General features: G+C 44.1%; 6 protein-coding genes across 19 annotated transcripts; 5 read left to right on the top strand and 1 right to left on the bottom strand.

The window, feature by feature from the left end:
• The first annotated feature begins 8,316 nt into the window (after window positions 1–8,316).
• Window positions 8,317–15,796, top strand: LOC131760336 (olfactory receptor 52E5-like). Its single transcript, XM_059070258.1, is given in 5 exon segments — window positions 8,317–8,490; window positions 14,817–15,134; window positions 15,137–15,445; window positions 15,447–15,747; window positions 15,750–15,796. Coding segments are annotated over 5 exon segments (1,149 nt in total).
• A 13,642-nt stretch (window positions 15,797–29,438) lies between these two features.
• On the top strand, window positions 29,439–51,881 carry OR52W1 (olfactory receptor family 52 subfamily W member 1). The gene is given in 3 exon segments (XM_059070257.1): window positions 29,439–29,459; window positions 50,909–51,610; window positions 51,612–51,881. Coding segments are annotated over 3 exon segments (993 nt in total).
• Window positions 51,882–56,859: 4,978 nt separating this feature from the next.
• On the top strand, window positions 56,860–61,482 carry C7H11orf42 (chromosome 7 C11orf42 homolog). Its single transcript, XM_059069567.2, has 3 exons — window positions 56,860–56,931; window positions 60,290–61,088; window positions 61,352–61,482. The coding sequence occupies exons 1-3, from the start codon at window positions 56,860–56,862 to the stop codon at window positions 61,480–61,482; spliced, it is 1,002 nt and encodes a 333-aa protein (XP_058925550.1).
• A 324-nt stretch (window positions 61,483–61,806) lies between these two features.
• On the bottom strand, window positions 61,807–83,201 carry FHIP1B (FHF complex subunit HOOK interacting protein 1B). 12 transcript variants are annotated; one of them, XR_010841425.1, is made up of 12 exons: window positions 83,045–83,160; window positions 75,367–75,695; window positions 74,599–75,237; window positions 74,072–74,230; window positions 73,792–73,878; window positions 73,418–73,585; window positions 69,393–69,472; window positions 69,018–69,181; window positions 67,809–68,588; window positions 65,128–65,329; window positions 64,826–64,988; window positions 61,807–62,329 (listed from the first exon to the last, which is right to left on the bottom strand). XR_010841425.1 is itself a non-coding variant. In XM_067038753.1 (12 exons), exons 2-12 carry the CDS (start codon window positions 75,502–75,504, stop codon window positions 61,968–61,970), a joined length of 2,952 nt encoding a protein of 983 aa, XP_066894854.1. In that variant the 5' UTR covers window positions 75,505–75,695; window positions 83,045–83,161; the 3' UTR covers window positions 61,807–61,967. The 12 variants fall into 12 exon arrangements, 8 of the variants coding, with proteins under 8 accessions (XP_066894854.1, XP_058925518.1, XP_066894853.1 ...); XR_010841423.1 differs by having other exon boundaries at window positions 68,976–69,181; window positions 73,385–73,585; window positions 83,045–83,159; XR_010841424.1 differs by having other exon boundaries at window positions 68,976–69,181; window positions 83,045–83,159.
• Window positions 83,202–87,192: 3,991 nt separating this feature from the next.
• CNGA4 (cyclic nucleotide gated channel subunit alpha 4) lies at window positions 87,193–92,039 on the top strand. The gene is given in 6 exon segments (XM_059069545.1): window positions 87,193–87,254; window positions 87,390–87,491; window positions 87,683–87,789; window positions 88,090–88,735; window positions 89,494–89,843; window positions 91,579–92,039. Coding segments are annotated over 6 exon segments (1,728 nt in total).
• Window positions 92,040–105,196: 13,157 nt separating this feature from the next.
• Window positions 105,197–117,586, top strand: CCKBR (cholecystokinin B receptor). Of its 3 annotated transcripts, none has more exons than XM_067038768.1 (6): window positions 105,197–105,220; window positions 106,222–106,433; window positions 114,863–115,114; window positions 115,269–115,518; window positions 115,826–115,998; window positions 116,171–117,586. In XM_067038768.1, the coding sequence occupies exons 2-6, from the start codon at window positions 106,283–106,285 to the stop codon at window positions 116,707–116,709; spliced, it is 1,365 nt and encodes a 454-aa protein (XP_066894869.1). In that variant the 5' UTR covers window positions 105,197–105,220; window positions 106,222–106,282; the 3' UTR covers window positions 116,710–117,586. The 3 variants fall into 3 exon arrangements, with proteins under 3 accessions (XP_066894869.1, XP_058925534.1, XP_066894868.1); XM_059069551.2 differs by lacking the exon at window positions 105,197–105,220 and adding an exon at window positions 105,233–105,501; XM_067038767.1 differs by lacking the exon at window positions 105,197–105,220 and adding an exon at window positions 105,820–106,041.
• The last annotated feature ends 16,440 nt before the right edge of the window (window positions 117,587–134,026 follow it).

Below are 134,026 nucleotides of genomic sequence, written 5' to 3'. Positions count from 1 at the left end.
TAATTTTATTCGAGCCAAATTTGAGGATTATAACCTGGGAAGAGCATCTCAGAAAGCTCAGAACTGTTCCCTCAACATTTTACCATTAAGCATGGTATTTGGTGGAAATTTTTCTTTGTTGATGTATGGAATCAAATTTAGGAAATTCTCTTCTGTTAATTTGATGTCAGTTTTTGTACTGAGTGGAAAGTTGAATTTCAACATATATTGTCGCTGTAATTATTAAGATAATCACACGTCATTTTTATTCTGTTCTTGGAATACATTGATTTATTTCCATTTTTAAATCTAACACAGATTTCTGGAATAAACCACTATTATTCTTCATATGCAATGCTGGATTTGTTTTTGCTCATACGTTGTTTAAGTTTTGTCTTTATCTCTGTTTATGAAAGAAATTGACCTGTAATTTTACATTCTTGTAACGTCGTTGTCAGGTTTTATAAAATGCAATACATGGGCAAAGAAATTGCTGGGTTTTAGTGTAAGTATATATAGGATTGAGTGCTAAAATCTATTATAATGTTAATTTGGGTGGCTTTAAATTCAATTTTAAAAAAAGATTCTAACTTCAGTTTTTACTGCAAACTTCATGGATCTTAAAAATCTAAGTTAGTGATTGAAAAAACAATCTAAACACACTGAAGTAAAAACAGGGGAGAAGAGGAAAATGATCAATCCAATACAGATTTTTCTGTCAGAATGGGAGGAAAATGTAAAAAGAAAATAATATGAAACACTTTTAGGAAGAGAATGATTTCTTCTAGCTTCTCCATACCTCCTTTTCTTTATGATCAAACATGAACAGCTTGTGCATGAGTACTTTGCCTTTGGGAGAGCTATATGCTTTTTGAGCTAACTGTAAAAGAGGGGGCTGTAAGGATGGAATGAATATCAAGGAGTTGAATATCAAGATCTGGCTGTCCACTATGATAGCCAAGAGGCTCCGGTGGCTGTTGAACACTTCAGACATGCCTAGTCTGAATTGAGCTGTGCCATACATATAAAATACACACCAGGGCTTCCCTGGTGGCGCAGTGGTTGAGAATCCGCCTGCCGATGCAGGAGACACGGGTTCGTGCCCTGGTCCGGGAAGATCCCACATGCCGCGGAGCAACTAAGCCCGTGAGCCATGGCCGCTAGGCCTGTGCGTCCGGAGCCTGTGCTCCGCAACGGGAGAGGCCACAACAGTGAGAGGCCCGCATACCGCAAAAATAAAAAAATAAAAAAAAAATACACACCAAATTTTGAAGACTTAGTTCAAAATATAATGTAAAATATCTTAATAATTTTCATATTGTAGATTGCAGTGATGACACCTTGATATATTGGATTAACTAAAATATATATTTACCTGTTGCATTTGACTTTTTTGATGTAGATAATAGAAATTTAAAATTTAAAATTACATATGTGGCTCACATTACATTTCTATTGGACAGTTCTTCCTGTAATGCAGTCTTTATCCCCAAGGGGGCCCTAGTGTAAGGCAGATATGTTTATTTCTTCAGGGACTCGTGACCCCTCTGAGGCATATTTATAGCAGAAGGTAGTGGCAGAGAGAATTGGATCTCAACCTGCCTCGAAATTTACAATGTGGAAGATTGTAGGAAGGGTTCATAGCCAGAGAATATGCCATACTGCCTAATCTTGTCCCTGTTTTTGGCCCTCAGTCTGTTGGACACTTGACATTCCTTCATGGTTTGAGTTCATCCTTGGGGCTCAGCTCTGGTGTCTGTGGTGAGATTAAGTAAAGGATATAGTAAAAGCCCAGTACTGGTTTGGTCTAGGATAGGGTTTCATTTGGGAGATTAGAGGCCAGATGCATACTCTTCACCTTGATTTGCATTTCAACTGGGAGAAATATGAAAGGAGATAGAACAGGCAAACCCAGGTTCATGCAGCTGGTGCATTTGGGGGGATGAGAGGTGACGGTAAAAGAGAATCTGTCTGAGTAATTGCTCCCTTCCCACTTATTTTCTCATATAATAAATCCCAGGCGAAAGCAGTTAGCCCAGCTGTCCCCTATCTGTAGAAGTGTCCAGTGAATGACCTTAGATAATAGGAAAGCCAAAGTACCTGCTAGTATTCTGTAGGTGGTATCTGGGGAAGGTTGTTCAATCTTAGATTTGGCGAGAATTACTAGGATTCTTGGAATGAGTTTGCAGCCCTGTCTCCTGAGGGATTAGGGGATCTGGGCAGAGGCCTATTGGCGTTGATACTTTTGGTGTGATGCAGTAGGCTAAACTGCTATGAAAAAATAAATTCAAAAACAATGCATCAAATATTAAAGAAATTTATTTTTTCATATAAAAATCTATGGTGAGTGTAAGTTGTGGGTGAGTGGCACTGTTCCATGTGAGATTCAAGGACCAAACTTTCTTCCATCTGTGGCTCTGCTATCCCCTAGGACAGTACTGTTCTCAGCATCAAGCCAGCAGAAGGGTAAAGAAAACTGGAGGCAATTTACTTCTTAAATCCTTAGTTCATATATGGGATTCATAATTTCTGCTCACTTTCTGTTGCTGAGAATAGCCATGAGGTCACATCTAACTGCAAGGAAGACTGTAAAAATGTCTGCCATACACAGTCATGTACAATCAAATTTCAAAGGAAGGAAAACGCAAATTTTGGTGGAGATGTAGTGTCTATTACATAGATTCCAGTAGTACCTAGAACCTTAAAGAACTCCTTTTTTCTTATCACAGAAGACTCACTTTTTTTTTTCTGGGGCTATGTTTATTCTATCCTGTAGCCTAAATTCAGAAATAAAAGAGTAGTGCTGTCACCAGGCAAGTGGTATAGTTACCCTAACATTTCCCAACAAGTCTGTGCTTGCTAGAGCTGGCATTTTACATTTGACTCTGATTTAAAGGGAATTTTGGGGGGAAGGCAGCTTTTTAAATATTTTTATTGTGATATATTGATATACAGTAAATTGCACATATTTAAAGTGCATGATTTGATAAGTTTTTACTTGTGAAACCATCATCACCATCAAGAAAAGATATCCACCCCCCTCGAAAGTTTTCTCCTGCTCCTTTGTAGTACTTCCCTTCTGTCCCTGCTCATTTCATCCCTGTCTTCTAGCAAACACTGTTCTGTTTTTGTTATTGCAGCTTTCATTTTCTAGAGTTTTATAGAAATAGACTCATTCAGTATTTTTGTCTGGTTTCTTTCATTCACCAGGTCATTTATTCATCAAGTATCCATTCCTTTTCTATTGCCAAATATTATTCCATTGTATGGATATACAATAACTTATCCATTCACCTGTTGATGGAAATTTGGGTTGTTCCCAGTTTTTGGCCATTACAAATATAGCTTTTATAAACATTCCTTATACAACTCTATTCTTTCCCATTTATCTACTTATCTATTTTGGTATCAATATTGTATGTATTGATTATCGTGGCTTCATAATATGTCTTGAAATAAGTTCGTATAAGTTTTCTAACTTTTGTTCTTTTTCAAATTTGCTTTCCCTATTCTATATCTTTTGCATTCATATGTGCTGTTGTGCCTTGATTGACCTCATTATGATCTCTGTGCACATGGTCTTTTATTCATTTGTCTATCCTAAGCTTTCTGAATGTCTACTGGCCTCCAAAAAGGCAAAATGGAAGCAGCAAGGTCCAAATACCTGGAATTCACACAACACTTCAAACCTATTCTGTTGGTCAAAGCAACTCATAAGGCCATTTCATATTCAAGGGGCTGGAGAATAGGCTGCCCCCCATGTATGGGGGAGTGGCATATGTGTACTGCAGACAGAAGAATGATTGACAGCCATTTTTGCAGATGGTCAACCACATTTGGTAAACTCTCAGGTTGACAAATATTCAAAAGCTTGACAACATACTCTGCTGGAAAGATTATGAGAAAAAAACATACTCATACATTGCTAGGAGCAATCAAAAATGGTGCAATCACTATGGAGAGAATCTTCAATATCTAATAAAATTAAAAATGCAATTGCTCTTTGACCAAGGTAATTATACTTCTAGTAATTAACCTTAAGATTTATTAATAGAATTATCCAACTGAAGAAGAGAAAGAAAAAAAAATGAAGAGATTCGCAGATACTAATGAAACCATATCAAGAGATCTAATGTGCATTGTTGGGGTCTCAGAATGAGAGAGAATGAGACAAAATTTTGGAAGTAATAATTACTGAAATTTTCCAAATTAGGTAAAAATCAGAAATTTACAGATTCAAAAAGCTCAGAGAACCTCAAAGAGTATACAAACAAAGAAAGCTACACCTAGATACATAACAATCTAACTGAAAATTAACATAAATTGAAAAATATTCAATGCGGCTAACAGAGACAGGGAAATGAAATGCAAATGTCTAAGATAATCAAGACTCACACCTTTTCTATGAATTGTTAAGCATGCACATTTATATTCTCTTAGGTAATATTTAAACATTATTATTCTTGACTCTCAAATTTGAACCTAATGAAAACTCAGGGGATGAATATAACTTCAACATAGTCCTTTTTGTGAGGAACAAAACTTTAGAAATCACTGGTACATGTTAATTATAAGTATTTGTATTCCTAGTGAAAATAGTTTTCATATTAATTAAAATGGGCTTGTAGCAAGGCTAGATGAGGTGGAAAAACCTTTTGTATCAGAACAACCTGAGAAAAGCAAGAATGAAGAGGATCAGAAAGAAGCGTGGGAGACAGGCAATAGTTATAGAGGTTTAGCCCACTTGGGAAGAAAGCGAGGCTGGTAGAGATAGCTCTGTCCCTGGAGTCCGGATGTAAGTGCTTCCCTCAAGGGCTCCACAAAGGAGGATAAACAGCCCTACTCCTGACCCTTCACAAGCTGAATTTTATTACAGATCTCCTGTCTGTCTGTTCTGTAGTCTCAGCCTAAGGCTGGTGAGTGAATTAGACATCTGTGGGTGAGGTGGTTCCAGAATCAAGGTAAGGACTGAGCCAGTGTTATGTCCCAGACAGACTAGAGGTGATAGGACTCTTAAAGAATATTGGTATATGTGCACAAAGGATGGCAAAAACCAGAGGCACAGATCTGATTTGTTATAGCAGATGCGGAGAGTGGGGTCTGAGAAGGGAGGTTGAGAGCATATGGGCTAGATGGAGGTTACTGAAGGGTGGTAAATAATGAGAAACAATCCAATAAATGGCAAATGCCCTAATAATTAAATGAGAGATGAGAAAACGAAAAACATATTTACTTAGACTACAGACTCCTCTTGGCAAACTATGAAAGGAGCCCTGAGAATGGCAGGGGACTGTGGTCACCTGTCCTGAGCCAGACATTGGAAGAGGTTTGGGGGAGACAGCCAGGGAATCTTGGCAACATGAGAACTAGGAACCAATTTTCCTCCACAGGAAGAAAAATCAGGGGTACCAAGAGGAGGAGCTGGAGTGGAAGGAATAATGTTAATGAGCATAAGATATACCTTAACCACTGAGCTAGACATTTTAAGGTGCCCCTTAAATATCCTCAGAAACCCCAGGAAGAGGGTACTTATTATTTGGCTCCATTTCTTCATTCTGATGAAAAGTGTATTGCCGTGGCTGTCTTCTCAGAAGGTACCCTCTGGGCCCATTACACCTAGAACATTTTACTAAATCCATCTGCTTACATACCCACTATTCTCCCAAATCATCAATCCAGTTAGGACTCAGACACATGGCACGATGCCCGGAATACAGTCACTGTTCAAAATATGCTTGTTGAATGATTAAGCTAATGAATGAAGAGAAGTATATAGGAGGAAGTAACTGATGAAATTACATGTTAATTTCTATCAGCAGAAGAATCTTCCAAATACCAAGTACTGCAACCCCCTGCCCTCCAGCAATAAATTCTTTCTTTTTCCAATTTCAGTTATTTCTAAGTTTAGCCCCCTAAGGTGGGAGCATCACGGGTGCCTCATCTCAGCCACAGAAACCCAGTCTATGTCACCCCTTAAAGTTTTCATGACCCCCTTCACAGTAAGCAAACTGTAGGTGGTGAAGTCAGAAGATTTCAAAATCATTTCTATCAATTATTGGTTGTGAAATTTGACAGGTGATTCATATTCCCTGAGTCTCACTTTCCTTAGGTGTGAAACAGAGATAACATCCACTTCCTAGAGGGGATGTCTACTCCCTACATACAGACTATATACCTTGCCATATGCAACGTACAATCTCTGGTATAAAACAATACTTAATAAATATCAGTTTAATTGTTTTGTGACTTTATTACATTCAGATCCATTCTACTTCTGGAGTATGACTAATCTTTTAGCACCAGACTCTTCAGTCAAGTACTATTTCAATTAAACTTCCACAGGTAATCATTCTAAACTAGAATAATTGTTGTAAACTACTTGCTTCAAGACATCTAATGACTGTTCCCCATTAAAAGATGGAGTGTTTTCCCCCTTGAAGCAAAGTCATTTTAGATGTGAATAATTTAGATGTGAATAATTGTGTGTCCTGTGTCTAATTCCAACTGAGTTCAACTTAAAATTTTTCTTATTTGCTACTCCATTTACCTTCAGATATACAGGACTGCAGAAAACTTACAAAGGAATCAGGATCATTCTACAGTTTAAGAATAAGACCAGTCTAGGTATCAAGTTCAGAATGATCTCACTATAATTTGTTAATCCTGTAGATTTCATGTATATAGTCTCACTTCCAAACTCTAGATATAGCTGGAGAATGTGGTTTGGTTAAACTAGGTGAAAGCAGCACTGAATTGAAATTTGTGAATGACCAGGACACTCGAGTAGAAATCAGGAGAAGTCTCCATCATATCCTAAGTTTTAGAACCACTCTTTAGGTTGGATGAAGATAGGCAAAATATTCAAAGCACCTCAGAGTTAGATATCAGGAAATTGGGACAGATATAGTCAATAAGACAAAGAAAGCAGCAATATTTGTAAATCTGGCACCTCTTGCTCTGAAATTTAACACTGGCTAAGTACAATTCTTGCATCCTACAACACCTTGTGGAATTTCCTTAGGTCTGTCTGCATGAGTTATAACTTGTTTTGTTTTGTTTAGGCCTCTGCCTCATGCCCTTAACATTTTATGGGAACCTAGAATTTTAAAGATGGAAAGATCTAATCTATCCTCTGTATTTTACAAATAAGAAAACCAAGGTTCAAAGAAAGGCAGGAACTTTGTGCATAAAACATATCTGTATTTAACATCATTTTGATGTAACAAGAAAAGACCACTCAGATAAACCCTTTTGACCACAAACTCTTAACTCTTGTAAGACATTTGGATGGAAAATACTTCATGTTTATAAGTGAAGATCCACCATTAGTTCCAGGTGGTGGAGATAGCTAGGAAAGGGGGAAACAGAGCAAGTAGCCTAGGATTGGTGTTGGTAATGAGAAAAAGGAGACTACAGAAACTCTGACTGCAGGTGCAAGCAGAATATAGCAAAGAGTGACTGAAATGGTATAGTACTCATCAGTATGGTCCATAAATTCCAAGTGGTGAAGACTAACCAGCTCCCTGGTAGTCCATATCTGTTCCACATATTAGCAGACTAAATAAAGACAATGTTTTCTCTCTACTGTCAATGATATTTAAGTGGTCTGTGACACATATAAAGCAACTTTCTGGTTAAATCTACTTATGATATTGGGAAAACCAGAACGTAAAAGTAATAGTGTACACAATGTGGATTGAAGTGCACAGTAATGCTGGCCCTGAAATGGTTCACAATCAAACTGCAGTGCCATGCTTGGACCTGGCTGAGCAGAGTCCTGCCCTAAGCTCCCTTCTCAGGGGAACTCTGTGCTTTGGAGTAGCTTCCTCAAAATTTTCAAAGTCCACTTTTGGTGCTTGGGGCCAGCTGGGGATAGCAATGTTGTCTGTGCAGAGTGCCCCAAACTTGGACCAAACACACATGGACCTAATCATTAATTCTAAGATTCTCTTTTTCCAACACCCACTACCTTATGGAGTCAGCCATTTGCCCTAAGGAGCTCCGTGACCCATGTCTATAGGATTGTCTTCGTATCTCACAGCTGGAACCTGGTTTCAGAAGAGTGGCTTGGTGAGCAGATAAGTCTTTCTGGACAGCATAGAATTTCTTCCATGGAATCCATGAAATGAAGCCACCAGAAGAGTTCTGACATGCTGACTGGAGGTGACTCTTACTTACCACCCATGACAGACATAGGATAAGTTCAGGGCTCTGGTCTACCAGTAGTCCATTCCTAAACCTTGGCCTTGAGCTATGTGTTAAAGCTGTTCACTGACTCTCAACCATCTACATTTACACTCTCATACTGCCCCCCAGCTACAGCACCCAAAGGTAGCAATGGGAGCAGCAGACCTCCTTCACCTTACTGCCTTCCTCACCATAGCACTGGTACTCAGAGTGACCATCCCACCTCCTCCACAGCCTCCATACTACCTGTCAGCTATTCCTCCTGAAGTGGTTGCATCTACCTACTACAAAGGATTTGTGACCATGGCTCTGCAATGCCACCAAGTATTTTCAGTCTATGTCCTTCTTTATATCCAATTGATATGATGACATGCCATCCTGAGTCAACGTTAAATAATGCCAGACGAGATACGGGTATTCCTTACATGAGGGAGAATGTTCTTCTCACTCTGCCCACAGATGCCTCACCTATACTTCAAGCTGGTGACACTGTGTGAAAGGAAGCAATGCAGTAAGAACTGAAAAAGATCATCTTCTAGACATGCAGTCATTAGGGAGTAAATATTTTAGATGGCAAAAGATGTGTTTTTCTACATTAATGTTATAAGGTCTAAAACAATAAATTTAATTTAAGCAGTAAAAAGATAATTGTTCACATTTTCCTGAAGGATCTGGTTAAGCCTGGCATTTGTAGTCACCATCAATGAAGCACAGAAGGAACCTTTGAGAGAGTCATTGGAAGCTATTATTCATGGATAGTATAATGGAGGATGCAGCATCCTACTAATGATGCAATCAGCATTAAACAAATGCAACTTGAAAATGCTAGAAGGAAGACAATCTATATCTTTCTGAACAGCCATGGCATTGTAAATAATAACCATGTATAGTACCTTCTTTCTGTAGCGGGAGAAATGAAATGGTCAGAAATGGCCTGTTTTCACAATTAAAAAACAAGTAGATAGCTCATGGAGCTGAACAGAAAGAAGAAAGTACCTGGAAACTACTAGGAATCTTTATGTGCAGGGATTGGACAATAACCAAATATATAATTAATTCTTCTCTACTCATTATCTTTAATCTTCATTGATAAATTATTATATATCACATAGTGTTTATCATACTTTTTTTAGTCAAATCGTTTTGTATATTCAGGGACCCCAGAAAAAATATTTGCCCAGGCACCACATACAGAGAGAGGTCAGCTCCTGCATACATTTTTACATTCAGCCTCTGTGAACCCAATTTCTAACTTCCCATTTCACTTCTGTGATCTGTGTCAAGGTAATCTGTGATCTGTGTCCTGGACCTGAGCAGGATCCCAGTGTTCTGGGAATAATGTGTATGCAATTGGGCAATCGATTTGTGTACGATTCTGTGTGTATGTGTGCACAGATGCTTATGTTTGTTTTACACAAGGACTGAATTTGCTAGTGTCTGAATACTAAATGCATTTATATACAGATTTAATAACAAATATATATGGTCTGATAAGAAGAAAAAATATGCAAAACATGAAAATAGTTAGGGAAATGGTGACAAGAGAAAAAATAACTCCAGATTTAATTAAATTCTATTAGATTAAATGTTCCAAGACAATACCATTTCCCATAAGCCTCCCTTACCTTCCCAGATGTTCCTTCTCTATGGGAACCCTTTATGCATCACAGGGTACTGCACAGAATACAGAAACCAGTCTAGCTCATGGAATATTACTGTTGTTTCTTTCTATATTATTCACCAGCACCTTGAGAGTAGACATAACTCAGTTTAATTTAAAGAAGTAAACTTTCATGACATTTAATCCAGATACAATATCTCTCAAATCTGTTCTAGTATTGAGCCACTCATTTGGTGGATCAATCCATAATTCATAACATTTAGTCAGAGCGTTGATATTAAAAAAACTTGGAAAATTCCAGATGCTTGCAGACACTTCCATTTTCCAGGCACCAACTTGGAAATTTTGAAGAAAATTACCAACGCTTTTCCAAAGTGGCTTTATGATTTTGTACTCCTATCGACAAGTATGAGAATCCCAATTGCTCCACATTCTCACCAATATTTGATGGTTTTTTGATCTTTTGAACTTTAGCTGTTCTAGTGAGTGAGAATCAGTATCTCATTGCAGTTTTGATTTTCATTTCCCCAATGACTAATAATGTTGATCATACTTTCTCAGCTATTCTAATAACTAACCCTATTAAACAGCTATAAAGTTTACCTGCTCCAATCAATCTCCAGCACTAACAGCATGGTACAAGATAACATCACCTTCAACCTGGATGTCTGTGATACTTTCTAACTGATCTGACTACAAAGGCACTTACTGCCTTTAATACATTTTTGACAGTGCAACCAGAGTGATAACTTTTAAATTTATTTATTTATTTATTTTACGGTAGGTCCTTGTTGGTTATCTATTTTAAATATAACAGTGTGTACGTGTCAATCCCAAACTCCCAATCTATTTCTCCTCCCCTCCCTTCCCCCACCCCCGTAACCATAAATTCATTCTCTAAATCTGTGAGTCTGTTTCTGTTTTGTAAATAAGTTCATTTGTATCATTTCTTTTTAGATTCCTCAGAGTGATATTTTTGAAATGCAAATTGGATCGTGTTATACTGCAGCTTAAAATCCTACTGTTTCTTCCCTTTGTTTCTTGGATAAAGATAAACTTCTTAAAATTAGCCACAAGGGTTTACATAACCTCTTCCTACCTTTGTCTCATCTCATCTACCCTGTGCTTGCTTTCTAAGCCCTAGGCCTTTCACTCCCTCATATTTACCATGCAATTTTCCATCACTCAGCCTTTGCACTTTTCATTCCTATTAATTAGACATATTTTTTCTCTGCTCATTTTCCTTTCTAGTTATTAGCAGATTCTTATCCTTCAGCTATTAGTTTAGTTGACACCTCCTCAGGAAAGCATTCCCCGTGAACCCTGACTGGGTTCACTAAGCTCGGAGTGTACAGTGACTTCCTAGTAGTCCAATTGTTACTTTACATTTATTTAAGTGATTTGATTAATGCTGGTCTCCCTCACTAGACTATGTGGTTCATGAGAACAGGACCTGGATTTGATTTTGCCCACCTAGTACCTTGAACATTAATACTAAGCACCTAGAGTTTATCCAATTATATTTGTGTGTTTAAATAGAGAATAAATAGAAATTGATGAATGTTTGGATCTGAAACAAGAGGGAATGTAGAGATGTGGGGAAGAAGTCTTCTAGAAACACATTTCTTAGAATCACAAGGGAAAAACCGTGGCACTCACAGTCAGGGAACTGAGTGGAATCACCCTTGTGAGACATACTGGGTGAGTAGAGACCGTGGTCAAGGACAAAACACTACTTAAGGGAAAGATGAAAAGAGCCAAGAAGTAAACAAAGTTCAAGGTGTATTCTGAGAGCTAGAAGGAAAACAGAAAGGAGAAATGGTTTAAAAGCTGAGAGACAAGAACATTTTATGAAGATAAAAAGGATGTTAATAAATGAGGGATTTTGTATTCTCCAGTTTGCATGCCACATGCAAAAATCTTTAGTTATTTCTGGTCTCCAGATGACAGGAAAGATGGAGTAGTGAGGACTGCATGAGATTCAGTCTCAAGTCCAGAAAAAGCAAAAACAGAGCATGCATTCTAAGGCAAGTTGCTTGGAATGAACTTGCCTTGCCTTGTGTGTGTCTGTGCATGACTGCATGTGTGTGTGTGCCTTGGGAGTGGGGATTATATCTAAGAAGAATTTTGTGTTTAACTAAAAGTAAACATGAATTTTATTCCAAGCCATATCTAGGAGCAAATTAAAGCTTTGCCTCTGACACAAGAAAACATTTGCTGGTAGAGAAAGAAGACAAAGTAAGGTGTGAGGTTTAAATGCAGACAAATGAGTAAGAAGAGAGTAAGTTTCCCAAGACTGAAGGAGAAGACACCGCTGAGAGAGTAGACACACAATGCCATCTGTAGTATACCCTGTGACACACCTCCCAGATCTGCTTTTCAGGACCTATGTACCTGCCACCAGCCGCGGCGGGTCCTCAAAGTGCAGCAACAATCGACGAGAGGGGGTAGGGAACTGAACGTACCAAGGTATAGGATCAGAAGGGCACAAGCAACTGATGGTTGCAAGGCAAGTTTAATAACAAAGCATAGCCATCTATATCCCCCTAAAGCAGGGAATTTGCTTAGTCACGCCTTATCGGCATCAGCTGGTTGATTGGCTTCTCAGCTTAGTCACGCCTTATCGGCATCAGCTGGTTGATTGGCTTCTCGGCTTAGTCACGCCTTATCGGCATCAGCTGGTTGATTGGCTTCTCGGCTTCTCCCTCAAAAGCACCAATTTCCCCTCCAGGGTTGCTTTTCCTAGCTTTAGGGAACAACCAGGGACTCCCAGTAACTGAGCAGGTCCCTGGAGCGATTTGGCCAAAGGCCATCTCCTTTTTTACGTTCATACCATAAAGTCCAGGATGCATACCAAGGAGAGTACAATCGGGCCCTGAGGCTTATGAGGGTCTTAATGGCGCCTTCCTCAGAGGGCAATGCTCGCCACATGTACCTATCTCCCACCTGCTGGGAATATCAGATACTGGGAGCTCACATCTGCACCGCCCCTGGAATTGTCCTCAGACCCAAGGAACTACCTTATCCAAAGTTTTGTCCTATCACACAGAGTAATCCTCCACCAATGACAGCATACCATGGGAGTACAAATAACTGGCTTCCTTGCCTCATTATGGGATAACACAGAAGGGCCATTCCAGCACAGGAGCTTCCCATAGTATTATGGAGGCTCCAGACGCAGCCTCATGGTGAGTCAGCTTCTCCTTTGACCCAATCATACATTACTAGTTTTTTACAAGTATAATTCCTCAGAGATCTCCTCCAAAATCAAATCCTGCACGCTATTCTATAACCCAGTTTGTATTTATCTAGGACGTTGTATACAATAACTGGCAAGATTGTTTCCAGTAAACTTTTAACTTTCATTTGCTAATTATTGCTGATCACTGCCTATCACTATATAAAGTATACCATGGAGATAAATCTGACACTGATTTTGACCTCCAAGAGATTATACCCTAGTGGAAAAATTTAGCAGCGTTTTTTTAAGCTCGAATAAGCATCAGAATCAAGTGAAGGGTTCAATAGCATATTTTACTATGTCCCAGCCCCAGAGATTCTGAGTTAGTGAGTCTGGGGTAGTGTCCAATAATTAGCATTTATAACAAATTACCAGATAACGCTGATACCCATGGCCCAGGGACTACACTTTAAGAATCACTGATAACCAATGATAACTAACGTAACAGCAAGATAAACAGACCTCTGGAAAATAATGAAAAGAATAAATAGGGCTTACCTGGTGGTGCAGTGGTTGAGAATCTGCCTGCCAATGCAGGGGACACGGGTTTGAGCCCTGGTCTGGGAGGATCCCACATGCCGCGGAGCATCTAGGCCCGTGAGCCACAACTACTGAGCCTGCGCGTCTGGAGCCTGTGCTCCGCAACAAGAGATCCCGCGAGAGTGAGAGGCCCGCGCACCTCGATGAAGAGCAACCCCTGCTCGCCACAGCTAGAGAAAGCCCTCGCACAGAAATGAAGACCCAACACAGCCAAAAATAAGTAAATAACTTAAGAAACTCCCACCCCCAAAATCTACTTTAAAAAAAAAAAGAATAAATAATCATGAAATAAGCCAACTGGGGAAGGCTCTCTGGATAGTATGTCATTAAATCTGAGCTCAGAAATATTTTGGTGATGGGTGCTAGAAGGGAAAAGTAATAAGACCTTGTAGTTCTGAGAGAGACTATTGTTTTGCTGGAATTATAGAATAGTCTCCCAATATGTCAAAATTTCTTAATTCCATTCCTTAGCTCAGATCCCAACACCAGCTCTTCAATCCACCACCTTTACTGGGTTCCCTCCCATGCACCATCTTCTTTTTTTTTTTTTTCACTTAGCAATTCCTTGTTCTTTTTCTTAAAATTTTATTGACATGTAGTTGATTCACAATGTTGTGTTAATTTCTGCTGTACAGCAAAGTGATTCAGTTACACATATATATATTCTTTTTCATACTCTTTTCCATTATGGTTTATCACAGGATATTAAATATAGTTCTCTGTGCTATACAGTAGAAACTTGTTGTTTATTCATCAACATACCATCTTCTTAATTTTCAGGACTATTTTGCAAGAATGTATCATTCCCCTAAACCAGCCACCTCAATCTAAGTCCTGTGATTTTACACACACACACACACACTCACACACACACACACTATCTTGTTTAGGCTTTACATCATGATTAACAGATATAATTAATAAATATTTGTTATTTTATAGCCATATGTAGATTCTTCCTTAGAGACTGAAGGGAAAAAAGGCATAAGAAGTGAAGTGCAGAATTGCTGTTTTTGGAAGTTTTCTACATGGTTTTCTATGTAGGTGAGGCAAATACTTTGAAGTGAGAGTGTCTTTTTAACTCTGCCTCATATTCACTCTCTATGTCTCCTCTGCTGTATTATGGAATTAAAGAATTGATTTTCTATTCCTCCAGAAACTAGGCAACATGCTCTGAAAGAGGTTTTGGTCTCTCGCTGGAAGCAAGAAAACTCCTGCAAAAAATGTGTCTATAACCAATTCCCACAGATATGCTGCGCCCCAACAATATACAGTTCCTTCCTTCTGGTAGCGATTCCAGGGCTGGAAAATGTGAACATCTGGATTGGCTCCCCCTTCTTTGCAGTGTATCTAATAACCCTAGTGGGAAATGTCACCATCCTGTTTGTGATCCAGACTGAATGCAGCCTCCACCAGCCTATGTTTAACTTCCTGGCCATGTTGGCCTGCACTGACCTTGGCCCATCTACAGCCACCATCCCCAAGATGCTGGGTGTTTTCTGGTTCAATCTCAGGGAGATCGTGTTTGGTGCTTGCATCACACAGATGTACACAATCCATATATACACACTGGCCTGGAGTCTGCGGTGCTGACTGTCATGGCCATAGACCGATACATTGCCATCTGCAACCTCCTGAGATACAGCATGATCCTCACCAATACGGTGATAGCCAAACTGGGCATAGGCATCATAGTCCGGATTTTGGTGTTTGTGACTCCTTTTAGAGTACTTATCCTGAGCCTTCCTTTCTGTGATGTCCAGATCATCCCCCACACCTATGGTGAACCCCTGGGTTTGGCAAAGTTGGCTTGTGCCAGTATTAAGGTCAGTGTTATCTATGGCTTGATTGCTTTTTCCATGGGATATATTGACCTTTTCTGTGATTGGATTTTCCTATGTCCAAATCCTCAGAGCAGTCTTCTACCTCCTGTCCTTGGATGCCCGCCTCAAGGCACTCAGGACATTTGGCTCCCATGTCTGCTTAATGTTGACCTTCTACCTGCCAGCACTCTTCTCCTTCATGACACACTGCTTTGGCCACAACATCCCTCATTATATCCACATACTTCTGGCCAATCTATATGTGGTTTTTCCCCCTGCCCTTAACCCTGTAATCTATGGGGTCAGAACAAAGCAAATAAGAGAGCGGGCACTTAGGATGCTTAACCCTAAAAGCTATTGATATTTAACCCCAAGAGGATCTTCCACGATCATTCAGTGGAATGATAAGATCAAAACAGAAGTAAACCCTGGAATATTTCTGTTAAAATCCTCTACGTGTAATCCTCTACTACATTTTCCTCATTAGTCATAATGTACACCACATTAGAAGGCAGAGCTCAAAGATTCCAAAATAAACACTCTATTTTTTGCCACAGGAAAAGTACAACAAAAAATTCTCATATTTAAACCCCACTGATACTACAAAATTCCTAAGGTGAGAAAAAGGTTTGAAAAAGTGGCCTCAGTAACTACCTTAAATACTTTTCTTATGGGGATTCTCTTCATTCACATGTCAGAAGCTGAAGTTCATGACTATAAAAATGATGAATGTCATGAAAACCAAGCAGGATATAGTGGGAAGAGAAATGCACAATGAGTCATGAGATACAGGTTTAAATTCAGGCTCTGGCCTTGACTGGAAGATGTACGTGAGAATGTCACTTAGAGCTCTTTGAGCTTTGGTATCCTTACCAATAAAATAACTCAAAAAAAAAAACTGTTGTGAAAATCTTTGCAGCTTCTGAAACATAAAAAGTTTTGACAACAAATAAACACATGTATTTCTAGTGTGGTTGTTACTTCTGGTGCATGTAGATTTAACTTACTAAATCCAATCCTACTATACAGTCACTGGTATGAAGTGAGGTCTCCAGCTCCAGATGACCCCATTGCTTGGGGGTCTTTAGGGACTCAGCCCTTACCTTGGTCAGAGCATTTCATTTAGAAAACTATAGAGCCTGAAGAGTTAAGAGGGCTTTCTCTGGGCTTGAGGACTCAGTGAAACCTCATGCCCTGCGGTTCTGGTTAGGGTGAGCTTCAGGGCAGAATGAAATAGAATGACTGCTGACATAATATAAAGTCATTCTCATTTGAGTATGGAAGCTAGATAGGATAACTGATTTCTCTGGGTATTCTAGGAGCTGCAAAAACATGAAGTTGGCTTCTAATTGGAAATGGGACCCTGGCTGAAATTTAAGGTAGAATGAGCAGGGAATATACAGAGAATAGGGCTAAAGTAATAGTAATGTAAACTAAGAGAGGAAGTGAACTGAAAAAAATGATACTTTGTATAAATTTATAAAGAAAAATGACCGAATAATCAGTTTCTAAATAGAAATTACAATATTGACACAAACAAGATTTGGGAAAAAACTAAACAGATCAAAATATGAAGGAAGATGACAAAAAAAGTCATTGCAGGTTTTCTTCCAAGTAAGATGGTAGACCATGATAACTTTTCATATGTTTCTTATACTATATTAACTGTTTTGCAATATTAAAACATTTGCAAAGCTTTCAAAATTATTTAGAAAATTAACATTATCCTGATGACAAAATCAGAAAATAGAGAAAATACAGATCCTCTAAATCAACGCAAATGGCAACACAATTATGAGAAGTTTGACTCAAAGTGGGTATACACAGGGATAGATACTAACAATTTGTTGTAGGGATTTGTAAAGGATTTAGGGACCAATACACGAGTTGTCATTCCTCACACTAACTAGCACAATTTTGGCACGTGAAGGGGCTCAGTAAACATTCCTTTACTTATGATACTGAAGTGCCCAAGTGTAGAGTTGACAAATAGTGTCTACAATGGATCTCTAGTTCCCTAGAAGTCAAGCCCTTACTATAAGGAGCAGACAAGCTACATACTTAAGGGCAGCTCCCTGCTCTGGTTCTAAGGAGAGAGGTTAAAGAGGACCACAGGATCTCACAGAATTGTCAAGCCCAGTGCAGGTGGTTCAAGGAACTGGACACAATAGGCCTAAGACAAGCTTTGGGGTGAGTCTACATACAGATAAAGGAGATGGGGTGGGGGTGGGGGTGGGGGGCAGGATTACTCAAAGAGCCAGATCTTAAAGGGCAGATTTAACTCTGCCATGAAGTTCCAACAGTATTAAAAAATGTCCTATTAGCACAGTCTTGGTTGGCTAGATTTAGTATTAATTAATGCATTTTAAATTAGTAGGCTGTAGATGTTTTGTCAATTTAACTGAGCAAATCTGTTAAGGGTCACTTTGCTATTATAGTCTGACTATGGTCCAACTGTACTGGAAGAAGGTGTATTAAGAACAAGAGAAGGGGAAGGTGGGACCTACCACCTCACTCCCTGGTTTGCAGGTTTGTTGTATTTGCATGAGAAATTTGCATAAGCAACACAGATTCTTTTGAGAAAAAAGATCTGAAACCATTGAATAGTATTCAGGAACAGAGCAAATTTAAATCAAGACCCAATAGCAAGAGAGAGCAACAGGTTACCTGGCAATTAAATATCTAGAGGAAAAAGAAATCTATCCTGGTGACCAATGCTCAAAACAAAGACCTAAATATTGTTGAGGAAATAAAACTGTGTATTCCACATATCATAAAGTAGAGTTTGGGAGCCTCTTGGTACATAGTCATCCGATATGCTTCAGATATATTCTAAGCATGTGGGTGTTAATGATGGGAGCTGTGACCTCAGAGGCCTAGTGTGGGACATCAAGACTGACAGTCAGGGAGTCTAAACAGCAGGGCATTACTGCCAGGAGTAAATAAATGCTTCACTGTTGGCAACTCGACAGTGCCTCCTCGTGGCTATTAACCAGAATAGCAATACTGAAGTGATTCCACTTAACTTCTGCTTGGTGTTTGAAAGGAAACTGACAACTTTGAAATCAGAAAACTCCTGGGATCTCCAGCGCTAGCGGAGGGTCAGGGGATAGCTTAAAAAAGAAAATAGGGCTTCCCTGGTGGCGCAGTGGTTGAGAGTCCGCCTGCCGATGCAGGGGACGCGGGTTCGTGCCCCGGTCTGGGAAGATCCCACATGCCGCGGAGCAGCTGGGCCCGTGAGCCATGGCCGCTGAGCGTGCGCGTCCGGAGCCTGTGCTCCGCAAGGGGAGAGGCCACAACAGTGAGAGGCCCGCATACCAAAAAAAAAAAAAAAAAAAGAAAAGAAAATAGTGTACTTCACGATCATAAGGCACGTGGGGATTTTAATGATTAATTTAAAAAATAAAAGATATATAACAGTTTTTACTTTCTCCATTGACATTGAAGAGTCAATATCAAATCAATGACATGAGTCAAGTATTCATAAGGATAGAGTATATCTCAGTATTTTATAAGATGTCACATTAGCACTGTTTGACTAAGGACTATATATAATGGTAACATTTATTCATTTCTTCATTTTTCAACCAAAAGTTAGTTATCGAGTGCTTTATGTGTGATTAGCACGGTAGTGGCTAGCATAGGTAGTTACCAAGAAGTAAACTACTTTCAAAGAGATTATGTTCAAAATAGCCCATGAATTATCATTATTCCGCATCTTGCAGATTAGGCAGTTGAGCAAAAAGATAAATTACTAACGATCATTTAATTAACAGTGACCAGAGTCAAGAGTGAAACTTTAGGCACATTTGCTACATAAATCTATTTTTCCTATTACATTTTCGAGGACTAAGCTGCATAGTTAGACTTCAACTGGATAGTTTTATAGTTTTCTGAAGTTTTTCAGGCTCCGGATTGTAAATAACAAAGGCAGAGCCCTACACAACCCAACATATATTGAATTAGTCAATGCAAGTAAAGTTAGTTTCTACCACAAAGATATCACAGTAACAATGTAATAAAAGTTTACTTCTCATCCACATACCATTCTAATGGATGTGGGCTTTGTTTCACATCAGTATGGGACCCATGTTTCGTTCATTAGTTGGCTCCTTCATGTTCTTGTCCCTAACAGACTGCCACCGGTTCTTCTGAAACTGTCAGGCAAGTGAAGGGAGAGAATGTGCAAGATTTTGTAGGAGGTTGTAGGGACTCAATCTGGGAGAGATTTACCTCATTTTCTCTATCATTCCATTGGCCAGAAACTTCACATAAATCTAACTGGAGAGACCAGGTGACTAAATATTTATTTCTTAAGAGAAATGACATGAGAGACCCTCACATGTAAAACATATGTAACCTCTTCCCAAATGAGGCTAAGCGAACTCTCATCTAGCCACTAGATGCAGCATAGAGTCCAAGATCTCCAGGAGTATGTGGTCATCTCCATCAGGTCCTGTTGTGGTTTCTCTTGGACCAGTCATCTTCCTCCTATTACCACACGTTTAATGGTGGAGCAGAAACTGAATACCAGTCAAAAAGATTCCCAGTTGAAGTGAAACATGGAATACATTTAGCAAGAACTTGTCAGTAGTAATTCTGGAATACTTTGGGGGCAGGCCTTGCAATGCTTTTTTTTTTTTTTTTTTTTTTTTTTTTGCTGTATGCGGGCCTCTCACTGCTGTGGCCTCTCCCGTTGCGGAGCACAGGCTCCGGACGCGCAGGCCCAGCGGCCATGGCTCACGGGCTTAGTTGCTCCGCGGCATGTGGGATCTTCCCGGACCAGGGCACGAACCCGTGACCCCTGCATCGGCAGGCGGATTCTCAACCACTGCGCCACCAGGGAAGCCCCTTGCAATGCTTTTATCTCCTGACAGTAGAATAAGTTCCCTGACTAGGTCCTGGATATGACTCTGGGAGAATCTCTCCTGGCCATTGTTTTCTATATCCCTTTTTCTGCATATGTAGGATTGTGCCTTCTTCAATGTCCCCCATTGCCTTATATGAATCAGACATTGGAGATTGTGACTTCTTTTGCAGATACTACATATGGACACTGCTTCATGTCTGTAAAATATTAAAAATTGTTTTAATTTTTAATCAAAAGCTTTTTTAAAAGCCTAGCTCATGTTTCTTTGGCAACGAACCCTCTCAAAAGTTAACAAGATTCTTAGGTAAAATTTAATTTTTTTTTCCATTTTTTAATGTCTTTTTGCTTTCCCCATGCCGCTGCTTTTCTACATAATTGTGTCTACCTAAGGCTATCAGACTTTAGTAGGACAGCTATCCATATAATGTAGTTACTTCTCAGGGCTGCTTTCTATGAGTCTTTGTTACTTAAAGGCATTCTAAATCTTTCTCTTAACCTTTGACTTCCCAAGTGCTAGGAAAATTCTTCGAGGCTTTATATTTATGGGCTTTATGTATTACGATTCATTTCTGCTTGAAAACCAGCTAACTTTCTGCTAACCTCATTTATTTCTCATAATAACTTGTCAAGTGAAATCAACAAACACACACTATTACTTTGAATTCTTTCAACCTTTTCCCTAGAATTGCCATTTAGTAGACATGTCAACTTGTTAGGTGGTCTTTCTAGCACTGGATGTCAATTTTCTCATTGTCTGCAGCCTTAGTTAGAATAACCTTCCAGCTATCAAAAAATCAATTCCAATTTGTCAGTGATTTAACACAAAACAATTTTATATTTTTTAATAACATCCAGTCCAATGCAATGTGGAGGGGGAAAGCTCTCTTCCTTGCAGTCACTCAGTGTCCTAGCCTCCTTCACTGTGTGGTTCCACCATTTTCCATGGGTTCGTGTCTTCCAGTGGATTATCTGCAACTAATCAGAGGAGGAGGAAAGAATGCAGAGGGCATCAAGGAGGTTGTAAAAGCCATTCCTGGAAGAGGTGCATGCCATTCCCTTGGACAGGTTTAGTTTTATAGCCTCACACAACAGCAGGTATGTCTGAAAATGTAAATTTATTTGTGTTTACAAGGAAAAAGAGTTCTGTTTGGAAAAATTAGCCTCGACTCTATCATATATATATACATTGATTACCAAGCTACAATCCAACTTGTGGAGTGAGAATGGTGAGAAGTGGTAGGAGAACGTCTGGAGGTTTCTGTGATTCTCCTGGTCTCTCTGAGACACTGTCTGCCCTAGAGCCTGATCTACATCTTCTTTGCCTCTTATAGATGTTTTATTAAATAATTCACCATCTTTTATTTTACACTCATAAGAGAGAGAGGCAAAGGGACAGTTTTAGATCCCTTTTCCACGTTTTTTGGTCATCCCCTATCACCTGTGGTAGGAAGGAAGAAGAAGGCACTGGGTGGAATGTCAGTAAGCTGCATCTCAGGGACAGAAGTTCAATGGATGGGGTACAGGGATTTGAATCCTTCCCCAGACCCAGTCCCCAGCCCAGGACCATCTAAATGTATTCCTGAGACCTGCCTTGCCATTCTGCCATGGTGACATCAGGAGTCCCGTATATGATTCAAGCAAGCAATGATTTTCTACTCAGCCTTTGAGTTTATGCAGTTTGCTGTCTGTCAGGAGACACTGTTGTTGGGACATAATTGGGAAGGGAGACTAGAGGAGTCAATATTCTAGGGACAAACAGACCTTGGTGGATTTCCTCAACAAAGTCACTGAATCGATTACATTTACTTGGATGTTTATAATAGAATTAAGAACTGTGTCCTACTTGAGAAACAGGCTGAGTTTCCTAAGGCCTATGCTTACTCCTGTAAAAGTAAATATTGATTTGTCTGTAGATTGAGCCAAAAGGGGGATATTTATGGGTCTATGTGTCTTGCTTCCTCACGGCTGAGGTGAGAGCAGTCTCTTTGACTTCCCAGATACACTACTGACTTAAAAGGAGTCTGAGAAGTTCTGTACTACATTTATCCAGCCAACTAGTATCAGCAAGAAGATATTTCTGAGATGTTTTTTTCCTGTTGTGGGAAAATACTACTTTGCTTAGTATTATCATTTCACTTTCCTTTTGCAGCAAAGTCTTTTTTTTTTTTTTTTTTTTGTGGTACGCAGGCCTCTCACCGTTGCGGAGCACACGCTCCGGATGCGCAGGCCCAGCAGCCATGGCTCACGGGCCCAGCTGCTCCACGGCATGTGGGATCCTCCCCCCGGACCGGGGCACGAACCCGTTGAGAGTCGGCAGGCGGACTCTCAACCACTGCGCCACCAGGGAAAGCCCAGCAAAGTCTATTTTTCCTAGCCAAATGGATTGCTTAGTTCACCAAATAATAAATATGTTATACTGATCACTATGCCTCATTCTTCCTACTCTCCACTGAGTGACAGATTGATCAATATGCCATATATTCTTGAGAAAGAGCCTCCAGACACTCACTTTCAGTGTAAAGAGACTTGGATTTTAAGTGTGGAAGCCAGGTTTAGTACCCTGGCTGGGCTATTGCCAGCTGTATGAATTGAGCAGTTAAACTCCCCATATTTCAGTTTCATTGTCTAAAACACAGATAAAAGTAATTATTTTACTGACTTTTTAATTCAATTATGTACGTACATAAAAACATTAATTTAATATCTGTTCTTTGTTCTTTTTTATAGCCTGTCTTCCTCTTTCCCTCCCTCCCTGCCTTTTTCTTCTCTTCTTTCTTTTTTTTTTTCCTCCCCCACCTTTCCCCCTTGGTAACCATAAGTTTGTTTTCTAAATCTGTGACCCTATTTCGGTTTTGAAAATAAGTTCATTTGTACCATTTTTTGATTCCACATATAAGCAATATCATATGATATTTGGCTTTCTCTGCCTGACTTACTTCACTCAATATGACAATCTCTAGGTCCATACGTGTGGCTGCAAATGGCATTATTTTGTTCCTTTTTATGGCTGAGTAAGTCCATTGTATATATGTACCACATTTCTTTATCCATTCACCCATCGATGGACATTTAGGTGGCTTCCATATCCTGGCTATTGTAAACAGTGCTGCAATGAACACTGGGGTGCACGTACCTTTTCAAATTATGGTTTTCTCCAGATATATGCCCAAGAGTGGGATTGCTGGGTCATATGGTAGTTCTAGATTTAGTTTTTTAAGGAACCTCCAAACTGTTCTCCACAGTGGCTGTATCAATTTACATTCCCACCAACATTGTAGGAGGGTTCCCTTTTCTCCACATCCTCTCTAGCATTTATTGTTTGTAAATTTTTTGATGATGGCCATTCTGACTAGTGTGAGGTGATACCTCATTGTAGTTTTGATTTGCAGGAGATAAATGTCTTTAAAATGGATGCCTCAGCAATCAAAAGCTTAACGTTAGGCACTTACATTACAATCAGAAAAGCTAATTGTCGGGTGCTTACACTACACTGTGATTCTAGCACATGGAATTGACCTAATACTAATATATCAGAAACCTGTTTAGATATTTGAGGGAGTTCATTGCCAAAGAAACATGAGCTTGGCTTTTAAAGAAAGCTTTTGATAAAGAATTAAAATAGTTATTGATTCTAATATTTTATAAGCAGGAAACAGGCTGCAAATATGGTACCTGCAAAAGAAGTCACATGCTCCAATGCCTGCTCCATTGAATGTCATTGGGGACATTGAAGAAGGCACAACCACCTAAAAGCAGAACAAGGGGATATAGAAAACAATGGCCAGGAGACGTTGTCCCAGAGAACATAACCAGTGTCTAGTCAGGGATCTTCCCCAACTGTCAGGAGATTAAAATGTTGCGATGCCTGCCCCCAAAGTATTCCAGCATTACTATTGAAAAGTTCCTGCTAAATGTATTCCATGCTATACTTTCAACTGGGAATCTTAATGGCTGGTACCCAGTTTCTGCTCCACCATTAAATATGTAGTGGGAGAAGGAGGATGATTGGTCCAAGAGGAACCACATCAGGATGGAGATGACCACACACTCCTGGAGATCCTGGACTCTGTGCAGCATACAGTGACTAGATGAGAGTTTGGGTAGTCTCACTTGGGAAGAGGTTATGAACGTTTTATATGTGAGAGTCTCTCTTATGTCATTTCTCTTAAGAAATAAATATTTAGTCACCTGGCCTCTCCTCTAGGCAGCTAGATTTATGTGAAGATTCTGGTCAATGTAATGATAGAGAAAATGATGTAAATCTCTCCCAGATTGGCCCTTGAAACATCCCACACGATCCTGCACTTTCTCTCCCTTCGCTGTGTGACAGCCAGATTCAAAAGGACCTGTGGAGGTCTCAAAGGGTAATGTGGAATACCCACATATGATAGAAGCATGGGTCCCTAAATGTTGACATGAAGCAAAGCCCGCATGCATTGAAATCAGGATGTGGATGAGAAGTAAACTTATACTGTGCTAAGTTCCTGTGATATCTTTATTGTAGTAACTAACTTTATGTGTACTTACTAATTCAATATATGACGGGTTTTGATGTACACTGCCTTTGCTATCTATAATCTGAAACATGAAAAACTTCAGAAAACTACAAATCTATCTAACTGAAGTCAAAAAGTGTAGCTCAATCCCTAGACAATATAATAGGAAAAGTAGATTTAGTAGCAAATATGCCTAATTTCTCTCTCTTCATCCTTGTCCCTGTTAGTTGAATGACCATTAGAATTTCATCTTTTTACTCAGTTGCCTAGCCTGCAAAATTGGGAATAATGATAATTCATGGGCTATTTTGACCATAATCTCTCTGAAAGTAGTTTACCTCTTGGTAACATCTATGCTAATCACTGCTGTGCTAATCACACGTAAAGCACTCAATAACTAAATTTTGGTTGCACAGATGAAGAAATAAATAAATGTTATTACATACAGTCCTTAGCAAAATACTGTTAATATAACATCTTATTAAATATAATAATACAATATACCCTTATGAATACCTGATTCATGTTATTGATTTGACATTGCTTTTAAATGTCACTGAAAAAAAGGAAACCAGAAAAAAAAAAACAAAACAGAAAAAAGGAAACCAGAGAATAAGTTATATCCCTTTTACTTTTTAAAATTTTTTTGCGGTACGCGGGCCTCTCACTGCTGTGGCCTTTCCCATTGCGGAGCACAGGCTCCGGACGCGCAGGCTCAGCGGCCATGGCTCACGGGTCCAGCCGCTGGGCGGCACGTGGGATCTTCCCGGACCGGGGCACGAACCCGTGTCCCCTGCATCGACAGGCGGACTCTCAACCACTGCGCCACCAGGGAAGCCCCTTATTTTTTAAATGAATCATTCAGCTCCCCACATGCTTATGAGCAGGAAGTACAGTATATTCTTCTTGAAGCTACTCACTACCACTCCCCCTGAGCGTTGGAACGCCAGTTTTTCAGAGTTGTCAGTCCCCTTTCAGAAACAAGCAGAGGTTGAGAAGTAAAGTATAGCTATTCCTACTTATAGCCACAGGGCGGCAATATTGACATGTCAGCAACGAAGCGTTTCTCTACTCCTTGCAGTAATGCCATCCTGTTTAGACTCCCTGGCTGCACAGCCTTGAGGTTCCACAGTCCGCCTCTGAGGTCACAGCTCTCATCCTTAACACCCGTATGCTTAGAATATATCCCGAAGCACAGTAGAGTATCAGATGACTGTGTACGAAGAGGCCCCCAAACTCCACTGTGGAAAACATAACATAGTTTTGTTCCCTCAGCAATATTTCGGTCTTTGTTATGGGCATTGGTCACCAGCATAGACTCCCTTTTTCCTCCAGATAATTTAATTCCAGGGAACTTGTTGCTCTCTCTTGCCACTGCATCTTGATTTAAATCTGCTCTGATCCTGAATAGCAGTGTTCAGTGGTTTCAGATCTTCTTTCTCAAAAGGCTCTGTGTTCCTCATGCAAATGTGACTAACCCACAAACCGGGGAGTAAAGTAAGTGGCCTTGGTAGGTCGCTTCTCCCCCCTTCTCATGTTCTTAGTGCACCCCTTCCAGGACAGTTGGACTACAGTCAGCCTATTGTAGCACCGTGATTCTTCACAGATCTCAGTTAAACTGAGAAAACATCTGTATCCCACCATTTTATTTATTTTATTTTTTCTTTCAGTTTTATTGAGATATAATTGACCTACAGCACTTATAAGTTTAAGTCATACATATGTTGTGAAATGACTACCACAAGAGTTTCGTTAATATCCAACATCTCATATAGGTACCAAAAAGAAGAAAAAGAAAAATGCTTTTTTCCCGTGATGAGAACTTTTAGCATCTACTCTCTTAGCAACTTTCAAATATACCTTACAGCAGCGTTAACTATAGTCATGATGCTGGACATTGCATGTTTGATACTTATTTATAACTGGAAGTTTGTACATTTATACCCCACCAACTTGAAATGCCTTTGGTTTATGCTACTTCATTTTATCCACTCAAGACGGTGTTCAAAGATCTCTGCTAAGTACATTTTTTAATGCTATGGGAACTGCACAGCAGACTTGTGTCTGCCCTTCAAGACTGGGCTCTTTGAGCTATCCTGTTCCTCCATCCTCTTTATCTACATGTAAATTCACCACAAAGCCTATCTTAGGACCACTGTGTCCCATTCCTTGAACTACCTGCACTGGGCTTGACAATTCTGTGAGAACCTATGGTCCTCTTAACTTCTCTCCTTAGAACCAGAGCAGAGAGCCACCCTTATGTACATGGCATATCTGTTTGTGCCCTGCTTCTATGAAACTAGAGATGCACTGTAGACACTGTCAACTCTTGACTTAGTCATTCAGTCTTGTAAGTAAGGGGATGTTCACTGAGCCCCTGGATGTGCAAAAATTGTGCTAGTTACTGTGACGAATGACAACTGGTGTGTTGGTCCCTACATCCTTACAAATCCCTACAAGAAGTTGGTAGTATCTATCCCTGTGTGCTCCCAGTTTGTGTCAAGCTTCTCATAATTATGTCAGCTGTTTGCATTGATCTAGAGAAGCCTAGCTGAGGAATTAAGACCTGAATTATGTCCAACTAACAGACTCTTATTTGAGTTCCTTCTGGGTTTGCAGCTGGGAAAGCATAACAAATGTAGAGAAAGCACTCCTACAGACCAACAGAGTAGACCAGATGTTTGAAAATATTCCTTGACAATACATACCATATTCCTATAAATCATATTCTTTCTGTTAGATCTTTTTTTAAACTCATTTTTATAATCATCCACAGAAGGCTCTTATGAAAATTAAATGTTATCATGCACAAACACTGGTATATTGCAAGTGTTCAAAATATTTGAGCTTTTAATTTCATGATTATTACTATAATTATTATCAATATATAAGGACATTGAGATTATTAGTATCATTAGGCAAGTGGTGTTGAAGTTGGCCCTTCTGTCCTCTGTGGGACAGTAGGAGATGGTGGTGCATAAAATTCTTCCGGCATCCATGAGATGGAGAGAATTCCTATTAAAGAATTCCTTTTTAAAAAAATGATAAATACTGAATCATACGTGTGGCTCTGCCTTGAGTAAATGAGAAGCATGTCCGAGGGCATTAAGAGCCCCTTCTTGTAGGGAAATGGATGTCATTTTTCCTTCCCACTGTTATTGAGTGTGGCTTTAGAAGAATCTGCCCCTGGAACCCACATCAGCATTGAGTAGCAGTTACTTTAATCCCCACAGGGTGGGGCAGTTGATCTCCATTCCTGTTGCCGGCTTAATGCCAAATTCTTTCCCAACTATGAAAGCTGCCCCTATAGCATTGTCACATCTCTTTTTTTGTCTGCACCGGAGGACTTGATTCTGTCTCTGTCTGAGAGGCATGCTGTACTGCAGGGTTCTGCTATAGCTGTCCTTCATGTGGTACTAAGTTTTCAGACTCAAGCAATTGGAGCTGTGCCAATAATTAACTCTTGTCTCTCAGCCCTAGATCCTCCCATCCAAACATCTTGTGATGCTGGGACTTAGTCTATAGGACCCTTGGTCAGCCGGCTCCCTCTTTGTTTCCACCTACAGAGAGCAACAGAGAAAGACTGGAAGGCTGAAGCAGGGGAGGGGATATTTGGTCCCTCCTGTCTCTTCCTCTCATGGTTTCCCTCAGCAATGACTCTTCCTCCTGGCAGTGGAATTGGTTTTAGCCTCCAGGATTGATTGTTTGGTTGGGTTTCGGATTTTGTTTGGGTTTTAGAACTCCCAGGATCAAATCAGCCCCACTGAACTCCCTAAGAGATACCAGCAGCAGGATAGAGTCCTTCCTCGGAGGTCTCAGTCCAGGCTGTAAGGGCACATTCTCGGAGGTCCTGTGACGCTAGTAGCATTCAGAGGCAGCACCCCCCCCTCAGAGTTGTGAGAGTAGTTCAACGAGCCCACCGCCAACCTGCTGTCTCCTAATGACCCAATGCTTCCCAAGTATAAAGTTCTTTTTTTTTTTTTAATGACCAGTGTTTTTTTGTTTTTGGCCACACCATGCAGCATGCGGGATCTTAGTTCCCTGACCAGGAATCAAACCTGTGACCCCTGCAGTGGAAATGTGGAGTCCTAACCACTGGACCACCAAGGAATTCCAAGTATAAGGTTCTTCCTGCAGGTACTGTCTCTGTGTTACCTCAGCATTCCCCACCCCTCTTTTTTTTTTGGTTTTCAAGTCTCCAATACTTATTTAATTAAGTGCTTACCTTAAATTCTTATTTAATTCAAGTACTTACCTTAAACTCAGTGAGATTTATTTTCTCCTGACTGGACCCACTGTTACCCAGAAACCTGACACTGTGCTGTGTCTTCCCACCTTCGACTAGAGCTCTTGGGAAGAGTCAACAAATAAGACTTGACTTTCAGTTCACTGCATGTGCAGCTTAAACAAGTGGAGAAGTGGTCAACCCTCTGACCTGATTTCCCAATTTTTACCCCATTGGTAAAATGGTGACTACTACCCATTGTAGTAGTCACCATGCAGGAACTTTGCTAAATAAATCTTCAGCATTTTATGAGCTCCTATTCCTCTCCTACCCTCCTTCTTAGACCCAGATGGGAAAAGGTAGCCTGGGAAACAGAGACTCTATGGATAAAAAGCTGAGTCCTTTGGGAACTGTGTTGTATCACGCTCCTGCAGGTAGGGAGTGAGGATATGAAAGATGGAGTGGTTTGAAACTGAGGTAAGAACTTGCCGAGGAGCCAGAAGCCAGGGATCTGGTGCATAAGCCTGACTCACAGACATGGTTGAAGATGTAGGAAAGAGACAATAGAGTCTTTATTACAATAATAACTCCAATGTTCTGAGTGCTTTCTGAGCAACCTAAACTGCTTAAGTTCTTTATCTAATTTTTCTCATTGAATCATCTCTCTTAGATTTGAAAGAGCAACTCTCTGGAGTAGAAACTATTAACCCTACTGTGTGTAGGGGATAGACAGAGAGATGGAGCCTTGCCCAAAGTCACACAGTTAGCCTCTATTCATAGCCACATTGATCTGACTCCCATGTCTGTGCTGTAAATGACTCATCCCCACCTGTCACCACTATTCTGATGAATGTGACTATAGCTATTGAAATCCTAAACAAAATCCTAGCACATAGAGTTCAGAAAACTGTTAAGATTTGTTTAATTGATAAATATATTTATCCCCTAAAAAATGCAGAGAGTTCAACATAAGGAAATCTGACAATTTAACTTAACACATCAAGGTTGTAGATAAGATATGGGAATAAAATCATTCAAATCACAAGCAGATCTGAATCCTAGCTCTGACATTTGCTATTTGTGTGACCCATCCATCAAACAAATACTAACTACCTACTACGCTCCACAAACTGTATTAGACACTGTATACAATGGTAAATAAGGCAAACATGGTCCCTGCTTTCACCAAGAGTTCATTCCAATTATGTGGTTGTTAAAAGAAAATAGCCATCTCTAAATGTACTTCTTTGAATAATTTCTGAGATATGTTGTTTAGCAAAGAAGCAAGTGACAAAAACAGTACATAGACTGCTACACAAAATAATTTTGTAGGGGCTTCCCTGGTGGCGCAGTGGTTGAGAGTCCGCCTGCCGATGCAGGGGACACAGGTTCGTGCCCCGGTCCGGGAAGATCCCACATGCCACGGAGCGGCTGGGCCCGTGAGCCATAGCCGCTGAGCCTGCGCGTCCAGAGCCTGTGCTCTGCAACGGGAGAGGCCACAACAGTGAGAGGCCCGCGTACCGAAAAAAAAAAAAAAAAATTGTAATGCTATACCAGGAATAGAATATAAAAAAGTGTATGTATATATACACTTTCTTATATGTTCTTAGATATAATCACATTACCTCTGGAAGGATACACAAGAAACCTGTAAGAGTAATTCCTTCTGAAAAAGACAAATGTGTCAAACTTGGCAGACAGGGGTAAAAATGATATGTTAGAGATTGCTGGTTGTTTCCCCAATGCCCCAATTCTTCCTTAGTAACAAAAAACATTATTTTATTTGGGTACTCATGTATACTGACAAAGTACTATACCTCTCAGATTCCAAATGTTAGTAGATGTCATTTGACAAAGTTTCCAAGAAAACTCTCTAATGTGAACTAACTCAGCTGAGACATGAAGGTTATTTACCGTCCCTCCTTGCACATGGAACAGGCCCAGGATTGATGCCTGAATTTCTAGCAGCCACCTTAAACTATTATATGCAGTCAGAAATAATACTGATATAGAGAATTACTTTTACTGAATATCTTTTTTAATTTTTAAAACTTTGAACTACATGAATATATTTTCTATTTCTTAATTAAATATGTTTTAATTTTATTCTTTTTTTTTTTTTTTTTTTTTTTGCGGTATGTGGGCCTCTCACTGTTGTGGCCTCTCCCGTTGCGGAGCACAGGCTCCGGACGCGCAGGCCTAGAGGCCATGGCTCACGGGCTTAGTTGCTCCGCGGCATGTGGTATCTTCCCGGACCAGGGCACGAACCCGTGTCTCCTGCATCGGCAGGCGGATTCTCAACCACTGCGCCACCAGGGAAGCCCTAATTTTATTCTTTTGATCATTCAGTTAAAATGCAGAAAGCTTTGGTAATTTTGCAAAAGAAAATATACAAAATCCTGTCATATGTCATCATAGAGCATTATTGCGGGAGCATTACTTTATATAAGTGCGATCAAAAAGGCCTTAAGGAATAGAGATATGAATGGGAAGAAAAATAAGAGCAGAAGCAGAGAAGCCAGTCAGGAGACTATTACTTGGTCCAGGCAAGAGATGGTGGCCTGGACCAGATTGGTGGCAGAGGAAATAAATTTGAGTGGCAAAATTTTGGAAGAATAGTCAAGTAAATATACAGATGAATTAGAAATGAGGTATTCAATGTAGAAATCAAATATAATTCTTAGGATTCTCTGATAACCTGGTGGATATGGACCCATTTACTGTAATGGCATCACATAGTAAGATTTCTGGGTATTGTTGAGTTTACATTTGATGTTTGTGATGATAAATTTAATGTGAAGTCAACAAGTTTATTTATGGGATTTTTTTCTAGAAAGCTTCAACCTTCCACAGAGGAGACATATATTTAGATTTAATCAGTTTCCGTTATTTCAAGCAACTACAATGGAGGGAGAGAACAAAGGAGCTTAGATTATTTCCAAGAGCGTAATTGAATGATGGGCCATAGAATCTAAGCTTGACAGGTATAAAGTCAAGAAAAGAGAGGGATATATAATAGAATGAAGGGGATTCTTTCAGTGGCTTGGTAATCTTTAGGTCCAACAATTGTGACTGTACTAAGGATAGTTAAAAATTTGAGCCTGCAATTAGAAGGTGACAATCAGAGAGTAGGATGTTTTGAATCTAAGTTTTAGAGATGGGTCAACCACAAAAATGAGGTAAGTCAAAACCTGGGAGTTTAAACAAGAAAGGTTAAGTTTTGAGTAAAAGCTGAACTGGGTATCCAAGCATTTCCAGTTTTCCCAGCCATGGGATGCCCACTGCATGCAAATGACATTCACATGAAAAATAAATGCATATAAGTGAAGTAATTAATAATTATAGGAGGGATACATATAGTATAATTTCTTAAATTAAGGATAAATCTGAGAAAACTTTGGGAGAAGTTTAGACTTCAGACAAAGAATATGTTCAACAGAGAAATGATTTGAGATATGAAGTTTTAGTCTGTAGCTTCCCACTGACTTTAGACAAATAATTTAATTAGGCAATAAGTAATTCATTTCCTTCTTGTCTCATCTGATGCACCTATAGACACAACTGCCTGGGAGGTCCTTGCATTAGAAAAAGGACAGGAACTTATTCTGGTGCCCTTTATAAATATGTCTGGGATTGGTGTAATTGTAGCAGTCTGCTGCTTGTATGGCACTTCCTGATGGTTTATATTGCACTGGAGGATTGAGTTCATTGGTAATAGATAGAAATGAGGAGAACGAATAGATAACAACTCTGCGCAAGCAGGGCAGGAGCTGTTTCTGCTGGGAACTTAGCACAGCTCTATTGTCTTGTGCTGGGAGGTGTGCACCTGGAAAACAATAGGGCTGTGCAGAGATAGCACCAGAAGAGACTAATGGCCAAACTAAAATTTCAAAAGGGATGCTACAATCAAGCCCATAAAAAGTGAAACAGCTGCTTTGTAGTTCCCTCTCCTCCCATCCTTATTTTTACTGTTTCCCACGACTAACTGATGACCTTTAAATGTGTCCCTGGGGGGGTGGGGCAGAGGGTGGGGGGTGGGATGAATTGGGAGATTGGGATTGACATGTATACACTGATGTGATAAAATGGATAACTAATAACAACCTGCTGTATACAAGATAAACAAATAAAATTTTAAAAAGAAAAAATATAAGGGAAAAATTTTTTAAGTTTTAAAAATAAATGTAGAACTGCAAACTAATGTAAGTGCAATGAAGGAAAGAGATTCAGTCTTTACAGAATAAAGGTAGCTAACTTTGGAACTTATTTACCAGATACATTATCATAAAAAAAAAATGTGTCCCTGAATTCATTGACTTCTTACATTAGTTTTCTACTTATGAACACTGATGTGTTTTTCTCACCAGTCCAATACTCATCTTTTGAATCCTCACTCTGAACAATACAGCCCAATCAATAGTCATTTTAAATTTTTCCTCCAATTACAAAATAATACATTGACATTCTAGCATTCAGATTATGATATTGTACATCATTTAAAGTCCAGCAAGGGACTTCCTGGTGGTCCAGCAGTTACGACTCCACGTTTCCAACTCAGGGGACGCAGGTTCGATCCCTGGTCAGGAAATTAAGATCCCACATGCCCCGCAGTACGGCCAAAATAAAAAAGTCCAGCAAAATCTCAACCATTAGAAATAACTGGCGTAAACAATCTGTTGTGTGGTTTTCACCTATTTTTATGTGTATGTTAAGATTTTATATATGTATATACATGATATTATCTTATATCTGTTTAACTTATATACATGGGTCTGTTATAGATTCTTTAGTATATCCTGTGCCTTTACACTAGGCAAAACCATTTTATAAATCATGAGTTTGTAGTATGTTTTATTATCTAATCTAAGGTGTGACTTGTATCTTTTTTTTTAACATCTTTATTGGAGTATAATTGCTTTACAATGGTGTGTTAGTTTCTGCTTTACAACAAAGTGAATCAGTTATACATATACATATGTTCCCATATCTCTTCCCTCTTGCATCTCCCTCCCTCCTTGTATCTTTTTAAAAACTCTCTTCCATTTAGTGAAACTTTCACCTTCCATATACATTTTAGAAAAACTATAACAAACATTCCTCTGAAGATCTTGCTGGAGTGTTTCTTGAAATTGCATTGAATTTATCGATTAATCTGGGGAGAACTGACATCTTTAAAATGTTCATGTGTCCTCCCCATGTATATTGTTTTTCTCTACATTTAATCAGATCTTCACTTAAATACCTTCACATAATTTTAAAATTATGTCCTTAAAGGTCTTGTGTATTTGTTATGATGCCAATTTCTACCTATTAATAAGTTTTTCCTACTGTAAGTGGTATGTTTATTTCTAATATTTTTAGATAATTTTGCTGGTATAAAGAAAACTATTGACTTTTTCAAGTATATCTTATATTTGAACATCTTACTGAACATTTAACTAGTTCTAAAAATTGCTTATTATTTTAAATTATTGTATCATATAAAAATCATGTTAATTTAACCATTTTTATTCTGATCCTTAAAACTCCTCTTTCTTGATGTATTGTGCTGGTCAGCACTTCCTCTTTTACACTGAACTGCAGCAATGACAAAGGCATTCGGCTGTGTTCCTCTCAGTGCATTGCCCTTGGCGAAAGGGGGCTGCCTCCTCCAAGGTTATGCTCCCTCCCTGGGGCAACCCCCACCCAGTGACTAGTTGATGAAAGAGGAAGAAGGCCTGGCACACAAGTCTCAATAGAAAACTCTGAGAGGCTGTCCCAAGCTCCCTTTGGGGGTGGTTATGTGAGTTCTTCTTTTTGTTTTCTCAAATATTTTTGGAGTTTCCACACATGCATGCACCAATCAGTACTCTGCTGAATACTTAAGGGGGTCCCTCTATAGATTTTTGGAATTCTCTTTCTAGAAAATCTCTTTTCTCTAGTACTCTACCCTGTGAATTCCAGCTGCACTGGCGTCCCCTGACTCCCATGTCCTCAACACAGGAAGACTGTTAGGCTATGCTGAAGTTCACCCTCCCTTTGACATGTCCTGGAATCCCTCTCCAGAACACTGCAACAATCTTTCTCCAGTAAAATGAACTTACCTCATTTGTTTCCTATCCTCCATTGCCTAATGTCCATTGTCTTCAGAACCATTGTTTCATATATTTTGTCCAGTTTTTGTTGTTGTTTCAAGAGAGAGGATAAATCTAGACCTTGTCACTCCATATTTAAAAGCTAAAGTCCCTCTTGAATATGTATAATCATGCTGGAAAAACAGATGAAAGCACCATCCAACTTTTGACACTTCCCTGGGTTCAGGGTTGGATTTGTGACTGTATAAGCCCTCTACTCTCCCCACAGCCAGGAGAGATATGTTTTACATCTGAAGACTTGGTATCTTAGGAGGACTATACACCACAATAAAAGGGAATACACTTCTGGGGGAACCTGAGGTTACAGCAATTTGGGGACTCTAAAATATACCCAAGAAATAAATGCATGGCTGAGTCGCTTTACTGTGCCCCTGAAACTATCACAACATTGTTAATCGGCTATACTCCAATATAAAATTAAAAGTTTAAATATGTATATATATCTCCAAGAAATTTGAAGAAAATAGATTTTAAGACTGGAGGAAGGGCAGTGGTGTGTAGAAATGGGAAATCAAATGAGATGTGACTACTTCAGGACCTTCAAGATTAAGAATGGCCTTTAGATTTATTTTTAAGTGGAGAGTCTATTAACATTTTCTTCCCTGTGTGCAGAGACAATAGGATGTGTACTCAGAATTAATATGAGTGTCTCAGGGAAGAACATATAACTGTGAATCTTTTATTCACAGAGTTAGAGAGTTAAGCAAGGACAGCTACATAACGAGGCCTCCAGGTTAATTATGTTGGGCTCTGGGGAACCCAATCTCTGTCTTCACTCATAAGAAGAGAACCTTATGCCAATATTCCTTGAAAAACCAAAGACTGGAGATAAAACCCACAGAAGTGTCAGCATGAGAATATAGTCATCTTTCTCTCCCTCTCACATATCCAACTGATAATCAAGCTCTGCTTATTCTTTAAAGAAATTCCTTTAAAATATACTTTCTAACCAATTTTTCTTGCCTTTTGCAATGAAAGAAATCAAGAGCTTTCCAGCTCTCACTTTTCACCAAGTTTTTTAATACTCTAATGCCATATAATAAATACCTTTTCAAATCCAATATCTGCAATTTACCAGTCAAGAGACATTTCAAAAACAGAGATCATATTTGTTGAAAACAATGGATTAGTACGATCTACATTTCAAAGGCCTTTAAGAATTTTGGAATCTACTCACTGGAACCAGTGTTTAAGGACCTCTTAATAGAGTGGCCCTTGCTTTCAGTCTATGGAATTTTAAAAGTAAGAATTTTGTCTGACCTTTGGATACGCCTACTGGATGAGCCCCAAACCTTAAATTTCCTACTACCGATGTAAATAATGACATCACTGCCTACCAACTACAATAATATATTGTTTCCTCACCCATTTTCACCAGATTGTGACATCCAGAAATTTAACCATATGCCATACTTATACTCTCCTCATTTGAGGCCCTTGAGTGCAGCTCCAGACTGTATGGTACATAATTTTGAGTAAACAGAATGTCCCCTATACCACCACAATCAGTTTTACCATTTCCCAAATTACTGGTCTTCTCATTCCCCACATCTACCTCCACTTGGGTTCTCAGTGCCCTGGCCTTTCCATAAAGAGTGTGAAGGTGTGTGAGGATTCTTCTGGCCATAAGCAGTATCATTATGAATATTATCCTTTTGTAACAGAAGCTGGAACAGTCATGATGAGATAAAGATGCCTCTCCTTAGTTCTTCCAGACTCTCAAGGGAGAGAGTCTAGAGAGAAGATATCTCTCGGCAGCAGCAGGTTCACAAAAATGGCCCAGAGATCGTGGCCTGAAGAGCAGAACTAGAGCTTCAATTGTATGCAAGGAAGGAGTGCTGTGTCAGGAAGGCTCTGGAGTCAGATAGACCTGCACTTGTACTGATGCTCCACCACTCACCAAATGTGACCTTTGTCAATATTTTTCCATAAATTTTTGTTTTCTAATATATAAAGGGGAAGAATAATCCCTGCTCTGCAGTATTGTTATGCAGGTGAAATGATTTAAATATATAAATGTTTAGATACAAAGTTACGTACCTAAGAATGTTAGCTACCTGTACTAGGTAAATGAATTTTGATACTGGAAGAACAGAAACTGGGTAGGAAAGGTTAGCTATCCAAGTATTATTTGCTTTCTGGAATCACAAATGCTGAAATAGAAACAGAGGAAATAGAAATAGGTGTTTCTATAGAGAGTCTCCTTCTGTGTATTTAAAGCCCCCTCTGGGAGGAGCTGGAAGAAGTTGCTGCTGCAGGCCATGCTGCATTAGGAAGACCAGATATCGTCTTGTGCTACTGATCATTAATATGTTCAGGAGAACCTGAGGCCCAGCAGAGTTATTATTATTTGCCAGGAGAGGAAAGAGAAAGTTGACGCTGGAATTCCGGTAATGACTAGGCGTGTGGCTGAGAGGGTCTTGGTGCTCCAGCTGGGTGTCAAGAGTGAGCCTCTGAGATGGGGTAGGCGAGTTCAGGACATTGGACCACCAGAGACCTCCCAGCCCCACATAATATCAATAGGCAAGAACTCTCCCAGAGATCTCCATCTCAATGCTAAGACCCAGCTCCACTCAAAGACCAGCAAGCTCCAGTGCCAGACACCCGATGCCAAAAACAACTAGCAAGACAGGAACACAACCCCACCCATTAGCAGAGAGGCTGCCTAAAATCATAATAAGTTCACAGACACCCCAAACACACCACAGGACATGGTTTTACCCACCAGAAAGACAAGATCCAGCCTCATCCACCAGAACACAGGCACCAGTCCACTCCACCAGGAAGCCTACACAACCCATTGAACCAACCTTACCAACTCGGGGGAGACACTGAAAACAACGGGAACTACAAACCTGCAGCCTGCAAAATGGAGACCACAAACACAGAAAGTTAAGCAAAATGAGAAGACAGAGAAACACACAGCAGATGAAGGAACAAGATAAAAACCCACCAGACCTAACAAATGAAGAGTAAATAGGCAGTCTATCTGAAAAAATATTCAGAGTAATGATAGTAAAGATGATACAAAATCTTAGAAATAGAATGGAGACAATACAAGAAATGTTTAACAAGGACCTAGAAAAACTAAAGAGCAAACAATGATGAACAACAAAATAAATGAAATGTAAAATTCTCTAGAAGGAATCAATAGCAGAAAAACTGAGGCAGAAGAATGGATAAGTGACCTGGAAGATAAAATAGTGGAAATAACTACTGTAGAGCAGAATAAAGAGAAAAGAATGAAAAGAATTGAGGACAGTCTCAGAGACCTCTGAGACAACATTAAATATAGCAACATTTGAATTGTAGGGGTCCCAAAAGAAGAGAAAAAGAAAGGGACTGAGAAAATATTTGAAGAGATTATAGTTCAAAACTTCCCTAACATGGGAAAGCAAATAGTCAATCAAGTCCAGGAAGCGCAGAGAGTCCCATACAGGATAAATCCAAGGAGAAACACGCCAAGACACATATTCATCAAACTATCAAACTTTAATACAAAGAAAAAGTATTAAAAGCAGCAAGGGAAAAGCAACAAATAACATACAAGGGAATCCCCATAAGGTTAACAGCTGATCTGTCAGCAGAAAATCTGCAAGCCAGAAGGGAGTGGCAGGACATATTTAAAGTGATAAAAGGGAAAAACCTACAACCAAGATTACTCTAATCAACAAGAATATCACTCACATTCGACAGAGAAATTAAAATACTTACAGACAAGAAAAGTTAAGAGAATTCAGCACCACCAAACCAGTTTAACAACAAATGCTAAAGGAAATTCTCTAGGCAAGAAACACAAGAAAAGGAAAACACCTACAATAACAAACCCAAAACAATTAAGAAAATGATAATAGGAGCAGACATATCGATAATTACCTTAAATGTAAATGGATTAAAGGCTCCAACCAAAAGACATAGACTGGCTGAATGAATACAATTACAAGACCCAAATATATGCTGTCTACAAGAGACCCACTTCAGGCCTAGGGACACATACAGACTGAAAGTGAGGGGATGGAAAAAGATATTCCATGCAAAGGAAAATCAAAAGAAAGCTGGAGTAGCAATTCTCACATCAGACAAAATAGACTTTAAAATAGAGATTATTACAAGAGACAAAGAAGGACACTACATAATGATGAAGGGATCGATCCAAGAAGAAGATATAACCATTGTAAATATTTATGCACCCAACATAGAGGCACCTCAATACATAAGGCAAATGCTAACAGCCAAAAAAAGGGAAATCCACAGTAACACAATAATTGTAGGGGGCTTTAACACCACACATTCACCAATGGACAGATCATCCAAAATGAAAATAAATAAGGAAACACAAGCTTTAAATGACACATTAAACAAGATGGACTTAATTGATATTTATAGGACATTCCATCCCCAAACAACAGAATACACATTCTTCTCGAGTGCTTATGGAACATTCTCCAGGATAGATCATATCTTGGGTCACAAATCAAGCCTTGGCAAATTTAAGAAAATTGAAACCATATCAAGTATCTTTTCTGACCACAATGCTATGAGACTAGATATCAATTACAAGAAAAAAACCTGTAAAAAATACAAACACATGGAGGCTAAACAATAAGCTCCTATACCAAGAGATCACTGAAGAAATCAAAGAGGAAATAAAAAAATACCTAGAAACAAAGGACAATGAAAACATGAAGACCCCAAAGCTATGGGATGCAGCAAAAGCAGTTCTAAGAGGGAAGGTTATAGCAATACAATCCTACCTCAAGAAACAAGAAAAATCTCTAATAAACAACCTAACCTTACACCTAAAGCAATTAGAGAAAGAATAACAAAAAGACCCCAAAGTTAGCAGAAGGAAAGAAATCATAAAGATCAGATCAGAAATAAATGAAAAAGAAATGAAGGAAACAATAGCACAGGACAATAAAACTAAAAGCTGGTTCTTTCAGAAGATAAACAAATTTTTTTTTCTTGATGAATCTCGCTAGTGGTTTTTGAAAAACCACTAGCGAGATTCATCAAGAAAAAAAGGGAGAAGACTCAAATCAACAGAATTAGAAATGAAAAAGGAGAAGTAACAACTGACACTGCAGAAAAACAAAGGATCATGAGAGATTACTACAAGCAACTATATGCCAATAAAATGGACAACCTAGAAGAGATGGACGAATTCTTAGATAAGCATAACCTTCCAAGACTATACTAGGAAGGAAGAGAAAATTTAAACAGACCAATCACAAGCACTGACATTGAAACTGTTATTAAAAATCTTCCTACGAACGAAAGCCCAGGACCAGATGGCTTCACAGGAGAATTCTATCAAACATTTACAGAACAGCTAGCACCTATCCTTCTCAAACTCTTCCAATATATAGCAGAGAGAGAAACACCCCCAAACTCATTCCACGAGGCCACTATCACCCTGATACTAAAACCAGACAAAGGTGTCACACAAAAAAAGAAAACTACAGGCCAGTATCACTGATGAAAACAGATGCAAAAATCCTCAACAAAATACTAGCAAACAGAATCCAACAGCACACTAAGTGGATCATACACCGTGATCAACTGGGTTTATTCCACGAATGCAAGGATTCTTCAATATATGCAAATCAATCAATGTGATACACCATATTAACAAACTGAAGGATAAAAACCATATGATCATATCAGTTGATGCAGAAAAAGCTTTTGACAAAATTCACCACCCTTTATGATAAAAACCCTCTAGAAAGTAGGCATAGAAGGAACTTGCCTCAACATAATAAAGGCCATATATGTCAAACCCACAACCAATATCGTTCTCAATGCTGAAAAACTTAAACCATTTCCACTAAGATCAGAAACAAGAGAAGGTTGCCCACTCTCACCACTATTATTCAACATACTTTTGGAAGTTTGGGCCACAGCAATCAGAGAAGAAAAAGAAATAAAAGGAATCCAAATAGGAAAAGAAGAAGTAAAGCTGTCACTGTTTACAGAAGACACGATACTATAGATAGAGAATCCTAAAGATGCTACCAGAAAACTACAAGAGCTAACCAATGAATTTGGTAAAGCAGCAGGATACAAAATTAGTGCACAGAAATCTCTTGCATTCCTATACACCAATGATGAAAACTCTGAAAGAGAAATTAAGGAAACACTCCCATTTACCACTGCAACAAAAAGAATAAAATACCTAGGAATAAACCTACCTAAGGAGACAAAAGACTTGTATGCAGAAAACTATAAGACACTGATGAAATAAATTAAAGATGATACAAACAGATGGAGAGATATACCATGTTCTTGGATTGGAAGAATCAATATTGTGAAAATGACTCTACTACCCAAAGCAATCTACAGATTCAGTGAAATCCCTATCAAACTACCAATGGCATTTTTCACAGAACTAGAACAAAAAATTTAACAATTTGTATGGAAACTCAAAAGACCCTGAATAGCCAAAGCAATTTTAAGAAAAAGGGAGCTGGAAGAATCAGGGTTCCTGACTTCAGACTATACTACAAAGCTACCGTCATCAAGACAGTATTTTACTGGCACAAAAACAGAAATATAGATCAATGGAACAGGATAGAAAGCCCAGAGATAAACCCACACACATATGGTCACCTTATGTTTGACAAAGGAGGCAAGAATATACAGTGGAGAAAAGACAGCCTCTTCAATAAGTGGTGCTGGGAAAACTGGACAGCTACATGTAAAAGAATGAAATTAGAACACTCCCTAACACCATACACAAAAATAAACTCAAAATGGAATAAAGACCTAAATGTAAGGCCAGACACTATCAAACTCTTAGAGGAAAACATAGGCAGAACACTCTATGACATAAATCACAGCAATATCCTTATTGACCCACCTCCTAGAGAAATGGAAATAAAAACAAAAGTAAACAAATGGGACCTAATGAAACTTAAAAGCTTTTGCACAGCAAAGGAGACCATAAACAAGACAAAAAGACAACCCTCAGAATGGGAGAAAATATTTGCAAATGAAGCAACTGACAAAGGACTAATCTCCAAAATTTACAAGCAGCACATGCAGCTCAATATTAAAAAAACAAACAACCCAATCCAAAAATGGGCAGAAGACCTTGATAGACATTTCTCCAAAGAAGATATACAGATTGCCAACAAACACATGAAAGGATGCTCAACATCACTAATCATCAGAGAAATGCAAATCAGAACTACAATGAGGTATCACCTCACACCAGTCAGAATGGCCATGATCAAAAAATCTACAAACAATAAATGCTGGAGAGGGTGTGGAGAAAAGGGGACCTTACTGCACTGTTGTTGGGAATGTAAATTGATAAAGCCACTATGGAGAACAGTATGGAGCCTCCTAAAAAAACTAAAAATAGAACTACCATATGACCCAGCAATCCCACTTCTGGACATATACCCTGAGAAAACCTTAATTCAAAAAAGTCATGTACCACAATGTTCATTTCAACTCTATTTCCAATAGCCAGCACATGGATGCAACCTAAGTGTCCATTGACCGATGAATGGATAAAGATGTGGCACATATATACAATGGAATATTACTCGGCCATAAAAAGAAACAAAATTGAGTTATTTGTAGTGAGGTGGATGAGTGAGGTGGATGGACCTCAAGACTGTCATACAAAGTGAAGTAAGTCAGAAAGAGAAAAACAAATACTGTATGCTAACACACATATATGGAATCTTAAAAAAAATGGTTCTGAAGAACCTAGGGGCAGGACAGGAATAAAGATACAGATGTAGAGAATGTACTCGAGGACACGGGGAGGGGAAGGGTAAGCTGAGACAAAGTGAGAGAGTGGCATTGACATATACACACTACCAAATGTAAAATAGATAACTAGTGGGAAGCAGCCACATAGCACAGGGAGATCAGCTCGGTGCTTTGTGACCACCTAGAAGAGTGGGACAGGGAGTGTGTGAGGGAGACACAAGAGGGAGGGGATATGGAGATATATGTATAAGTATAGCTGATTCACTTTGTTATATAGCAAAAACTAACACAACATTGTAAAGCAATTATACTCCAATAAAGATGTTAAAAAGAAAAATTAGATAACCAACCAGGACCTACTGTTTAGCACAGGGAACACTGCTCTATATTCAGTAATAACCTAAACGGGAAAAGAATTTGAAAAAGAATAGATACATGTATGTGTATAACTGAATCATTTTGCTGTACACCTGAAACTAGCACAACATTGTTAATCAACTATGCTCCAATATAAAATAATTTTTTTAAAACTATTAAAACTTATAACAACACAGGTTAAACTCAAGACCATTATGTTGCATGAAATAGACCAGTCACAAAAGGCTATATACTGCATGATTCCATTTATATGAGGTTCCACACAGATAAAAACCTGTCTATGGTGATAAAAATCAGAACAGTGATTGCCTCTGGGGTAGGAGGAAGCAGAAGGCACTTTATCTGATGAAAACTTTCTATATATTGAGAGGAGTGTGGGTTACATGGGTGTCTACAAACGTCAGAGGAAGGATTTTTTGGAGCATCAAGAAAGAATAAAGAGTAATGAAAAGAATAGGAATATGGGTAAATGCTTCTTCCCATGAGTTTTTTATATCACGTGCAATGAAAAATGAAAGTTGTTACACCATCTGACATTCAAGACTGTAATATTTTAAAATGGGAAGAGTAAAGGTGCTAAATGGAACTAAGGTTTTACCATTAAAAGTGGTAAAATATTGTTGTCAGTGGACTTATGTATCATACATGTATATTTTAATAGAGCAACCACAAAGAAAACTATACAAAGCCATACACTCAAAAACTCTACAAATAAATCAAGAAGGAATCTTAAAAATCTTCAAGTAACCCACAGAAAGGCAAGAAAACAGAAACAGAAGGACTTCCCTGGCAGTCCAATAGTTAAGACTTCACCTTCCAATGCAGGATGTGTGAGTTCCATCCTTGGTGGCGGAGCGAAGATCCCACATGCCTTGAGGCCAAAAAAACCAAAACATAAAATGGAAGCAATATTGTAGCAAATTCAATAAAGACTTTAAAAATGGCCCACATCAAAAAAAATCTTGAAAAAACAGAAACAGAGGACTGAGACAAAGAAACAAACAGAAAACAAATAATAAAATGTCAGACTTAAGGCCTAATATATTAAAAATTACCTGAACCATGAATGGTCTAAACACACAAGTTAAAAAAACAGGGACTGGCAAAGTAGATGAAAAAAAAAAACACACCCCAATCATATGCTGTTAAGAAATTCGCTTCATATCCAATGACATAGATAGGTCAAAAATAAAAGGAATATATATATATATATATATATATATATATATATATATATATATATATGTATATATTATACAAACATTCATCAAAAAAGCAGGAGTGGCTATATCAATAGCAGATGAAGTAGACTACAAAGCAAAAAAAATTGCTAGTGACAAAGAGACACATTACCCAGGAAGATATATCCTAAGCATGTATACACCAAACAACAAAGCCTCAAAACACATTAAGCATAAACTGAAATAACTGAAAAGAAAAATAGACAAATCACAATTATAATTCAGTACTTCAAAACCCCCTCAGTGTTGAAATTCTTCTATCTCTGCAACTGATAGAACTACTAGACAGAAAACGAACAGGATATAGGAGAACTGACCAACATAATCAACCAACAGGATCTGGTTGTCATATATAGAAGACCACCTAACAAGTGACCATACATCTTTTTAAATCAAGCACCCATGGACAATTACCAAGATAGAGCTTATTAGGAACCATAAAACAAACCTAAGCAAAATTTTTCCAGTTTTATTGAGAAATAACTGATATATATGACTGTATAAGTTTAAGGCATACAGCATGATGATTTGATTTACATATATTGTGAAATGAGTACCAAATAGGTTTGGCTAATATCCATCTTCTCATACAGATACAATAAAAAGAAAAGAAAGGAAAAAATTTTTCTCCTTGTGATAAAAACTCATAGGATTTTCTCTCTTAAAAACTTTCCTATATCATACAGCAATATTAGCTATAGTCATTATGTTTTACATTACATCCCTAGTAATAATTTATAACTGAAAGTTTGTACATTTTGACCACCTTTCTCCAGTTTCTCCTCCCTCCACCCTCTTCCTCAGGTAACCAAAAGTCAAATCTCTTTTCCTATGAGTTGGGTTTTTTTCCTTTCTTCATCTTCTTTTTTTTTTTTAGATTCCACATATAAGTGAGATCATACAGTCTTTGCCTTTCTCTGAGTTATTTCACAGCATAATGCCGTCAAAGTCCATCCGTGTTGTCACAAACAGTAGGATTTCCTCATATATATACCACAACCTCTTTATCCATCAACAGACACTTAGGTTATTTCCCCGTGTTGGCTATTGTAAATAATGCTGCTATGAACATGGGGGTGCAGATATCTTTTGGAGTTAGTGTTTTCATTTCCTTTGGATATACAATTGACCCATGAACAATGCAGGTATTAGGACCACAGACCCCTCAAACCCCAAACAGTCAAAAATCCACATAAACTTTACAGTTGGCCCTCCATATCCATGGATTCAGCCAACTTTGGATTATGTAGTACTGTAGCATGTATTTATTGAAAAAAAAATTCACATATAAGTGGACCCATGCAGTTCAAATCCATGTTGCTCAAGGGTCAACTGTTTCCCAGAAGTGGAATTGCTGGATCATATGGTAGTTCTATTTTTAATTTTTTGCAGATCCTTCATACTACTTCCCATAGTAGCTGTATCAATTTATAGTCCCACCAGTGGTGCACACATGTTCTCCTTTTCTCCACATCCATGCTGGCATTTGTTATCTCTTGTCTTTTAATGGTGGCCATTCTAGCAGGCATGAAGTGATAGCTCACTGTGGTTTTAATTTGCATTTCCCTAATTACTAGTGATGTTGAACATCTTTTCATGTACTTATTGGCCTTTCACACATATTCTTTGAAGAAATGTCTATTCAGGTCCTTTGCCCATTTTTTATATTGGGTTATTTGGTTTTATGCTATTGAGTTGTATGAGTTCTTTATGTATTTTGGATATTAACCCCTTATCAGATAAATGGCTTGCAAAGATTTTTTCCCATTCCATAGATTGTCTTTTCATTTTGTTGATGTTTTCTTTTGCTGTGCAGAACTTTTTAGTTTGATGTAGTCCTACTTTTTTATGTTTTATTTTGTTGCCTGCACTTTAGGTGTCATATCCAAAGAAAAATATTACCAAGATCTATGCCAAGAAACTTTATTTCTATGTTTTCTTCCAGGAGTTCCGTAATTTCGGGTTCATTCACTAAAGTCTTTAATCTATTTTGAGTTAATTTTTGTGAGTGGTGTAACATATGGATCCAGTTTCATTCTTTTACATGTGAATATCCAATTATCCCAGCACTACTTATCGAAAAGACTCTCTTTTCTCCATCAAGTATTCTTGGCTCTCTTGTCAAATATTAGTTGACTGTGTATGCTTGTGTTTATTCCTGGGCTCTCAATTCTGTTCCATTGGTCTATTTGTCTGTTTTTCTTCCAGTACCATACTGCTTTGATAACTATAGCTTTAGAGTATAACTTTATGTTCTTCTTTCTCATGATTTCTTTGGCTATTCATGGTCTTTTGTGGTTCTGTATACATTTGAGGAGTATTTTTTTCTACTACAGTGGAAAAAAATGCTATTGGAATCTTGATAGGCATTGCATTTGAATCTATAGATGGCTTTTGGCAGTAGTGACATTTTAACAAAATTAATTCTTCCAGTCCATTAACACAGGATAGGTTTCCCACTTATCTGTGTCTTGTTCGATTTGTTTCATCAATGTATTATAGCTTTCAGAATAGAGATCTTTCATCTCCTTAGTTACATTTATTCCTAATGATTTTATTGTTTTTGATTCTATTGTAAATGATTTGGAATCATTTATTTCTTTTTCAGAAAATTTGTCATTAGTGTATAAAAATGTTACTGAATTTTGCATGTTAATTTTTTTTTTTTTTTTTTTTTTTTTTTTGCGGTATGCGGGCCTCTCACTGTTGTGGCCTCTCCCGTTGCGGAGCACAGGCTCCGGACGCACAGGCTCAGCGGCCATGGCTCACGGGCTTAGTTGCTCCGCGGCATGTGGGATCTTCCCGGACCAGGGCACGAACCCATGTCTCCTGCATCCGCAGGCGGATTCTCAACCACTGCGCCACCAGGGAAGCCCGCATGTTAATTTTGTATCCTGTAACATTATTGAATTCATTGATTAGATCTAATAGTCTTTTGATTCAGGATTTTCTATATATAAAATCATGTCACCTAAAAATAGAGACCATTTTACTTCTTCCTTTCCAATTCAGTTAGCTATTTATTTCTTTTTCTTGCCTGATTGCTCTAGTTAGGACTTCTAGAGATATGTGGGGGTGTTTTTCTTGTTGTTTGTTTTGTTTTGTTTTTTAGCCACACCACTCGGGATGTGGGATCTTAGTTCCCTGACCACAGATCAAACCCACGCCACCATTGGAAGTGCGGAGTCTTAACCACTGGACCACCAGGGAAGTCCTCTAGTGCTATGTTAAATAGGAGTGCTGAGAGTGGGCCCCACTGTCTTGTTCCTGATCTTAGAGGAAAAGCTTTCAACCTTTCACCACTGAGTATGAAGTTAGATGTGGGCTTGTTGTATATGGCCTTTTTTACGTTGAGATATGTTCCTTCTATGCCTAATTTGTTGAGTTTTTATCATGAATAGATGTTGAGTTTTGTCATATGCTTTGTTTGCATCTATTGAGATGATCATGTGATTCTTTTTTTCATTCTATTAATATGATGTATCACATTGATTGATATGTGTATGTTAAACCATCCTTGCATCCCAGGGATAAATCCCACTTGATCATGGTTTATGATACTTTTAATGTATTGTTAAATTTGTTGCTAATATTTGTTGAGGATTTTTGCACTTATGTTCATCAGGGATATTGACCTGTAATTCTTTTTTTAAATAAATATCTTTGTCTGGTTTTGATATCACGGTGATGCTGGCCTCATAGAATGAGTTCAGAAGCATTCCTTACCTTGCAATATTTTGGAATAGTTTGAGAATAGTTTGAATTTGGTTTGCCGTATTTCATTGAGAATTGTGGCATCGGTATTTATCAGAGATATTGGCCTGTAGTTTTCTTTTCTAGCAGTGTCATTTTCTGATTTTGTTATCAGGAGAATACTGGCCTTGTAAAATGAGTTTGGGAGTGTTCCCTCCTCTTCAATTTTTTTCAAAGAAACTCAAACTCTTTGAGTTTCAAAGAAACTCAAATTCAAGCTCTTTTTTCAAAGAGCTTGAGAAGGCTGGGGGTTAACTCTTTAAATATTTGGTAAAATTTTACCAGTGAAGCCATCTGGTCCTGGACTTTTCTTCATTGGGAGAATTTAATTACTGATTCAATCTCCTTACTAGTCATTGATCTATTCAGATTTTCTTTTTTCTGATTCAGTCTTGAACTGTAAATTGTATGTTTCTAAGAATTTTTCCATTTCTTCTAGGTTGTACAGTTAGTTGGTGTACAGTTATGCACAGTAGCATCTTATGATCCTTCGAATTTCTGTGATATCCATTCTAATGTCTCCTTTTTATTTATAATTTTGTTGATTTGGTCTCTTTCTCTTTTTTCCTTGGTTAGTCTAGCTAAGGATTTATTAATTTTGTTTCTTTTTAAAGAATCAATTCTTGGTTAATATTTTCTATCATTTTCCTGTTCTCTATTTCATTTATTTCTGCTCTAATCTTTATTATTTCCTTTCTTCTGCTAACTTTGGGCTCAGTTTCTTCTTCTTTTTCTACATTCCTTAAGGTGTAGAGTGAGGTTGTTTATTTGGGAATCTTTCTTGCTTTCTTAATGTAGGCATTTATTGCTATAACATTCCCCCTTAGAACTGCTTTTACTCATCCCACAGGTTATATTCTAACCACTTAACATGTGTAAAATTGTACTACCATTTTTATTAGGTTCCCATCCTTTTTAAAATGTGTCACTGATGAAGTTGTTAATGTTGTACCCCTACTCCCATTTTTCCCATGGGCCCGGTGGTTTCGTTATATTATCTTACATAGTGTGGTGATTTTTAGAATATGTCTCATTATAGCAGAAAGAATTTTACTCATTGGATGTGTGGATAATGGTGAATAACTCTTTTTCATTTCCATGGATACTGAAGGCTTCTGAAACTGTAGGAGCCCCTGTTAGCAAATGCTATTTGCATGGCTGTTTGGGCCAGCAATTTTGTCCCACAATTAAGAGCAATAAATGTTTATTTATAGACAACTAACTACCAGGTATTGTGATAAGCAGTGGTAACAGTGAGGCAAATAAGCACTGCCTGTAACTCTTTCAGTCTAGTGGGGGAGAGAGAGACAAGTAATTACAATAGACGGGAACTGATGCTATTAAAAATAAAGAAAGCAAGGTCTTCTCTCCAGACTTCAGGAAGTCAGCAAAGACCTCCCAGAGGAAGTGTTCCTCTAACCCAGATCTTTCCACTGACAAAAGTCAGTCTCTTTCTTTGTTGCCCCCATCTCTACCTCCTTACTCTACTTCCTGAGTTACCCAGGTTAGCAGAGGCAGAACAGGGAAGAGTTCATGTGACCCAGGTGGGAGGGGTAAGGGTCCTGAGGGAAGTGGGTAGAAAGGGCCCCACAGACATTGGTCAAGGTGAAGAGAAGCTGCAAACACACGGTGCTTAGGCTCCTTCCCCAGTCAAGTCTTCTGCTGGTGCTTTCCTCCTCCTTCATTTATCCATCCAACCTTTGTTAAGTTTCTGCCACGGGCTAGATTCTGTTCTGGGAGGAATCGATTCTACTCATCCTGCCTCTTCCAACACCAGAGATGCTTCTTCCTCTTCTGGCTGCTACTCTGGGTTGAGTGCCATCTCCTCCCCTCCTGTCACCTGTTCTGCTTCTGGCACCCCAGGAATGAAACTCGAGGGTAACCCCCTTCTGGTTCGTGAAGAAGGAAAGAAGACAGAGAAGGTTCCTTTTTTTGCTGCCATCTCTTTCTCCATTGCTTCCCAGGCCCAGCATCAATTCTCCAGCCCACGTTCAAGTTCACTACTTCAGCATCAAGTTAAGAATAAAATACTCATCCCACACCCCAAAAACCCACCAGGTTTTCTCCTGTCACATCAGCCTTCACTCCAGGTCCCATCTGCCTCCTCCTCCTGTTTCTCCCTTTCTCTCTACGCTCCTTATTTCTTCTTGTGGGGTTGGTGCCCAGAATGTTAAAGCTGGGCACCACTTAAGATCACTGTGCTCACCCCCACTGTAGAGCTGAGGAAGATGAGGCCCAGGAGTTCTGCTTAAGGATACACAGTCAGGGATAAAATCAGCCTGAAGCCTGATCCCCACCCAGCACTGGCCTTCTCCCTGTCTACAAGACTGAAATTGACTCGACTTGGACCCTTAGGAAGAAAAACATTCATCTTTGCTCCACTCTCAGCTGAGCTCCAAAGGGAGGGCTCCAGCTATACTAGCCACTGCCGCAGTGACACTGCACTTCACTACCACTGTCTCCCATTACTCCCCCTGCAATACACATGGACTTTCAGGCACAAGGATTCTCCCATCCTAGCTAGGGTTGTCACCTGGATTATCCATCCAAAACCCCAATCAAAGGTTTTAACACTGCAATCCTCCCAGCCCTGCACCACTCCTGCACATACCTGGACGGATCTATGCCACTGCGACACCCCCCAAATCTCTTTGTCCTTTCCCTCTCAGGAGTGATGTCCCCGTGAGCCCTAAAGCTTTGACCTCACAGGAGGGCAGGAGCGCCACACTCCAACTCCACCTTCTCACGCCCAACCTTCTTCATACTGACTGGCATTCCAGAGTTAGGGGTTGCCCAGGCCTGGCTGACACTGGTCTTTCGGCCCATGTATCTGCTTTCTCTGCTGGGCAATGGAGCACTGCTGGTAGTGGTGGAGATAGACTCCACACTGCACAAGCCCATGTTTCTGTTCCTGGCCACCCTGGCAGCCACAGACCTGGGTTTAGCCACATCTATAGCTCCAGGGCTGTTGGCTGTGCTGTGGCTTGGGCCCCAGCCTGTGCCATACGTTGCCTGCCTGTTCCAGATGTTCTTTGTTCATGCACTGTTGGCCATGGAATCTGGTGTACTGTTGGCCATGGCCTGTGATCGTGCTGTGGCAGTAGGGTGTCCACTGCACTACCCCATCCTAGTCACCAAAGCCCACGTGGGCTATGCAGCCCTGGCACTGGCACTGAAAGCTGTGGCAGTTGTTGCGCCTTTCCCTCTGCTGGTTGCATGATTTGGGCACTTCCGAGCCAAGACCACAGACCACGCCTACTGTGCACACATGGCGGTGGTGGAGCTGGTCGGGCGTAACACTCGGGCCAGCAACTTTTATGGGCTGGTGCTTTCATTGGCCGTGTCAGGTGTAGATATTCTAGGCATCACAGGCTCTTATGGGCTCATTGCCCACACTCGCTGTGCTGCGGCTGCCTACCCAGGAAGCCCGTGCCAAGGCCTTTGGTACATGGAGTTCCCACATCTGTGTCATTCTGGCCTTCTACGTGCCTGGTCTCTTCTCACGCCTCTTTGGTCGTCGCACCATCCCAAAGCCCATGCACATCCTTTTTTCTAACAACTATTTGCTGCTACCATCTGCCCTCAACCCGCTCATCTATGGGGCCCACACCAAGCAGATCAGCGACCAGCTCCTAGAAACCTTCGCATTCAGAAAAAGCCAGTTCTAAGAGACAGTGAAAACAACGGAGGCTGGGGGTGGAAGTTGGGGGACATTCAGAGGAGTCTGGGGTCTGGAGGTATGGATTATGTCATCTTTGTCCCATGGTCTGCCTATGACTGTGATAATCACTCAACAGATACTTGCTGTGAGGCTCTACTGCGTGTACCACTGGCATTAGGTAGACTGGCCTAGCCATGCATTCTGCTTGGGAGGAGGCAGGAGACAGGCTACCACATGTTACCATGCAGAGAAAATAAGAAAAGGGACCAGGGAATTATCATGGGATCACAGTACACACGATTTAACTTAAAGAAGACTACCCTCCTCCTCCTCCCCCTACTCTGCCCCATCATTTTAACCTAAGTCTGCCCCTGTTCCCACACAAAAGCTCCTCTACAGATCCTGGACCCGGGAGCCTGGGAAGACTGACACTTCCTCTGGAGGCCAAGTGCTTGGGTACCTGTCTGGGATCACAGCCCTCTATGCCTGGAGCCAGATGCTGTTTTCAGTCTGTCCTCAGGGAAGGAGCTAAACGGCCTTATTCCCCACCTTCTGAGAATCTGGATAACGTGCCCCAGAGTCCCAAATTTGCCTAAGACCCTGACCCTTAAGACATATTAGGTTCAGAGAATCTTCTTGGTCTCATGTGTAATCACTATTCCCCCTACCCTCACTGCGCTCCCAAAGTCTCGGGAGTTAAATGGCTACGTCTCTCCCGGGGTCTGCAGCTTCAGGGGCCAGGGGTCCAAATGAAAGAAATTTCGATATTCCAGAAAATCGTTGTATTTAATATTTCACCTGTTTGCCTGAGGTCGAGTCATTACGGTCTCTTACCAGTCTGCCCTTTTGTGCATCCTGAGCCAGAATGTAGAATTCTCAAATAAAATCCACATCAAATAGAACCCCCATTTGTCCTGGCCAACATGACGAGTAGCACACGATGCTGGTGCAATATGATGAAATAGGAATATTTCACACTGCTGTGGCTTCCAGAGAACAGAGATATTAAACAGGAAGTGTTGTGGTATTGCTCAACATGGGATTCACTTTCTGCTAAAAGACTCCACACTGCAAGGAAATCATTGCACAAAAAAATCTTTCATGCCAGCATAAAATCCAGAATGAGAATATTCTCAGACAAAATGCAGGGAGTCACTGTTATGAGGTCAGAAAAAGCTATGGGCTGCAGAGGCAGACCCAAGCTCTCTGGGAAAACGATCATAACCGTGGGTATTAGAGTTAGCCATTAAGACCTGAAGCCCAGTACAATCTGGACCACTCAGACAGCTGGACCAAGCACCATGGGATATCACACAGGAGGGCTGCAGATCCGAAAAAGCAAGTGATGCCATCTCCAGAGACACATGGGGTCTCACCAGGTCCTCATTAACAAGGAACTAAAAAGATAGCCCAGGAGCTCAGTGTGATTTTCAGAGGTGTTAATGCTGAAGCCAAGTGGATGAGGAGGAAATCTACAGTTCTCCTCAACCCAAGTGTGGGCTCAGTCATTCTCAAGGCTAATCTTTTTCATGAAGTTCTAAGTTAAAAAGCCCTCCAGGCAATGATTTTACAGATAATTGTGACAAAATTCTAATCCTAATGGGTCATGAGTCTTTAAGATGTACACATCCTTCTCTTAGTGATTCCTCCTCAATAAATCTATCCTGACAAAATAGAGATGTGAACAAAGACGTATGCAGTGATATTTATTACAACATTATTATAAAGAAATATAAAGAAATGCGTGACAGTCATGTGTCACACATACACACACATACCATTTTTTGTCTTTCACCTCTGGTACGTGAAAAGGGAAATCATGTGCAGCCGATGTTCAAAAGCGGTGAGTTCTGTCTCCCTCCCACCACAGGAAGCCTCTCTGCTAAGTAAGGCACCTTCACTCCATGGTTGTGCACAACTCCCAAGGCAGCTGAGTCCAAAGCTGTACATTGTTCACTGTTAAGCCAAAAGTCCATCCCCTCAGACATTTATATTTTGTTTTGGATTGAGATTGCATACGTACCTAGCATGCGGTGTGTTTAGAAGGCTTTTCCGGCACTCTTACTCCTCACAACAACCTGAGAACAATTATAAGCCCATAATCCCTTACCTATAATTACAAAATAAAAACATCTCTGAAGAAACAATAGTTTTTTCATAACTTTGACCCAAAATCTGGCCTGACCCGTCATGATCATATTTATACTATTTATCTCACTTAGTGTGAATATTCATACATTTAGCTACAGAAATATTGATGGGTTTGATGACAGGGCACCGCCCTCAATCTCACTGGGGTATTCCTTTATATATCATAAAGGCACAATATTCCCTTTCTAAAATCTTAAAAATTCTGAATTCCAAAACACATCCGTCCCAAAAGGTTTCAAATAAGCGATTAGGGACCTGTAGGATTATCCCTGTAGCCTGAGAGAAGTGAGACTTGTCAGGGCTCTTGAACACTCTGAGGTCTTTGTTATCCAAACGATTCTGTACTGCCATGGAGGCTCTTGCAGAGAGCGGCATGTTCTCTGGATAACAGCCCCTACCTGTTTGTTTCCCTCGTGCTCTCCACTCTGGTCACTCCTCAGATATGCTGATAAGCTGTGCCTTTTATCCCAGGGAGACCCCAGAACGTGCTACCATGGTGGCAAAACCCATGAACAGGATATGGCCCAAAGAGCCCAGGCCTTGGGCTCATCAGCTCCACCTAGAACTCAGCTGTCATGTGTTTTCCTTCATCAACTTTCAGTCTCAGACTCTGTGAACTGAAAGGAAAAATAGACTTACTTAGAGTAGAGCAGGATGGAATTTAGGGAGCCTAGAGAATCAAGGTATTCAGACCACAAAAGACAGAAAACAGATATGGGCTTCTGGTCGAGGAGTTCAACAGTACCCAATTTCCCCTCTATGAACAAAAAACTGAAAGAGAGCCTCATCTGATTTCACCAACAGCTCATCATCCTTGCACCCCTATTTCAACCACCTCCTTCTCATTCTGGACGCCCTTCAGGATACAGATGTACATCACTCTCTGCCTCTGACTCAACAGCTCTCAATGTCTCTGTCCTTCTGCATCTGTCTCCTTGCACCTGTTGGTCAGTTTTGCCCCACGTCTGTGTCTCTTGTCCTTGTCTCTGTCTACCTCACTCAGAATTCCTTTCTGAGGGAACAGAGGTGCCAGTTGTACTCTACCAGGTGACCTCTCCTTGTCAACAATAACAAAAAATGTGCTAAAGGGGCAGTGGGAGGAAGAGACTTGGTTTCACGTAACAAGAAGCTTGGGGTTTCCGGTTTGGTCTTGTGCGGCTCTCCTCTCATCCTGCCCATTTCCTTGTCACCACATCACGTTGTACTTCCACCTGGCGCACACCCCTCCCACCACACTCAGGCGGGCACAAGGAACGTGTTGATCTCTCCCTTCACCAAAAGGAACCACTGGTTAATGGTTAAAGCTGGAATTAGGCAGATGCAGATTTGAATCCCAGATCCACCATTGACTCACTGTATGCCTTGCACTAATTTAACCTCTCTGAGCCTGTTAATTCACTTGTAAAATGGGGAAATGATAGTTCCTACTTCAAGGAGTTACTAGAAGGATTAACTAAGATAATGTATTCAGAGTGTTTGGAATAGCCCCTAACATATTCAATTTCAACAAATATTTGAATATTAATTCCTCTCCTGGAGCACAGGCCCATGCTCACTTGCCAAACCTTTGCTCAAAGACCTGATACCCAAACTCTCAGCTCTCTACGAAGACCGGCCCTCTCCTGAGGCCAGTCACCTCTCCTTTCAGAAACTTTTCTTGGTAACACTCTCTCCCACCACGGTAGGACCCTTCCCAGTGCTCCATACTCATGCTACCTCAGACAATGGCCCACTTTGTGGGATAACTCTACATGCTGGGCAAGGATAGGGGAGGATGCTCCCCATACACAAGGAGTCTTCATGGGCACAGAGGAGTGTAGTGGGAAAGCAGCTACTAGGAGGACTCTCTAGAGTGGCTCTTCTCCAAGGAAAAACCACTCTTCTTCTCCAGCAAAACACCAGGTTGAGATCTCTGGATGGAGACACAATGAAAACCACACATAGATTAGGGCCATAAAGGAAGAGTACCCACTAGATACAAAGCAGCCTTGGAAAGAAAGTAGAGGATGAAGAAAAATTTCCTTAAATTTAGCTGGGTAATTTTGGCTTCCTGAAAGTTCTCTCCAGTTACTAAGGCAACATTATTCCAATTCGATTCTTATCCTCCACATTGTCACCACTCAGCATGGCACCCTCCTACACACACCTGGTTCTCATTGCAATTGTAACCCACTCATTAATAATGAGTTTCAACCTAGGCTGCACATGAGAATTGCCTGGGGAGCTTTTAGAAATCCTGATGCCCAGGCATACTCCAGACCAATTAAACCAGAATTTCTGGGATTAGGATCCAAGTACCAGTAATTTTTAAAGCTTCCAGGTAATTCCAAAGTATGGCTGAGGTTGAGCACCACTGCTTTGTTCTCAGTTTAAGTCCTGATCTATGCTTCTCCCATGTCCTTCAGGACCCCAATCCAACCTCACAAAGAAGTCATCTGCAACTGACAAGATAGCATAGCAAATTGCTTTAAGGAGGAAAGGCCTGATACTGTTTCCTTAAAGAACTCAGATCAAGAACTACACACACACACACATATATACACACACACACACACATACAGACATATACAAACACACCCTAATGGTTACCTGCATCTACCTCCCCTAAAGCAGGAGAATGAATAGATGACTAAAGAGTACAGACTCAGGTTGTGGGTACAGTGAGGCTATGAAAGCGACTGCCCTCTCCCCACCCAAGGGCCCAACACCCGGCAGGACCTCTATGACCTCATGCTGTAGTAGGTCAGAGTCCAGGGCCTGGGGCCTCATCTCCATGGGTAGCTTGGGGTTTCTGCAGCAGCTACTGCCCTACCTAACCCCTCCCACACCCCATCATGTTGGTTGGTACCCCTCACCTGCTGACACTGGATGAAGCTGATGCTACCTGGACCCTCATCAAAGATAAGGTAGGTAAAGAGGGCTAAAGAGGAAGTAACAAAGCATGACCTAGATGGGTCTGAGCAGTTTATAAGTTGGAAGGAGTTGGAAGCCTAAAGACAATAATAACTAACATTTACTCAGTGCTGGCTTATGTGTGAGGCACTGCACTAAGTGCTTTGCACAGAGTGACCCATTTAATTACAATTGCAGAAACAGTAAGAAAGGTTCCTTGAAAGACAATGGATAGGGAGCTATGAGAGCAGAAAAGAGAAGTGCTAAGTCAGGGGTAGACTCAGGAGGTCAGGAAGGCTTCCTGGAGTGAGCACACTCTAGCTTGGCATATCGGAGTTATTCACATGGAGGGAAGAGGAATACCTGGCACATACAGGGTGCTTAATAAACACCTAATGAGCAAGGGACAGGGTGTGTGTGCGTGAGTGAACAGTGTACTAGTTAAAGGCAGAATATATGCAAAAGCCAAGAGAGAAAAAAAGAAAAATGTAAATTAGTGAACTACAAATAGTCCTCTAGAACAGAGGTCAAAGAATTAGTGGTGAAAATGAGGAAGAAGAGGTATAGGGGCTGACGGTGAAAGGCCTTTTACGTTTTCTAAAGAACCTGAACTTTACCTTTGACCTCTTCACAGATATTCCAGCTTAACTTCCACAGAATGAGAAATTTGGGTTTTGAGCCAAATATACAGATTTCCAGGAGCAGGCAGATCTCAGCTCTGAGTTGATGGTGTCCAGAAAATCCCACAAAATCTAGATGGCCAGTAATTTCTGATATTGGAGAATTTAGGGATCAGGTTCTGGTCAGGCTATCTGAAGGAGAATGAATTTAAAGCATTTGCAGAAAGCAATCCAAGTTTAAAACAATCATCTTAAAGCAGTGCCTACCAAACTCAAAGCAACCTTAATGGCACATAGCTCCCATCTGCAATAGAGTAGCAGCTCACCACAAAGGTCAGCTTCCCAAGGAAGCAGAAAGAGCCAAGGTCCTCCCAAGAATGAGAGCAACTAGTTTCAGCAGCGTTAGAGGCTGGTCCTGGACTAAATCAATCAGAATTAGGGTGAAGTAAATGGGGTCTTTAACTATTAAAAAGCTACACCATCTCTGAGTATCAGAAAAACTCCCTGTCCTATTTAAATGGAAAATTGCCAGGAAAGTCAGGGTAGGGACATTCAGGTTAAATCACTGGTAGTATGTGACAAGTTCAAGAAGTAGGACATCTTTGAGTAACCTGGTTTCCTCCTCCAGAACTGGTTTACTGGGCACTTTGTAGAAAAACAGAATGTGGCTCAAGGGCTCCCTATTCAGAATTCAAACCAGCCAAGGTACCTCCAGGAAGATAATCTTCCACCATCACTTCCCTGGGCTACCCAGGGGAGAGCTGAATTTGCAGGCCTCTAAGTCCTCAGAACTTTTACCCAGAAGTGCAGTGGAAGCAGGTAGTGGTCTCAAATGGTGACTGCCAAGAACACATTCACCCTAGCATAGAGTTGAGTGCTTTATTTTTCCTGCTTTAGGATAACCACTGGAGCCCTCAGGTTAAGAATAAGGGCCTAATAAACTTCCATGGCAAATTCATATCTATATTCTGAAACAGAGTTTCCAGCTTAATCACCTTTTAGCAGAAATTTAGACCATAAGAAACATCACACTCCTGTTAGAGGAACCTCTCCTGGAGATGCTCCAATTCGTCTCATTTGTACAGAATCCTAGGCACCAAAGGAGGAGCTAGGCTGGGATTCTGAGGTTATATTTGATGATTATGCTTTCACTGTCATGAGGCAGAGCATTCTATACAAAAATGCTAACCCACCATTGCTCTGCTCTCACCCCTGGAAATCCAACTGTTCTTCTCAGGGTACTGTTCTTCAGACCTATGCCCCCACCCAAAAGTTAAAGGTCCCATATCTTAGTGAAACGAAGGAGAAGAAATGATAGGAAATTCTTCCATGCAGATCAACAAAGAGCACCAGCTATTTCCTTGGCTAGGTGACAAGACAGTAGTGACAAGCTATCTCAGCTTGTGTAAAGTCCAGACACAACTAGCCGCACCCCTCTTACGCTTGAGGGCAGCACTTCCGAAACAGTTTTACGTTGCAGAAAGCAGATCAACCTTAAGGGACCATTGGTGAATTCTACAAGAAAGCAAGTAGAGCACACAGCATTTTAAGAATAGGACTCTAACATGAAAGAGGCCCAAAGAGGGAACTGTGTATGCTCCTTAGCAGAACACAGAGCCAGAAGCCTCAGCCAACAATATCTTGGATGAGTCAAGACCATACCTAAGTACAATTACTAGAGAGGATCTTACAGGGCTTCCCAGTTGGTCATGAAATTAAATTCTCCAGGACCGGGTTACCAAGCACAAAAAGGCCAGAAGGACAAAACCAAGAGGAACTGTAATCTGTGAAAGCCTACTGGAACTAGCATTACAAAGATGAGGCCTCAAATCCCTAAAAGAACTATCCTCTGCCGCTCGGGCAGAAGGTGTATACTAAGATGTTATAGACGGTGTGGACTTCCAAACCTATTTCTGTGTAACCACTCTTGGTTAATGACATCACCCATCTAACCCTAATCCTTGAGGATGCCTTTTCCCACACCCCTTAAGTGACCAAGTTCTACTAAATCTATAACCTAAATACCTTCCCCCATTATTTTAGTTCAGGGCCTCACCATGTCTTGCCTGGAATTTTACAATACTCTTAACTGACTTTTTCTATCTCTCTTTATTTTATGCCTTCCTATTCAGAATTAACTTTCTAAAATGCCTATCTGAATTGTGCCCCTCCTAACCAGTGCCCTTCAAGTGGCTTCCCATTGTCCTCAGGATAAAAGTCCCATCACTCAGCACACACACAAGGCCTTGAATAATCAAGCTCCTGTGTGCTTGTCCCTCTCCACACCCTACACTTAAGTAATATGAGATTATGCTTTCCTGACTATGCCCCTCTTGGTTTGTAAGTTCAAATTTTTTCACTGGCTGTTCCCTCTGCCTGGATTGACCATTCTCCTCCCTGGCTAATTCCTTCAAAGTTAAAGCATTACCACCTAGAAACTATCCTTGATCCTCTTCTAGCAAAGACAAAGACTGTTAAATCACATCTCATCTGCCCCACAGCTTGCTCTCTGAGCTATATCAGGATAGGAACAAAGTCTTATTTTTTAATGCATTCCCAGTATCTGGCAGAGTCTGGCCCATAGTAGACATTCAGGTTTTGCTAGAGGGGAGAACTGGGAGACAAGCAGGAAGCACAACAGTTTGAGCACATTGTGCAGTGACAGTGGGAGGGTCAAGCTAGAGTAGGCTACCAGGTAACTCCTAACTCTGACCCTAACTCAGTCCATGACCTATAAACTGGCCACCTACAGGTTACAGAGGAGCGCTTTGGGCCCAATGTAGTGGCAGTACCTTTCCTGTCAGATGCAGCCTGCTTTGACCTACTGGGTGTGCTAGTGAAACAGTCCCGCCCAGCCCACACCCGCCTGGCTCTGCCAGGTCGGCAGGGCCGGCGGGCACTACAACCAGTGGGGCCACTACCGAACCTCCTGGAGCAGGCAGGCTCTGAAGGTGCCTTTGCCCACTGCACTAGAGAATACTCACCAAATGGCCGGGCAGAGACAGCCTATGAAGAAATGCGACTGTTGGATGGGCAGCCCTGCCGGATCCGCTTACATATGGGTGGCCTGCGCAAGAAGGTGGCCTTCCTGCTGCTGCCACCAGGGCAGGTGAGCCTACAGCAGACTCTTCCCTGGCTCCGAAGCACCCACAGCATCTACGTCATCTACCGGGTCTTCTCCTGTTCCTGGCTACGGCTGGGGCTGCTGCCTACAGCCCGTGAGCCCCAACTGCTCTGGTTACAGCGGTCACTGCCTATTGCCTTCTCCTGCCTCAAGTTTTCACTGCAGCCCAAGGGAGTGCTGGGACCACAGAAGCCCCTGATCAAAGACCCACTGCCCCATGGGGCCAGTTGGGTCAGACCCGACCTCAGCATCATGCCACCCCCGGCCCCCACGTCAGCCCCTGCTTATGTCCCCAAAGCTGCTGATGTGCCCTCACCTGGACCAGCCCCACCTTCACCACCTCCCCAGGAAGGGCCAGAGGGCAGACCACCCAGATTCTCCTACAAGGGCCGAAACCCCTTCCGAAGGGGGCCCCAGATGCTGTCAGGTACTGCTAGAGGAAATGAAGATGAGAGGGATGGGATAAGGTGGAGGGAAAGGGCGTGGGGCGTGGCCCAGGAGTGTGTGGGGCACCCATAACTCCACAATGGACCCTGGTGAGGGGGATGGAGTAAGGGAGCCAGGGGAGGGTGAGATGGAAGCATGGTCCTGGTGAGGGGGTGGATACAGCACAGAAGACCAGAGGGAGGGGCCAGGGCAGCAGAAAGATGAGGGCATGAGTCAAGCTGTGGTTATCCCCAACCCTGGCAGAGAACTGGTTCTTCAGCCCCCGAAGCCCCGCACCAGGAGCCCAGGGTGGGGGCCCTGGGGACCCCGAGCGGCACTCCATGTCCCTGCCCCTGCTGCAGGGTCTGTCCTCGGAGTTTGACAGCGACGAATGAAGCTGAGGAGAGGGATGCAGGGGGCCAGGCCCCCAAGATCTGACATAGGGATACTGGTCCCCAATAAACATCAGCTGCTGCTCCCCCAAACCATCCTGGGCCCATGGTGCTTCTTCCTGTAGGAGTCTGGAGGAGGAAAGTCCCAACTTTTTTTCCCCAGGCTTCATGTCCCCTCACCCTCTAAAGGCATAAGAAGTACCTCGAAACCTTGGCATCGTGTCCTCGCCAGAGACAAAACACCCTGACCACTTCCCCATCCATGTACAACCCTTTTGGGGCCCCTGCCCTACAGAAAAAGGGTGGGAAAGAAGAATGAGCACAGAATAGAGATTTCCCTTTTATACATATTGCAACAAGTTCTCCAGAAAACATTCATCGGAAATAAATTAAAAAGTCCTCTTGCCACTGCCTCCAAACATAAAAAGGAGCCTACACCCTGGCCCCAGCACAGGCCACTCAAGGCCCTGATTGTCCATGGAAGAAAGTTAAGGATTGAGGGGCCCGAAGCCTGAGATGGGAGGGCCAGATCCCTCCTCTGAAGTATCCAACAAGAAAGGTGAGGTGACAGCGTGGGCCTGGGAGATGGCAGCCAACTCCTTGAGAAACTCAGGGAAAATGACTGCACAGTAGACAGCATTCTTGACTCGCAGAGCCTCACCTTGGCGGTCAGGGGCCCCACCCCGGGGGGGTAGGACCGGTGTTGATGCCCCAGGGGAGCCCCCACCTAGGCCAAGTCCTGTGCCGTCTCTCCCAGGCTGAAGAACCATCTGTGCCGCCTGCCGAGCCCTGGTTGGACTGTGTGCATGCCGCAGGAGCAACTCCCCCAGGGACGGCCTCCGGCTCTTCACTGGGAACAAACAGGAGTGTCGTGAAGCTGCTGGCGTCAGGCAAAGTTCCCTAGCCTGGGAGAGGAGATTCCCCTCCCCACGCACCCCGACTCCCCCAGGGGCACGGACCTCTCCACTAGAACTCTTAACACTGAAGTGCTGCCTGCCCAGCCTCCTTCCCTCTACCCAGCCTCCCCACCAGCCAACCATCATGCTCAGTCTTTAAGCAGTCAACCCTTCAGACACTTCATTCCCAGACAAGACCCCTCCCTTCTCCAGGCCCCTTCACCTTGAGGGGTTCTCTTACTGCGCCTCCCTTTCCAATCACTCTTCTACCATCACCAAGCTCTTTCTCCTCAGTCTGTAACATGCCCTTATTCTTGCTGCCCAGCACCCTCCTGTACTAGAGTCAAACATTTCCTCCTTCCCCTGCCTATCTATAACACCTCACCCACACCCCTGCTCCTTCGATACCCACAGGTGCTACATATGCAGTCATAGTTCAGTGACTTTATCAGATCTGTCACACACCACTGTCCCTCCAAGATCTGCTCTCCTGTGCCACCACTTGGCCTTCCACCGATCCTTCTCCTATATCCACCAAAGCCACCCTCCCACTGGCTGTGGCCAGACAACTTCATGTCAGCTTAGACGCAAATGAACCATTTAAAACACTGCCTTCTCTTCTCTAATTTCCTTCCTCCTAGATTGCTGGCTCTGGATCTGTTCTTGGCCCTGTCCAGGACCTAGGGCCTAGACTCTAGGGATCTAGTCTCTAGATCATGATACCATTCCCATTCTCGACCTCTAATAATGGCTACAGAGATATGCTAAACAGATATATTAGATTTGGCGTTCAGAGCCCTTTGCAACCAGGTTCACACACTTCCTCCCACCTCTTCTAGAAACTCTCCCTGCTTTGGCATCCACACCTATGTGCTCCTCCTGGAACCCTCTAGGCTCCTTTCATGCCTCTGTAGCCCCTTCTGCCTTAATTTTGCTTTCCTCAATGTTTTCATCCTTGGCCTAATTTCCCCATCCCTACCTCTCCTCTAATTTGCCCTCCACTAACTTCCCATTTTACTGCCCTATCACATTGCATTTTAATAACTTATTCTCATGTCTTCTACCTCATACATTAATCTGTGAGTTTAAGGGCTTGGACTCTGTCTTATTTACCTCTGTATCCCTGGGCCCTCCACAGTGAACATAGTACCAGGACTGTGGAAGTAAGAAATAATTCCTGGTACTGGAACATGAGGAAATCATGCTAAGGAACTTTAGCTGGGCCTTCACAGCTATATAATACCCCTTCTGGTACTCTCTTCCCAACCTATACACTTTCCTCCTTAAGCCCCCATCTCACCTCTGCTCTCTTGCTCAGCATATTATTTTGCCTCCTACTTCAATTAGCAAATAAAGGATGACTTCAACTCCCTAAAATTTCCCTCCACACCTCAAAACTCCACTTGTACATAACATTTCCTCCTTTGCTCTCTCCTCATTTGCCTCAAGGGGGAAAAAAACTTTCCTGTGCTCTGGATCCCACTTACTTCCACCACCTTTGGGACCTTGCTCCCTCAGTTATGACAGTCCTCTAGTCACTATCTAGACTATCAGCTTTTTGAAAGCAAAGATTACATCTTGTACCTCCCTGAGTCCCCTGTATCAAAGACAACACCTAGCACATACGGCAAGCACTCAGATACTTGTTGATGAAAGATCTAAATTTAGAATATCATGGTCATATTTAACTCTTCCTTCTTCCTTATACCCCACAACCACTCACCAAACTCTGCCAGTACTTCCTTCCCATTTCCACCTTTTCAAATTCTTCCTTTCTATTTCCACTATTCTAATTCAAGCCTCACAGGTCACATCTGCATTATGGCAGAAGCCTCCCAATTGCTCTTCTGACTTCATTTTGTCCTATAGCTCCAGTGCAACTAGCACATGAACTAATACACTTATCTCTCCATTCCCAGATCTAAGAACCTCCAATGGTTTCTCATTGCCTAAAAGTTTACAACCTCTGCCTAGCCTAACTTCTATGCTGAGAACCTTCTGCTCTGACCAAATCTTTCCAACCTTACTACCAACTGTTCCACCACCTTCCAAATCCCCTGCTCCAACTAAACAGTTCATGCTGTCCCCTGAACAAAAGAATAAAGCCATCCCACTCCTTTGCCTACTGAAGTCCTACCCATCTCTCAAGGCCCATGTCAAATGCCATGTCCTTTACCAAAGCTTTAACAATATCTCAACCTAGAGACTATTCTGTCCCCTTGCCTGTCCCCAGCCTCTAGAGTCATTTTTGCTGGTACTGTTGGTTTGGCTCTCAGTGGACAGAACTATGTTTTTCCTCTGCCCAGAAACCTGAGGACAAAATCAAGACTCTACTCTCTGCAACTCCCTAGTTCCCGGCATAAGGCTTCAACCTTAATAAGAAACTCAGTTAACATGAGCTAATTAGTTGGCTAGGGAGGACAGGGAGGTGGGGGCAGGGTAGGCCTCACCTAGGGAATCAGATCGGCGGGGAGCAGATCCTGCCGCAGGGCCCTCGGTCCAGTCCAACTTGCCACGGGCAATGAGGTACTTCTTGGCTTTGGATAGCAGTGCTGGGAAGTCCTCCTGGGAGGCTGCAAAGCTCTCAATCTTATTCTTCACAGAGCCCAGCACCTATGAAGCACAACTTCATGACATTTCTGGGTGGCTCTAGACTGACACAGTCCTTTCTAGCCCCGCTGGACCTATTCCCAGCCCCCCCACCAGGGCCACTCCAGTTGTGGGCCTGGCCCACCATGGAGCCTGGACGCACCCATGCATGCATGCATCGCACACCTGCAGCAGGGACTTGACACTGGGCTGGAAGACCATGTTGGTGTTGAGCAGGAAAGAGCGGAGCAGGGGCTGGGGGTGACAGGCCAGCTGGGCCACCAGCCCCGTCAGCAGGAAGTTGACATAGACGGAGTTCTGCAGCATGTTCTCGAGTTTGGCAAAGAGCACAGCCATGAAGGGGCCTGAGGGGGTGGCACAAGGATACAAGGCCTGAACACAATGCACATCACATGCATTCCTCCCCAAAATGAGACCCCCCACCACCACTAGATGAAAATTATTTGTGTCAGAAAATGATGTGCATGTTTAAATATCCTGTGACCACCTATTCTGGAGGAGATAAAATGGCAGACACCACACGGACCCACAAGAGGTCCAGATGCCAGCTTTATACACATTCTAGCTGAAGGGCCAGACCACAGGCTCTGGAATCAGACAGACTTGGCTGAAATTTTAGCTTTACTATTTACTAGTTAAGTTACTGGATGAATCAAAACTCTCCAAGCAGTTTCCTACTTGGTAAAATAAGAAAACACACCCACCTCATAAGGTTATTAAGAGGATCAAAGAGATACTGATATACAGCATTTAGGCCAAAATCTAGCAAATTATAAGTATTCAATAATAGCCATAAGCTATATAATATTTCTCAGCTTTTTAAAAAGCTTCACCCAAGAGGAGAACTGAAGAAAGAACAAGTGAGAAAGTGGTTAGACCAAAAGAAGAAATCAGGTTACATACAAGACAGAGGATAACACTAGACCTGAGTCAGAAATAAAGCAAGAAAAAAGCATAGTGAAGGCAAAGACAGTGACTAGACTGGTCAACTTAAAGTTAGGGGAGGAATCTTTAGAGAACCAAAAAAGAAATCAGGTCTGTTCAGGAGCTGGGAACCAAGGTGGTGAAACAGAATCTGCAGGGAAAAGAGAGCTTAGTTCAGGGCCAGAGAAAACTGATTCAGGACAGACTCTTTGGTGGAAAAGAGGATGGCGGAAGGGTCTAGAATGATCTTCTGGGAGAACTGGCCTCAGCTGAGCCAGATCACCAACACTAGGACTGTAGAACCATCACAGTCTGTCTGGTCAGGGATGTGTCAGGGAGAGGGAGTGTGCCTAGGAACTGCACTAAGACTTGAGGCAGGAGAACAATGAAGAGCAAGAGACAGTGAATCCTGAAAAAGATCCTAGAACATTCTTACTCCACATGCACATGACTAGCCTAGCCTTAGCTCTAAAACAACTCTAGCTTAGCAGGGTCCTAAGATATCCCATAACTTTGTCCTTCTCATCTCCGGGGACTTTTTTGCAAGAGAAAAAGCTCAGATGAGTTTAGAAGAAGAAAAAGGACAGAACTTCAATTAACGCTTCAAGAAAGTGGTAAAACCTGCACACCACCTTCTAGTGGTGTAGAGAAGGAAAGAGCAGAGCAAAGGCTAAATAAATGAAAAGATATATTTTCTGTAGTCTGCAAGAGAGAGTTGTCATTACTCCAGAGCAAAAGGCCTGATGCTGGGCAAGGCCCAGTTAGGACATGTACTGATCAATGCATGATAACTTGACTACAAACAACAGGAAGATATGTGGGTACCTTGGTCAACTTGTATCTGCCATGCACCCAAGAGATGATAATCCTAAACTACCACATGCTGAGTTCTCACAATGTACCAGCATCATAGTAAGTGATTGACATGCATCAAAGACATAGATGGAATGTTAACTCAAGGTATGTCTAGTCCAAAGCACTATACAGCTTCCCAGAAGTGCCTCCCCACCAATCCCCAGCATGGGGTGTAGAGTAGGGACAAGAGCCAGATGAGGGTTGGGCTGGGTAAAGCTGGCTCTCAAACAATAACAAAGAGGAGTTAGCCCAGCCACTCAGGACAGATCTAGCTCCAAGGTCTTTTGGAGAGACCAAAAGAACTTAGCTGGGGGGCTCAGGGCCATGCTTTGTCATTTGCCCTGATAGAGGTATTTCACTGATCTAATTTACCCAGATAGAGGTATTTCACTCTATCTGCTTCAGTTCTTACCACTAACCATAAACCCTTAGAAAGTCTTACTGAGCAGTCAGGGCAACCAACAAGGTGCAAGGATAGGGAACAGGACAAACTTGAAACTGAGCCCTTCTCCAAAGAGGCTGGGAGAAAGGAGGCCAGGGCTGAAGAAGAGAAGTATACCAGAGAGTAGACCCTGGGCCACAGAAGAGCTGACAAGAGACCCAACACCCAGACAGATATACTGGTGGGAACAACATGGAATAGCATGATTTATAGGTGCCTCACATACAGGACAGCACGTATGTCTTCCACATGGTTCAGATGTATTACTTTGATTCACCAGGAAACACCAAACACAGAATATCCTGATCACACATCCCAGAAAATGGCCAGACTGAGGAAGAGGAGGAACATGCACAAAGGACAGACATATAAGACTTAGACATAAGTCAATACTCAAACCAGCACAAGCATGGAAGACTACAGACAGACACTGAGACACAAGTATGACATGATATGTATCTGGAGGGGACCCAAGCAAAATGGATGAGGAGCTAGGCAAGTACACAGGAATGACATGGGCAAGAAGTCTCAGAAACCAGCACAAACATGTCGAGAACATGCAAAGAGTACACAAAGGAGAAGACCTAGGCTAAGTAGCTTACCAGTGAAGGGCTGGCTTGGCAGCTGGTTGAGAGTCCGCAAAGGGCTGCTGAGGAAGGGGCCAGGGGGCTCAGGGGGACAGGTGAAGCTTTCGTAGGCCTCCTCCTCCTCAAGAGGTAGTGAAGCCTCTAGAGGGGGCTCTGAGCCAGCGCCCCCATTGCTCAACGCCACCTCCAGCTCCCGGAGCTCCTGCCCAAAGCTCTCTAGTCCTGCCACGCCCTCGGAGGTGCCCTCTAGTAGTTCCCCAGCTCCCTCCTGTGGCACCCGACGAACTTTCTTGGCCCCCTCAGGCCATGGTCCTGGCACCCCATTGAGCTGGGGAGGGAGCAGGTGGCCAGAGCCCTCCCTTGCACCCAGAGCCAGCACCCCCCTCCCCAGCTCTTCCTCCTCCCCTTCCCCTGCATTGTCCCTGTCCTCCTCAGGCAGTAGGCTGCGTTTCTTAGTCCGGGAGCCAACAGGACTGGGCTCAGGAGGGGGCCGCTCGCCATCATAGGGGGCAGACCAGGTACGGCAGGCTTGGACACAGCGGTCCACACCAAGGCGCGCCTCACGCAGATACTCCAGGTAATTGTCTTCCAGCTCACCGGGCTCCTCCACAGGGCTGGGCCGTCGGCCAGGGCTGGAGGCTGGGGATGCAGCAAGCCCTGGTGAGCGCGGGGCTGGGGCTGGGGACTCGGAGCCACCCAGGCTCTGCTGTCGCAGGAAGAGGGCCAGACGAGATGGCGTGGAGGCCCGGGGTACCGTCACCACAGAAGAGGAGTCAACACTTGGGCTTCCAGGGCCTGCAGAGGGGAAAAAACATGAGAGATCAAAGAGCCAGAGGTGCAGGAGGAGGGATGAGACACCTTGGGTAACTAAGAGAGAAGGCAATGAAGCAGAAGAAACATGGGACCGACTCAGACAGCTGACTCTCCTCCACCCCTCAAATTAAGCTTTTCCTCATCCACCACCCCCTCCTCATTACCACCACCACCACAAAAACAATGGAAGTAGAAGAGTACAACTGGAGTGAAGAAAGGGAACAGCTTTGCTCCAAAGCTAAATTTCTTTGGTGGAGTTAAGGATCCACCCTACAACACCCCTCATCAGCCTCCCAAAGATGGAATGCCACTCATGGCCACCTCCCGCCTCCCACCTTTTGCTAGGCTCCCCCGGAACCCGGGCCATACCCGTCGTGTCCTCCCTTCTCCCTGCCTCTCTGCTAGGCCCACCTCGTGCCCACGAGGCATGCTCTGGACGAGGTGGGCTGGAGGCACAGTGCCGACAACAGCGTGGGATTAAGGAGAGAAACTTGTCTGCTGCTCGTCCATATAGGTCCACATCACGCACAGCTGGCTTCTGGCTCAGCATCACATGGTTACATGGGACAAGATACCTGGGAAAGACAGCAGAAAAGGGACACAGGATAGATCAGGAAGGAAGGACAGGGCTTGGGAGAACATCAGTGGAACTATATGGCTAAGCCAGGCTTCGAGAGGACACACACAAGCAACCCCAATGCCACCCATCACCCCAGCAATGCACAAGGCCCTGAGGGCCCGGAAGGTTCCGGATCAGCCATCCCTCAGCCCTGCCCCCACAGGTACCTGAGAACCAGCTGCAGCAGGACATCCTCACAGCTGAGGTTCAGTAGGGTCCTGAAGAGACTCAGAGAGACCATGCAGAGCTGGGGGGGGGGGGGGGCGGGGAGTCACCATAAGAGCTCTCTACCCTCCAAGATGTTTACCAAATGGAAACCTCCCCATCCCCAGGCCCAACCAACCTCTCCTGGAGCAACGATGGCACAGGGCCTGGCACAAAACAATCATTCAAATATTAAATAAATGATCACATGATCTTTGTGGTCAAGACTTCATTATTCACAGATAGGAATGAACCACATGTCAGATTTAATGTATTTCTATAGACCATACACATGTCAGCAAACTCTCTGGCTATATATACCTGGCAGCAGAGATACCAGCAATACATAAATGGAATGAATACCCATGAAGAGACAGACCCCAGGAAATACTGGGACTGAGTGAATGAATAGCAGGAGACAACGGTAACGTGATAACTAAGGGAATGCCTGTCAACAGACTATAGCAGCATAGTAACTGAACGCCTACCAACAAAAAACCAGAGGGAACCTGGAAGAATCCCAGCTGGGAAGTGGGTGGGGCTGTGAACGTGGAGTCTGAGTCACCTCTCCAACACCAATGTCTCTCTAAGAAGGTAGGATAAAGAAAAGTTCAAGGGCAGCTGACAGGAAAAGGAAAAAATAGGTGGGTCCAGAACAAGGGAAACCTTTTGTTTTAGAAAAGTAAAAAGGGTGGTTTACCTCTGGCTAGATGAAGAGAAGAGACACATGTAAGCACACCCTCACTCCTATGAATCCCCAAAGCACTTTCTCTATACTTCCCTTACGGCAAGTATACCTTGAGCACCCTGAAAACAACTATTGGGTCTTAGTCCAGGGCACGACCTGCACAGTCTAGATGCACATCATTAACTAAATGACTGTGGGGGAATTAAAAGCCAACCATGGGACTTCCCTGGTGGCGCAGTGGTTAAGAATCTGCCTGCCTCTGCAGGGGACACGGGTTCGATCCCTGGTCTGGGAAGATCCCACATGCTGCGGAGCAACTAAGCCCGTGCACCACAACTACTGAGCCTGCACTCTAGAGCCTGCAAGCCACAACTACTGAGCCCACATGCCACAACTACTGCAACCTGCGTGCCTAGAGCCCGTGCTCCACAACAAAAGAAGCCACCACAATGAGAAGCCCATGCACCGCAACGAAGGGTAGCCCTCGCTCACCCCTAGAGAAAGCCCACACACAGCAATGAAGACCCAACACAGCCATAAATAAATAAATAAATAAATACATACATTTAAGGAAAAAAACAAAACAAAACCAAACAAAAGCCAATCATGGTGGGAAAGGGATAAGATAGCAGTTCACATTTTAGACAGCATGGATGTTTATGCTAAATGACCATTTTAACTAGCAATGAAAACATTCAGACTTACTGAAAGATTGTGGGGTAGGTAGAAAAAATGGCCCCTCAAAGATGTCCAGGTACTAATCTCCAGAACCTGTAAGTTACCTTACATGGTAGAAGGGACTCTGCAGGTATGATTAAGATTATTAAAAAAATTTAAGATGGGGAGAGTAGCCTGGATTATCCAGATAGGCTCAATCAAATCACACGAGTCTTTAAAAGTCAAGGACCTTTTCTAGCTGGGTCAAAAAGAAGAGAGATTTGAAGCATGAAAGGGACTCGATGCACCACTGATGGCTTTGAAGATGGAAGAAGGGATCACAAGCCAAGGATTTAGTTGGTCTCCAGAAGATGGGAATGGTCCTCAGCTGACAGCCAGCAAGAAAACAGGAGTCTCAGTCCTATAACTACAATTAAGTAAATTCGATCAATGATCCCAATGAGCAAGGCAACGGATTTTCTCCTAGGGCCTCCAGAAAGGATGTGGCCCTGCTGACGCTTTGATTTTAGTGGGGTGGGGTCAGTGTCAGATACATGACCTACAGAACTGTAAGATAATAAATTTGTGTTGCTTTAAGCCACTATGTTTGTGGTAATTTGTTATGACAGCAATAGGAAACTAATACAGATACTCAGGCTAGCTAGCCAGCACGATTCACCTTAAGCCACAAAAGTCAGACTATAGCAGTTACAAAGTCAGGCCAACAGAATCAAGCTTAAAAGGGCCAAACAGGGGAAAGGAAAGCACCTGCATGTTTAATATGGGCATCCTGAAATCAGAAGAGATTTGGTTCCTCCAAGAACTGAGAGCCGAGAATAAATACCCCAAAACCATGAAAGTCTCCTGAGACTAGGGGACCAAATGCAAGACTAACAGAAATATATGCTAAAGCCTAAAGACACTGAGGAAGAATCAAAGAAGTTAGGATAAGATTAAGACAAAAACAAGATGGATAGAGCCCAATACAGGAAGAAAAAGCAACCCTAGGATGGAAATCAACATTCCCCAAACATGAACAGGACATTCCATGAGGCCAAACAGATTTAAGACGTTGGTCGAGCTTCAGCATAATGAGAAATAAAACTTTTTCAATACCTTTGTAAAATTAAAGCTTTGACATCTCTTCCCTATCGGTTTATGACAATAATTCTTAACCCAAGGCATGTATCATAATTACATTTTGGAATATTATAAAAGTACACATGCCTTGGGCCTACACCCAAAGATTATAACTCAAGAAATCTAAGGCAGAGCCTAGAATCTGTTGTTATGGTTACTGTCATTTTCAAATTTTAAAGTGTACACTTGGTTCAGAAACACTGGTCAAATCAGTCAGTCTAGAATATCTCATATACACCCTAACATAGGTTCAGAAACCTCAACTATACAAAACATAGCTATCCAGGAACCTTACTTACCTGGAACCCTACCACCAGGTACCGCAGTTATCTAGAACAGTTTTCTAGAACCTTTAGTGATCCAAGAACTTCTATGTTAAACCCAAGGACCCAGAGAACTTCAATTATTTATAATAAAAGAAGGAAACAAAAATGGCTGACAGAGTCAAAATTAATGCCATAAAGTCCATGGCTAAACTAATGCTTTACTCCCCCAGAAAGACTTCAGGTCTTTATGACTTAGAAACAATTTACTCCTATTTTATATACATTTCTATTGCTTAAAATCTAAACTTCTTACCATGGTCTACAAGGCCACACATGATCTGAATTCACCCACCTCTCCTTCCCTTCTCCCCTTAGCTCACTATACCTCGAGTCACACTGGTCTTTCATTTCCTCAAATACATTTCATCTCCTCTTCCCCACTTATGTACTTTGCATCCCCCTGCCTAGACTGTTCTTCCACTTGCTCCTCAATAGGCTAACTCCCTCATGACCTTTAGGTCTCAACTCAATGTCACCTCCTCGGAAAGGTATTTCTGACCACTCTACTGTTTTCTAAGTACCCTGTTGGGTTTTTTATAACCTCAATTTTCAATTATTTGGGTTATGTGTTTACTTGTCTACCTCTTCTATGAAGGAAGCTCCATGAAGTCAGCAACCACTGCTTACCATTACATCCTCAACAGTATTGACATATAGTGAACATTCGATCAAAATGTTCAGGAAGAAGGAACGTGTAGGTAGGCGGGCAAATAGGTGCCCCAAGTTATAGCTGTTCAAATACAGCAAATCCAGAGGGAAGAAAAGGTAAACATACTAGTAGCAGCTGGATCACCTATCAAAGCAGACACAAAGCCTGAAGAAGTGACCTCAAGTCACCCACAGCAAGTCACAAAGCGCTACACAGCTGAAGAGAACCTCAGGCAAACGCTACATAACAAGTGTCGCACAATGGCAAAACCTATAGCCGTGACGAGCAGCCGAAGTCATCCAGAAAAGGTAACTGTGTCCTAGATTTGTATATTACAAAAGCAGGAGGCCACATTAAAGTTGTACCCCAAACAGTTAAAAGTTTAATACTAGAAAGAAAATGCCACCTAACTTTGAAGGGATTGCTGGAGACAAAGGCCAAAGAAGGGCAGGAACACCCTCCCAGAACAAAGGTCGGAGAGAGAAGATGGCTCACCCCGGTAAGCCAGGACAGAGGTAGGGGCCATACCCGGGAGTTGCTGCCAATACGGGCAACAAGGGTGTCAAGGATGGTGTGGGTGTCATGCCGGTGTAATAGCAGGAATCGCAGGAAGGTACGGAGCAAGGCAGGCTCTGAAATACTCCGTAGGAAAAGTTCCAGATAAGCGGTACTGGCAATCATCTCCTCCACAGAGGTCTAGACAAAGAAAGGGAAAGTTTGGAAATTTAGGGCTTCCCCGCACATATGCTAAGCCATTTTCCCGAAGCTCTAAGGAGGTACCAGGAGCAGACAGGGAAAAAGGGAGGAGTACCCAGCCCACTGGCGCCCACAATGGTCCTGGCATTGAGGTTACCGCCCCTCAACCTAATCCCTTAATCTGCCTTGCCACCCATGACTCTCACCTTGTGCAGGGCAGGGCCCATGACAGGCACCAGGAACCCATTATGGATATAATCTACCAGCTGCTTTTGCACTAGAGGGTGAGCCACCTGTAAGGGTGCAAGACAGAGGATGGAGGATTTTGAAGGGGACCATTGTCAGGAAGGGAGCTGAATGGTAGAATACAAATAGGCACCCTACCCCCAAGCTGAAAGAAAACCACAACTCCAGGGAATGCACCCCCTCCCACCCCATCTCCCCAGAATGACCAAAGGCCAGACATCCTGGGAACCCCAGTCCCACCTGAATGACTGCGTTGCAGAACTCTAGGGAACTCATGAAGAGAGCAAGGGCTGGCACCCCCAGCCAGTCCTCCCGTCGCAGGCAGTGCCAATCATCTCCTGGAACTTCAATCTTTCGGGGCAGTGAAGAGTACAGGGCACTCAGCCCTGTGGCCAGCACCTGGGGGCCATTCCCAAGGACAGGTTACCAAAGACTCAGACGATATAAAAAAGGGAAACAGGGAACTATTAACCCAGAGTTTTTATGCGAGTAGGGGTAAGAGCTATTACCAGAGCAGATATTTAGTCACCCAAGGGGGCAACACATCACCTGGGAACACTGGCCCATGAAGAGCCTTCATATTTGCCTTATACACCTAAGCCCATATTTCATTCCCCACCCCAACTCCAGGTGCTGCTTTCAAACCCGGGGGGGCTACTTCCTGAAGGAGAGGGCCCTGGTACATAGTCCCTCCACAGCTCCTGGACAGGAAGGTGCTCTCCAGTGCCTACACCATACCCTACCCCCCCATCCCAGGAGGTGCTGACCGGGCAGAAGTAAGAGTGATCCGCGATGTAGCGGCCCACAGTGGGACTTCCAGCTGACAGAGCCATGAGCAGGAGTAGGGCATCACGGGCCTGCTGGCCCAGTGTGCCCTCTCGATGGACAAAAGGTACAAGGCGAGAAAAGAGGAGAAGACGGGGAGCAGCTCCGGGCTCAGGAGGTGGCTGCAGGAAGAACTCGAGCAATGAAGGCTCCCGGGCCAGACACACACACAGCTGGCTGAGAAGTAGCACCAGGCCTTCATCCAGTGCTGGGCTACTGGGCACAGGGCGGCCGCAGGCATCCAGCAAGATCAGCAGAGCCTCACGAACTGGACTATGCCGCAACAGTGGCTGGCGAGCTTCGCTCACTAGCATCTCAAATAGTTTCAGCTGCTCAGCCCGCCGTTCCTCAACCCCATCCCCAAGCTCATCCCACTGAAGCTGCCACGTCAACACACGGGTTAGCAGATCCTCGCGCAGAGCAAACTCCAGCAGGGGCCCAGGAGCTGTGGGAGCCGAGGGCACCGCACGATCCTCCGCCAGCAGTGTCAGCATCTGGTAAGTGTGGTTGCACACAGCACTGAGATCGTCGGCTCCCCCAGGAGCTGCCCTAGGGCCTTGCCGCTCCAGAATTCGTACCACCTGGGGAATCAGGACAGATAACAGTAAAAATTTAAGATGATCAGGTGACTAGATGGCAAGGTGAAAGAACAAAGAATGTCAGGACTTGGGCAGCCAGCAGACTGGGACATTTAGCATATATTCTCCTACCTGGGACCAGTGATTCTTGAAAACCATGAGGCAGGTCTCAGGGTCAGCCATGACAGGAGTCTGCAGACTGGCCCCTTGTGGTGCACGATGCCCAGGGCCCCGGGAGGCCAGTCTGCTCAGCCAGTTCATCCTCTCCATGAGGTAGGCCGGGCAGGGCCAGTGGCCAGAGGGCCACACTCTGAGAATTTGCCAGCCAGAGGCTTTCTCTACTTGTGTCTCTAGTCTGCTTCATCCGGTCTGTAGGAGCCAGTAACTGTCCATGGAGCCAGAAGATATACCAGGCTGGAGTAGTGAGCTCAGAGGTCACTGCCCGATCCAGACCTACAAATCTAATTCAAAGAGAAAGGATGGAAGAGGTTAACAGAAGTTTGCCTCTCTCTACCGCCCAGCAGGAAGAACTCAGAACCACCACTCCACTGAAAACTCCACACACACAGTCAGCACCTTAAATTCAACATGTCTAAAACAGAACTCATTCCAACACTAAACCTGTATTACTCCCCCAGCCTTCTCCACCTTAATAAATGATACCAATATTCACCTACTTGTTCAGGTCAAAAACCTAGGCATTACCCTTCCTTCTTCTTGTCCTTACTTCTAATATCCAGTTCATCAGCCTATCATCTATACCCTCCAAACATGTCTCACTATTGCAATAGCTTCCAATCTGGTCTTCATACTTCCAGTCTTGCCCCTCTGAGAATCTATTCCCCACACTACAACCAGAGTTTTAAAACATAAATTATACTACATCTCTCCTCTGCTGAATACCTTCCAATGACTCCCTATCACACTGTTAATAATCCAAATCCTCTACCTTGGTCTCTAGGGCACTACATAATCTAGCCTGTATAACCTCCTACCATACCCCTCCTCACTCATACTTTACTCATACAAGGCTTCTTGAATACTTGCTCTTCCCTCTGTCTGGAGTGTACTTTTCCTGATCTTCACATCGCTCACATCACTCAGTTCTTTCCAAATGCCATCTCCTCAGAGAGGACTTACTTAACAATTCTATCTAAATAGCACATCTTCCCACCTTCACTCTCTAGCTTCCTAATCCTACTTTCTTCTTAGCAGTTTTTTTACTTTCTAAAAATATTTGTTTGCTTATTTATTTGTTTATCTTCCCCAATACAATGTAAGATCATTGAGGGCAAGGTTTCTCTGTTGTATCTCCAGTACCTAGAGCAGTGCCTAGGGACTCAATAAATATTTGCTGAATGTATGGATGCTTAAGTGAATGAGTGAATGAACAAACAAAGAACAATCAGGAAATCCAGTCTTGATCTGACTCCGGCCCTCTGGGACTGTTGAGGAAGAAATTTTTTTCTAACTAGTACAGGTCCCTCCCTAGAAGCCCACCCAGGAGGAAATACACTAACAGACCCTTAACTGGCTGAATAATGTTAAAGAGGTAAAAATTCAGAGCCAACCAAAAGAGCAAAACAATTTTCATTCTAGCAAAGAACACAAGGATACACTCCCATAAACACACAAATACCCACTCCTGTCAGATGCATCCAACACTCACTCCTGGGGACATGACGTGACACGCTCACCAGAGAATGGGGAAAAGTACCCAAACAGCTGTTGGCCTCGGCCATGGCTCACAGTTCGTTCTTCATCACATCTACCACCCCCTCAGCAACACTGTCTCTCAACAATATCTCATAAGTATAAAAACTTCAGAGGAAAAAAAAAAAAAAACTTCAGAGGAAAGGTGTGGTTCAGTTGTCCTTCCTCTTTATACCCAATAAGGCTAAAGGAACCCAGAGACCTGGCAACAGGCCCACACTTGGCCTCCAGTTATATTAACTACCACCCCTTCTACCCAGATACACTCCCTCTCACCATTATCAGCTCACACTAAAGGAAGATAGCAACTATGCTTAAGAAAACCTTCTGGAGAACAAAAGACAGTCTTTTTTTTCCAAAAGACAGTCTTATAAAGGGTGGGAGCAGTCCTAAACAGCAGGCAGGGCTCACTCATTGATTAAGTCAGTGTACATTATATTGATAAGTACTGGGACACTGTGCTAATAATAGGTAAGCACTGGAAATACAAAAAGGGATAAAAACAGTTGGGGGAGCATAAACAAAAACTCCAATAGATATTATAAACAGAGGTACTTACAAAAATGTCATGGGGGTGCTAAGGAAAGCAACTAAATCTTCCTGGGAAACTATAAGAGGATTCCAGAAAAGAGGTGATATCTGATTTAAATCTTTAACAAAGAGATACTGGCCACAAAGAAAGCAGACGGAAAGGCCTTCTTCATATTAAAAACAGTATGTTCAAAAATATGGTGCTGTGAAAGAACATAGCAAATTTGAAGAACAGTTGCAAGTTTGGTGTGGCTTAATCTCAGACTATTTAGAGAAGAGAGATACAATGTTAAGTTGAAGGGTAAACACGGGTGAAGGTTATAAATACCACTGAATATCATGCTAAGGAGTTTGGGTTTTATCTATCAGCACCGTGGAATAAAGGAGGTTTTTAAACAAGGAAATGACAAGATCAAATTTGCCTTTAAAAATATGTCAGGGGCTTCCCTGGTGGCACAGCGGTTGAGAGTCCGCCTGCCGATTCAGGGGACTCGGGTTCATGCCCCGGTCTGGGAAGATCCCACATGTCGCGGAGCGGCTGGGCCCGTGAGCCATGGCTGCTGAGCCTGTGCGTCCGGAGCCTGTGCTCCGCAACGGGAGAGTCCACAACAGTGAGAGGCCCACGTACCACAAAAAAAAATAAAAATAAAAAAAATAAAAATATGTTAGATAGCAACATAAGGTGGAGCAGAGAGAGACCTAACCTCACACTCACACCCCAGGGGAGCTGAAGAAGGGCCAAGCATCCAGTTTCAGCAAAGTAAGGCCTTAACATGTCCTAAAGTAAACTGCTTCCAGCTTCTAGAACTCAATTCCAAAGACTAACAAACAGCTTCTACCTTGTGATGTACCTGGGGCGCCCACTTCTGCTCCGCTCCTTGACTAACATAGAGCACTGCTCACAGACCCAAGGGGGACTGGTCTCCAGGACTTTCCCTCCCCACCCCAGCCCCATTTCTTTTCAAAGACCTCAAAGAGAAAAGCCACACTGAAATCACTGTCTCAGAACCCAAAAGCTAATACTCTACCTGGATCCGCTTCACATACTTCAGAAATCGAAAAGAAAGCCACAGCTTGGTGTTCTGGTCACCTGCCTAAGACTCCCTCACTCCCTGTTAGCCCTGAACAGTTCCAAACAAGACAGAAGAGATGGGATCGCCACCCTATTACTGAGCCCTTTCCTCCCACAGCAAAGTCTAGAGAAAAGTAGATCCCTCTCTTCCCAAATTCACCTACAGGCTCAGCCACAGGGAAAAAAGGAGGAGATGATCTTTCAGATGCCCCAAAATGGCCAAGGTCAGGCACTCACCGTAGGGCCCAAATTACAGCCTTATAGGAACACTCCGCAATGGTGTCCACCAACCTCGGAATAGCAGGCACGAGGTAGGAAATGGCTCAGTCTCACTTATGAACCTTTGCCCAGGGAGAGGCAAAGAGGGAGGAAGGTGGGGGCAGGGATACACCTGTAACATCTACAGCAGACAGAGAGAAACCAAAACAACCTTCTAAGAACAGGTCAGTGAAGTTCTGAGGCTTCTCTCCCCCTACAATGGCTCTTCCTAGGCTCTTCCTCTTACTGACATAAGAGGCAGCGATGCGTTCTTACCCTAGATTCTGAAAGTAGAAAGATCTGATTAAAACTTCATAGTAATACAAAAGGGAAAAACAAATAAACAAACCCCACGTCATAGGAGCCTACGATCTAGAGCTCAGCTCACACATATCCTCTCTGCCTGTCTATCCCTCAGCCTATATGTATGAGACAAATGGGATATCAGTGTATGGTCCTAACTCACTCCCTCCCCTCTCCCCAGTACCACCTCTGCTTCTTGCAGGGATCTCCCCACCTCACTCCAGCAGAGCCCTCATAACTCACAGCGTGAACTCTATTGCATAGTGACTCCCCTTTACAACAGTAAATCCCCATGTCACACATGGCTTTCTCCACCCCTTTTGCGGAAGGGCGACAAAGAAGTCAAGGAGGAGGTGAAACTGAACTAAATCCTAATGGATGAGGAAAGTTCACTGGGCAGAGAAGAAAAGGCATTCCTAGTAGAGGAAGCAGCTACTACAAAGATTTCAAGGCTCAAAAAAGTAATGTTTGTCAGGGAACTGTGAACAATTTATTCAAGCCAGAACACAGAGTAGAGAGAGAGAGTGGCCCGAGATGAGGCTGGAGAGGTGAGTTGAGGCCAAATGATGCCATATTAAGGAATTTGGATGTTATCCTACAGAACACAAAGAGCCAAAAGTTTTTAGCAGAGGAGCTCCATGATCAAATTTGCATTTTTAGAAAGACCATTCCAGGGACGGATTAAAAAAGAGAAAGTCTGAAGGCAGGAGACTGTCTGGGGAAAAGAATCCAGATGAGAGATGAGGAGGTAGTAAACTAAAGCCTTAACTGTGGAGATGAAGAAAACAGATAATATAAAGGGAAATGTATTAAGATTTTAGTGACTGACTACATACAGGGGGTGAAGGAACAGAAAGATGGAAGATGACACTGAAGTCCTTGCCTGGACTGCAATATGACACATGGTACAAAAGCAGATTTTCAAAGCAAAGACAATGAGTTCTGTTTTGGACACATTAACTGCGATACCTGTGGAGATATACCATAGATCACTGAGTAAATATGACTGGAACATAGAGAGAGACTGAGGCCAGATACAGACAAGTAATCACCTCATTATGATATACTTTCATATTTCACATTCTCTCTCTCAACTGAAATTATCTTTTCATGTGTCCATCTCTCCCAACCAGATTGAAAATTCCTTGAGACTTCACAGGACCACGTCTTATCTATCTTGTTATCTCATAAAATGTGAGCATCACAAGGGCAGACTATATGCTGAAGTATTTGCTGAATGAATAAATGAATTACTATATGAATGAATGAATGTCCTCCCAGCACTTAGCAGAGCGCCTGGCACATAGCAGATGTGAAATAAATGGTTACACACAGCACCCCAAGCATGTTTCTAGCTCTACATCCTCATCCTCATCTATGTTTCATCTCCTCAGATCTACCACTCAGCTATGTCATAAAGCAAAATCCATTACACTTAACGCACTACTATTCAACAAAGAGTTCAGTATAGCAAACAGGAAGTTTACGAAACCCAGTGCTTTCTCCAGAACAACCAAGAATTTGGACAGTCCCTAAGAACCCTCGGACATTTGACGTGACTCACCTATCACTATCACAATGTGATCCAGGTATTATGTACACCTGTTCCTACGTTTTTGCCACATTATTAAACAAAACCTTCAAACCCATGTCACCCTCAAAGTCTCTTTAACCTCTTTTGGAAACAGAACAATCACAAATCATAGAAAAGACTTTTTTGCCCGGATAATGTCCTCCAATTCATCACAACCCTTCCTGTACATCACATGCTTTTTACTCCACATCACCTTCACTCTCTGTTACAAACTTTATTTTCCCAAGTCACTGTCACTCTCTTGAGACCAAATTTTGGGTCCAGCTTTGCCATTTTATCACTATGTGGTCTATGGCTGTTCGACTTGCTTCTCCGTCTATAAAATAAGAATTCCTGCCCTTGCATACTTCACAAGGAATCTATGTAATTCCAGTAAAATCTGACATCGCTATGTAATGCATGAATGCAATTTAGATATCAGACAGTAATTCTACCGTATAAATGCATGCTTCCTCAACATAGTTCAGCAGCCACACTATCATCACCCTAAATTCCTGGATTTCATGAACCAGTAGAAATAGATTTTTTAAATTTTTAAATAGGATTGTTACTTTTTATTTTGGCAAATAGATCAGTTTTTTAAAACCCATCATCCACTGCCACCATTACTTTACCAGTGAGAGAGCACTTTAATACCAAAAGAATAGGAAAGATAATTTAAGAATAAATTTATCTTTATGGAAAACTCATGTTCCATATGTTGCCTTTCTCTCCTTCCACCTTGAATAGATAAAAACTTTATCATGGACTGGCACTGTCCTTGGCCCAGTGTTCAGGAATCATTGTTCTAAACTCTTTTCATTATACATGTAAGTTCTATAGGATTCTGACCATCTGGGCAGACTGCCAAGGGTTCCACCAGCATGAAAACCTGTTCAGCCTCCAGAGAGAGGCAATGAAAACATACCAAAGGACAGAACAGTTGGTTCTGAGGCTCAGACTCTAGAACAGAATGGGGACTCGGGCTGCCCCTAATTCCCAAAGAATGGTGTAGATGGGGAAGGTCTACCTCTTCCTGAGGTTGGGGGAGGTATTTGCTCTGTGGCAGACTGTCAATAGAGAGGAAATTTTAGTGGTGTGAAAGGAGCCATTATCTGAGTGCCAACCCAGCTTTCTAGAACATTCAAAATTTCCATGTGCATATGGGTTGGTAGGGAAAAGGGGACCTGTAAAATGCTAATAAAGTGAACCCAATAACATGTCGTGGAATGAAGAATGAACTGCAAAGGGACAGGAGAAAACTTTTGAGGGTGGGAGAAGTGTTCAGTATCTTGAAAGTGGTGATGGTTTCGCAGATGTAAACGTATGTCAGAACTCATCAAACATGTACATTTTAAATATGAGTAGTTTATTGTACATAAATTCGCTTTTTTTTTTTTTTTTAATTTAACTTTAAGAAAATGAAAGCAAAGCCATCCTGTTTGGGAGTCGAAATACAGCGTTGTATGTAACAAACCATATGATTTCCATGAAAGTAGAATTAGCAGCTGAAAGTGGTTAGTCCAATACAATGGCAACGGTCAAAGCCCCACAGCTCAGCACAGGTAAGGAGCAGCAGTGGAGTAAGGTTGCCCAGAAGCAGGTGGAAAGACAACAAACATAGGCGGTCATAGGCAAAAAATGTCCATGAGAGGGACCATCTTCAAGTCTGCGGTCCCAAGGAGGAACTTGAGGGAACGAGGGATTCCAATGATGACTCTGTTGAAGAGTAAGCCTAAAAAATGATTTCCATTATCATTGTTACTACTGCCCACGACGCTGTCATTTTTTGATCCTCCAAAATATGTAGAGCCCATGGAGCAGAAGAGCCAAGACCACAACACTTCCACCCAAGCTGTCCTACTCAGTCTAAAACTACTGCTCTCACTGGGCAGAACACGCCACTCAGAGCCGACCTCTCACCTTTTCCAAGTCTCACAACCCTCATTCCTTCCCCCATGCCCTGCTCTCAACTCCCTCCCGATTCACCACCAGCCCGCATGCTCCCGCCTTCGCCCTGTCCATTCCCCCTCCCCGCACAGGCCTCAGCCCCTCACTCTGGTCCCAGGGTTGTCCCTCACGCCTGCCCACAGGAGCCCCAGCTCCTCAATAAATCGTGTTCACAAGTCCCTTCCACTTGGCCCCTCAGAAGGCATCCCGGCCCCTCATACAAACCAGCTCTTACCTGCCCACTCACCCCGAGGCTCGCCCTTCTCCCCTGCCTTAGACACTCACACCTGGCCCCTCACCACATGCCGGCCCCTCACCCTGTCCCCTCACAACCAGGACAGTCACCAAACCCAGTGCCGTCATTCCCCAGCCCCTCTTCCCCTCTCACACGCCCTCCGGCCCTCACTTACCGTTCAGTCACAGAACTCCGACCCTGAGCAGGCCCGATCGCCACCGCGGTGCTAGGTGAGTTGAGGCCGCCATCGCTCCTCAGGCGCACCAGCCGCGCCCCGCCCCGCGCCACACGCAACCCGCGCCCCCGCGCACCACACGTAACCGCCCAGCGACGCACCGCTGGGCAGCGGCGTGCCAGCTCATTGGCTGGGCTCTGCCAAAGCCAGAGCGTCGATGCTTGTTTCCTGGCAACGGCAGAGCGCAGGGGCGGGGTCGCCGACGGCATTCCAAGCAAGGAGTACCGCCTCTTCCCCCCAGGTTCCGCCCCCAGCACTGCAAACCCCGCCCTTCTGAAGGATTCTGGCGTGTCATAGGGGAAGACCTCTGGGGAGGCGGGGGCCCGCGGGGCGGGGGCGGAGCCTGAGGAAGAAAGGTCGAACCGGAGGGCAGAAGGAGGGACCTAAAGAGCAAAGCGACTTAAAGAGGCAGGGAAAGACCGGAGGGCGGGGCTTAGGACAGAGATCCGGCTGAAAGAGAGACTAACGTGATAGGGGCGGAGTCACGGATCTTAGCGGTGCTGACAGTGGAAGAGGGGGCGTGGAAGGGGAGGAGATAACAAGAGGGTAGGCCTGAGGGGAGGAGTCGGTAGGTGGGCGGGGCCTGTGGAAAATAGAGCCCTAGAGAGGGCTGACGGCGAGAGGTCTAGTTCCTTTTTTGCACCATCTGCACGAAACGGCTTGGATAGTACCCGGGCGATGACCGCCCCTCGTTGTCTCGCCAACACCTGCTGCCTCGTGATCCCTTGGGCACTATCGTTTTCAGTCAACCCAAGGAACGTGGAGTAAGGTCCTCTTTGTCAGGCAGGATTCCAGATCAATTAAAAATAGTCTCAGCCCTCCAGGACCTCAGCCCTTATTGGTAGACAATTGCAACGTAGTGTAATTGCCATCGAGGAGCAGCACTTAGCATGTTATGTGTGTTTAGAAGATGAGGGGAAAGAAGAGCGAAGGGGCCTAGGGAAGCCGTCCAGGAGGAGATGATGTCTGAGCAGTCTTGAGAACCAAGTAAGAGTAAGATTGAGAAATGGAAGTTTCAGATAAGGTCTGCAGTTTAGTTGCAAGTATTGTATCGATGTTAATTCCCCGGTTTTGATCACTGTGCTCTAGTTATATAAGATGATAACAAGGGAACATGGGTAAGGAGTTTACAAGGACTTTATACTATTTTTGCAACTTTTCTGTAAGCCTAAAATTAGTTCAAAAGGAAAAGTATTTTAAAAGAAAAAGAAATGGAAGTTTCAGCCCAAAGGATCAGCACATAACATAACAAGGTGAGAAAGAATGGACAACATGTGGGAGGTACTCTGGAAACTATAATCAGTACAGCTTGTCTGGAACCTAGGGAACATGCAGAGGAAACACTGTGAGATGAGGCTGAAGACACAAACAGAGGTCAGGTACCAGAGAGCTTTGCAGGCCGTGTTAAGGAGTTTAGATTTTTATCCTTGGGATAACAGAGAACTATAAAGAATTTTATGATCAGATTGATAAGGCCCAAATTAGAATAGTAAGGATGTAGAGAAATGTATATGTGGTTATTAGGTCACCAGGGCTTGATGGCTGGATGAATATGAAAGGAAAATAAGAGGAAGGATTAAAAACTGATGCTTAGTTTATAGAAGTCAAACACAGGCAAAACTAAACTACAGGATTGAGAGCCAGGATAGTGATTACCCTTGGAAAAGCATTGACTGGAAGAGGACAGAGTGGGGCTCTTGATGTGAGTGCTGGTTCATGACTGTGTTCACCTTGTGAAATTAATCAAGCTGTGTACTTAGGAAATATGTACTTTTCTATATGTATGTTCTGGTTACTATGCTGTGTAACAAATAATCCCAAACTTAATAGTGTAAAAAAATGGCCATTTTTTTATGCTCACAGATTCTGGGAATTTGAACAAGACGTGGCAGGAATGGCTTGTCTCTGTTCCCTGATATCTGGTACCTCATTTAGAAAGTTCAAACGTGTGGCAGGTGGCTTGAGGCTGGTGGCTGGAATCATCTGGAGGCTTCTTCACTCACATGTCTGATGCCTGACCTGGGACTGTCAAACAAAGTACAGACACCTGACTGCTCCTGTGGCTTGGGCTTCTCACAACGTGGCAGCTAGGTTCCAAGAGGGAGCATCCGGAGAGGGAGCTTCCAGACAGTGAGTGTTCAAAGAAAACCAGAAGGAAGCTGCATGGACTTTTATGATCTGGTCTCAGAAGCAGAAGTCACACACCATCATTCCTGCTATACTCTATTGACTGAACAGCCACAAGGAAGGAGCATCAAAGAATTTGTGACTATTTTTTAAAACTGCCACAATGTTATACAATAGTAATAATAATAAATACGGGTGCTAGGTATTTTGGCTGATAAGCCAGAGATAGGGATTATAAGAGAAAGAGCAGATGGGGGAAGATAATGAGCTCAATTATGGAGCCAATGGGCTGAAGGTGACTGTGGAATATCTGAGTGGGGACATCCAGACAGCAATTAGTGGTATAGATAGGTCTGGAGCTCAAAGAGTGTTCTTGGGAGACATTAGATGCAAAAGGAGATCCTGTGGGTGGCCAAGATTGACCAGAGAGAGTTGGGAGGATGGAAAGAGAGGAAGACCTAGTACAGAGTCCAAAAAAACACCAAAACAGGAGGGGTGGATACAGGGGCTTATGAAAGAGGCTAAGAAGAAATAAGCAGAAAACCAAGACATTGTGGTATCAATAGAAGCCATGGGAAAAGAGGATTTCAAAAAAATAAAATAAAATGTTGGAAACTATAGATGTTCCTTCCAAGAAACTCTCTGAAAACACAAATCTAGCCATATCACTTAACTGTGCAAAACATTTCATGAGTTCTTCATTGCCTTTACATAAAATCCTAGCTGTATAACATGTCTGACAAAGCTCTCCCTGAGCTGTCCTCTGTCCATCATTCAGCCTCATCTTTTACCACTGGCCTCTCAGGTTCACTATAAAAACCAAGTGATGTTCGCCCAGTCAGTCACCCATGCTTTTTGAAATCTCTATGCCTTTGCATACTCTATACACTTTGCCTGAGTGCTCTTTGCTCTTCCATCTTATACTTGACTAACTCCTATTCATCCTACAGAACCCAGTCTCAATTGGGACCCTTTCTATGTATTGTAATAACCCTCTGTGTACCCACCTAACAGAGTACCCATCAGACTGATGTGTAATTGCCTATCAACCTGACTTCCCCCCTACCAGACTGTGAGTTTCTGGAGGGCAAGGAATGTGTTTCATTAATGTTTTATCCCCAGCACTTAGAACAATATTGGCCTGGCACATAGCAGGTGTTCTGGTTATGACTTGTTGACTGAGAAAGATGATAGTAGTGAAAGGGACATCAAGTTGAGGAGGAATTTTTAGGATATTTTTGTTTGTTCTGGTATGGGAGGTTTAAGCATGTTCACAGAAAGGGAAAACTGAAAGAGGTTGAGGATCTAGAAAACACATGAAATAACGGGTGAGATCAGGCATGAGAGGTAACAAGAAGGGAATGAGGGCAAAAATGCCACAGGATGGCCCCCATCACACTCATCCAGCAGGAAGGAAGTAGTTAGGGTGCAGGTAACGGAAACAGAGCTCATATCTGATGTGACAGGCATTCTTTGTCCCTGGAGACTAGTTCAGCACCTGACACAAATGAGCCATTCAGTGAATAGTTGTTCAGTGAATAAAAAATGAGGTGCGAGCAGGGAACTTGCACAGGGTAAAACAGAATGAATTTCTGAGCCTACACTGGCACACAGGTCTCCTGATTAGAGGCCCCCTGTGTAGTTCAACTTTGAGGAAGGCGGAGGGATGCCTTAACGTCTGAGGCATGCACCTCCACCGTCTCCAGGGACCCCCATTAGAGACGTTTAGTTGGGCAGGTGTAAGCCCAGGCCCTAGGAGAGGGGGTGGAGTGCTGGAGCCACACTGCCTCCACCCCTTCAGTAGCAGCTGGCCCTGGTTGTGTTGCTAAGAGCTTCAGAAGCCAAAGATGGAGGAATCACAGCTGGAGACCAAGGACAGCTTGGCACTACCCCCACCTCCTGAAGCCTCCTGCAGGCAGAGGCCCTGGATATCTTACACCCAGGGACCAGGCCACAGAACCATGAGCCAGGACAGCAAAGTGAAGACGACAGAGTCCAGCAGTTCTGCCCCACCCAAGGCCAGGTGAGAGGCCCCGGTCCCCTGCGTAAGATCTGTCTGCCTCACTAGATGGAGCCTGATCTTTCTTTGCTGCCTCCAGTCACAACCGCAGCACTGAACGGTGAATAGATGAAGCACAACTTCCCCTCTTGCCCACAGGAAGTTGCTGCCTTTCCTGGACCCATCTGGGGATTACTACCACTGGTGGCTGAACACTATGGTCTTCCCAGTAATGTATAACCTCATCGTCGTCGTGTGCAGGCTTGGCGCGATGGGACGGGCCTTAAGCAGAGACCAGGGCTAAAGAGTGAGGCCCAGGAGAGGGGCGGGTCCCTTGCACGGGGCTGGTGTAGGGGCGGAGTCTATACAAGAGCCCAGCGCTTAATGCTCAGCGGCTGCGGGAGAACACCTAACGTACAGAGGGCGCCCTTAAGCCTGTCCCTGCCACGCAGAGCCTGCTTCCCCGACCTGCAGCACTATTATCTGGTGGCCTGGTTAGTACTGGACTGCACGAGTGACCTGCTCTACCTACTGGACCTCGTGGTGCGCTTCCACACTGGTCAGTGAGTCTCTGGACTGACGTTTTTTTCCATGTTCCCTTCCTAAAGAGAGCCTCTTAGAAACAAGAAAGTGAACCCCTCCCTGACAGCACTTTCACATGCGTCTATGTTTACGGTACCCCTGTGCTCACCCCAGAAACCCTGGAGCAGGGTTAAGCCGGCCCCCACCCTGCCCTGGTAACTGTCTCCCTGGCCTGCCCTGGCCTACCCACCCTCAAACTCATTTCTGGAGCAGGCAGATGCCCTGACTCCACCCCATATCTGACACCACCCACGGCGGCCCCCACTCCCCCCACCAGGATTCTTGGAACAGGGCATACTGGTGGTGGACAAGGGTAGGATCTCGAGTCATTACGTTCGCACCTAGAGCTTCTTCTTGGACCTGGTTTCCCTGTTACCCACGGAAGTGGCCTACGTGAGTCTGGGTCCGCACACACCCACGCTGAGGCTGAACCGCTTTCTGCGGGTGCCCCGCCTCTTTGAGGCCTTTGACCGCATGGAGACCCGCACAGTTTACCCGGATGCCTTCCGCATCGCCAAGCTGATGCTTTACGTTTTTGTTGTCATCCATTGGAACAGCCGCCTATACTTTGCCTTGTCCTGGTAGCTGGGCTTCGGGCGTGACGCCTGGGTGTACCACGACCCCGCGCAGCCTGGCTTTGAGAAGCTGCCGCGCCAGTACCTCTATAGCTTTTACTTCTCCACGCTGATCCTGACCACCGTGGGCGATACGCCGCTGCCAGACCGGGAGGAGGAGTACCTCTTCATGGTGGGAGACTTCCTACTGGCCGTCATGGGTTTCGCCACCATCATGGGTAGCATGAGCTCTGTCATCTACAACATGAACACTGCAGATGCAGCCTTCTACCCAGACCATGCCCTGGTGAAGAAATACATGAAGCTGCATCACGTCAACCGCAGGCTGGAGCAGCGAGTCATTGACTGGTGAGGATGCTGGGGTTCCAGACCAGGACAGGGAGAGGCGTACTGGATAGAATCTGAGGAAGGTGGCTGGGTTCTTATTGCCTGGTGGGTCAGGCAGGGCATTCAGGATGTGGCTCATTGGAGGGTTCACTGGGTGGGACTTGGAAAAGGATTTCCTCCACTAATTGGATATGGACTTAGGGCGAGGGGTTGGGTAAAAGATTGACAGGGAGAGGAATTCATACACAAGGAAGGAGAACCCAGAACCCAGGGAATGGGAACTGCCACCACCTGATAGGACTCAGAAGGTCCTGGAAGAGGTAAGAGGGAAAAGCAATACTCCTCAGGGGATGGCCAAAAACAAGATGGTTGACTATGTCGCGGAGTCCGTACCGTAGGCTGAACAAAGGGAAGCGTCACCAAGTTGGGGACCTAGACCAGAGGATCGCTAAAGAAGATGGGGCTTGGTGACTGAAGTAGATATCGGTGATATGATGGTGGGTGAGTAGAGCCTGACGAGAGCTAACGGGTATCCTAGTCACTGTTCACTGGTGGAGGCTTCCAGGCCCTGGGTGAGGGAGAAGCTGTCAAAACATATCTCTGACCAGCAGGTAGTGCATTAAAGATGTTTATCAACCACTGTCAAGTATTCCCATGACCCCTGTGAGAACTCAGTGTGGTTGGGTTCTTGGCTGAGGCTGAGCTGAGAGCCCTGATGGAAGACGTAGAGGCAGGCATGTAGCAGGCTGGTGAGGAGTGATGATGTACCTTGCCCCCAGGTACCAGCACCTGCAGATCAACAAGAAGATGACCAATGAGGTAGCCATCTTACAGCACTTGCCTGAGCAGTTGCGGGCAGAAGTGGCCGTGTCTGTACACCTGCCTACTCTGAGCCGGGTGCAGATCTTCCAGAACTGTGAGGCCAGCCTGCTGGAGGAGCTGGTGCTGAAGCTGCAGCCCCAGACCTACTCACCAGGCGAATATGTCTGCCGCAAGGGGGACGTTGGCCGAGAAATGTACATCATCCAAGAGGGTCAGCTGGCTGTGGTAGCCGATGATGGTGTCACTCAGTATGCTGTGCTTGGTGCAGGGCTCTACTTTGGGGAGATCAGCATCATCAACATCAAAGGTGGGCACGCCATCATTCGTTCCGGAGATAGGGCTAGGGGAGGGGAATGGGGACAGCAGAGCCCCATGCTGAGACCAGGTGGTACTTCAGAGCCTACAGATTAAGGACACTTGGCCCTTGCCTGAGCCACTAGAGGGCTCAAGAGAGAAGCAGGACAAGGAGGGTCTGTTCCCTGAGAAGAGGCTGAGCCAAGGTCAATGAGCAGCGTGGGCCCTTGGAAGAGAGAGTAGACCTGCTCTGTGGACAGCCACCCAAGGCACCAACAGATCAGTGGAAAGTGCAGAGATAATAACAATCAATAATAATAATAATAATGGCTAATATTTATTGCATGCTTACTACGTGCCTTGTTCAAAGTTCTCCACATGTACCAACTCATCAAATTCTCACAGCAGCTCTATAAAGTGGGTACTATTATCCCCATTTTAAAGGTAAGGAAATTAGAGCACAGAGAGTTTGGAGAACTTGTCCAAGGTCACACAGGTAATAAGTATACACTTCTGGGATCAGTACAAGAAAGAAATTTCTCATAGCCAAGTGGAAAGGAAGGTAGAAGGAAGGAATTCCTATTTACTGCATCAACTCCAGTCCAGGCCAGGTACTGCACACTGGCTCATTTGTTCCTCTGCACACTGGCTCATTTGTTCCTCTTATCAGCCTGTGCAGTAGGAGTTGTTATACGTAATCACAGTAAAGACATTGAGGCCACAGGAGATGGGAAAGGGGGTGAGAGCACTGGATGTGCTCTCTGTCTGGGGATCCCACTCTCCAGTTGTCCTAAATGCCTTACATCTTCCTCCAAGGACCCCCTCAAGACCCACATCTTGTATGTAGCTGGCCACTGTTTACCTGACTTTGAACAAGTCACTTCCCTCTTTTAGGCCTCAGTTTCCTCACCTACCCAAGAGGGATGATATTAAAAACCCAAAGAGTTATTTGGGAGGATTAAATGAGCTATGAGTGAGGCACCCAGTGCAATGCCTGGCACATAGCAAGAGTTCAACAAACGGTAGTTCCCTTGCCCCTTCTAAGGTCCTTCTACCTCTGAGACGTTGCAGCATTCAGACGAACCTATCTTCCCACCCACCACCCACCAATATCTTTCTAAAATGCAGATGACACCGTACAGTTCTCCTGCTTAAAATATTTCAATAGTTTCTCACTGTCCTCAACACAAGGTCTGGACTCCTTGCCAGGGCTACGAGACCAGCATGACCTGGCTCTCTCCATCTCTCCTCCTCTCCTCACGCCCTGAACTTCAGCCTCCCTGGGCTGCTTACTGTATTCTGTGACCACCTAACTCTGTCCTAAGTCCATGCCTCCACTCATACTCCTCCTCTGCCTAGCTGCCCCCCCCTTCCCCTAGTTACCTCCTACTCGGTCTAGGCATCAGTTCCTCCAGGCTTCCCTAAATTCTCTGCCTTACCACTTGTCAGGGGCTCTTTGCCTGTCTTCCTACAGTACCAGATGCACATCTACGTGGCACTGGCTATACTGTTACATAACTATCCCCTTAAATGTCTAAGTCCTCTAGACTGTGAACTCTTGGGTGCAGGTCACTGATACCCACCCAGCACAGGGCCCAGTCCCTACCCAGTACTTTACTGGATGAAAGAATCAATAAGGCAGGAAGAGAGGCTCAGAAGCACAAATGTGGAAGTGGGGGTCCTGGTTTCGGAGGGAAATGCCCCCTCACTCCCACCCTAACTTCCCACATGTCTGCCCGTGGCCACAGGGAACATGTCTGGGAACCGCCGTACAGCCGACATCAAGAGTCTAGGTTATTCAGATCTGTTCTGCCTGAGCAAGGAGGACCTGCAGGAAGTGCTGACTGAGTATCCACAGGCCCAGGCCGTCAAGGAGGAAAAGGGCCGTGAGATCCTGCTCAAAATGAACAAGTTGGACGTAAATGCCGAGGCAACTGAGATCGCCCTACAGGAGGCCACGGAGGCCCAGCTGTGAGGCCTCGACCAGCAACTCGATGATCTGCATACCAAGTTCGCATGACTCCTGGCTGAGCTGGAGTCCAGTGCGCTCAAGATCACCTATCGCATCAAGCGGCTGGAGTGGCCGACTCGGGAGTGACCAATGCCTGAGGAGCTGGCCGAGGCCGATGATGAGGGCGAAACTGGGGAGCGAACGTCCAAGGATGGAGAGGGCAGAGCTGGCCAGGAGGGACCCCCAAGCCCAGAGTGACCCCATGGCTATTCCCCAGACCCCCACCACCAAGTGAATCAAGAGTTGTAGGAAAGCCTGCCTGGAGAAACTCTGCCATCCTGTCTGCTAGGTTACAGAGATGGGAGTGAATTGGGTATGTAGATGCACCACCTAGAGATGCAGGAGTATAGCACACATTTATCCCCTGCTCACCCAGCACACACACACACACACACACACACGCGCGCGCGCGTGCGCGCGCACACACCTATTTGCATATATCCACACTGGCCGTGAGACTGTGAAATCCATATAAAATGCTCTGGAGTTCCCCTTCTCAGAGCACACATGCTTTCTCACATAGATATGGCTTATACCCACATCATATATGCACATTCAGTCACACACCTCATAAACAACATATATACTGAGAATCACACATCTGTACACACAGATGCCTTCCACAGGTTTGCACACTTTTGTGAACACACAAAAGCACTCCCATAACCCTCTTGTTCCAAGATATCTTTTAAATGCCCCTCCATATGGGAGGTTCACAAGTGTACCCTGCAAGTAGCACTTCAATAAATATTTGCTTCCTCACTAAGCATTTATGGGGCTGATGGGAAAAAGCAAAGCCAATGTGGTCCAGGATGAATTCTGTCTGAATTCTCGGTTACAGGGGTAAGGGGCACAGGCTGTGTAGAGTTGGTGGGTTGGATTCAAAGAGGCGGGAGTACCTGATGAATCAAGAAGCACTGAGCCAAGGCACAGCAGGCTTATGCATCACACTGCTGAAAGTGTGCACGTGTTTTCATAGACACATTCACATATACACACTGTCCATTGCATCTCACAGCAGAGTTTGTGTCCTCAACCTCATGAGCTCTGAAGGGTTTGATCTAGCTTAGTAAGCCAGAGGAAATACCTCTGCTCCTTTTTCCTTCCTTTGGTTCAGCCCTGGAACCTGAGGCCAGGGCTACCTTGCTCTTGGGACTGATTCCAAGGGGAGAGTAGTTCCCAGGACTACTCAGCTGGCCCTGTCCTATCATGCTTGTTCTCAGAGCTGGCCTTTGTCCTGTCAGAAACCCAGCCCTCCTCCTCTATACATTCCAAGATATAGGGTGGACAATAGAGACTAGGTGGAGTGGAATATCATGACTGGGGACAACAGGAGATGAGTGTTTGGGGAGCTTTGGAGAGACTTTTACATACTTAGAAGAAGGTCTGCAGGTTTGGGGCAGAAGAGGTGTTATAGGGTCTATGGAGCAGAGTCAGGTGTCATCTCGGAATCAGATTCACCCTTGCCACAACTCTAGCTCCTCCAGGGCCTGGCAAGTCTTTGGGTGTGGGCTGTGCCAGGTGGTATTTTAAAATGTGCCTGGAATTTAGTTTATCAATATCAAACTGATAAATCTGACTGAGTGATGACACACTCAGAGATCAATGCCAATGAGAGAAGAATTTATTACTTACAGTCCTCAACAGGAGGGGCCACACTGTGCCATGCAGGGCCACATGGGGAAGCACCAGCGTTGGTCAGGAGGCAGAAGGAACAAAAAGAAAACATGGGTAAAAAAGCCTTTATTTCTATAGTGGTAGCAAGTTTTTAGGTGGGGACATCCCCTATTAGGTAGGAAGCGAAACACAGTTTGGGGTCTTGTGGTTGAAATGTTTGTAATATGATTTTCAAGCATCCATGAAAGATCACAGGGAATATGTAAACAACTTTGGTCATTAATTTTCTCATGATTTCAAGATGTTGAATCATCAGTTACAGAATATCAAGAATGATTATTACAGGTAGTACAAAAGAATGTAGGGTAAGGCCCCCAGTGCTGTGAGGGCAGGATGCATAGGGAGTATCAGCTAATGTGTTGTCATGGAGACATTCCCCAGAGCTGTTGGGGTCCTCTAAGCTGAGCAACCTTTTAGATATGATGCAGGACTCAGACAAGAAGGACTTGAAACAAAACTTTTTCAAATAACCATAGAAACTGAGGCTGTGGTTGGAGCCAGGGTGTCAAGAGAGATTATGAGGGTCATTGCACATTAAGTCATTTTAAAATGTGTGGTTATTTTTTGATAACCTCCTCACAAATCATGAGATCCATCGGATTGTCACTGTCTGTCTTGATTATCACTGTATCCTCAGAGCCAAAACTGTGCCTGGCATATGGTAGGTACCTAAATATATATTTGGCAACCAAAGAGATGGGAGTCAAAGCAGGTAAAGGCCCAACATTGGAGGAAGACGTGTGTCAGTTTCTCAAGAGGTTTTCCTACCATCTCTACCTTCAAATCATGTTGAGGTAGAATGGGTGGGTATGTAATGAAGGCCTTTTTAGTGGTTCCTGATGGATTTGGGGTGCTGAGAATAAGCTTTTCATTGATAAGGTGCACACCTGTCCCAAGAGAAGGCTCTCTTAGAACAGGTGGCCCTGCCACCCCATAGAATCCTGGTCTACAGCACAAGGAGGGTAATAACTGGCCATCTTGCCTATCTTGGATGCAGAAACAAAATTCTTCTGGAGTCAGCTGTGCATCTTGCTCTGTCTCTGCTTTTCCAGGATGAGGAGATCAAATTCCTCCTGGTAGAGCTACCACACCACAAGACATCTTGAATATCAGCAATACCATGCTGGGGTCCTCTAGTTGTGGAGTGACTTCTGTGTGGAAAACAGTGTTTTGACAACTTGGGATCAAGCTGCATAGAGTTGAGTCAGGATGGGAAGAAGGGAACACAATTTTAAGCCTGGAATCACAACAACAAAACAACAACAAAAATAATCTTTTAGCCCAAAGAATATTATTTACTGTGTCAATTACTAGGCTAAGTACTTATATATGTGGCAAGAAACTTCACTGAGATATTCATTTGGGTTTTGTTCATTTTATTCCTCCTCTCATCATAAGAAAGTACCTAAATTTTTGTATCCCCTTGACTTCAAGGGGATTTTTTTTTTTTGAATTGCAGCATCAAAAATAGAAATTTCCAAAATGGGAAAAGAATTTGAAAAAGAATAGATACATGAATATGTATAACTGAATCACTTTCCTGTACACCTGAAACTAATACAGCATTGTTAATCTACTATACTCCAATATAAAATAAAAAGTTAAAAGCATAGGGCTTCCCTGGTGGCGCAGTGGTTGAGAGTCCGCCTGCCGATGCAGGGGACACGGGTTCGTGCTCTGGTCCAGGAAGATCCCACATGCCACGGAGCAGCTGGGCCCGTGAGCCATGGCTGCTGAGCCTGCGCATCCAGAGCCTGTGCTCCGCAACGGGAGAGGCCACAACAGTGAGAGGCCCATGTACCGCAAAAAAAAAAGTTAAAAGCATATATAAATTTTCAGAAGCTCTCTGCCCTAGCTTTTGTTTGTGAAAATCAGAGCTCCGAGGTTTTCACAAAAAATTCACCTGGGGTGAATTGTGCCCGATTGTCTGCGAGGACTGAGAATTGAGGGAGCAGAAGCTTGTGGACTTCTGAGGAAGGAGATTCCCCAAGACTAAGAAAAGGAATGGGATTCTTCAGCATTTTACTAGTTTTCTTAGGCTGCTGTAACATATTGCCCCAAATTTAACAGATTTAAACAGCACCCATTTATTATCTCACAGTTCTGGAGAAGTAACACCAGAGAACAAAGACAATGGAAGTAAAAATTCTACCTATCACAGGGTTTCTGGGAAGGAAAGCAGCCTGGACCCCACTTTCACCCCAGGCCCAGAATAGGGAACACTAAAAATTGAGTCTTTGGAAACTGGAGAAAGATCAACTCGCCCCAGCTCACACTGGAGCCTCAGAGCAGCACCCTTAAGGGGAGCACAGGCTTGAGCGAGGTGCATACCTTCATAACCAACATGGTCTGACTGCCAGAGGCCCTCCCCCTCTCCAGCTATTCTGTCCAACATAAAACCCTCAGAGACTTTTTTTTTTTTTTTTTTTTTTTTTTTTTGTGATATGCGGGCCTCTCACTGTTGTGGCCCCTGCCGTTGCGAAGCACAGGCTCCGGACGCGCAGGCCCAGCGGCCATGGCCCACGGGCCCAGCCGCTCCGCGGCATGTGGGATCCTCCCGGACCGGGGCACGAACCCGTGTTCCCTGCATCGGCAGGCGGACTCTCAACCACTGCGCCACCAGGGAAGCCCCCTCAGAGACTTTTATAAGACCCTAAATTTGGAGGAAGGGAGAATGGAAAGAAAGTCACAAAACACAAGTGAGATTAAATCTTCTGTAAGGTAGGTGGTTAAACACTTAGATTTGAATTGTCTGATTTAGGGAATCAAGGAAATGTCCAATTTTTTAACACATTGTTATGGAATCACTTATAACTGCTCTATATAAATGATATCATTTGGAAATTTAAATGAGCAATATTAGGAAATTTAAATGATTTTTATGCTCATTTTTCCAAATCAGGAAACAAGCCCATGGAGCAACTAAAAATACTACATATGATTTATTGTAAAGCTATTTTATGCCAGGTCCTGGGCTAAGTGCATTGTCTCAATTAATCTTTACAACTATGAGAAAGATGTTCTTATTTCTCCATTTTGAAATGAGGAAACCAAGGCTCTGGGAGATTAGATAACTTGCCCAGTATCACAGGGCCCCTATGTCACATGGAAAGAAAACAAGGTCTGTCTTACTGTTTCTTTTAGGGAGATAAGAAAAGGAACTACCTCAGCTTGAGGTCAAGGCCAGGCAAGCTCCTTCTTTTCTTGAGAATGACTGTTGCAAGCCGTAATGGTGGTAACAAGTAGTAACCAGAGGAGAAGGAGTCAGTGGTGCAGAGCAAAACCTGTGAATCACCAGCAAGCCTGCCCAGTGTGCTGAAGTGTGATCTCAGGGCTACTGCCAAAGACAAGGGACCACCCACTGCTCTGGAGAAAAGCTGCCAATTCCAGCTCGCTGCCCCCACATATGCAGCTGTGGGAGGAGGGCAGGTGTTGGGGAGTCACCGCCAGATTCCTACAGGGGTGTCAAAACTGTTCAAGGGCCCTCCTGCTGAGAGCCCAGCTGCTTCTGGCTTACCTCTTCTCCCTCCTGCAGGATCTAGGGCCTCACCCACTTCCCTCCTTGGGTCACTAACCTCAGGACACCTTGGCCTGGCTAAGATTTGAGATGTACACGCCTCCTAAGTGTTCCCAGTTAGCTATTCCCCCCACAGAAGCTTTGTTGGCCTACGTACTTCACCCTTTCCTTTGGCTGCTAGACCCAAAGAGAGATGGAAATCAAGTATCAAGCTTGGGAGGAAATCCCATTCGTAGTGAGACAGGCCATCCAGCCCAGGGCAGATCTGGTGCACACACTGGGAACCAGGAGCAGGAGGCAAGGTCGGTGGATTCTAGCTTGGGGCTGAGGCTAGGGTTTGGCTTGACGCTTGGATCAGAAATGGATGGTCAAGCTGGACTGGAGTTGGGGTCAGGGCATGGCCCAAGTCAGGGCAGGTGTTAGGCTGGCCTAAAAGCACAACAGATAAGAAAGAGTCTGGAGCCAATCATGTGCTTGTAGGCCAGTCAGAGTCAGATTTTAGTTCTGAAACATTGGTTACTGGCTGGGGGACTCTTCACCTCCTACAAAATCATTCAAGGTTGTTGAAAGCAGCGCTTGGGGAATTAAAATGTAAGTGATATAAGAAATGTAAACTGTCTACCAGTGCCTGACAGATAGCAAATGCTTAATAATGAATAATAGCTATGACCATTACTCCTATCCCTGTAGCAGCTTATGCCTTTGAGGACCCTGAGGAGCCGGGTTGTGCAGCCCTGCTTGGCCCTGGGCCTTGGGGCTGTGCTGGCAATGCCAGGTCTGGCCAGAAGAGGGCGCAGGGCTCTCCTTTCCTCTCTTCCTTCCAGCTCCCTCCCAGACCTGCATTGCCTTGCAAAGCTGGGAGAATTCCCCAGGGAGAAATGGAATCTTAGAGACAGAATCGGGGTCTCAACTGGTTTATGAAAAAACTTATTCAGATGTTTTAACAAAAACTAAAATGCAGCAGTGGTGATGCTGACAGATATTAGCTGTGCCAAATCAGAGCCCAAGGCACCTGGTGGGGTCTACACTATGGAATGGCTGGGATCATTCAAGACTCCCCTACCGGAGAGCTTGAAAACTCCTGTGCTTTTTACGCAGAATGCTTGGGCCCTCTCTGTGTCTGGCATTGCCTTTCCGGTTTCGGTACCTTGGCCTGTTGCCCTCAGCCTTGCACTTCAAGACCAGTGGGTTTCACAGGGCCCCACAGGCTCAAATGTATTCCTGGAAGCCCTCTATCCATTTGACTTCCTGGGTGAGCCTTCCTATGGCCATTTTAGCCCTCAAGTGAGGCCCTGACCTGGGGGGATCCAGGCCTGTCTTGGCCTACCTGTGAGAGCCTCATCTGAAGCCAAATGTAACCCTCCAGTGGGAGCCAGCCCCCAATGTATGTTCTGCTCTCCCCAGCATAAGGCCAGCCTCTGGAGGGCTGCTCCTGCCCCTGGTTTCTTTCCTCTGGCCAACATCCCTGCCTGCTCTGGCTCCAGGCGGTGTGTCTTCTCAGCCCATTCCCTCTTTTTTGAATTATGCCTAGAGAAGGGGCTTCTGTGTGGGCAGGGAGTGCATGGGCAGGAGCTCAGCACAGAAGAATATCTGCACATCACAGAAATGCCGAGAAAAGAAGGCCTTGAACCGGGAGGGGAAGAGGCAAACTGATCAGCCACAGGGGGAGGGACTGAGCCAGTGGGCAAGCTGGCACCCCAAGGACTAAATGACTGGTTCCCCTCCTAGCACTGGATCCCAGCTGCATGTGTGTCAGGACCAGGGGTGTGGAGGCAGAGCGTGTTCATGACCCTCACACCACCGTGTGTGAGCACTGGGTTTCCCAAGGAAAGTGCTGATGTTTTGTGGACCTGCAAGCTAGCTGGAAATAGGTCCTACCTTATAAAGCAGGTTATGTGGCTGTGCATACGGCACTATGCGCTCCTCTCTTTCGTTCTTTCCCTTGCACATTTACAGACATGTTGTTTCATTCCCCTCTTATCTCAACTGTGATATGGAATATTGAAAGAAGGATCATGTGCCCACCTTGGGCAGTAGTGTGGGTGACTGAGACTTCCCCAAGGCAAAGGTAGATTGTTCTAAGCCACAAGAGTCAAGCGAGGTGGGCCAGCAGCCCCTGCAAGACACACACACACACACACACACACACACACACGCACCAAAACCCAAAAAACTGACAACATTGACAGGTCAAGGCCTGAGTCAGAAAGGCAGCTTCCCTGAGGACTGAACCTGGCCCTACTTCAGGACCTCATGCACTTGCTTCCTTGACCTCTTAGGTTTCTGACTTGTTCTGGAACAAGGGTCCAAGTCTCTGTCCTCTGGCATTGACTTTGCATTTCCCTCCTTGCTCTCATCTAAAATTCCCCTGTTTCCTGGCCTTAAGCAATCCCATTCTCTCCAAATGTTGGCTTAACTCTGGCATGGATGGAATTTCCTGATTTTGAGAAATGAGCTTTGACCCTCTTAGCAGTGCATTTTCATCCCTCCTCTGATCATGGTATGTCCTCTTTCCCCACTGTATCTATGACTTGGGTTTTTTTCCTCTTTACAAACCATCTTCTTGAAACAGTTTATACCCACCATCTCCTGGTCCTCACCTCCCATCACCCAACTGCTCTTAGTTAGAGGGGAGAATATGAGCAAGGTATGCAGATGATGAACGATATGGAAAACACCATGAAACAATAAACAACTCAAGCTTCCTTGAGCACAAAGAAAAGATAGAAATGAGAGTAGTGTGGGGAGTGGTTTGAGAAAATGTTGGAGAAAAAGACAGACACCAGACCCTTGAAATATAGACAAGCAAAACGGCAATTACAAGACACATAATTGTAAGAATTACTGTAATGAGAGATACAGGTGTTACAGAAGTACATGGGTTAAGAGGCACCTAACCCAGATGTGTGAGGCTAAGGAAGGCTTCTCAGAGGAGTTTCGTCCTCTGTAACTCCTTTCCCAACATCAGCAAACTGCTATATCCTCAACTTTGAACACCCTCTCAACTCCCATGTTAACTAAAACCAGCCATCCCCTAAAGATAGTATATCCTTCACAGAAAGGGGTGGCTTCTCATCCTCTCATAATCCATGTACACAGATTTGGGGATCCTCTGCCCTCACCAATGCTGCTTCTTTACTCTCAATAGACCTCTGCTCTTGGACACTCGTATGTTCATTGTGCTACCCTCTTCCCTTCCTTATTGCTGATGACACCCAACCTTCTAAAGCCTACTTAATACTCATTTAAACTTTGTCACCTACCTCATAGTTCTGTCTTCTCCATGTTCAGCTGAGATTTTGTGGCCCATCATTTCACGCTTGTCCCTTTGTTTTCCATCCCACCCATCTGGTAAAATCTCAACTTAGGAGGAACTGAACCATCAACATTCTCCATGCTTGCATCCAGCTGTCTGGGCTCTGCTGGAGAAACTGACACCACTAGAAATTCACGGTCACCAACTCTTAAGTGGGTCCTCAACACTTTCCTAATTATCTTACTACATTCCTCAGATGTCCACTTTCCCTTTCCCATTATATACAGTTTTCTTAAACCATCTTGACTCCTAAAATTTCAGTCCTATACACACACACACACACACACATACATATACACACCACTCACTGTAAACAGATCTTCAATTTCACAGAGAAACCAGAAACTATCAGAAAACAGCTCTCCACCAAATCTAACACCTACTGTCTTAAGCTACAGATCAAGTTGCTATGATAAAAGAGAGAAAAAATTGTAGAGCCTTAAGATTGTAGTTTCTTTCTTTTTCATACAAGAGAACCAGAGGTGGCAAAATGACTTGAGCATGTAGGAGACCCAGGCCCCTTCCATCTTGTCTCTCTGCCATCCCTAGTGTGTGAGGGATGCACACTTCACTGCATGACTGAAAGTGGCTTATCCACATCCACAGTCAACCTGCAAGAAAAGTCAACGAGGAAGAGAGAGTTCACTCTTTTCCTTTAAGAACTTGATCTGGAAGCTGCACTTATGACTTCCATCTACAACCACAGTCTAGAATGTAGTCATTAAGCCAAACTTAGCTGCAAAAAAAAAGTCTAGGAAATATACTTGTTATCTTGTTGCCATGACATTTTCATCTATATACTTGTTATCTGGTTGCCATGACATTTTCATCTATAATTATTCTCTTCTAACTTCTTACAATTGAATCTGTACTCCCATCAAAAGCTAGAACCCTCCACACATGCACTGGGTTCCATACTTCCCTACCTTTTCTTAGGAACCTTGCATTAGTGTCTCTGTCTCTCTCTCGTATCTTCAGTCTTTTCTACACATTGCAGTAATTCCATCTGCCCCTAAAAATGTTCTAGTTCTTCCATCTTAAAATCTTTCATTCCACATCCCCCTCTAGTTACTACCCTCTTTCCTTTCCTTAATAACTATTCTTCAAAAAAGACTTGCCTAACCAAGGGGGGAAAGTGGGGGGGTTGCTGTGATTAATTGGGAGATTGGGATTGACATATATACACTAATATGTATAAAATGGATAACTAATAAGAACCTGCTGTATAAAAAAATTAATAAAATAAAAATTAAAAACAAAAACCTTGTCTAAAGTCACTTGCTCCACTTTCTCCCGTGACATTCAGTGTTCAGTACATCTGATCTGTCTTCCGCCTCTAGGACCTCACCAAAATGGCTCTTTCTGCGGCCAAGGATGTCCAGGTCCCTGAATTCAGAGAACATTTCTCATCTTTGTTTTCTTGGTCCAGGAGCAGTATTTGACTCCATTCAGCATGTCTCCTTTTGCTTTCATGATGCTTTGCTCCCCTTGTTCTCCTTTCACCCCTCTATATGCTCCTTCTTGGTCTCTTTTGCAGACTGGTTTTTCTCTATCCAGCCTTTAAATAATGGTCTTTTCCAGACTTCTGACCTGGTTCCTCATTTATCCTTCTTCAACATACTCTTATTAATTCTATGGTTTATGTTACTTCCTATACAAACTGCTTATTCAGCTTCCTACTGGAATTCCTGCTTAGATGTCTAATAGGCCTCTGAAACTTTACTTATCCAAAATGGACCAGATTCCCTGGTGGGAGCTGCTGTCTGGTAGCTACTATTTTCTCTATGAAGTGGGAGGCCGTGTTACTTGTTGTGACTGAAGGATGGTATGTGTGTGTGTGTGTGTGTGTGTGTGTGTGTGTGTGTGTTTGTACATATGGGCTGTCACCAGGGTAAGAGATGAAATAAGAGATTTTATAAGTCAAGAAAATTTGAAAAAAATATTTTGTAAAATGAGAAAAAGAAGGTGACCAGAGAAACAATAAAACTTATACTGGGAAGCAGTGTACTAGGAGCACCTGAATTCTGACTTCCCAAATCCCTGGCTTTGAACTGTGGCTTTTTTCACCTAGTAGCTTTGTGGCTTTGGGCAAGTTACTAAAACTCTCTCTGAGCCAGTTTTTTCATTTAAAATAGTGATCAATAATCTTGTGCCCAAATTTGTAGTTCTTTGTGAGGATTAAAGATAATATGCTTGGAACATAGTAGGTGATTATCAAACAGTTCCTATGCAGTTCCCAGTTGGTCCCATTCCTTAAGTTGCTCTCCACACCAGCTGCCACTAAAATATTTCCAAGTCTTTCTAAATTTTAACAAATTTCCAATGCCCTCACTTCTTCCTTGCATGGCTTGCAAGTGTCTGCATTTGCTACCTCCTGAGATGAGAGGTGTGTTATTTTCTATTTCTATGGTAACAAATTATCATGAATTTGGTAGCTTAAAAACATCCATTTATTAGCTCACAGGCAGTATGGCTGGGTTCTTTGCTCAGGGAGGATATCACCAAGCAGAAGTCAGGATGCCAGCCAGACTAAGTTCTCTTCTGGAAGCTCTGGGGGAAAACCTGCTTTCAGGCTCATTCTTGTCATTAGGAGGATCCAATTCCTGTGGTTGAAGGACTGTGGTCCCTAGTTTCTTGCTGGCTGTCAGCCAGAGATGGCTCTCAGCTAGAGGCCACTCTCAGGTACTTGTTCTATGCCCTCCTCCATCCTCAAGCCAACCACAGCCACCCCCATTCCTTGCCTCATGGCCCCCTCCATCTTCAAGCCAGCTACAATGTATCAAATCTTGTTCCTCAAATCTCTTTGACTTCCCCTTCTGCTGCCAACCAGAGAAAATTCGTGGCTTTTAAAGGACTCATATGATTTAGTTAGGACTAGTTGGATAATCTCTCTATCTTGATGTCAACTGATTAGCATCATCAATTACATCCACAAAATCCCTTTTGCCATGTACCATAATCTTAGGAGTAGAGTCTCATCACATTCACAGGTTCCACCCACACCTGAGGGAAGGAGATCATACAGGAGTGAGAGTCATTAAGGATCATATTGTGATTCTGCCTACCCAGGAGGGAAAGCCAGGAGAAACACCCCTGAGAAATGCCGAGACCTTGAGCTGAGATCAAAAAGATGAGTAGGAGTTAATTAAATAAGGAAGGAAAACTTCCAGAGAGAATGCACAGAAACCATGTAACTAAAGGATATACATCCAAAAACTGGACTAAAGGCCAGTGTCTTCAATGGAGAGAACAAGAACAACAGTGACTCCAAACAAGGTGGTTAGAGAGATCAGTAGGAGTCAGGACATGCAGGCTTCATAGACTCTGTTAAAAAGCTTTCTCTATCCCCAAAGCAAAGGTCAGAAGAGTGGCATAATCAGATTTGTAATCTAAACATATCACTCTGGCTATAAGGTGGAGGGTGGATGTAAGGAGGCATCAGTAAAACGTGGACCACTTAGGAGGCTGGGAGAGTAGTACAAGAAACAGTGGGGCAAAGTCAGTGGAGTTACAAGCAGGCTGATTCAAGGAACACTCGGTAGCTAAAATCAACAGCACTTCATGATGGATTGAACATGGGAGGGAGGCTGTTATGTTCCCCAGGAAGCAGACTCTAAGACAGAGATTACTGTGGAGGATGTTTACTAAGGAGTGCTCTCAGAGTCAACACCTGTGTAAGAGAGAGGATGAAAGTGGGATCGGGCAAAGGGAGAAGCTGAGCGGCCCAACAACGACCTCAGTCAACCCCACGAGGAGCTGTGAACATCTTTCAGAGTTGTCCTCTGTCGGGGTGAGGGAGCTGAACCTTTATACCTCTCTGCTGATCAGTCATTGTATGCAGGATGCCCCAGAAAGGGAACATGACCTTAAATGAGCCAGCTTTCTTCAGCTTAGGCAACTCCCAAAGGGGCTGACAGTTGTGGGTTATCTTCCAGCAGCGTTCTCAGTGAAGAAGGAGAGTAAATCCTTCATTTTTCGGCAGGAGTCTGGGCTTTTCGTCACAGCCTCCACCACAGGGGTGCAGGAGCATGAGGGAGTAAGGCATTCAGGATGATTTGTAAATTACCGATTTGTGCATCTTGATGGATGCACTTATGACCGTATGTTGTCATCGTTGGCTTACCTGTCATTTTCCCCCACTCGCTTGGGGGCTACTCAGGCACAGATCGTATCGGACAGCTAGTGTACAGCCCTATACCTGGCACATACTTTGCTGAATAAGTGAATGCCCGTCTACTTCTGTTTCCACTCCCCTTTCCCCTACATTCCCTTTGCTTCCCTGCTCCCACACCTTACCCGCATCCAGTGTGGGAAAAGTCCAGCAGGTTATCTGAAGCCTCACCTGTGCTGGAGCTGAACAAACAGCAAATCAGGCTGCTATGGTGGGGAGGGCAGGTAGTGCCAGGAGAAGGGGGGAGGGGGGCAGTTGACAACATTCCCACTGGCCTTAGGCTTAAATCCTCCTTCAATGTCTCATCCCTTATAAACTCAGTGCTAGCTGACCAGTTTCTCTCCAAAAGACTGATTGGCTAAGAGTCTCTGAATTGTGCATAAACTCAGACCTCATCCCCAGTCTAATGTCCTCTTTGACCAATAACTCCCACCTCTGACAGCTACTGCTGGAGGCCAGAGAATGGAATTCCAGGTTATATCAGAGTTTCTTTGGAATGGAGAAGAATGACATCAAGCAGGGCTGAACCAAGGCCGGCCCAAGGAACCCAGCGCAGGCCTGCGCAGGCACCCTTCGGTTTTGTTCCCGCTGTACTCGGGTGCTCCAGCCCCCTTCCAGCCCCCTCCCGTGGGAACCTGACGCCCTACACAGGCTGCGCCACCTGCGCTGAGAACAAACAGGGAGCGTCAGTGTGTCGGGTGAGAGTGGGCGCTGCCTGGAGACCACAGAGAAAGCCAGCCGCCTCCTCCCAGGTTATGCCTGTGCTGGTCTGGGAACCGAACCATACCCACTCCTGTTTATCCCAGGCAGTTCTCACCGCTACCCCGGCCGCCCCTCAACCCCCAAGTCACTCTTCGCCCAGGCAGCCCTTTTCCCCTTCCAGGGTTCCCCGGGGGAAAATGCTGCCCCTTCCCCATCCTTGCCCTCAGAGGAGGGTTCCTTGAGCGCTTCGGGTGGAACCGTGGGTGCTGGGACTGAGGTAAGAGGTGAGGATGCGGGAGCTACCCCAGCCCCGAGGCGAGGAGCTGCAGGGAACTACCAGCGATGGTGTCGCGGTCACTGCGGCAAAGTAGGGAACCCGTGGCGCTCCGCGCGGGCTAAGGCATCTGCGCTGCAGCCAGGGATCCCAGCATGCGGCCCCGTCTCCACGTTCCCCGACCCACCAGGGAAAGATGCTAGACCCCACGGCAGCCGGGCTCTACCCTGTCCCTCTTACGTTCCCTCCTTGCCCAACCTCCCTCCTCACAACCTCTCCATCCACTCCTAACCTCTCTCCAACCCTCGACAGCGCGCGCGCGCGCGCGCGCGCACACACACACACACACACACACACACACACACACACACACACACACACACACACACACACACACACACACACACAAACACGCTCCCGAGAATTCTCCGGAACCGGGACGCTGGCGAAGGGGAGTGGGCGGGAAGGAAATCTCTAAGAGAAGACCGGAGAGATCTAAGGAGGGGGCGAGGACAGTCATGGGGGTCGGGGGTGGGAGGACGGGTAAGTCCGGATCAGGAGAGGGGGGCGGAGAGTCACCTGGCAGGACAGAGGCGGACCCGAGCCTGGGAGGGAGGCGAGCCGAGGCGGGGCGAGGAGAGGAGGAGCGGAGGGGCGGGGGCCGGGGTTGGGGGCGGGAACCAGGCGGGGCGGGAGCCTCAGCCGGAATCTCCTCTGGAGCAGGTGGAGCCGCTGCAGGGAGCCGGCCCGGCCGAGCGCAGGGGACGGCGGATGGGCCGGGGCCATGGAGCTGCTGAAGCCGAACCGGAGCGTGCCGGGATACGGACCCGGGCCGGCGGCTTCCCTGTGCCGCCCGGGGGGCCCACTCCTCAACGGCAGCGGCACCGGCAACCTCAGCTGTGAGCCCCCGCGCATCCGCGGAGCCGGGACACGAGGTGGGTGCCTCCCTGAGCCCCGTCCACGAGCTCCTTCTCACTGCACCCCGCCACACTCACAGAGGCCCCCCACTGCTTCCCCAAACGCCCACGCTATCCCTTCATAGTACTCCGTCTGTCCCCAAACAGCTCCCCCGACGCATGTGTCCCCCACAGCTCATAAAACTCCATTGCAGCTTCACACTACCTGGTCAGAGCCCCTTCACACCCTGGTCCCCTGACCACCCCCAGAGCTCCTGGTCGCCCCCAACACACAGCCGCCTCCTAGACAGAGACGGTGGGAAGACAAGGACCTCTTCTGGCCAATCCTCCCAGGTCTCTCTCCTTTTGCAGCCAGTTCACGGAGCCACAGTGGGGAAGGAAAGAAAGGAAGGAAGGCAAAACTGGGGAAAAGGGATCTGGCTGGGGAAGGGGCACTCTGGAAGACCCGAGTGGGAAGTTAGCGTTATAATCTCCTGTGTCCCCCACCCAACCCGCTGCCTTCCCAAAAGAGATCCTCTAACCTGAATTAGACTGGACATTGGACTGAGGGGCTGCTCTCTAGAGCTGCCTGTCTCCAGTTCCTCAGATCCCCTTGCCTCGCAAGTTGGAATTTTTCTCAAGGGTCTATACCCTCCCTCTTTCGCTGTCTCCAGGTAATGTCTCCAGGTCCCTTCCAAGCCCCCTCTCCAACCTGCCTCTCCTTAGGTTTCAGCATCCTAGAGCCTGGCTGCCCCATTCATCATCCCACCCCTCTGTGCCACCTTCTCCCCCTCACCACCAGACTGCTTCCACCCACCCAGTCCCCAGAGTGACTTGCATTCCTCCCATCAGCCAACATCCACATTTTCTCAACGACTCAGCTCAAGTCTTCTTTTTCCCCTTCCTATACCTTTTCTTTCCTTAGATGGTTACTGGACACCTGCTATTATAGTCTCTGGGCTAGGTGCCAGGTACACAGGGCTGAACTAGACCCAGTCTGGACTGTCATCTCCAGTGCAAGCGGGAGGCAAAAACCAATGGGAAAAATCACGGTCAGCATTGGAATTCCCACAAGAGGGAGCAAACTCTGGGCACCCAAAGGAGATGGGGTCTGAAAACTTCACAGAGGGAACTTTGAAGTTGGAGTTCAGTAGGCAGAAAAGGAAGAAGTGGGATTCCAGGAGAGGGAACAGTGTTAAGCGCGAGGAGATTATTCCAAGCTCTAGAAGGGACAATGGGAATAAATTGCAATTCAAGTATTTATTTACCCCCATAAAATATTGCATGCATTCTCGACCAGTTGTCACACACTCTCTCATTGTTACACCCAGATTCTTTCACTCAACAAATATTTATGGAGCCAGAGGTTGTGCTAAGCACTAAGGACAGGAGTAGAGCAAAACTGACACAGCTCCTACTTCATGGAGCTCACAGTTCAGTGGGGGAGAAGGACAAGTAAGCAGAGAATTGCCGTACAGAGTGGGAAGTGCCGTGAGAGATTTGTGGGAACAAAGAAGAGGCGCACCTCTATCTAGCCTAGCCTAGGCTTAGGAATCAGAGTTGGCCTCCTGAGGAGGTGAAGGCTAAATTGAAATAAAAATTTAAAAGCTGAGGGAAAGCCAGCCAAGTGAAGGGGCAGAAAAAGCAAAAAGCATCTCAAGCAGAGGACCAGTATGTGTAAACAGCCAGAGTTTAAGTCCATGGCCCTTTCGTTCAGTGTGTCATAGTTTCTGTGTGCCTGAGACACGTACCATAAGAGAGGAATAATGAACACTCAAGATGAAGACCAGCTTAAAAGGTTTCCAGAGAGCCTCATGGGCTTTGTCTAAGGAGTATGGATTTTATCCTGAGCGCAATGGGAACTACTGAAATGTTCAGTAGTACTGCCAGGATTCGTTCTGTATTAAAGAGGATGGATTGGAGGACAATCCAGTGGAGAGAGGAGCATCCTTTAGAAGGCTATTATATTACATTGGTTCTGATGAAAGATGATGCTGGCATAGACGAAGCTAGTGGCAATGGGGATGGGGTGAATTGGGTGGATTTGACAGGCACTTCTGGAAGTGAAATCAACAGAACTTGATGATTTCTTAGAAATGGAGAGGGAGGAAGAGGTCAAGGGATGACACCTAGGTTTCTGGCTTAGACAATTGGATGGATGTTGGTGCTGTGTAATGAGAAGGATAACAAAGGAACAGAAACAGGTTTGAAGGAGATTATACATTCAATTTGGAGCCCACTGAGTTTAAATGCTGGTAAAATATCCAGGTGGAGTTACCCAGTAAGCTGTTGAATCCAAGGGTCTGGAACATAGGGGAGAGGTATGAGCTAGAAAAACAAACTTGAAAGGTGTTTGTCTCGAGGTGGTAATGGAAGCCATGAGAATAGATTAAATCATACAGAGTTGTGTCAGATGGGGGGAAAAAAAAGAGGTCCTGGGACAGGACCCTGAGGAAGACCAATTTTTAAAAAAATTTTATTTACCTATTTATTTTTATACAGCAGGTTCTTATTAGTTATCTATTTTATACATATTACATATATATGTCAATCCCAATCTCCCAGTTCATCCCACCACCACCCAGCCCTGCTTTCCCCCTTTCGTGTCCATACATTTGTTCTCTACATCCTGTGTCTCTATTTCTGCCTTGCAAACTGGTTCATCTGTACCATTTTTCTAGATTCCACGTTGATATATGATACTTGTTTTCCTCCTTCTGACTTACTTCACTCCGTATGACAGTCTCTAGGTCCATCCATGTCTCTAAAAATGACCCAATTTTGTTCCTTTTTATGGCTGAGTAATATTCCATTGTATATATGTACCACATCTTCTTTATCCATTCATCTGTCGATGGACATTTAGGTTGCTTCCATGTCCTGGCTATTGTAAATAGTGCTGCAATGAACATTGGGATGCGTGTGTCTTTTTGAATTATGGTTTTCTCTGGGTATATGCCCAGGAGTGGGATTGCTGGGTCGTATGGTTAGTTCTATTTTTAGTTTTTTAAGGAACCTCTATACTGTTCTCCATAGTGGCTGTATCAATTTACATTCCCACCAACAGTGCAAGGGGTTCCCTTTTCTCCACACCCTCTCCAGCATTTGTTGTTTGTAGATTCTCTGATGATGCCCATTCTAAAAGGTGTGAGGTGATACCTCATTGTAGTTTTGATTTGCATTTAGTGATGTTGAGCATCTTTTCATGTGTCTCTTGGCCATCTGCATGGGAAGACCAATTTTTAAAAGCCAAGCAGAGGAAGGAGAGTCCATGAAGTAGATCTAGATGAGACCATCAGAGAGACAAGAAGGCAAGGAAAAAAGAAAGTTTCAAGCAGAGTGGGAGAAGTGATGTGAAATGCTACCCATATAAGTCAGATAAGGTCATAACAGCATCCTTCCAATTCAATAACAAGGAAGTCTTAGGAGGAGCTGTGGGTGTTAGGGGGTGGCTACAGTTGGTAAAAGTTTGGGCCATGGGGGAGGGGTTATAAGAAGTGAATCAAGGTGTGCAGATAAAACTTTCCAGAAGTTTGGTAGGGAGAGAGAGAGAGAGACAAAGAGAAAACAGGATAGTGCTAGAAATAACATGGGGCTGAGGAGGATAACATGGGGTTGAGGAAGGGTGTGTGTGCATGTGCATGCGTGCGTGTGTGTGTGTGAGCACGCTCGTGCATAGTTTGTCTTTTGAGTGTGTATGTGTTGTAGAGATAAGGCCATTTTAAAAATGTTGATGGGGAATGGGCCGAGAGAGGAAGGTTGAAGTGCAGAAGATAACAGGGCTAGCTAATAGAGTAAGGGACCTTGAGAAAGCAGAATGTGAAGTGATTCAGAGCACAGGTCATCTAGATGTTGCTGCCCACACACATTTGGATGTGACACCTGGCAGTCAGAAGCTACCCACAGAGGCTCTGTAAGCCACACCCACTCAGCTGTTACCCCGACAGACGCATCTTACCCAGGCTCACTCCAGTGTTACCGACAGAAATATGGATGCTACTCACATTCTTCTGATATAATCCACATAGACTTGAATGTTACCCATGTTCACTCAGATGCTACCCACAGAAAAGCAGATGTCACCCACACTCACTTTAATATTGCCCATTTTCATTCAGATATGACTCATCCATCAAACACTCGCTTTTGTTTTATTATTATCCACATACAATCAAATATTACCCATGCTCACTTAAGTAACCCTTCTCCAGATATTACCCATAAAGTCATAGATATTACTCTTACATATTCAGATATTACCCGCAAAGACTCAAATACTACCTATGTTCGCTCAGGCGTTCAGTTATTTTACTCAATAAGCTTAACATCGTAATCTGTTAATATCTCATATTCACACCCACTTAAATATATTGCCCACATATACTTGCATATTTTACTACTGCGCAGTCAGCTATGTTCACCATCAGCTGGATATTCCCCCATTCACATACAGACCTCTGTACATTCATCCTTCCTGAAGATGTTACTTACAAAATGAGATGTTATCTGCAAACCCTGGCTCATTCAAATGTTACAACACTTACTCAGATATTACCTAAACTTACAGGCAACCCACACTCAATCTGATATTACCTATAGACACGTGGCTCTTACCCTTCTCCAGATATTGCCTACAGAAGTATATGTTACTCTCAGCCACCCAGATATCAGCTCCAAGACTAAAGTGTTACCCAGTGCTCACTCTGATCTTACCTACCTACACACCCTGCATATTATTTCTGCCCCTTCAATTAGAATCCATTAACATGTGGATGTCCCATCACCCAGCTCTTACCCACAATCAGCTAGATGCTGTCCATGCTCACCACAGAGGCATGGGTACTACTTTGATGCCTGAGTGATGGGTGACCAGATCCAACACACCAGTGAATGGCAGGATTTGAGGCGTCGGCAGCTTCAGTGTTCTGTGGAATCCTTTCTTAGAAAAGCCTGTTTTTGTTTCATGTCATGTCATCTGGATTTTTGTACCCACACGTCTCTGCCATCGTCTGGACAGAACACATGCAGGTCCTCTAGACCCCAGAAGCAGAACTGAACTGTCCCAGTCTTCTGAGTCCCCTGGTCTGATTTCTGCTCTCCTCTCATCACCAGCAGAAGGACACCCACAGATAGACTGTCAAGGCACTAGTGGCTGTACCCCAGGAGGTTCACCTCCCATTCTGCCACCCCTGAAGCCACTGCGGTCATTCATATGCCACCACACAAACATACATGGATGCATACACACACACACACACACACACACACACACACACACACACACACACAGAGTTTCCCCTGTTCTTAACATCCTGCATTAGTGTAGTACATTTGTTACAATTGATGAGCCAATATTGATACATTATTAACTAAATTCCATAGTTTACATTAGGGTTCACTCTTTGTGTTGTATGTTCTATGGGTTTTCAGAAATGTATAATGACATTTATGCACCATTACAGTACCATATAGAATAGTTTCACTGCCCTAAAAGTCCCCTGTGCTCCACCTATTTAGCCTTCCCTGCCTTTCCCAAGATCCCTAGCTCTAAGATTGCTTTTACTTAGCCTTTTCACATCTCCTAACTGTTCAACAGCAAAGACTTAGAGAGATGGTGATGACTGGAAATAAAGTAACAGCTGGAAGTGCCCAGTTAAACAGCAAAGCATTGTACAGTTGCTGGTCATTTTTACTGGGACTTTGTCCTCTAGTTTTCATTGGTCCCCACACAGATTGGGAACTTCATAATAGAGGACCTAGCCCCATCTTTCAGCTACACCACAATTAGCCAAGTTCAAGGATATGCACGAGATCCATTAGCCAGATGAATGAATGAGAAATGTGCTTTTCACAGTTTAGAGTGCCGTACAAACTTGAGGTGTGGTTGTTGAATCAAGAACTAGTTGAAGAGAGGGACTTCCCTGGTGGTCCAGCGGTTAGGACTCAGCGCCATCGCTGCCAGGGCCCAGGTTCGATCCCTGGTCGGGAACTAAGATCCTTCAAGCCCCGCGGCACGGCCAAAAAAAAAAAAAAAACTAGTTGAAGAGAAACATTCAGAGGACAGAGGAGGAGGTGTTAGAGAAGATAGAACTAGAGAGATTAAGGGTAGAGGGAGAGAGGCAGAGAGAGGCAATGGACTGGGAGGAGACATAGAGTACAAGATAGACCACCTGCTCTATTTTTCTGGGTCCAAGGACCTCTGACAGAGATCCCCCTCCCAAAGTTCTTTATTTCCCCCTACACACACACACACACCCCTCAAATTGTCACACATAAACCTTCCATAAGCCTTCCCTGCAGAGAGAGGTCCAGCTTCTAAATGAGACACAGGTGGTTTGTATATAATAGTAAAAGTAACACATCCAAAATCACAGCCTGTCATTTGTCCCCTCCCCTCCACCAACAAAATCCTCTAACATGGGTCTCTAAAGAGACAGAGGCAGCTAGGAGAGCGCATGCTGGAGCTTTAGAAGCACAGAGGTGAAAGATGGATGAGAAGGGACAGAGCAAGTGCATTTATGTGGAGAGTGACAGAGATCCATTTAAGATTCTTCAGCAAGCAGGTGTTAATAGCTCCTGTGCAGGGGACATTATGCCAAATGCTAGGGACATGCTGGAGAACATGGTGGGCATTGCCCGTGTGCTCAAGAGCTCATAGTCTAGTGGTGGAGATAGAAAATGAACAGAATAATACAGTGAGAAATGCCATGGTAGAGTATAGAGGGGGACAGCATCATGAATGACAGAGAAGGGAGGAAGTGGTAAAAGGCAAAACATTTTAGAGATCTAGAGACTGGCTTCTATTCTGAATCAGCTCCTAACTTACTGGGTGCTCTGAACAAGTAATATCACTGCTCAGTTCAGTTAGGGGATCTCTTACTCAGCACTTACTCGAAGTCTACAACAACTTCTGAATAAGTACAAACTATTGTTATGGGAAAACAGTTTAATTTGGGAGCTCTGGCCAAAGTCAGCCAATGTATGGGGCTATGAAAAAAGGCCCTGCAGCTCTGGGCCCTTCCCTCCCACCAACTTGGCAGGCTCTGTCCCTGCCCTCTCTCCCTCCAAGCTCCAGTCTCCCTCATGCTGAGGCCATGGGTGACTGGGTCCAGTTTAATTTAATTCTATTCAATTTTGTCTGGATTTGCTTGGCTGTGATATGGAAGCCCAATGATGAATCCTTCTCCCAATAGGCAATGACAAAAATGAATGGGGTCAGCACTTTGTCTAGCCCAGCAACACTACATGTCCCTCCTGTGAGCTCCCAGAGCACTCTGTGTATTCCTCAACCTCACTCCTTATCACACCATGTGACAATTATCTGTTTATACATCTGAGTTTCCCTCTAGACTGTGAGCTCTCAGATGAGAGCTCACAGGGCATTTGCCATGTCCTCTTTGTCCCCAGGGCCTGGTATAAAGGGAGTCCTCTGTAAATGCTTGTGGAGTGAGAATGACTGTTTATAGATAATTAAAATATAAGGCAGAAAGTAAAAACGGTTCTAACAGATGTGTAGGGAACATGCATGGTCAGAGGAAGGGGAGATTAGCTCCAAATAAGGTGTCCAGAAAGGCCTAACAGAGGAGGGGGCAGTCTGTCTGAGTCTTGAAAGACAGTGGTGAATAGGAATTTACCAGATAACAGAAAACAAGTTTGTTATTGAAAGTCATTAATGGGGGGGAGGTATTAACAGTGAGGGGGGGGCAGTGAAAGAGCATTTTAGGCTGAGAAACCGACATGAGCAAAGGAGAGAATCAAGAGTGCACATGCTGCCTTCCAGAAACCGAGTCATCCGGTGACTTAAGTTGGGTGCATTGCAGGGAGGAAGTGGGAGGAGGAAGAGGGCAGTTCTGGGAGAATCTGGATGACAAGCTAAAGGGTTGCAGACAGGTGAGAGTAGGTGAAGGGTCTTTTTGTTTGTTTGTTTTGTTGTCCTTGTTGTTTTTTAAGACAATAATGACATGCTCGGACCTGTGTTTCAAAAGATAGTGGGTGGTCAACTGGGTCGAATGCTGCCTGGAGGTCAAGTAGAATAAGCTGAGGAGAGACCTTTGGATTTAGCAGTTAAAGCTCAGTAACCTTGAGAAGTGTCCAAACAGTAATGGCGGAACAGGTCACTGGATTGTAACAGATTGAGGGGTGAATGAAAAGATGGAAATAATCTTTTCAAGAAGTTTGGCTGCAAAGAGAAGGAAGGATTTGGAACAAAGCTTGAGAAGGGACAGGCTTTCTTAAGGAAGAGTAGAGTTAGCCCACTTTAACTAGGCCTCCAGGGGTTAGAAGGGTAAAGGATTCAAGTTCACCGTTTACTGAGTGGGTCCTCGGGGTTGGGGGCGGGGGCGGGGATTTGGAAAGCAGGGGATCTGGCTGGGTAGTGGGGGTTGGAGGACTGGGGATAAGTGAAATTGGATAGCCGGCTGAGTGGGGGCCAGGACTCCTACTGACACCTCCCCGTTTTCCCTACCCAGAACTGGAGCTGGCCATTAGGGTCACCCTCTACGCTGTGATCTTTCTGATGAGTGTCGGAGGAAATGTGCTCATCATCGTGGTCCTGGGACTCAGCCGCCGTCTGAGGACCGTCACCAACGCCTTCCTGCTCTCACTGGCAGTCAGTGACCTCCTGCTGGCCGTGGCTTGCATGCCCTTCACCCTCCTGCCCAATCTCATGGGCACATTTATCTTTGGCACCGTCGTCTGCAAGGCGGTTTCCTACTTCATGGGTAGGTGAACAACCGACCTGGCTCCCTTACCCCTCTTCTCTTCTAAAGTCCTTGCCGGATGTAGGGGGTCTTTCTCCGTCAGCGGGTATGGAAGTCACACTGATGAGTGTGTAGTACAAGTTTCCTGGGTGACCCCTTCCTCTTCCCTTGCTAGGCGTGTCTGTGAGCGTGTCCACCCTAAGCCTCGTGGCCATCGCCCTGGAGCGGTACAGCGCCATCTGCCGACCACTGCAGGCGCGTGTGTGGCAGACGCGCTCACACGCGGCTCGAGTGATCGTAGCCACGTGGATGCTGTCCGGACTGCTCATGGTGCCCTACCCGGTGTACACTGCCGTGCAGCCAGCGGGACCTCGTGTGCTGCAATGCATGCATCGGTGGCCCAGTGCGCGAGTTCGCCAAACCTGGTGAGGGTCCCTATGACCCATTCCTGGGAATTCCCTTCTCCATCTCCATCAGATACTCACGAGCATTACCCAGAATCTCCCTCCAGCTGCTCTAACAATTATCACTACAATTCCCTTTCCCACCACCCTGGGATTCCCATTCGGGGCTTCTCCCCAGTTCTCTAACCCTCCCTGGCCACGTACCCAAATCCTACTTCTACCTCCGGGGCCTGGCCACCAGCCCTAGACCATCAGCCCTTGCGTCTCCCTCCATCTGTGATTGTAGCTGGGCGGAGACCCGCGCGATCGCTCTGTGCTCTGTCTCTAGGTCGGTACTGCTGTTCCTGCTCTTGTTTTTCGTGCCCGGGGTGGTTATGGCGGTGGCCTACGGGCTTATTTCCCGCGAGCTCTACTTAGGGCTTCGCTTTGACGGTGACAGTGACAGCGAGAGCCACAGCCGGGTCGGAAGTCAAGGAGGACTGCCCGGTGGGACCGGACGAGGTGGGTGAAATCCAGGAGGGGCGGGACTTTGGGAAGAGGAGGGACATAAAGTGGGTGGGGCGGAAAGGTGTGTGAGTAGGAAGAGAGACTGGCAATGAGGGGGTTGGGGGGAGTCCGCTGGGGATTTGGAGAACTCAGCCTTCCGTTCTGACCGCCCACCGTCTGTGCTCAGGTCCTGCCCACCCGAACGGGCGTTGCGGGTCCGAGACCCGGCTGGCTGATGAGGACGGCGATGGCTGTTACGTGCAGCTTCCGCGCTCCCGGCCTGTACTGGAGCTGTCCGCGCTGACCGGACCCACGCCTGGGCCAGGATCCGGCAGCCGGCCGGCCCAAGCCAAGCTGTTAGCTAAGAAGCGCGTTGTGCGGATGTTACTGGTGATCGTTGTGCTTTTTTTCCTGTGTTGGTTGCCAGTGTACAGCGCCAACACGTGGCGCGCCTTCGACGGCCCCGGTGCACATCGCGCCCTTTCGGGTGCGCCCATCTCCTTCATCCACTTGCTAAGCTACGCCTCTGCCTGTGTCAACCCCCTGGTCTACTGCTTCATGCACCGTCGCTTTCGCCAGGCCTGCCTCGACACCTGCGCCCGCTGCTGTCCTCGGCCTCCGCGAGCTCGCCCCAGACCTCTACCGGACGAGGATCCTCCCACCCCCTCCATCGCCTCACTGTCCAGGCTGAGCTACACCACCATCAGCACGCTGGGACCTGGCTGAGGGGTGTAGCGGGAGTGGGAGCTGAGGCAGAACAGACAGACTGGCCCCATCCAGACACCCAAGAGACACAGACCAACGGACACAAGAGACTACTCACCCCAACACACAGGAAAAGGTGGCTTACCCCACACAGGAAAGAAGGCACTTGATGTGGGACTGAGCCTGGTACACAGAGACATGGCACTGACCTTGGACATACAGACACAGTGTCCCTAGCTGTGGACTATCTCCGCACTGTGGAAACTCTGACAGGGGCTGACTTGCCTCTCACACACATAGTAATGGCATTGAATCTTTTAGGGCTCTGGAGCCTGGCACAGGAATGACTCCTGAGATGCTCCAGGCTGCCCCCAGTTTGACCTCACCGTGCCCTTCCCCAATCAGCGCTGCAAACACCAACCTGCCTAATCTCACACTGCCCAGACCAACAAGCTGTTTTGCACTGAAAAGTCCTTTCATTCCTTTCCAGTTAAATACTATAGGCCTTCCCCTTCTCCCTTACCCAACTTTTTCAAGAAATAATAAAAGACTTGGCTTCCCCCTTAATTTCCTTTTTGGACTTTTTTGGGGCACGCGTGGAGGCACAGGATTTTGTACAGTCCTCTCCGTCAGGTCCCTCCCCTGCTGCTCCTGTGCATGACTCCCTGCCAAAAAGCCCATGGTCTGAGTCTAGATGAGGCTGTGTGAATTCTCTCCGAGTGGTCAACCTGGACCCACCTCACACCACAGTCGTATGCAGTAGCTGGGAATGGAGGTGCGGCTGGGAGGTGGGACATCCATGACACATAATGATTCCTGAGCACATTGTCCTAGAGTGGTACCATTGTTAAGGTACTGTATTAATAGATGCACATTAAAATTTTGATGAAAAGAGGAAGCAGTGTATGATAAGACTCAGTTTATTCAATGTGTATTTGAAACACCATGGGTCAGAACATGACAGGTATACAGAATTAATTAAAGAGTAGGGCCTTTTTAATGCACTCTTCACTGTGGAAATACCCTTACTGGCCAGCAGCAAGGAGGAGAGGTAGCGTGGAGAGACAGGGGCCTGGACCTGAATAGGAGTCCCAGAGCCCAGCCTCCCTCTTGACTATAAGACTGATCCAGCCTCAGAGAGGGACAGAGACAGCAACACCACCACTCCACACACATAATGACAAACAGGAAGAACAGATGACCTCACCAAGGGGACATACATAAATAAACAGAGGCGTGGTATGCTGGAAGAGGGCTCCTTGACACTTCATCTTGTAACAGATGGGGAAACTGAGACCCAGAACAGGAAAGAAAGCTGCTCCAGGTAACACAATAAATTGGACCAAGACAGAAATAATCCTATTGAAGTAGGCACTGAGCTGGAGGTGGGAGAGACACCATACCCATCAAGGGGCAGACCCAAGTTCTGTGGGGTCTGGAGCTTATAAAACTGGGTGCCCTTTTTTAAGAAAAAAGAAATTACAGATACAAAATTGCTAGGATACTGACCAGGGCCTTTGGAAGAGACCTGCGCAATGAGGAGCCCTGAAATTTAAGCCTCATTAGCTTCTCAGCCAATAATATCTCTAAAATCCACCCACTATGCTGGACAAAGGCTGGATGGAGTGAAGGGTAGTGAGAAAGGAGAGTGGTCTTCCATTTACCAATGCTGAGCTGCTCCCATCCATCCTTTCTAGAGGGCTCTGGGCTGCAAGAGGCAGGAGGAAGGAAGAAAAGGGTGGAGAAGGCGTTCCAAGCTGTCAACTAAGACAGCACTGGTTAAAAATAGAATCCCAGCTGGTCAGAGTTGTGGCAAGTAAGATATTGGACCTTTTTCTCTCATGCCAGCTTTCCGGGGGGTGGAAATAAGGTTGCCCATTGCCCTTGCAGCATTCCCATCCCCCATCCCCACTATCCCTTCTGAAGGAGAGACCGCCTTGTTGAGGCTGCCCCACTGTCAGCCCCTCCAGCGGGGCCTGGGCTCCTGCTGACCATCAGATGGAGGTGGGGAGCTCAGTGGGGGAGGGATCAGTCCAGCCTCTCAGCCTGGAGTAGGAGCTCAAGTACAGCGGCCCAGGGCTAGCCTAGAACCTAGTGCATAGGCACGGCCAAAATAACACCATTTCACACACTGTGCAGCCCTTTCGTCTACAGAATACTTACACATCCATCACTCTACCCTGTGCCCTATCTAGTTATCAGATGTGGAACCTTGGGATCCTCCCATCTTTTTTCCATCTCTTGAAATCTGACAAAATATTTCAGGTCCAGATGTAATACCACTGTCTCCACGAAGTCCTGCTTGGTCACCCTCGCAAAGCTGGTCTGCTTGTAGAGTACTTACTGCTTTCTCTCTTCTGTCATACTTACTTGTATTCCCGCCTGATTTCCCATCCTGGGCAGGGAACATCATGATGTCATGGCAAGATGACTGAGCCTGGGCCTAGAAGGTGGGGTGATGGAGAGGGTGGGGCTGAAATCTAATGCTTCTTGGTGCTGTGTGACAGGAGTTTGTATATACCAATTCATTTCATTCTCAAAACTCTTCTCCAGAACAATTTCATTTGACAGAAGAGGAAAGTGAAGCTGAGAAAGCTTAGGGAAGTTACACAAGCTCTACAGCTAGAACGGAGGCAGGAACTGAGCTCAGGTATCTGCCTCCAAAGCTTTGTTTCTTTCCATTATGCTGTTTTGCCTTCTTTCAAGCCTTGAAGATCTGGGTACCAGTGGAACTGCCTTTTGAAAGTTGTGTGATTCTGCGCAAGTTATCTTAGTGAGTTCTCAGTCTCACCTGTAAAATGGAAATAATTACATTAACTTCTGTGATACTGTGATTCATAATAAGCAACAGCAGTCTTGAGGGGAAAAAAATGGAGCTGGAGGAATCAGACTCCCTGACTTCAGACTATACTACAGGGCTACAGTAATCAAGTCAATATGGTACTGGCACAAAAACAGAGATATAGATCAATGGAACAGGATTGAAAGCCCAGAGATAAACCCATGCACCTATGGTCACCTAATCTATGACAAAGGAGGCCAGAATATACAATGGAGCAAAGACAGCCTCTTCTATAAGTGGTACTGGGAAAACTGGACAGATACATGTAAAAGAATGAAATTAGAACACTCCCTAACACCATACACAAAAATAAACTCAAAATGGATTAAAGACCTAAATATAAGGCCAGACACTATAAAACTTTTAGAGGAAAACATAGGCAGAACACTCTTTGACATAAATCTCAGGAAGATCTTTTTAGACCCACCTCCTAGGGTAATGAGAACAAAAACAAAAATAACCAAATGGGACCTAGTTAAACTTAAAAGCATTTGCACAGCAAAGGAAACCATAAATAAGATGAAAAAACAACCCTCAGGAGGGGAGAAAGTATTTGCAAACAAAGCAACTGACAAAGGATTAATCTCTAAAATATACAAACAGTGCATGCAGCTTAATATCAAAAAAACAAACAACCCAATCAAACAATGGGTGGAAGACCTAAACAGACATTTCTCCAAAGAGGACATACAGATTGCCAACAAACACATGAAAAGATGCTCAACATCACTAATTATTAGAGAAATGCAAATCAAAACTACAATGAGATATCACCTCACACCAGTCAGAAGGGACATCACCACAAAAATCTACAAACAATAAATGCTGGAGCGGGTGTGGAGGAAAGGGAACCCTCTTGCACTATTGGTGGGAATGTAAATTGATACAGCCACTGTTGAGAACAGTATGGAGGTTCCTTTAAAAACTAAAAATAGAATTACCATGTGACCCAGCAATCCCACTACTGGGTATATACCCAGAGAAAACCATAATTCCAAAAGAGTCATGTACCACAATGTTCACTGCAGCACTATTTACAATAGCCAGGACATGGAAGCAACATAAATGTCTATCAACAGAGGAATAGATAAAGAAGATGTGGCACATATATACAGTGGAATATTACTCAGCCATAAAAAGGAATGGAATAGTGCCATTTGTAGAGATGTGGATGGACCGAGAGGCTGTCATACAGAGTGAAGTAAGTCAGAAAGAGAAAAACAAGTATCATATATCAACGCATATTTGCGGAATCTGAAAAAACACTGGTATAGACAATCTTATCTACAAAGCAGAAATAGAGACACAGACATAGAGAACAAATGTATGGATACCAAAGGGGAAGTGGGGGTGTGTTGTGGGATGAATTGGGATATTGGGATTGACATATATACACTATTGATACTATGTATAAAATAGATAATTTATGAGAACCTACTGTATAGCACAGGGAACTCCCCTCAATGCTGGTGACTAAATGGGAAGGAAATCCAAAAAAGAGGAGATATATGTATATGTATAGCTCATTCACTTTGCAGTACAGTAGAAAGTAACACAACATTGTAAAGCAACTCTACTCCAATAAAGATTTAAAAACAAAAAAGAAAGAAATATACATCCAGTCTTTGTCTTGTTCCTGGCACATAGCTCTTTGGAATTTCCTAAGTGATGAGAGCCATAAAGGTATCTTTTGTTATGTTAATGAGGTGACTTTTGGACCACCCCTAGGTCACCTAAGGATGGGAGCTGGTTTGTCAGAGGAACCAACCAAGTGATTAGAGGGTTGTCAATTTCAGCCCCACTCCCTGACCTCCAAGGAGGGGAGGAGGGGAGAGGGCCAGGAAATTGAGATCAGTCACTAATGGCCAATGATTTAATCAATTGTGCCTATGTAATGAAGCCTCCCTAAAACCTCAGAAGGACAGGGGCTAACAGGTTGGTTAACACATGAAGATTTGGGGAGAGTGTCTCACTTGGAGAGGTCATGGAAGCTCTGTGCCCCTACCCACATACCTTGCCCTATGCATCTCTTCCATCTGGCTGTTCCTGAGTTATATCTTTTTATAATAAACCAGCAGCTAGTAAGTAAAATGTTTCTCTGAGTTCTGGGAACTGCTCTAGCAAATGAATCAAACCAAAGGCAGGGGTTGTGGGAACCTTCAATTTATAACTGGCTGGTCAGAAGCACAAGTGACAACCTGGACTCGCAACAGCATCTGGGGCAGTGGGTGGGGAGGGGGGGGCCAGTCTTGTAGGACTGAGCTCTTAATCTGTGGGATCTGACACTATCTGCAAGCAGATAATGTCTGAACTGGGTTGAATTATAAGACACCCAGCTGGTGTCAGAGCACTGCTTGGTGGTGTAGGAAAAAACATTGTAATTGGTATCAGAATCATAATTCACACCGCCATTTTGAGAATTAGGTAAAACAATGCTCAGAAGTGCTTATTTGGGAATTCCCTGCTGGTCCAGTGTTTAGGACTCTGCGCTTTCACTGCCGAGGGCCCAGGTTCAATCCCCGGTCAGTCGGGGAACTAAGATCCTGCAAGCCGCGCAGCACGGCCAAAAAAAAAAAAAAGTGCTTATCATGGTACCATTGTACAAGCACATATCATAAGAAGGGTTAGATTTGAGATTGCTTTAAGACCAGGATGAAGGAACAGCACCAGGAAACAAAGCCCTCTGCAGAGAGAAGTCCACCCCTAACTGAGGGGACAGAACCCTGAGTCCAAGGGGAGACTCAGAGTCTGCTAGGAGACGATGTTAGAAAGTGGTGGAGTCAGAATTTGAACCCAGGTCTACCTGACTCCAAAGCCCATGCTCTTTTTACTATACATCCTGACTTTGACCTCCAAGAGGGGACATTCAGGGCTGGGGAGTTGGGAGCAACTGGGATCACTCAGGACACTTCTCAGGGCTCAAAGTAGAAGCACAGGTAAGTCTATCTCTACAGACCTGGATCCTTCAGCAAGCCCCAGTTCTAGTATCTCCATGCCTGGAGGGAAGCCCCTTGGAGAAAGGGAAGCCAGGTCCACAAAAATGAGGATGGCAGTTGTCCTGGAAATCTAACCCCCCTCAAACCTTCCAGGAAAGCAGTTTTCCAGCTAAGTCTCAGATATGGGGACAAACCAGAGAAGGGGAGGTATCACAGTGAACATGCGTGGGGGTATGGGGACCCTTCTGCCAGAAGCTGGCCCCTCTCATAGACAACTCAAGCCAGACCTTTGGAGGACTATACACTATGATTACTCAGGTATGACTAGTGGGGAGCAAGGGATGTTTTATGGACAGACTTTGTTCCTTCAAGTTATCTCTGGGAAGAAAAGCAAATGGAAAGGGTGGTGAAGAAAGCAGGCCCCATCTGAGGTCAAAGCTTTGTTGTTGGGATATGATGCCTGGAGGTGGGGCCATCCTGGAAGTGACAGTCCTTGTCACAGATTCTAACCATGGTTCACTGGTTGCTTCCTATTCTCTGAGTCTCATTAACTGTCCCCCAACCTCAGGGGGCACTTGGTCAGCCAGATGCTTAGTCCATCACAAAGATTAGCCCCTCCCTTTCGGTAGGGCCCAGTCTTTTCAAAACAGAATTCTAACCCAGCCATGTATCTACATCTTGAGAAAGGAAATAGTTAACCAATTAGGCTCACTGTCTTAGGCACTTTGTCTTAATCAAACAGGCACATTGTCTTAATCAAATTAGGCACTTTGTCTTAATCAAACAGTCTGGGGCTCCAGAATACTAACCTGGCATGTAAATAGTGAGTGATAAGACATGCAAGGGCTCTTGAGGTATGCACATTTATTTGAACGATAAGGCTGGTTTGAGTGAATTTCCCAGGGTGAAACAAATGGGCTTTGAACAACAAGGGAAAGGCAAAACACAAGACATTCCCAGCCAAGATACAAGATCCCACCTATGTGTCAAGAAACAGAGCTACCACACTGCATGTGGACAAGGAAAGGCAGGTGCAAAGGCCCCACCTGGACAGTGGCAGAGCCTTCCAGGTAGAACTCAGTTTGTGGGCGGGGGAAAAAAAAAATCCCTTTTTTGCCTCAAATCAGATAATCCCTTGATCCTTCTAAATTTAGCTGTATTAGCCCTCCATGAAGTAATGGGCAGCACTTCAGGGAACTTAAAGGGCAGCCCCCAGGCTGCCTAGATGTGGGGATCTGTAGTTCAGCCCAGAAAAGGCAAGAGCAAGAGCGTTGCATAGTTGAGGCAGGAAGCCTGGCTTTAAGAGCAGCCAGAGAGATGGAGGACCCTCACATTGTCAGGGAGCAGCTGCATCCATGACCTTGGAACGGTGATGCAAATCAAACCAGAACTAGGCAGTAAAAGTGGGGATCTGGCCAGAGGAAACCAGTATGCAGCTACAGGGTAAAGAGCTAACACCAGTTTCCTGGTCAGGGACCTCCCCTGCCAGTCCAGTGGTTAAGACCCTGTGTTCCCAATGGCCAAAGGAAAAAAAAAAAAAAAAACTGGTCTCACTGAAAAGATCTGGTACCCAGTCTACCCAAATACCATTAACTATGGAGTGATTAGCTCTGACTGGTTACTTTCTCTTTCTGAGCCTCAGTTCCCCTCATCTGTCAGTATCTCTCACCTGGGGATATTTTATGCCTTGCTATGTAGTTGTGAGGGTTACATGAGATAGAGCAGCTATCTCTCCTGTGCAATATAAGCTAAGGAAAATTATTAGACGCCCTAGCATTGAGACAACGCTGGCAGCCACCTCTGTATGTAATCCAAAGTAAAAATAATACTGAATCATAACATCATGTAATGAAGTCCAATAAACTTCTGCCTTTCCCATGATGAGCACTTTATTTTTTAAAATTTATTTATTTTTGGCTGCATTGGGTCTTCATTGCTGCTCATGGGCTTTCTCTAGTTGCAGTGAGCGGGGGCTACTCTTCTTTGTGGTGTGTGGGCTTCTCATTGAGGTGGCTTCTCTTGTTGTGGAACACGGGCTCTAGGCACGTGGGCTTCAGTAGTTGCAGTGCACGGGCTCAGCAGTTGTGGCTCACGGGCTCTAGAGTGCAGGCTCAGTAGTTGTGGTGCCTGGGCTTAGTTGCTCCACGGCATGTGGGATCTTCCTGGACCAGGGCTCAAACCCATGTCCCCTGCATTGGCAGGCAGATTCTTAACCACTGTGCTACCAGGGAAGTCCCCCATGATGAGTACTTTAGAGTCTTTTTTTTTTTTTTTTTGAAATCTCAGACACTGATTTACTTATTTTAATATTTTTATTAGTCATATATGCACACAGTTTAAAGAGTCAACTATTCTACAACATTAAGACAAATAGCAGTCCCCGGGCCCCTGCCTTGCTTATTTCCCCTTCCCCAGAGGGAATGATTTTCAATTCTTTTATCCATTTTCTCCAGTATTTAACAACATGTCTTTTAATAACATGCTAATATTACTTCTGGGTTCTTCTGTTTGGCAGTATTACCTGTTGACTACCCCTCCAAGGAAGATGAGGGTTTAACTCTCATTTCCACCAACCAGACACACACAATCTTATACTCCCTTTTCACCTAATAAAATAATAGCATAATTATTGTTATTGTGATATCCAGGCTCCAAGGTGATCCCCTATGATATTTACCTCCTTGTATTCATGACCCTATGTAGTCCTGTCTCACTTTTAGTAGGACTGATGTATATAACCAACAAAATATCAAAATGTTTAATGAAGATGGGATTCCGTCCTGCACTTGCATGACTTGGCCTCACTCACCTCACCTTAATCCCAGCCCTGCTGGATTTTGTTTTTATTCAACATTTTGATGTTTTTGTTCATCATGGATTTTTTTGCATTAATTTTAATTTTTTAAAATACTGCACTAAACTATTTTTTATCTTGATGGCTAAATTTTTTGATGCTTTTTTAAATTTTGCAACCAAAGCAAGAAAGTCCCTCACTTTACCTTAGTCTTGGCCCTAACATATCCCAATAGCTTCTTGAGAAAGGATGCATGGAAAGTAAACTTTTGATGTCTTTATGTCTATATATGTGTAATTCTACTCTCACACTGGATTCTTAGTTTGGCCAGAAATAGAATTCTAGGTTGGGAATTTTTTAACCAATATTTTGAAGATGTTCTTTTGAAGACCAAAGTCATTTGACTTTTGACTTCTGATCCTTTACTTTATGTAGTGGCTGTCGATTTTGGAATTTGGTTGGTTGTACAGGTCAGTCCTATTCACAGTAGGACAGGACTTAGTTTAACAGTGGAGGACTAACAGCTGATCAGAAGTTCTGAGCAGTGGATAGAGCTTGGCAGCTGGGAACTTCACTGTAGGTTGATCTGGTCAGGCTGTTTGTTGGGAACTCCAGATGTCAAGACCTTCAGTTCCCTCCTTATTGGCTGGTGAGATGTCCTAGAGAACTTCTCCAATTCCCTGGAGAGAATAAAGGCCCAGGTTGCAACATTTGGGGAGCCAGTGGGAGAAGACCTTGGTGGGTGGTGGGTAGGCTGACCAGGCATTTACTGTGCATATGGGCACTTAAGCTTCCAGTTGTTTTATGGTATGCCTGCTTTCAAGTGTGCCTGAAGAACCCTCAAATTTCCTTCACTAGACAAATCTCTTGTCTTCTGCCCAGCGAGAAGAGCAGTAGAGAGTTAGGGGAGGGATCTAGAAGTCTTTTTCTCAACAGCTGTCAACCAATCTTCTTTTATTTTCCCTCCCCCTCCCACTTCCAGAGATATCTTGAACCACCAATTCCTAGGCCTTTTGAGGGTTCTGCCATTTAGTCATGGCAGTTATTTGTTTACCCTGAAGGGTTATGTTTCTACTTACTTAGGTGTCCTAAGTCATAAAACACCTGTCCATCTATTTTTCAGTTTCCAAAATTTTGACATCACCTCTTTTTTCTCAGCATCTCTGAGGATTTATACCTTAAAAAAAAATCCCTTGAAACTCAGTTAAGGGATCAGGAAATCCTCAGCATGGTGCCAGAGGGGCAACAGAGCATAAGAGATGGGGGTACATTATACATTTTGGCCTAGGATAGATGAGGAAATCTTATTCCCTAACTTTCTCTCACTTTCACCCATATTGCAAATAGTACATTAGGGGGGAAAATCCCTTTCCTGTACTTTTAGTGGGGTTTTAAAAGACAGCAAAGTTCAAAGTGTAATCTTTCCTGGGAAGTGCCCGAGGCCTCTGCTGAGTTTTCTCTTGAATTATCCAGCACCTGATGGGCTGCTCTAGGAGATAAATTTTGGCCTTTAAGAGAGCAAATTCTGCTGGTGCTTGTGGAAATACAATTCCACTATCAGCATATTCAGTGCATTCCTTAAATAATCACTTTAATTGTAACAATTATAATTTAACAATTATAAAAACAATGATAAAATTAGTTATTTTATAGAGAGAGCATGAACAAGGAGGACGCTCCCATGAATGGGTACTTGGTCCGGCTTGCCTGGTCTTTGCCTTGTCACATTGCCTTCCAGTAAATCCTCCCAAGGGCAGGTTCTGAAGGAGAGACTGACCCAGGCCAGTTCTGGAGGAGATGTAGACATGTGAGGTGTGCCCAAGGGAGGGGTGGCTCAGCGCCAGGTCCTGCCACACGCAACACACAAAACTTCGGGCTCCAGCTGGTACCGACCGATAGGTCACTTTGCTTGGGTGAGCCCCAGGGAAATCGGATCTGTCTGTTTCTCAGGGGCTGCGGCGCCGCCCTCCCGACGCCCCGCCCCTTGGGCCCCCACCCATGGGCGCACATGAAGCCCGTGCGCTCCTGCCAGCTTTGAACTTGCAACGTCTGCTGTTGGGAACCTGAGCAATGCACCGGAAACGGCTGTCAGGAAGGCTGGGATGAGAGGAGGGAGAGAGGCTGGTGTACAGAGGGTGCCGCTGGGTGAAATTGGTTTTCTGGACAGGGACCCGACAGAAAAGATGTGCAAAGAAAAGTGGCTGGGTCGGGAGGAGGGTGAGCGGCTGGGGAGACTAATGAGAGGAGGAGGTAATAAACGGAAGGGACCAGGATGACGAGCGGGGCTGCTTGAGTGAGTGATCAATAGGGAAGGGAAACAGATGGGCAAGAAGAAGAAAGGAAAGTGAAATAGAGGATGGAAAGTTATTTGGGGAAAGGCAGGACTTAGGAGGAGAGCCAGTGTGCTCACTTACTCCAGCAAGGACGGGCCCTCACCAAGTACAGGAAAAACACGTGCTGTTATGGAGCCCAGAAGTAGCTGCCTGGGTAAGCCTTGATTCTCATATGTTTTGATGACCGGCAGGCCTCCCACTCGGCAGGACTTGGAAGACACTGCTGTTAACTATATTGGGTTAGGTTGTAATTGTTGTGATCTGACAAAATGCCAGTAATTAATAATCCTATCTCCTAGTCATGTAATGCTTAATTAACCCTTTCAAAGTACTTCCTCTTGTTCGAACCTGGTCACTGCAGCAACACCAGTAATGTCTTGAGATGGTTACATTATCCCCATCATAACAGGCAAAGAAGTTAAAACAGAAATGACTTGCTCAGAGTCACAGATCAGGTAAATGACTCAGTAGAAACAACAGATTGGTTGTGATATTATTGAAGCCAATATCGACCAGTCTGGAATAAAGATAACTCTAGTAGGATGTGACTCAGTGACAAGAGGTAACACAGAACTGGTGACTTGCTGTGACCACAAAAAAAATGTCTCCAGACTCAAAAATCATCCTCTCCAGAAAGGCAGATGCTCCTCACCCTGGACCTCAGGTCTTCTGGTCCCACTACAGCATCTCTGAGAGCCCTCAGTGTGGAGCCCTCTCTCTATCAGGCATGCCTTTACTCAGAGTAGTAGTTTAGAAATTGGGAGCATTTCTTAGTCTATTTGGGCTGCAACAAGAGAATGTCATAGACTGGGTGGCTTATGAACAGAAATTTATTTTTCTGAAGTCTGGGAAGTCCAAGACCAAGGTGCTGTCAGGTTTGGTGTCTGGTGAGAGCCTGCTTCCTAGATGGCCATTTTTTTTTGCTGTAACCTCACATGGTATAAGGGACAAGGGAGCTTCCTTGGGCTTCTATTATAAGGGCACTAATCCCATTTATGAGGGCTCTGCTCAGATTATCTAATCACCCCCAAAGGCCTCATCACCCAATACCATCACCTTGGGGGTTAGGTTTCAGCATATGAATTTTGGGGGAACATAAACATTCAGACCATAACAGAGCCATAAAGGACCCACAGCTTAGAAGGTATCAAATATGCTCAGGTGAAGCTATTGCTCCTTTGTTCTTCAGGAGTGAGACGGTGCTACAGACTTCTCTCTTGTCTTTTAGACTGCCATGCCTGCCCTCCCTTATTGTTTTAGAAGGTGTTTAACCTTTCTTCTGATTGGTGTGCAGGACCCAAATAACTTAGGTGTTCATTTAATCTATTGATGCTGAACCCAAGGGAAGATTCAGGGACTTTGGAATGGTGAGTAGGAGCCAGCTACCAGAAGGTCTAGAGGAAGAGCTTTCCAGGCAGATGGAATAGGGAAGGAAAGACTCTAGGGCAGGAATAACCTTGGTGAGTTCAGGAAACAGAGGTCCCACGAGGCTGGGGAAAGTGGCATGAAATGAAGTTAAAGAGAAAGGCAGGGGTCCAACCACAATCATAGGAGTGGTTGGAGGGACTTGCAGGCTAGGGATAAAATCTGGGCAGAGCTGGACTGCCCGAAGAGATAGACATGTTCCCTTAGAGGCCCCAGTTTAGTACTGTAGAACATCAGAGGAGGTGCAACAAGGCAACCCAGGCCAACCTGGCTGAGCCTCCTACGTGAAGACGGCATGACATTAACGGGAGGAAACACAAAGACCAATAGTTTGCAACACAGAATGCCAGTGACCTAAAGACCCTCACCAAGAGCCACACCAACCACTCAAACCCAGAAAATCAGGAGTATTTGAGAGGATATTTAGACCACAAGCCCAATTCGAAGCTGTAGAGTCTCTTAAGTGACTTCCTCTGAGGATGGGGATGCTTCCTTCCCGTTCTCTTGTCTGCAGAAAAATGGGAAATCTTTTATACAGTCGATGGTAGTACATGGAAGTTTATTACTCACTAGCTCAGGGCTTGTCTGTTAAAAATGTATAGCTAGACTGTATATATATATATATATATATACAGTTTTAACCAAAGTCTGATAGTGGGTATGGTGGCAATGGAACCATAAGGTTCCACTAAAGTGTAAAAAATACTGGAATGTAACACCACCCAGTAGATTTCAGAGTCCTAATGAGCTTCTATTCAACCCTAGCCTTAACTATTTTACTTGGGAGAAAATGATGATATATAACCATTAAATGTCTATTTTTAAAGGGCTTATTTTTAAATTATTTGCGCCTTCTGTCTGGAGTTTCTGTATTGTTCCCACCCTTCACAAAGCCACTGTCATCTCTCACCTGGATTATTGCAATAACGAACTAGTTTATCTTTCTGCTTCCATGCTTGTATCCTTACAGGCTGTTTCTCAAACAGTAATTGGAGTGAATCTTCTAAACACTAAATCAGGACTTCTTTTTCCCAGTAATGGTGGGCTAGGTTATTTGGATCAACCCTCTGGCTGAAAATAACTTGAAAGAGGAAAACTGAACAAAACGTAAGAAACATTTTCTTAAGGTCAATGAAGAGATGATAAAACAGTAAGGTATAATCAAGCTAAAATGTGAAGTGGACTTAAGAAGGGTAAGAAGTCATGGGAGCGGCTTTCACCCTGAAGGTACTTGCATATTCCCCAAATTAGAATGTTAGCATCGAGGGTCCCAGTGCACAGAAATCAAAGCCAGGGGCTTGCAAAGTAGGGAGTCTAATAGGAGACTCTGGTAAACAGGCACTAAGTGATCCCCCAGTCCCTTAAATGTAGGAGAAGGGACCTATATGACTTTAGTCTAACCAAGAGAATATGGCAAAGTGATAGGATGTTACTCTCATGATTGTTATGTTATAAAAGTTTTGGTCTTGTGAGTAGACACATGGCAAGGAGCTTAGGGCAGCTTCTAGCAAGAAATTAAAGCCACAGATTCAAGAAACCCTATGAATTGCAATAAACACAGAAAGAATCAACACCTAGAGTCATCATAATGAAATTATTTAAAAATCAAAGAAAAGGAGAAAAGCTGAAAATCTGCTAGAGAAAAGGATAAATTATGTTTTAGAAAGGTACATGGTACATGCGAGACATAATAAACATTTGTTAAATGAGTAAACAATCACGCTATATTTGGGAGCTTTTCTGCTTACTAGCTCTATGACCTACGTCACTTAACCTCTTTGAAACTCAGTCTCCTAACCCGCAAAATGTAGATAACAAAACCTACTTTATAGGGAAAATCGTCAGGATTAAGTTCATATTGATTTATACATAGAACACCTAACGACTCCTAGAGTATACTAGGTGCTCCTGTTCTAGGCTGATTCTCTCTCAAATTTGGGTTTCGGGTCTGTTCTATGCAAATTTACTCTTTAATCCAGATCTCCAGTTCAGGTTTTCTTCGCAGTTCCAAACATCCATCTTGAAATAATTCTATATGTAAAACACATTTCCTTCCTTCCCTTTTAAAGCCCTGGAGAAAAACAAGTCCTCCTGCAGTAACATCTATTCAGCCACAAGAAAAAAAAAAAAAAGGTGAATGAGAAAACATCTAGCTTAGGGTGCACCTGCTAATTCCCTGACCTAAATTATACTCCATGGCATTTTCCTTTAAAAAAATATATTTATTTATTATTTATTTATGGCTGCGTTGGGTCTTCATTGCTGCGTGCGGACTTTCTCTAGTTGCGGCGAGAGGGGCTATCCTTCGCTGCGGTGCGCGGGCTTCTCATTGCAGTGGCTTCCCTTGTTGCGGAGCGCTGGCTCCAGGCATGCGGGCTCAGTAGTCATGGCTCACAGGCTCTAGATTGCAGGCTCAGTAGTTGTGGCATGTAGGCTCAGTAGTTGTGGCTGGCGGCTCTAGAGCGCAGGCTCAGTACTTGTGGTGCACAGGCTTAGTTGCTCCGCGGCATGTGGGATCTTCCCAGGCCAGGGATCGAACCCGTGTCCCCTGCATTGGCAGGTGGATTCTTATCCACTGAGCCACCAGGGAAGTCCCTCCATGGTATTTTCTGAATTTCAGTCATGATAAGAATTACCTGGGGTAGTTGTTAGTACTACAATTTTTTGTTCTCTTTGCCTGAACTATATGATTCTTTTGGTTTAAGGTAAAACCCAGGAATCTGACTTTTGAACAAGCACCCAGGTGACTCTAACCTTCATGGAACAGTGGGACTATGTCTAGGAGGTGAGGATTACAATATTGGCCAAGCCACTGATTAATGTGAGTAAACAAATATTTCCTGCTATAGGAAAGGAGAGATGAAAAATACAAACAAGAGGCTGGATCTGTGAAGGTGGATGCAACATGACCCATGTCTGTACAGGTTCACCAACTTTTGGAAGACATAGGTGTACATAAAATACCTTACAGCAAACAGAATACACTCCCATTGAATGCACAATAATGGACAAAACAGGGCTGTAGGGACTTGGGAAAGCTTTGTGAAGGAAGTACATTCTGAGCTACACTACTCTCTAGAGCTCTAGAGTTTTTTCAGGTGAATGTAAAAAGAAATTCCAGGGAAGAAAAATAGTTTTAAGCAAAGTAAGAAAGGTAGAAAATTCCCATGTTCGTTCTAGTAAAAGCAAGAAAACTGAGAGATTCGTTCAAGATGGCAGAGTAGAAGAATGTGCACTCACTCCCTCTTGCAAGAGCACCAGAATCACGACTAAGTGCTCAACAATCATCAACAGGAGGACACTGGAACTCACCAAAAAGGATACCCCACATCCAAAGACAAAGGAGAAGCTGAAATGAGATGGTAGGAGGGGCGCAATCACAATAAAATCAAATACCATAACTGCTGGGTGGGTGACTCACAAACTGGAGAACACTTATACCGCAGAAGTCTACCCACTGGAGTGAAGGTTCTGAGACCCACGTCAGGCTTCCCAACCTGGGGGTCCGGCAATGGGAGGAGGAATTCCCAGAGAATCAGACTTTGAAGGCTAGTGGGATTTGATTGCAGGACTTTGACAGGACTGGGGGAGACAGAGACTCCACTCTTGGAGGGCACACACAAAGTAGTGTGCGCATCGGGACCCAGGGGAAGGAGCAGTGACCCCATAGGAGACTGAAGCAGACCTACCTGCTAGTGTTGGAGGGTCTCCTACAGAGGTGGGGGGTGGCTGTGGCTCACCATGGGGACAAGAACACTGGCAGCAGAAGTTCTGGGAAGTACTCCTTGGCATGAGCCCTCCCAGAGTCTGCCATTAGCCCCACCAAAGAGCTGGATATGCTCCAGTGCTGGGTCGCCTCAGGCCAAATAACCACCAGGGAGGGAACTCAGCCCCACCCATCAGCAGACAAGTGGATTAAAATTTTACCGAGCTCTGCCCACCAGAGCAACGCCCAGCTCTACCCACCACCAGTCCCTCCCATCAGGAAGCTTACACAAGCCTCTTAGATAGCCTCATCCACCAGAGGGCAGACAACAGAAGCAACAAAAACTACAATTCTGCAGCCTGTGGAACGGAAACCACATTCGCAGAAAGACAGACAAAATGAAAAGGCAGAGGACTTTGTACCAGATGAAGGAACAAGATAAAACCCCAGATAAACAACTAAATGAAGTGGAGATAGGCAACCTTCCAGAAAAGAATTCAGAATAATGATAGTGAAGATGATCCAGCACCTAGGAAAAAGAATGGAGGGCAAAGATCAAGAAGATGCAAGAAATGTTTAACAAAGACCTAGAAGAATTAAAGAACAAAAAAACAGAGATGAACAATACAATAACTGAAATGAAAACTATACTAGAAGGAATCAATAGCAGAATAACTGAGGCAAAAGAATGGATAAGTGACCTGGAAGATAGAATAGTGGGATTCACTGCTGTGGAACAGAATAAAGAAAAAAGAGTGAAAAGAAATGAAGAAAGCCTAAGAGAACTCTGGGACAACATTAAATGCAATAACTTTCGCATTATAGGGGTCCCAGAAGGAGAAGAGAGAGAGAAAGGACCCAAGAAAATATTTGAAGAGATTATAGTTGAAAACTTCCCTAACACAGGAAAGGGAATAGCCCCTCAAGTCCAGGAAGCACAGAGTCCCAGGCAAGATACACCCAAGGAGAAACAGGTCAAGACACATAGTAATCAAACTGACAAAAATTAAAGACAAAGAAAAATTATTGAAAGCAACAAGGGAAAAACGACAAATAACATACAAGGGAACTTCCATAAGGGTAACAGCTAGTTTCTCAGCAGAAACTCTACAAGCCAGAAGGGAGTGGCATGATATATTTAAAGGGATGAAAGGGAAGAAACTACAAACAAGATTACTCTACCTGGCAAGGATCTCATTCAGATTCGACAGAGAAATCAAAAGCATTACAGACAAGCAAAAGCTAAGAGAATTCAGCACCACCATACCATCTCTACAACAAATGCTAAAGGAACTTCTCTAA

This window comes from Kogia breviceps, chromosome 7 (genome assembly GCF_026419965.1).
Source record: "Kogia breviceps isolate mKogBre1 chromosome 7, mKogBre1 haplotype 1, whole genome shotgun sequence".
NCBI lineage: Eukaryota > Metazoa > Chordata > Mammalia > Artiodactyla > Physeteridae > Kogia > Kogia breviceps.
Note: the sequence above shows the minus strand (reverse complement) of the source record. Positions and strands in the feature narration are given on the sequence as shown.

Excerpts from the sequence above, each read along its gene's own strand:
- C7H11orf42 (XM_059069567.2), top strand. The coding sequence starts at position 56,860 with ATGTTGGTTGGTACCCCTCACCTGCTGACACTGGATGAAGCTGATGCT. Across the intron at positions 56,932-60,289 it reads GGACCCTCATCAAAGATAAG|GTTACAGAGGAGCGCTTTGG; the intron begins GTAGGTAAAGAG and ends GGCCACCTACAG. Across the intron at positions 61,089-61,351 it reads GGGGCCCCAGATGCTGTCAG|AGAACTGGTTCTTCAGCCCC; the intron begins GTACTGCTAGAG and ends CAACCCTGGCAG.
- FHIP1B (XM_067038752.1), bottom strand. The coding sequence starts at position 75,504 with ATGGAGAGGATGAACTGGCTGAGCAGACTGGCCTCCCGGGGCCCTGGG. Across the intron at positions 75,238-75,366 it reads TCAAGAATCACTGGTCCCAG|GTGGTACGAATTCTGGAGCG; the intron begins GTAGGAGAATAT and ends CTGATTCCCCAG. Across the intron at positions 73,879-74,071 it reads TCTGCAACGCAGTCATTCAG|GTGGCTCACCCTCTAGTGCA; the intron begins GTGGGACTGGGG and ends GCACCCTTACAG.
- CCKBR (XM_067038768.1), top strand. The coding sequence starts at position 106,283 with ATGGAGCTGCTGAAGCCGAACCGGAGCGTGCCGGGATACGGACCCGGG. Across the intron at positions 115,115-115,268 it reads GGCGGTTTCCTACTTCATGG|GCGTGTCTGTGAGCGTGTCC; the intron begins GTAGGTGAACAA and ends TTCCCTTGCTAG. Across the intron at positions 115,999-116,170 it reads GCCCGGTGGGACCGGACGAG|GTCCTGCCCACCCGAACGGG; the intron begins GTGGGTGAAATC and ends GTCTGTGCTCAG.